This window comes from Lathamus discolor, chromosome 2 (assembly GCF_037157495.1).
Source record: "Lathamus discolor isolate bLatDis1 chromosome 2, bLatDis1.hap1, whole genome shotgun sequence".
Classification (NCBI taxonomy): domain Eukaryota; kingdom Metazoa; phylum Chordata; class Aves; order Psittaciformes; family Psittacidae; genus Lathamus; species Lathamus discolor.
This window is the reverse complement of record NC_088885.1, coordinates 72082683-72226861: the sequence shown is the minus strand read 5'-3', so window position 1 is coordinate 72226861 and position 144179 is coordinate 72082683. Positions and strand designations below refer to the sequence as shown.

General features: G+C 43.9%; 2 protein-coding genes across 3 annotated transcripts; both read right to left on the bottom strand.

Moving 5' to 3' along the window:
- Positions 1-26347: 26347 nt before the first annotated feature.
- Positions 26348-35001, bottom strand: NRN1 (neuritin 1). The gene is made up of 3 exons (XM_065669292.1): positions 34826-35001; positions 30714-30858; positions 26348-27676 (listed from the first exon to the last, which is right to left on the bottom strand). The coding sequence occupies exons 1-3, from the start codon at positions 34878-34880 to the stop codon at positions 27445-27447; spliced, it is 432 nt and encodes a 143-aa protein (XP_065525364.1). The 5' UTR covers positions 34881-35001; the 3' UTR covers positions 26348-27444.
- Positions 35002-75251: 40250 nt separating this feature from the next.
- On the bottom strand, positions 75252-134845 carry F13A1 (coagulation factor XIII A chain). 2 transcript variants are annotated; one of them, XM_065667405.1, is made up of 15 exons: positions 134721-134845; positions 133619-133770; positions 127945-128133; positions 115657-115908; positions 109357-109475; positions 103781-103888; positions 100972-101146; positions 96242-96380; positions 89821-89924; positions 88943-89031; positions 87833-87986; positions 86973-87257; positions 82735-82895; positions 79567-79703; positions 75252-75631 (listed from the first exon to the last, which is right to left on the bottom strand). In XM_065667405.1, exons 2-15 carry the CDS (start codon positions 133767-133769, stop codon positions 75487-75489), a joined length of 2208 nt encoding a protein of 735 aa, XP_065523477.1. In that variant the 5' UTR covers position 133770; positions 134721-134845; the 3' UTR covers positions 75252-75486. The 2 variants fall into 2 exon arrangements, with proteins under 2 accessions (XP_065523477.1, XP_065523478.1); XM_065667406.1 differs by lacking the exon at positions 134721-134845 and adding an exon at positions 134481-134624.
- Between the last annotated feature and the right edge of the window lie 9334 nt (positions 134846-144179).

Here is a 144179-nt window from a genome sequence, read left to right as displayed (position 1 = left end):
CAGGATCTCTGGTCTTGGGCCAGGTTTGCTAAAGGCCATGGTGGCAGTCCCTCCTTCACAGAACAGGAACAGTTTTATTCCTGATGAATAGGTGGATCTGGCTGAACACTTGCATGTAAACCATGTTTAGTTGGGTTATTTTGTCCCTATTCTGGCCAATAGGTTTGTGGAAGCCTCACCTCCCTTTCCTGCTGTATAAAATCAGGTAGGGAGATATTCCACCATTCTTGTTCAACTCAGTCCCTCTTAGGTTACCATAAAAATAGCCATGTTGATTGCTCCCATGATCCTGCTATGACCAAGAGCAGTTGTCTCATGTAGTAAAAAATAAATACATAAATGGCTAAAAGCAGCTCCTCCTAGTGAGGTTCGGGGTTTTTTTTTACAGGATGATGCTGAATTCAGAGTGGTTTGAGGACTGGTGTGACCTCAGCAAGGTTACTTGAATAGACATTCTGCTGGAGGACAGTGCAGGAGGATGTACCAAAGTGTCACATTCTGTATCCCTTCCTGTTACCTGGCCCATGCCACTCTCAGACAGTGCCTAGGAATTGCTTCATTAAATGCTACCTGGCACAAACCAAGACGATGGATGTAATTCAACAGTAGAGGCAAATGTGCTCTGGAGCCTAGGCATATGCCCTCATCTCATTGAGGTTTCTAGGGGAAAGGGGTATACCTAGGGAAGCTATTTTTCATTTCCCTACAGATATTTTTGTCCCTTCCACTGATCTCAGATTTGTTCAGACACTCTAGGTAAGCACACATATATTTTTGTAGACCTTGCCCAAATCATGTCTCCTACCATCATTTGGGAAGTCTATGACAGAGAAACTAAGCATCAGTCTGGCTGCTGTAGTCGAGCTGTTCATGTGGGTAAAGCAAGGTATCAGAAACAGTCAGGGTGGGACCTGGGCTCATCTTGCAGGCTCCTCAGGGCAGGGGTCTTTGTTTTCTTCATTTGTCTCCAAAGCACATAGCTGTGGCCTTGTGTAAATAATGCATAACATGCACAGCAGTATTTTCTACACATCCCTGCCTGCACAGATGGCTTCAATGGGAAATGTCATTGCTGATTATTAAAAGACAACAAACTCTTCAATTACCAAAATAAATAAGTGGTATATTGTTGGCTCTTACAGTGAGTACGGTCCTACATGGGGGTTTTTCTTCACCATGTATGTACCTACAGCAAATTGATTTGATAAAACCCAGTTCCAGACATCACCTTATTTCAAGTTCAGTTACCTAGGAAACTGCAGTGTACTGCTGGGACAAGCTGCCCGCTCCTGATCGTGCTGGAGCTATTACACACATCAGCTCTTCCTTCAGGAAGAGCAGAATGCTGCTGGTGCGGACTTCTAGGCTTTTCATGCGGATACACGCTGTGCATGCGTGCAAAGAGAGGCACACAGTTACAAATGCCCATGGGAGGGAGACACGCATACTACCCACACTTACATCTGTGTACTAAAAATTGCTCATTTGAGACTACATGTAGATGTTGCAGCTAGCTATAGCATATGAGTGTATAGATGTATGCACTAGCTGTGTCTACAAATGCATGTGTACAAGGAGTGGCTGGTGTGTATGTGTGTTCTTCTACATGTAGGTGCTGCTTCTCATTAAATGACCCAAGTTACCAAGGATTCCACAAAACAGGATTTCTTTTTTTTTTTTTTGAGGGTCTGAGTCAACCTGGTCTGGTTTTCTTCAGAGAAATTTTACCAGATTACCTTAATGTGTCCACCACAACCGCATGTCTCTCAGGTGTGAGATACTTGGTTGCACAGTGGCCTTGGGACAGGGGAGGCTCAGGCACCGGGCTGAAGGTGGAAGGATATTGTTGAACAGCTGGATATGAGAATCCCATTTCCTTCCTTGCACCACGGCCTGGGAGCTACACCTCACCACGGGAATGCAAACACATACGTAATTAACTCTTCTACTCTTACTTAGCACGGGTAACACTGGCTGAGGCTAATTCTTATTTAGTAGACAGCCCCGTCAACAGGAAACACCTTTTTTCCCATGTTGTCATTCAGCAGTTTTCCGGAGATAATGGATGGTTTTAATGTTTTCTTTTACAAGGATGTGAAGCCCAATATGCATCTCACAGATGGGAAAATAAAATCTGCTGTGAATATATCTCTGGTTAGTTTCTCTGTGCCATAACTTATGTAGCCATCTGCAGGTATCAGTAGCCCCTTACACAGGCTTTCACTGACTACAGATATTGTGGCTGGTCTGGTAGAGAGGAAGGATATCTTGAGGAAGTGAAAATGTTTGGAGAGGCTGTCCTGAGTCGTCATGGTAGGAGACCTGTTGTCTGAGGCACACAGTCTATTCTGATGGATTTTGAGACCCAATATACATCTTGCATTACCTGCAGAAGATAATGATTACCTGTTCCTTTTGCTATCCTGTATGGAAACTCAGTGAGTAACAGAGATAATAAACTCACAAGAAGAACAGGAGGTGAAATCCTTCTGCCCCTCTCCCCCATTTCCGTAACCTGCATCTCTGGGGCAAAGATCAGCAGAACAACCCCAGTTTCTGGGCTAAAGCAGTAGCCTGCAAACACCCACCTGCAAGAAACAGAGCTGTGTCCGGCTTTTCCTCCAAGATCTACTTCTCCTTCTGACCTATTGGCTAGAAACTCAGCTCCCCATCAGAGACTTTAGTGTAGCAAGCATCAAAACTGTTCAACTGTGCTATATTGCTAGTCAAAAAATTACCAGTGAGGTCTAACTGTGACGCAGGAAGAACCCAAACACTTTGAGTCACACCTTGTTGAATACTTACATTTGATACATATATACAGAATGCAGGTAGCACGCTTTCTAATCCATTCCATTGTGTTCTCAGTAATTGACTACAAAACATGAGTTTCATCAGCAAGTATCCTGATCAGGCATTTGTCAGGTGCATGCTTTCCATGTTGAAGCTGTTAGGGTTGTTGACCTATTTAATTTGTGCATTTCTGGATAGATAGCTAGAAAGATAGGTAGATACCTGAAAATCCAGTTGAGTGACTGCGAAACCTTTATTTTCATCAACCTGTCATCCCTGGCATGACTGACACACATGCATATGAAGACCTGTATGTGCATATTTACACCCATACATGTACACTCAGAGGAGCCTCTATATGTGTTTCAAACTCATAAACAGCTAATGTGGGAATTATAGACATATAATTTTTCTTTCATCTGCTACCTCCACAATGAAGTAGGGCATTTTTAACAGCACTGAATGATGCTGGGGAGTGAGCAACAGCCTATCCAGATCAAAATCTCCGCAATACATCTTTCACTTCCTGGGGCAACAATTCATGCAGCTTGGGACCTACTTTTATGAATAGATGTTCAGAGAAGGGATTTGGCTGTAGCAATTCTATCAGTGCCTGGGACTCTTTCCTAGAAATTTTTATATGTGTCAGACATTTCAACTGAGATTATGTGTTGCTCTGCATAGCAGCATCTCCAGAAAGGTATCCTTTCCTGGCTTATCTGGCTAGTCACTTATCTTTGATAGTCGTACACCTATATCCTGGAGGACATTATATTTGCTTGGATGCATTTCTCATTTGAAACACTGAAAATGATGAATAGAGGCTTTGGCAACAGCCAAACTTGTGGTAATTGTCTGAGCTGTAAAAGCTGCTGGGGCCTCACAGAGATAGTGGCAGCAGATGCATCTGTGCCTGTGTTACCCTGCTTTCCCAACATCCCCAAAGCTTCTCTGCTTTTTTGACAAGATTATAAAAGCAGTGTAGAAAGGGAGAGAAACACAGAGAGAGTAAAGCCTTTACTTGCAGAACTGACTCAATGCATGGATGATGGTAAAAAGACAGAGGACTGGCCAAAGAGCTGAAACATAGGAGTGCTTTTTGCTCTCCAGCTGATATTTTTCATGTCCTGTACCATACAATGTGTCATCCTGCACATCTTCTGTCAGGAAACCTATTCAGGCAATAGAAAAGGCCCCAGAGTGCAGCAGCTCCCACACCCACAGACCCATTGACTTTATCAAGATCATAAAGAGAAAGCGGAGAATTCACCCCTTCCCCTCAGCTGGGGTCAGAATTGGCTCCTTGAGCTACTGGTTGTCTCAGTAAATCTCTGGTCAGTGACCCAGCCTCACCATAAGCAGAGACTTGGGCTGCATCCTTGGTCTAGAACTGCTGTTGCTACCTGTGAAATTGTTCCTGACACCTTGAGGCTGCCTGACCCTTTCCACTCTAAACTCGTGTTTTTCACTTCTTTACAACCTAGCCTGAGCACAGCATGGTTTTTTGGAAGATGACCACATGATGGGCTCACAGGTCCAGACCTGTTTTCCCCATTTTAGGAGCAATGCATTTCAGCTGGAAAAGGAGCCAGGCAGGGACACCAGTGGAAACAGAGTGAGTTGACTGGCTGTCTTCTGGGAGAAGTCTGAATCTGTCTTGTTTAGCCTAGCAACGAAAAAGCTGACAAAAGCTAGAATTTCTATCTGCAAATACTTCAGAGAGAGAAAAGAACTTCTTAAGAAAGTCAGTTTAGCATGACAGCAAATGGTTTTAAAATGTCTGGGAGTCAGTCTAGACTGGAAATGAGGAGGTCTTTCTACTATCAAAGGGATGAGGTCCTCACACAGGCTTCCATGGATGCTGTGAAGCCAAGATACTCCAATTAGCCTTAAGGTGAAACTTGAGCAATTGATGAATGATCTAGGACGTCCTTTCCAGGGCTGCATTTCTAGGATGGGAACTATAATTTGAACACAATATCTGAATACTAAATAAAGTTGTAGATATCTTGTCTTGGCTGTTCCAAATCAATTAATTCACAAGCAAGGCTTTACTGCCTCTACTACTTTTGCTTAGAAGTGCTTTGGAAATAAATGTATCTTTACTTTAGCTCTGCTCAAGTGTTATGGTAAGAGTGTGATAGAAAAATCTAGGAGAAAATTAAATGCTCTTCTGTTTGGTGTTTTGTCATATGCTGCATATTTTGTTTTCATTAAAGAAATATTGAATAATGGTGTCTTTGGAAAACACTTTCTTGAAAATAGAGTGTCACGATGTAATTGAAGCCTGTATTTTAACTCGAAGATACAGTTTCTAACTTTTCTTTAACTTTTCTAACTTTTGACTGCTTGAGTTTTCAGTCTTATGGTTCTTCCACCTTAGAGAGGTATTTCACTGTAGCAATACTGAGGTGGCTGCAAGCATGGTCAGTCAGATTTTCATCAGTGGTGCTGTGCCACTAAGATAGCAGAAAGTTTGTATAATGGTAGGTAATAAAAGCAAACAATAATAATAATAAAAAGGTTGTTTTACTAGTCAAATTACAACTGGACTGTTTTGTGCTGTGTTTTACTAAATCCTTTTGCAGGAGTTGGATAACACTGAAAGAAGACAGGGAATTTCAGCACTGATAACATTCTTATTCCTAAACCCAATTATTTTTAAACATGTCATCTACACTAGCTCTCAGTAAGGATTAACTACATGACAGGCTTGAACTTTTAAAAGCAAGTGAGTTTTAAATTATGAAAGAGCAGGGGAAAAGGTGAGACTAATTTTTATCATACAGAAACATGTGAAGTTTTTCAGCTCATCGTCATTCAAAGTCTTCTTGCCAGAATTGGGAAAAGAATTATTCCACTTCTTTTCTTGATTTCCTAGAAGGAAACACTTTGTGATTGCGTGGTGTAGACTAATTTTTAATGAAACGTTTATTGTACAAATAGTTAATTGAAAATTAATCTCCTCCACCTAGCCCAGGAATATTTTTCTCTTAATTGCTTTGCAGGCATTTAGGTATATTTGTACTTCACACTGCATGGACCAACATTAGTTGAGTGCTACACTTGTGTTGTCTGACTGGATGGGGATCAGCTAGGTGTCTTGTTGGTTCTTTGTGATAGTCAATTCAATATCCAATTTCAGCAAATATTCATGGAAAATATGTAAAAATATGTTTCACTGTACTCTCTGATATATATACTTCTGGTATATTTCTGAATACTTTCAGAGAATGAATCTCATCCTTCTCACAGTCCCTGAATCCTCCTAGGTCAAGAGGCATGCTGCTGTTGTACTACTCCTCTGCAGAAGAGAGGCTTTCATCCTCAGAGTTGGCAGAAAACGAACACTACCATTGGATATTTCTGGGAATGCTGCCTATACTTTCCTAACTGCATGTGGATTAGCACCAAGTGTGAAATATTTTAGCGCCAGAGCAAATACTTACAGATGGGGGGAGCTGGTTATTAATCAGAATTTGATTTTCTATAGGGAGTGCAACCCCAGCGAAATTTCACTGACGGCATCTGTTATCAGGACATCAATTTTCCACACAGGCCACCAAAATAATAGGCCTCCAAAGTCAGGAGGATCAAAGGGGTCAGTAAATGTCCTCACCCAAGATAGGCAGGAGAGCACTGGGGTTTCAGCGTGACCTACGTTGGCAGAATTTCCATTCATACTTCCTCATGTTCACCGTTTTAAAATTTTGGGCTAAGCTTTAAAGAGGCTCCAGTAAACCCCTAAAAAGCCTGTGGAAAACCAACAGTGCCCAAACAGTGGTTTAGCTGGTGGCCAGGGACAGACAGCTTGCATTTATCAGGGGTGTCACATAAGTATTCTCCTTTGGTTGGAGATATTGATGAGGAAGATAGTTCCAGGATGGAAAAGGATATCTGGACTGAGAAAATTTAATCCTGAAAATAGAAGAAGAAAACTGAAAAAAAAAAAAAAGCATATATATATATATATATATATATATAAATTTCAAGATATAAATGTCAGTAGAATAAGATGAGACCAGTAGAAGAGGCAGACTGTGTTGTACCTGAGGGTCCTGGGCAGGTTCTTTTTCCACAGAGGTGTTCAACCTGGCCACTCTGGACAAGGTGGTATTGGACAAGATGGGAGACACACTTGCTTTAGCACAGCAGCTGGGGCTCCTTTCCCAGGGCTTGAGGGCTGTTGGGGTTTAATCCCAGTCAGCAGCTAAGTATCATGCGGTTGCTTGCTCACCCCTACCCAAACCTCTACTCCCAGTGAGACGGGGAGGAGAATCAGAAAAAGCTAAACCCCGTGGGTTGAGATAAAAACAGTTTGACAATTGAAATGAAGTGAAATATAACACTAAGTATAATAACAATAAAAAACACAAGTGATGCACAATACAAATGCTTACCACCTGTTGACAGATGCCCATCCCCGAGCAGTGGCTCCCAGCCAACTTCCCCCAGTTTAGATACTGAGCAGGATACTCTGTGGTATGGAATATCCCTTTGGCTTGTTCAGGTCAGCTGTCCTGGGTATGCTCCCTCCAAGCTTCTTGTGTCCCTCCTCACTGGCAGAGCATGGGTGACTGAAAAGTCCTTGCTTTAGGTTAAGCACTACTTAGCAACAACTAAAACCATGTGTTATCAGCATTATTCTCAGACTAAAACCAGAACACAGCACTGCACCACCTACCAGGAAGAAAATTAACTATTCCAGCCAAAACCAGGGCAAAGGCTCAGCCACAACATGCGATGGCAGCAACTTAATGCCTATGACCAGGCATAAGGCAAACAATGGGAGTTGCTCCTATTCATTAGTCCACAGCAACTCTGAAATAAATCACATTAGTTTAAATATCACTGAAGGAAGTTTGGCTGATGTGTGCAAAGTCATCAAGCTACTTTAATTCAGCAGGCTAAAATAGGGTGGCGAATCCTCACTGCATTGCACAAAAGAGAGAGCACCATGCACAACTCCTCAAACCAAGGAAAGTCCTGTCTTTCAGGTGGAAAAATTAACCATGCACTCTTCCCTTTCTGTAGCACCTCTGCTTAACCAAAGCAATAAACAACCGCATAAAGCTTGAGAGACTAAGTGACACAGGGCACAGGGATTAGGCTAGTGCACCTCACCCTCCAGTTTCATTCCTCACAGAAAAAGGCATTTTCAGGTAGACATAGATGAAATAATTTCAGTCAAAGAAGGAGCAGTTAAGAGATATTTTTCTCCATTAAGAAAATAATAAATCTATGTCTTCTCTTTTCATCAAAGAAATTTAGAAACCTTCCCCAAACAATTTTTTTATATTTCCTAAAATAATCATGAGCTTTTTTTTTTTTTTTTTTAAATGGGTGGGATACTTTGCATTGGTACTCTATTTTTCATGAGAAAATATAGAACAAAAAATTTCTCTTCCTTGCAAATCTGATTTTTAACTAGGTTCATCCATAGACATGAATCAGATATTAAAAATAGGGAGATTTTGATCCTGTCAACTCTCAAGCATACTGCCAACAAAGGCATTTTAGATTTATTCTGAATTTTTAGCACAGTAATAGCTTTTCTAACCTTGTAGATATGGCCTGAGTGCTGCAAGCTAAGTGTGTGCTCGTCGTCTATTTGGTGGTGAGCACAGGTTTTCAGGGTTGTAGAACTGAACTGACAGGTCAGCAAATAAAGTCTTTCTTCCTTGATTTTTTTATTTTTAGTAGACAAGTGTACTGATGGCCAGTTTCATCTGATTTGACACAGATGGTCATTTCAGCTGGCAATCATCCACCAAAATACATGTCACCCCTGGCTAATGACCTAGCCTCATCGATAATCTTGTGACATCTTTTCCACATTGTATATGACATGTGCCTGTGAACTTGCTGCAATAACCCCTTCATGTTTTTAAATCCTAGCCTGCCAAATGCCTGGCTCTAAAATGTCATTTTTTCCTCCCGTGTATGCACCAGCTGCTGAGAGAGCTTTCTCTGATGCTCCCTCTATCTCTTAGCCCTAGCGGCTGGTGAAAAGGGACAATTAAAATGCCATGGGAGCAGACATCTGCCCTCTGTTTCCATCTATCACACCATGCCAGGCCACAGCCCAAAGGGGCTGGAGCCAGTGCCCTGGCCTTCCCTTAACCTTCCTCTGGACCTGAGACAGATGGATGCTGCATTGCAGCAATGTAGATTGGGGAAGGAGGTTTCTTTGCATCTATATTTTTGAAGGGATCTTGATAATCATAGAATCATAATTGGTCCCTAATAATGTTAGATCCTTCTTTTCTCTACATCTGTAATGATTGGGGCTCTATAGTTTTGCCGTCTGAGCTGCCTGATGACTTCTGAGGGGGAAGTTTAGCCTTTCTTAAGCACTAAAGCCTTAAAACCCTATCTACAGACTCCTGGAATCCATGGTTGCCTGATCGGACTCAGGTTTGTACAACATACAAGATGCCATCAGCTACTACAGGAGTAAGTGGTGAACAAGATGTTTGCAAGATAAAGCGTTGCATCTCCATGCAATACTTTCCAGTCACTATTTGAAAGACATTTTCCAGCCTGACCTGTCTCTGGAATCCTTCTACCCATTTTACATTTGTTTCCATCACAGGGCTATTTGCCAGATAAGTTTATCAGTCAATAAATGCAATGGCCATAAATCTTCTCCATCACTAGTTACCTAAAAAATGAGGAGACTGCTATTCTGCCTCCTTTCTTCCATCATCAGACAGTTGTAGCAGCAGTAACTGATCTGGCTAATAGTCCCCGTAGTCTGTCTTCAAGTATAGCCCATTACAGTGTCATGGGGAGAGAGAATATGAAAATCAGGCATATGTAGAGTAGTTTCTCTCATGAAAGAATACCTTAATATCAAACAGTGAGAAGCTGTAGGACTTCCTAACCTGGATGTTGCATACCTTTCAGTTGGCTGAGTCTGTTCTGCCATTGTGGAGAAATGCCCTCTGGGAGCTGCAGCTCTGTGACTGCTAACACTTGGCAGTAATTCCTCTATGTGAGCTGTGGGGAATCTCCATCACTGTGCAGCCATCTGAACCTCATTTCTGTGAGATCCCAAAGGCCTTTGCAAGGTTTGTTTATTATTAGCCTCATTTATCTCTCTCATGACTGATTTTGAATATAAGGAAAGTGGAGCCTATTAAAAAATGCATGCATTACTATCTAGGACACAGAGTCAAGTGTGGAGTAACCCATATTTCATCATCATACTATTAAATAACAAGAATTAATTTACCTTAAGCCAAATAGCTAAGCACAGCCAAACTAAATTTTAACATGTGGCAGAAAGCTGACATCTGCTAGATTAAAGCTGTCATATGTGGATCCAGGATATTTTATGGAAAAGATTAGTGAGCTGTTTCTGACATCACAAATTACCTTGTTGTTCTATTAGGGAATATTTCCAGTTTGCAGTGCCCTCTCTGAACTGTTGATCCCAACTGTGCAGCCAGAAGCAGGTGGTCATAGATGACCCAGAAGTCCTGCCTACACTTCTATGTTGTGTATGCCTGTGTGGGAGGGAGTAGTGATCGGGAAAGGAATAAGATTGCACATCCTATCACGGAGTATCTAGTGAACGGAGATGTGGCCTCATCTGTGGGCAAAATCCCTGTGGTTAAAGCTGTGCTTGGTGAGATGTTGTCCCAGGTGACAGTACCAAACCTATTTCCACCCTTTGCTATGCATATCCACCTCCTCGTTTGCGCTGAAAAGCTGTTAGTGCTGCAATGTAAATTGAGTGACATTGCACCTGCGAAGTTGGATGTCATCAGCCCAAAGTTCTTGTGCACTCACCTCAGTACAGATGAGGGAGTGGGAATGGACAGCAGGACCTGGTAATGCGTGGTGCTAGGCTTCTCACCTCTGCCTGCCCCATCAGCCCACATCCCACCACCCACCACACCCTGTTTTGCAGTGGCCATTTCCATTGGCTTTCTGGCATACAAGAGTGAACAGTGACAGACCCTGCTGTGCACTCAGGTTTTTTCTAAGAGGGTTCATTGCAAGAACAAAGGTCATTTAAAAACACACAAAAAAAAATCTATTTTAGAGTAAAAAAGCACGGGGGAGTTTGACCTTATCTGTGCCTTTTGCTGTGATTTCTCACTAGAGCTTTTTATGCTCTTTGTGGTTATACTGCCTTATTATTCCCACTGTCCTGTTTCTTCTTCCTAAGCATTAAAAACAGCAGAGCTATGAAGCACAGATTTTACTTATAACAGGTTGACCTACCCTTTGCAAACAGCAAATGCATTCTTGGGTAATTCACAAACAAGAAAATGAGACAAGGTCAGTGATCAACTTATTTGTTGTGACCTGACCCATCTAACTGAGCCTACAGTTTGCTCCCAAGCCCTTGGGACCAGACTCCTTTCACATACCAGTGTTCGGGATTTGCACATTGAGCACAAATCAAGGGCCTTTCCATCATAGGGCTTTCCAGACTTACTCTGCTGGCCGCTGGCTGATTTTTAGTGGATTGATAAATGAGTTAGGGCACTGAGTCTCAATCTGAGCAAAAGGACTAGAACCCTTCAGTCAAGTTTTCAGGCTACGTCAGCAGTACAGAGATATTAAAAGGAGAAATCTGCTGCAGGACAAGGTCTCTTTGGGCCAGTGGGGAGAAGTCCCCTGCCACAATAGCAGAAGGAAATAAGGACATTAGCTGTGTAGGAGAATGGAGTTTGCCATGGGAAGTCCCCACATGGATCAGAAGATAGTCCAGAGGTAAGTCAGCTCTCAGAAACCAGTCCAGCCGCAAAAAATGGACACTCACACGGCTCAAAAAAGCAAGACTGGCAAACAATTCATCTCAGCTGCCATGAGGTGCCTCGTTCCTTTTGTGAAGGAGCACAGAAGGAATAACCCCTGCAAAATGCCAGTGATCTTGTACTCTTCACCCTGCTCTGGTGCATGAAGAGCAGCAGACTTTCCCCAGCCCATGGCTTTTGTCTGTCTGCACAAAGCATCTGTCTTCTGCAACACTCTGCAGCTCTCACCGGAGTAGCACTTGCTTCTCTGTCCTATCACTGTGGAGAAGAAAAGGAGAGACAAGCGCCAGATGATACCATGCTATGGCTATAATGATAATAGCAATGTGGCTTATGTAGAGTGGAAAGGGCAGGAAAGCCTGACACGTCAGCCTCCTCAGGGAGCCAAGTCACACGCATCCTTGGTAAGGAACATTATTGCATTAGGCTATTTTTCTCTTCCCAGGAGTGCCACTTTCCTCTGGGTGCTTGTCCCTCACTGGAGATACAATTAAGTCCAGAGCAATTTATTTCTCATGCATGAATATCTAACTGCCCGCCTTCAGTCTGACCAATAAGAGCCTGTGTAACTTGGCTATCTCCCTCCTTCTTTTCTGAATCTAATGGATGCCTTCCATGAGTACCGCTGCCATAGATATGGATGCTACCAAAACAGGCAGCACTCTGCAGTGAGCAACTTCTGTAGGAGGCAGTGTATTTGAGAGTGAAAATGTATTTTCCCCAACTTGTTCTATAAGAACAATGCAAATAGTAAATCACATCAAAATGACGGTTTGGTTCCCATTGGGTTTTCTTCCTTTGTTTTTACTAATCAAGCAAAAAAAAAAAAAAAAAAAAAACCAAAAAACCCAAAACAAACAACCCCATTTCTTTTTTCCAAAACCTCCAAGGTAAAATTAATTTCAGACCCCCTCCATGAGGTGGCTGGCTAGAAGATCCTTCCTTAGGATCCTCAGCATATTCATTACATTGCTCTCACTCCTTCAAGATAATGAATCATGTATCCCAGGACTTGCCTGCTCTTGCAAGTTATCACTGATTAAGGTAAGGCGCAAATATAGAGTGACATTGCTGTTTCTTAAGAACAACTCAAGGGTTGAGTTAAGCAGGAGCAATGCACTCCTCTGATTTCACAATAACAGCATCCACACAGGGTGTTAATCAAGAATAGATAATTGGAAACAGCTCCACACAGAGGCATGACGTAAATGAATCAGCTGCACTAGTGCAAACCTCTCCCAGACATCTCCAAGCTGCCCTTGCCATCAGTAGGAGTTTCAGGCAAGCATTGCTGAAGCTCCTGTAGATGATTTCAATTAATGCTGCACATGTTGAAGTCTGTACCATGGTTTGCAATAGGTAAGCAGCAGTTACCTTAAGCCATTAATATTAGTTGAGCTATCTGCTCTGGTAAAATATGGCTAAGAATAATAGCTGGTGTGTTTGCCTGTTGAGCAGTCAAGCAGATTAAAAAGCATTTGACAAAATGTTCCAGCTGCAAATGAAAGCCCAGAGCTAGGTAAGATTTGCCCACAAGAGCCTGTGACTAGCAACAGTATTGCTGCTTGACCAAGTTGTTGTCAGGCAACAAAGCTATGAAGGAGCATTTAGCAGGTTGCAAATGCTCTCCTCTTGTCTTTCACTTTTGCGAATTTTACTGGGTGATGCTGCCTTATTCTGTAGTAGTCCCCGATCAGTAGAAGTACCGGACAAGCCATCTGGGAGGATCTGTCGTTGCATAACCTCATACTCGACTGGCAAAGCAGTTCACCTCTTTTGACTTGTGCCTGCCCCCTTCATGTAGCCGAGGACATCAGGCATTCCTCAGGGGTCCTTTAGTAGGATACCCCTGGAATAAAAACAAACCAACCAACCAAACAAGAAAAAGCTCAAAATTTGGCTTTCCTCTATGTTTTTCATGCTCTTAGCCTAACCCAAAATGTTTGGAAAAAAAAATAACTACCAGCCTAGTAAAGAAAGGTGTGAAAGGAATTAAGTCCCTGGTCTCTAATTATTCATACTTTCAGGCCACCTCTGAGCACTTTGCTCTTTTTAGGCTATAGAAGAGAAGGCACACAAGTGGGGCTTCAGAGGCAGAATGGTGGAACAGGTTTGGGGTGTAGCGTGACAAGTGCAGGGAGAACAGGAAGATAAACCTCTTGAGGAATAATTTGCAGCCCTGCATCTGAAACTTGCTTGCATTTCCTAGCATTGCTCCATCAGTTGATTTCAGGGGAGATTCAGAACAAGCCCCTTTGTCTGCTGAAGAGCTGTGTCAGAATTCGCCTGGTGATACAAGTGAAAAAACATTACCTAAGGGAGTCCAGCCAAGCCTGTCAGTTAAAACTAGCTTCCTAGAAACACAAGTGAATACAACCAAGCCTGCATTTCAGGAAGGATACATGGAAGTGGTGGGATCTGCCCAAAATACACACAAAATACCCTAAGACTCTTTCACAGTTTTCCACATGAGCATTAATACTTTCTTCTTCCAAAAGTAGCATCCCATCAATCCAACCCCGAGGCAGTCAAGACATGGGACTAAAAGCCACAGCTGGCCCATGTCTGCACAGCAGGCTATGAACAAAATATTTCATTAGTGTCTCAAAGTCTCTAACTCAGGTTTTGCACCAACATTTGCAACCACAGGTCCAGCTGATAACACTGGAAACAGAGAGGATCTGGTACTTTAGAAAATCAAGCCCAGAGCGACTCAGAATTTCCATTACTGCCACAAACCCAAGGAAACTTCCTGATGGTTGCATTATGTATTTGGAGTTTCATTGACCTGGAAAAGAATACATGGAATACACATTCTATGTATTCCTCAGACAGTTTCCACATGGTCTTCTCAATTACTAAATGCAATACCCCCAGCTGCAGTCACTGTATTCTTTTGCTCTAAATTTGTCTTCCAGAGCTGTATTTCTCCAAAGATATAATGTGACTTAGAACTCTAATGATCACAGAAGATTTTGTTCACACTACTTTTTAACAGGTGCATTCAGAGACTAAACCCACTTTACGAACGTGTCAGAGGAAAAGAACAAAAATGAGTTGGGAATACTGCTGTCTGACCATCAAAAACATACTTAAAGCTCCATCTAAGGACTCCACAGCCCCAAGAACTTTATTGTCTCAGTGCTAAATGAAGGGTGTATGCAGGTCAATTTTGACTGCAGCTCCTCCAAGCAAAGTGTTGAGTTCACATGCTAAAGCCAAGTGCTGTTTGCACAGAAAATTATGTCAAATTTCTGCATGTCACTAAGCAACTTTCCTGTATGCTGAATGGAAATATTCACGGTAAGCCTTTTCCTCTTGGCTATGTTTCCTCCTACACCTTTATCTTCTGGAGCAGCTTCTGTAAGTAACCCAAGATACAAAAGTTTGCCTGTCACAGTGTAAATATACTAAAGCTCCGATGCCTTATAACCTGCTCCCTTTTCTGGAAGTCCATCAACTGTCCAGGACGTGCTACCAGGAGACACTATCACTAGTATAGGGTTTGACATTTAGAGGTCTCAGTCAACCACAGTTATGGTTGGTGAGGGGAATACAGTTTATAAAGCTGCTGGGGAAAGGTGTGCTGCAAAAAAAGCCATGGGGAGAAGGGGGGCCTGTTGAGGACACAGTGGGTCTGACTGAGAGGACTATCCTTCTGCACGAGCCAGGAGCTGAGAGAGCCGGCCACCAGGTCTTTCTCTGACCTTGTAGAGAATGGATGCCACCAGGCAAGAAGGAAGCCAGTGCCTGAGGGAGGTTGTGCTTACTGATACCTGAAGCGATACCATAGCAGCTTTTTTCAAGAGCCCCCCCTGACACACGAGAGTTAGCAGTATTTGCTAACATTGCATAAACACAGGGAAGCTCTCAACACTTATCAGCAGAGAAATGTTTCACAGTTGATCCTGGCACAGGTCGGACTGCCCAGCAGGATGGATATCTCTGCTACTCTATCATCTTCTGCCATAAGCCAGCAGCAGCCAGCAGCTGGCATGTCTCTGGAGGAGGCACCAACATTGCAAATCTCTGAGCATGCCAGCTCCCTGCTTCTCCTGCCTGGACATCAGCCTAGGTATGCTAGCCCAAAGTGTGAAAAATGGTTTTCACTTGTTGTCCCCAACTAGCATAAGGTACCTCAAGGAAAAACAAGTTTAGACAGACGTTAGTCCAAATGTCAGAAAGATCAGTCACTGTCTTCCTTGTAACCCAACCCCCTGCATACCTGTATCTAAGGCTGGGTTAACTCTGAAACAGAATGATGACAATTTTAAATGACAGTACTGTTAACGCTTTCAGTGCTGATTGATTTACATACTTAGCAGGCTGTGTGCAGATGTCCAGAACAGCTTCATGTCTTGGTACTTCTTCCACCTTTGTGATCCCCAAATAACATATGCTGACTTTCAAGCGAAGGAGCAGCCCCATGTATTTGTTTAAAAGTCTTTGTCTCAGTAAGATTTCAGAAAAGCTGACCCCTCCTGGTTTCATATGAGTCATCAAACATTTTCATAAATTCAGTGGTGGTAATGATTGATGACCAAATAATACTACTTATTCAAAAGAGCATGTTCTGCGAACACCTATTTCCTGTAGCTGTTCATTCATCATACTGGAATTCTAGAAAGCCACAAAAGAGGGTTGGAGAGGCCTACCAGAGGTCTTGATGTCTGTGTCTGGTCCATGAAACTCCTGATAGGTGTTCACCCAGCCTATTCATAGTCACCTCAAAAGCTGGAAAATTCAGGTTCGGTTTAGAAGAAAGATAACTTTGACAGTGAAGAAAATGCAGCACTGACAGAGGCTGCAGAGATACAGAATAACCTGCACTGGTGATATTTAAATCACTAGACACAAGCCATGTTTCTGATGGCTGACCGCATGCCTGTTGGGAAGATACTGCTTGGGACGTGCGGGCAGTGAGTGTCTTGATGTAAGGAGGTTACCTTTTGTTGTTGTTGTTTAGAGGTGTTTGTTCTAAGGTCTGTAGGTCCTCTTTTAGGCTACTCACCTTGTTGAGGTTAAGTTCTCCAGACAATTCAGTGAAAATTAGCTTTCCTTGTTTTCTCTTTTATTCCAAGTAGCATCTCTGCAGATCTCTTGGTCTTTGCTCCAAAGAATTTAGAATGTAAGGGTTTATGCAAAACTGCACAAACAGCAGTTTGCATATTTTTTGTTCACTATCATGGTACCTCATCACCCACCAGGCACCTAGCTCAAGCCTCACTGTTATGATCTGGTCTATAGAGTATGTACATGTGTATGAAGCGGTGAATTTGACCAAACAGCTTGTTTTTGCAGAAGAGCTAGACCAAGACCAAGAGTGAAGTCAGTGCTCACTGCCACATGGACACTCCAGCCAGGATGCAGCCATGGTTCTGTCACAGGATGTAAAACCTTGCTGTACCATGTACTGTTAGCAGCAGACAGAAGCACAGCAATTTTCTGGGAGGTCATCATTCCCTTCAGGTTAAATTAAACTTATGGTGGTTTAATTTAAGACAATTGGGAACAATTTTCAAGCTAAAATAATAAAAACCACTCCAAAAGTGAAATAATAGATGGCGATAATGTTGACATATGGCAATAATAATAAAGATGCACTGTCCACAAAAGGTTTTCTGTTACTGAAATTGAACCATAACAAGTTTCTGTGTGGACTATAACCCAGAGGCTAATGGGTCTTAGGTACCTTTAGTAAAAGGATACCTTAAACTCTGCTGGGATGGAACAGGAATTCCTTGGCCCAGGTGATTTTTCACTTTGTGCTTTAACACAGAGAAAATCGAGGCAGGTTGACAGGCACAAAGCACATGCTTTATTTACCGGTTTTGTAGCCGGTGGCACACATCAAGGTCAAGGTTAACAGAAAAGTTGTACCAAATGGCCAGTCAAGAAGAGATGCAGTAAGTCTTCAGGTGAACATCCTTTCCTGGGTGTCTGCTTCAGTGCAGGGGAGACTGCAGTCATGTCAACAACTATCCCCTATAATTTTTCCCTGGTAAAATGATACCCTTCATTAAAACCTGCTCAAGCTGCCTTTTAATGATCTTTGTTGACAACACTGGCACTGACCGGATTTTGCTTAACTAGGTACAAATGTTGCACGCTAATTGGCTGCTAAGATACATTTCTGTAATGATGTAATATTTATAATATGTTAAAATGACTATTATTTACTCATCTGTTGTATTTCTTCTAATATGGAACTGTCAGTCTAGAAGGCACCAAGTGGACAGGGTGTGGAAACCTCAGTGTAGACTGCAAATTATGACTCAACAGCAACGTGATGAGAAGGTAGAGGAGAAGACAGAAGGATGGCTGAGGCATAGGAAGCAAGCCTTTTCTCATGGAATACAACTTAACAAATGCACCAGTGCAAAGCTGCGAGAAGAGCATTGAGATATACCAGGCACAAGGTGCTGCCACATCAGCCCCAGGATATGTTAAGCCAAAGTCTACAAGGAAAAATGCCCTCTAAAAGTTGCGAACAGAAGGTCTTCAGCAACAAGCAAGTACAAGCAGTTAAGCACTGTGCATCATTTGGACAACATAACCCCCTCTAAGCCTCATAAAAATGACATTGTAATATGGAGTGGGGTTTTGAGCATATCCTGCACTCCGTGTACACCCAGAGCTACAAACTACCGTAAGCATTTGGACATGGCCATTGATGGGAAGGTCCGAGCTTTTATTTATGTGTTTTGTTGTGTGTACTGTAGGTGAAGAAGACTAAAAGTAACGAGTGCCTAAATCTAGAAAGAACAAAGCAGAGCTCAAGAGCTGAATGTCAGTAATTGCATCAGGTGCAAAAATACAATTAGTGACATTATAATTACTGAAATTAAATATCAATTTATACGACTAAGCACTATAATACTTCTGACAGCCTCAAACATTGTGTGATATCAAATAAAAGAAAGGATGACAGCTCCCTAATTTGTAAAGAAGCAGTGCAAGAATCGTTAAAACTCACTTAAAGGATTTTATTCCATAAGATACAAAGACAGAAAAGGTTTGAGTGCATAGAGGATGAGTGCTTGTCAATGCCCAGTAAAACCATGCATACCTCTGCAGCTGTTAAGACACACAACAGCTTTTCTAAAATACAAACGTGGCACATGGAGTGACAAACCCTGCAATAGCACCACAGAAAAGTTTGGTCTGAAGGAGAGAGTGGTGATAGGATCATTCCCTTTGGGACAGGACACACTTCAGATATTGCAGGTACAAGGGTTGCATGGTAGTTGTGTCTGTCTAGTAAACAGAAATGCGAACCACCGGAAACAGTCCTTACAACATAAATACCCATTTAGGATGCATGGCGGAGAGATGAATCCAGGTGATTTCTCTTCCCTACTAATTTTCACAAGAGACCTTGCCACATCCTGAGGACTGTTTTCTCCAGAGCATATCTCCATGGTTGGTCCTTTGAGTGGGAAAGCTCTGCAACCACAAGGCAGTGATATCCCCTCCTTCCCCCTTCAAAACAGCTTCACTTTCCTCTCCCACTTCCCTCTTTCTTCCCAGTGCTTAAGTCCTCTTTGCTAGCAGGATGGCATTTTTTTCCCTTGTTGCTAGTTTGGTAGCCTAGTTTTCAAAGGAAAGGAAGCTCATGAGATCACACTGTCTGTGCAAGTGCCAGTCAGTCCTTCTTCAATAATTTTTTGAGCCTGTGAGCTGAGTTTGATCAAACTTGACAGGGGATGGAAATCTCCAAGGTTTGAGCTGCCTACAGGAGCTGTGGAAGTAGGCAGGCAGAGGAGAAAAACCCCGGGAGTACATCCACTGCAGAAACACAACTGTATTACTAGACACCAGAGAGTCCACATAGGAGGCAGTCATTACTGCTGAACACCACAGGAGATACAATTTCACAGCTTCAGCAGCTTGCAAGAAGACTTGATTAACATGAACATGAGCAAAACCTTCTTCTCCCTTTCTTTTACTGCACAAGGCTTCCAGTTATGGAGCAGCAGGGGGAGAGCTCAGAAATGCAGGCTGGCAGAATGAATTTAGAGCTAAATGCTGCTCCTTCTCAAGCTGGTACTTATGAAGGACTCTGCTCAACTTCTCTCTAACTCCAGTACCCCCATTTACATGATCTAGTTCACAAAAAGGATGAAGAAGGAAACTTCAGACTGCGACCTAACACAAGATGAACAAGTCCAAAATTGCCATGAGGTGTCACAGATCTCCTGCAGTTGGTGAAGCCACCTTATAATGGGCCATCATTTCCAAGTGTAGCTCCATGACTAAGCATCCAGCTTGTTTTTCTTTGCATTTGCCTCTATTACAGTTACTAATGGCAGTGTGTTTAACATAAGCATGAGTCGGAACACAAGCTGAAGACCAGCAGAAGCTGTGCCTGGTGCATAGGCTGTCTCTTGCTTTCTTGCTGCGGCTTTTCCTAGAAGTCAGCCACCTCAGGACTGGCTTCCTAGTGAGCCTGAGCAAGCTCATCACAGTTCCTTGTTAATGCTAGTGATGGAGAAAACCAAGCTATTTGCACCAGTGGGATTCAAAGAGAAGGTGAAATCACCCAGCTTACAGAGAAAAAAACAAACTAACCACAACTGACATTAAAATGTAGACAGGGGAGCTGTGCAACTTTGTGTGTTCAGTGAAATATTGATGTTTTCTGCTTCTCCTAAGCCTTCTAAGTATTGATGTGCCAGATCTCCGATTTAGGTGTGGAGAGTGCACATCACTGACACCTAAAGAAAAGGGAGGGCATGGAATGAAATGAAACTTTGATGCACAGCAAGACAGGGAGCTTGCAGCAGTGAGTGCCATGGCTGAAGACAGACTGGGATCTCTGTAAAAAGGACGGGTACTGCAACTCGTCCTCAACTGCCTAGCCAAGGGCACAGGCTGAAATTCACAGCCTGAGATGCCTGCAGCACAGCATCTGCATTAGGTTGATACGCTACAACATTCTTTAAAACGAGGCTTCTTTGGAGGGAGGCATGAACCACAACTCTTGTGCGCCCAGGGCTGAATGTTTTCTGTTACGCAGCAGATCTATGAAGCCACGGGGAAGTGTCCTTTATCTGTTACTTGTTGTCATAATTTCAATCCAGATGTTTTTTCTTCTGATGAAAGCTAAAAGATAAAATAAGATCATTCTAATTAATAATGCCTGCCACCTCATGTAGCATTTTTCACCCACCAAAAATCTCAAAGTGCTACTCCCACTTAATAGACAGGAGAAGTAAGGGTGAGGGAGATCAAATGAAATGTCTTGGCAACAGAACAAAGCCAAGCCTTGCATCACAGGTCTAGTAAAAGGGACAAGGACGCCTATTAAGCCTCAATAAAAAGAAAAGCTTAGGACAATTTTCTCACATATTGGATCCTTAAATGAGGCGTTGCAAAACTAATGTGACCAATGCTCCATGCTAACAGAATATGTTCTAGATTTTTCATCTGACAACATAATTTAGAGTTTTCTTGGAATGTGGTAAATGAAATGGAGCGGTGGCTTTACAGGAATCATTCTTTCTAAAGGCAGCTTGTGCCAGAAGACTGGAAAATTGAAAGTGCCCCAAGGGAGCACAGGAACGGATAAGACCTCATTCACTACTCAGTCAAAATAAAATCATTAAAAGGAGCATAAATACCAAACTATCAATTCACTGCAAAACTTCTCGTACTTCTGATACTGCTATTAGAAGTTCTGACAGAGATATGCTATACTATAACTTGCTGATAGTGAGTGTCTGCAGCAAAACAGGAGGTTTAAGGAGGGATAAATCTGATGAAAACAATTCCTAACAATGTCAATGATGACTTTTTTTCCTTATCTTTTCTTCCTTTTTTCCTCTCCCCTTTTTTTTCCAATTTGGTTGGCTGGGGTTTGGTTTTTGGTTGCCTGCCTTAGGGAGCATCAGTTTGAATATCCAGTAGTTTCTAAAGTGTTATAAAAATTGGTGGCATTAAAAGCTGAATTGCCCATTTATTCTTGAGTCTGTTGCTTCACAGCAAAAAAAAAAAAAAAAAAACAAAAAAAAAAAACCAGAAGTGCCCTGCAGATTTGATCTTTGGTGCTTGAGAGATTTAGTAAGTTTTTCACAATCCTTAATAAGTTGATACCATAGGCAAGAAACATGGAGGCACAAAGTACGATGCACACACAAGCACTTCATATTTTGGTAGCATGAACCTGGAGTTCATGTTTGGATAGCATCCCTGTCAGAGTCAAAAGGGAGCATTAAATATCCTTTCCTAGGCAGAATGCATATTGACTTCAGGGGATACTTTTTCCCAGAGAAGAGTTGTGTAAAGAAGGTCAGGACTAGTTATTTGTCCCCTGCAGCAGTCCTGTTTCTCTTGCTGAGGAAATTTCCAGCACCTGTGGGCACTGACTTCCCCTAGAAAATTCCAGCATTCAGGTGAACTGGTGGTCAGTCTCACCCTGACCTTCAGCAGGCTGCTTCGATCTTTCCTTCGTATCAGCTTCAGAGATAAACAAACAAAATAAAACAAGCAGTAAAAGTTAAAAATCTGGGGCAGAGGCCACAGGCTGGGTTTCCAGTCATTGAAACCTATTTCTGCAGTATCTCCTGAAAGCTAAAGCTTATGCCAGCACAGCCTGCCTGTCCATTAACAAACCCTTAGCTCAGTAGTGTGGGGCTTTGAGTAAGGTCTTCTCACACAGACCCACCATGGGGATTTGAGGAGAAAGGAACAGCCAATAACTCACCCAATGTCAGTGCTGTGTCTCGCTTGCATCACCTCCAGCTTTTCTTCTCCCTGGTGGAACTAGGCAGCAGAAGATCCTTAGCCCAGAACAGATAAAAGCCCCTTGCTGGACCACCACTGCAATGGGCCTCGGGTTGAAAGCATCCCTCAGGACAGGGACAGCAGCCAGCTGGAAGAGTATTTGCCAACAGCACCATTGATCATCAGCTGCCTGTAGCCTAAAGCAACTTTTTCGGACAGCTAAAATTGCATCTGATTTCATAACAGACTCCTCTGCAGTCCTCATCACTTTGCCTGCTCTCCTCCCCCCGAAATAAAAAATAAATAAACCACGCACACCACAACCATCAAACCCACTCCTTTGCCCTGCGATGAAGAGTAAAGTGGCTCTGGAAAATAACCTGATTTGCCACCTCCTCCCACAAACCCTGCTAGCCACCTCCAGCACCGGCCTCGCTCTGCAGCAGCCCATAAGCAGGATCTGCAGCCAAGGAAAAGGAAAAGCTGGAGGAGGAGGGAGGGGGAAGGCAGAGAGGCTGCTGCATACCTAGAAAGCCAGGGCTACTCCTGCTGCCCACCCTGGAGGCACCACCTCTGCATCAAGCGGGAGTAAGGGAGAATCTGCCTCTCTGGATTTAACAAGTTCACTTTCCTTTAATTGGGGCCCTCAGGCACTGCTGTAGTGCACCTAATGGCACTAATCCTCAGTGAATCAGCCCTGGTGAATTGCAAAGGCTGAACTGGCCTCTGTCTGCTTGGGTTGTCAGCCCTTCACTGGATCTACTGGATTTCAATGGGCAGGAAAGAAACTGCACAGATTTAAACAGGCCTCTGGAAATGAAGAGGGCTGGGAGAGTCACTGATATGTTTGTTCCTAGACTGTGCAAAGCAGACATGGGCCAACAGCATCTCGCTGCTTCTTCTAAGATGTAGATACAGACCCGCAAAAGTCCTGTGGGGAATGGGTACCGCACTTTACTTTTACACCATCTCTCCCTGCTCCCTCACTAAGGGCTGCCCTCTCTACCATTCAGACAGCTTTTCTTCAGCTTTGTGTGCCCTGGCTGAAGCTTTTACTCCCAGCACAGGCCCGTTTCATCTTCCTGTTACAGCCTTTGAATGGGAGCAGATGGGAAAGGGACCTTTTTCCCCTTTAAGGCAAAAAAAGATCGACTGCCACCACCTCAGCCCAGTGCTGGCACATTCTCACTGTGTCCGAGGGCAGCCCTTGCGGGCTAAGCAGCCCAGGGCTGAGCCAGGCTGCTAAAAGGTGGCGGCTGGCGAAGAGCAGTCTCTTGCCAAAAGCGGGTTCGGCCGGCCCCGGGGAGGGAGAACGGAGCCGGCTCCCGCGGCCCCCCGGGACTGCGGATGCTCAGTCGGCGCTGGGGATTGGAATTAGGGCAGACAGAGCCGCAGTGGCTGCAAACGTCCCCGGTTATCCATACCCAGCCAGCTAGAAAAAGCACTGGTTTGGCTTTTGGTTTAGCTGCGGGGTCTTTTTTCCTGTTGATCTGCATTTAGTCTTTTTTCCTTTTTCTTTTTTTTTTTTTTCCTCCGTTTGTATGTATTTTATTGTTGTTTAATAAATTTTATTGTGGTTGCTGTCAACACTTAAATGCTTTTCTGTTGCATTTTTTTCCCTCCCCAGTTCACCAGCTCGTGTTTGCCCAGGAGTTAAGGGGTGTTCAGAGGCTTGAACCTCACCAGCTTTTGCCTGGGGCAACGGGACCAGATCAACAGGGGACACCAGGTCTCCCCCCTCCCCCCCCCCCGCAGCCCTCTCCCTCCAGCCCGTGCAAACCCTGCAGATGCGGGATCACAGGAGGCAAATTGGGTACAGCCTGACTCTTTCTGGGACTTGGGGGAGAACTCCTGTTTCATTGGCCACAAAACAAGGCAAGACCGAGCAATCATCCCTAGGTTAAGTATATATGTATGTAAATCGACCATTGCACTCAGGCTTCAGAAATAACCCCTGAAAGGGGCAGAAAGGGGAAGAACCAATGCCTTGCATATTGAGGGGCTCTTCTAAAATGAAGAGAGGGAAAAGGGGGGTGGAGGGTTTGTTAGTTGCTGGTGCTCCCCGAAAAAGATACCGAGGTGAGCCGGTGGGAGTGGGGTTTGCTGCCGTCCTTGCCGCCTGTGAGGGAAATCTCGGGGGTGCAATGCAGCGATTTAAGCAGCAAATACCTCCTTGCGCCCCGGCTCGCCAGGAATGCCTCGGGGGTGGGTGCCCGACAAGTGGGAGCCCGAAACAGGATGCTCCCAGGGAGATGCCCGGACTGGGGAGGGAAGGGGCCCGAGCCCGGCCATCAGACGCCTCTCGACCTGCTCCGCTGCTTTTCTCGCGTTTGCCACGGTTTTATTATTGGCCTCAGCGGAGGGCTAGCTGTGCGATGTGCTAATTACGGAGTAATAATTCGACCTCACGAGAAGACAACTCGAGTCCATCAACGACCTCGAAATCGCCCCCTTATCACGGAGGTTCAGCTTTTTCCTCAGCCTGACAGAAGCTGGGCGGCTCCCGTCCCACCGTCCTCCCACGGACGGGCACAGTCCAGCAGCAGGGAAGACGAGGCCCGCTGCCGGCGCCTAGCCGTGGGGTGACGGCAGCGGAGGGCCCGGCGCCCGGTCCTCCCGGGGCGATGCTGCTGCTGCCGTCGGGGAAAGGGGGAAAGGTCCCCGGGGCCCAGGCGGCAGAGCCCGCAGGCTGCGGAGCCCCTTGCACCTCAGCGAGGGCTCGGTCTCTCTCCGGCAGCTGGCATTTGGTGCTACAGGAAATAGGAACAGCCGCGCCTGACCTCATGAATACAGAGATGTGCACAGAAAAATCAATTTAGGTCTAGATCCTCTATGGGGAGGGAAAATAACCCAAACCGTTTAAACAAAGCTCTGCTCTCCGGGGTTTTCCTTTTCTTTGGTGGTGGTGGGGAGTGAGTCTAGAGGGAGGGCAAAGGAAAACGAAATGCAAGCAGACCTGTGCCTGCCGAAGAGAGGCTGAGCTCTGCAAAGACACCCCCTTCCCCCCCAACACAGGCATAATGTATTTTATCATTAAAAAATCAACATTGCTTCCAGTGGTAAAAGCGCCAGTCTCCAGTTCCTGAGCGCATTCGTTGCTGCGATTCAATCCGTTTGGGAAATGCAGATTGGCTTGCGACCCACTGTTTGATTTATGAACTGTTACATTTGCTATTGCTTACACATTACATTGCGGACCTTGGCAAAGGAGGGGAGCAGGGAGAGGGGGCAAAGGCGGGGGAGACCCTGCCACCCTACTACCCGTTGGCAAAAGAGAGCTACTGCACCGGCAACGGCTCCCCACCGGAATAAATCACCCCAAACCAATTCGTGGCCCCTACGTTCCCATCACCCACTCACTCACCCACCCGCCCCCTGTAGCCAGCTGGGCTCTTGGCTTATAAGTAAAAAAGGACGTGTTTACTCTTTGGTGTGTATTTCTCTATAAAGGCATCGGGCGCCTATAAATAGCCGAGGTTAGAGCAGCTTCTGCTGTGAAATCAATACACCGTCCCCCCTTCCCCTTGCTGCTTCTGCGGAGCTGCCTTATTAATTATGAAAGGGCTCCTCTGCGCCCCGGCTCCGCAGCCTCCTCCTTAATGGTGGTTGCTGCTCGCCCTTCCTCCCTCCGCCGGGGCTCTGCGCCCTTCCGCACAGCTCTGCACCAGCGGGCCCGCCCCGCCGCGACGCCGGGGTTCCCTTCGCCTGCTCCGGGCAACTGGGAACGGGGTTGGAGGGTGGGGGCTGCAGTTTGGGGCGTCAGGAGGAGGAGAAGGAGCAGGGTGGGAGGATTTATAGCGGGTTTCTACGAAAGAAATGAAAAGGGGAAAAAATGAATAAAAAAATAAAAAAAAGAAGGAAGGCTCCCACTAACCAATTGAGCTGCCCTGTCCTTGTGTGAACTGAAATTGCCGCGTTCATCAAGGGATCGGCTCGGGATTTAGCCCTCCTTGCCTTAAAAACCCTGTCCTTGTCAAGATACTCTAGTCATACAAAAAGGACGACACCCTCATTTCAAACAATAATTGTTTTATTTTATACTTCTGTCTATACTTTGTAGCAAATCTTTTTTTGTTATTTTTTGCTGAATTGACTTTATAATAAACTTTTGTTTAAATTACATTTTTCTTCTCTTTTAAAATCAAGGCTCTTTTTTTCAAAATCATTTTGCTGCTGTTTTTTTCTTTTTTTTTCTTTTTTCTTTATGTTTACATTTAAGCCCCCTTTTCGTGATCTCTACAGTTGGATATTCAGGTATTTTACTGATATGTGTAACACCTAAAACAAAGAGGAGGAAAAAATTAAAGGCAGTGAATTCGGAAAGATGCCTTCGAACAGCAAGTAAAGGTAAACTCTCAGAGATCTGTTAGCAGCATTCCTTCACTCCTCCGGGCATTTAGACACATCTCTTTCTGTCGCTTTTCTCTTCCTTACTTAACTGTTCTTTTCCTTCCCCCTCTCTCTCTCCCTCTCGCTCGCTCTTTTCTCCTTGAGGAAAAATGCTCTTTTTTATATCTTTTTTTTTTTTATCTTTTTTTTTTTTTCCAGTGGAATGACCAAGAAAACAAGCGACTGTGGAGGAAAGATGAGAGATTGTGAATTATTCACCATATGCTTCACACGTGGACATCTCCCTTGGACTCATCGCCAGTGCCATTTTTGTGTTTGGCTGCGGTTTTGCTCTCGCCCCGCACCCTGCCGCGCTTTCAGGGGGACCGTGGCTGGCCGGGAGGTAGCCCGGCCGATTTTACAGCCTTAGCGCCTTAGCGTTAGGTGGCCCAGAGCCGTTCCTGAGATTGCTTTTGCACAACGAGGGCTCGAGTTTGGTTGTTTATTATTATTATTGTTATTATTAGTAGTAGTATTATTATTTTCTATTTTTTGATTCGAAGCGATAGTAAAGCTGAGGTCCGATTCGGGCTGCGCGCCGCTGCCTGTTTGGTAACATTTGGCAAATAAAACACAAAAGGAAAAAAATAATAAAGGGAGAACGCTTCCACAGTCCTACACGGGTGTTTCACCACCATCAGCCACCACCACCACCATCACCAGCATCAACCACAGAAAAGCACAACGTCCCCAAAGCAAGGGATGGACACTTCCTCTATAGATCCAGCAAGGGGGGGTGTGGGTGTGAGTGTGCTCGCCCCCCTTAGAAAGGCAGCCAGGTCACTAGCGCGGCCCCCAGGGCCGCCAGGAGCAGGGGCAAGGGCGGCGGAAGCAGGGACCGGGCCGCGCCGCTGCCTCCTCCGCACAGTTCAAATAAGCTGCCTTGGAAATCGAGGTTTTTGGATTCCCGTCTCAATTTCTCCCAGAGGTCTGTCGCTCCTTCCTGGCAATCCGTGAGCGCTGTGAGGGTGCACGCGTGGAAATCATCCCAGTACCTGCAGTTGGGGAGAGCAGCCGGCATCAAAACAGGCACGCAACCACCTTCCCGCAACCACCTTCCCGCACCCCCTCGGGCCCGCCGTCCGTCCACATCCCTCTCCCCCCATGCGACAGCGGGGACATGCCTGAAAGGGGGGCTGGCGCCCGGGGGGGAGGAGCCGCCTCCTCCTCCGCCCTAAAACCCGGCCCCTGCTCCCCCTCTCCCCGCTGAGACACCGGTTTCTAAGAAGGAACCTCGGCCCCTCTTCCCCCTCCCCGGGGCTGCCCCACCGTCCTCCCCGAGCTCACGCTTTGCGCTGGGCACCGCCCCCCCCGCCGCTGGCTGCCGTTTCAGGGGTCCCCTCTCTCCAACCCCGACTTCGGCACCAGCCCGGGATGGGGGTGAGGGGGGGTGTGCAAGCGCTGCTTTGTTAGGTCTCTTCTGGAGGGGATCTTTGCCTGACTGGGGCGGGGAATGCACCCTCGGATGACAGAGGCCAGCCCAGGAGCCCACAGGCTCGTAACGAGGGTTTTTCGTCACCGGTGGGAGCGAGCAGATAAGGGTAGGAAAGGCATCGCTTTTCCCAGGCGGGAAGGGGTATCCTGGAGAGTCCCGGTGTGGCCTTAGAAGCCCTTGGGAGGGATGCCCAGGGACGGGAGGGGGCTCTGACTGAAGGGGTAGGAAGGAGGAGGAAGAGAAGAGGAAAAGGAAGAACAAGGAGCATCTTTCCCTTCTGGTCCAGAAGGTGCCCTCCTGGCCTTCCTGCACCTGCCCGCGGGAGGGACTCCTGATCCATGGCCAAGGGTCTAAAGGCAGTGAAGGGTTTCCCCTTCACCAGGATAATTTCCAGCTCTTCCCACAAGTATTTTATCTTTTTCTTTTAATTCCCATTTTCACGTGGACTGGACCGGCAGTTGCCGCAGGGGCAGGACCCGTCCCACTGCCCCACTTCTTGGGGGGGCGGGGGGGGGGGGGCAGGAGGACCTTTCCACTCCACGTCTGGGTTATCGAATCTACTCTCTGCCTCCTATTTTCCCCTTGCCTCAAGGCAGGCGCCTGCAAATTTAGATCTTGATTTTCTTTTTCTCTCTCCTCCTCTCTTTTTTTTTTCTGTAAGTAGTCCTACAGTCGCTAATTTATGAGCACTCTAAGCTGGTTGTAGACTCCCAATGTTTGCTACATTTGTAATAAATAATGAGATACTGAGAAGCCAGAGTCTGAGAGTGTGCCTCTCCTGCAGTATTTCTGCTGTAATTGCATCTCCCAAAGGAAAATTAAATCTTTCCCCATCTTCCTTCAATACATATCCCGGCACAGGGGGAAGGCAAGCGGGTGGTGGGAGGTGGTCGGGAAAAGGGGCTTGGTTTTTTACTGGTCAAGGCGACCTCTGGTCCGGCACTCCAGGGCTAAAGGACATCATATTAGGGCGCTACTGCCCCTGAGTATTTGCCTCTCATGCACAATAAAAGGTAAACCACAATCCAGCATTTACAGAGCGATGCCGGCCTTAGTAGGTGCCTGACTCAGAAATCTCTAGGTAGGAAGAGGATTGCAGAGCCTCTTCTACCTTTTTATTTCTCCTTTTCTTCTTTATTTCTTTTTCTTTTTTTTTTCACTTTTTTCTTTTATCTTTTCCCTTTTTCTTCCTTTTACTAATTTCATTCCTTTTCTATTATTATTTTTCTTCTTTTTCTATATTTTCTCCCTTCTTTTCCTCTCACCTTACTTTTCCGTTTTGTGTCTGCTTTTTGGGTTTTCGCGAAACAAAATCAGAAAAAAACCTATTCCAAGCATACTGATGTCCAACCACCATATCTCGTTCCTTATCTCGTTTCTAAATACGATTCTCTTTTTTTGTTTGGTTTTGTTTGTTTAGGGGTTTTGGTTGGTTTTTGTTCTGGGTTTTTTTGACATTTTTCATTTTTGCTTCTCGGTGAGGGAGTTTGTGCAGGAAAACAGCAGCGGCGAGACAGGAGAATAACCCTGTGCAGCCTTTTTGATTTTACTTTTCCCCCTGGACGTACGGAAAAGGCCCATTTTTGCCTCCCTGCCTGGGACGGTGGACCCTGCATCGAGCGGGAGAGGCCGGAGATGGGGGCCGCAGGCCCCTGGCAGCTTCCCCAGTTTTCCCCTTCCACGGTAAGATCTGCTACCCTGAGCTCTGGGGAAGAATATATCAAATTTAGGTCTCATCCAGCTGCCCCACTTTCTTCAGCTTTGAAGGGAAACTGGGAAGGAGAGGAGCAGGAGCCGATTTTGCAAGGCTAGCTCTTTTTCTTTCTTTTTTTTTTTTTTTGTTTTTTTCTTGTTGTTTTCCCTTTTATTAGTATTACTATCCCCTTTTATCGTTCCTTTTCCTTCTCCTCCCCTCTGTGACAGGAGCGGGACAGAACTGGGTTAGAATGGGCTTTCCCCGGAGGAGCAAAAGGGTTGAGGAGAGCTGCTGTTGGGACGGCAGCTCCTCTGCCACCGGGCGATTAATACGATTAATACTGTGGTTCGCCTCTTTTCGTTTTAATAACATGTCTTTTCGCGAGGAATGGCCTCCCCAGCAACAAAGAGTGCTGCCTTTCCCGGGCCTGCCTCTGTCCTGAGTGCCGGAGCATGCCAGTGAGCTTAGGGCCCAAGGCCAGCAAAAAGGGAAGGGACCGTAACCCCAGTGCAGTTAATGCCAGCAAGAGGAGGGGGAAAATACAAGCGGGGAACTAAGGGGGGGGGGGGGGGGAATAAAATAAAAATAAAGTAAAATAGTAAAGGAGGAGAAAACCCCAAACAACAAACCCAACACAGGCTCACAAAGGGAAAAACCCTAAAAAAGGCATTGTAAAAACTCCCTCCAAAGAGCACCGTTCCCCAAGCCCGGCCTGTCCCCATGGCAGTGCTCTTGGAGGGACCCCAGAGCAGAGAATCCAACCCCGAAAGCGCCAAACCCCGAGTTACTGCTGTGGCTTCCCTTCCCGCCGCCACCATCCAGCTTCTCCCCACATGCCAGCCCCAAGTGAACCCCCCGTCCCGTTCTGCCCCCGCGTCCCCGAAGGAGAGGAAAGACCTACGCGCAGATCGTTTGGAGATTTCTCTTGTCGTCCAGGTCCTGCGGGTAGTTGGCCATGTTATCGCCCAGCCGCAGCAAACAGTCCGAGAAGCCCCTAAAGACCGCATCGCACCGCCCCGCCGCTCTCACCGCCTGTACCAGGTACGCTGGGGGGGCAGGGGCACAGGTCAGCAACGACGTCGGCTCCCGCCCCCCCGGCCCCCACCCCACCGGCCGCCCTTCTCCCCCCAGCCCCTCATTGCTAAAGGACCAAGTCAGGGTGGCCATCGGGCGGGCATTCGAGGACTTGAGACAGGGGCTTTTAGCACCGGGGGGGAGGGGGGCGGGCAGTGCCAGAGAGGTTGAATTCAGTCTTTTTTTCTATTATTATTTCCTTTTTTCCTCCCCCCCCTCCCCCCTTTTATTTTTTCTTTTTAAATTTTGGTTTTCTTCCCCCCCCTCCGCCCATCCCCTCCCCGTTTTTGGGGCGAGGCAGAGGGGAGGATAGGGGAAGATGCTCTGCCTGCTTCTCCCCGGACTTGCTCCTTTGTTAGAAAATTGCGCCTCGAAGCAGCAGGCGTTTTTCTCCGCGCAAACGCCGACGCACGCACACGCACGCACACGGCTCGTTTTGGCCCAGGCCGCTTGGGAAATACCGCTCAAGACACAGCGGGAATAGAAAAATTTTAACAACAATAGTGGAAACGAATCACTAGAAAGAGCTGCCACAAAGACAGGAAAAGAAGCCACCCCAAAGATAGGCACAGAGCTGGGTGCCCCTCCCAGGGGCAGCGGGGAGTGAAGAGGCAGGGGTGACCCCCGCTCCTTCAAACCTGCTGCCTCGGGCATCCTTCGGGACCTCGCCAGGAAACGGCGCTCGGTTAAACCCAGTAGTAGCACCCCCAAGAACAACGAACAGCCTGCAAACGGGGCAGGAAAATGAATGACGGCGTGCGGGAGATGATGACTCCTCACGGGTGCTATCGGCTGCCGGGCCAGGCCCACGGGGGATGGGAAGGACGGGGCTTGGGGACTCCGTGGTGTCCCCAAAACCTGGGCTCCACCGCGGGCGGCGCAGCCGGGATGGCACTGCGGCCAGCAAAGGTAAAGGGGGATCCTCCCCATCCCTCCTCTCGGAGGAGTCCCCCGTTGTTGGGGTGGAGGTCCCCTCCCGGCTTGTGTCCCCAGGGCATGGCTGTGGCATGGTAGGAGTGTGTTTCCTGGCAGGGCACTGGTTACAAGCTAAATGGCTGACTCGAAAAGCGCCTCTTTCAACCCAGATCTCTCTCTTGCCGTTTGATTCATGGCTAACATGACTTGGTGGCCACTCCCCTCTACACACACACACTCCGGCACCAGCCGTCACATCAAATCCCCACAGGCTACAGACATTGGCTACTGGAGGAAAAAACAGCCGGGCAAACAAATAGAGAAGAACCGAGGACCATCCCGAGGGTAAAACCATGTCCTATAAAACCCGTGCCACCCGACGCCGGCAGCTGGAGCGGGAAAGGGGAGGGAAACTAGCCTCGGATTTCTCCCAAAACGTGACGGGCTGCGCTGGAAATACGGGGCCAAAGTGGAGCCCGGCCCCGGGTCGGACCCGGAACAGGGTAGGGGGTCGGGCTCGGGAGCAGCGGGGCTCCGAGCATCCCTCCCCTCGTGGCGGCCTGACCATGCGTGCCTGCGTCTCTCCCCCCGCACGGGGTACACCGGCCCAAAGCCGCCCCAAACAACACCAGTACCAAAAAACCCCATGAAACATGTAAAAACCAAATCAAGCACAGGCTGAGGCGGGCGTTCTGCGCTTGTTAAACGGCAGTGGGATCTCTCTCGAACTAGGTCGCTTGTGCTCTGCCGTGGCCCCCACTTTTCCCCGCCCCCCTCCTCCAAAGACAGGAGTGTGCAGCAATTTGCAATGCAGCAGGAGCGCGGGAGCCATCCGTAGGGGACCTTGCCTCATCCCGAAGCCCATTCCCGCCCCTCTCAGTCCGCCTGCCCTTTGGCTGCGCTTGGTCCATTACACCTGTCCCTGAGCTCCCGCCTCCGGGTCTCGGTCGTTGCTTCCCCCCATCACCTCCCAGCATGTCAGGGATTTCGGACAGCTCCAGGTCCCTCTGCCCAAATAAATACACAAGCACATAAATAAACAATATTTGCTTTGTAAGCCCAGATGCATAGACACGTTGGGAACGAGCAGAACGTCCATTTCAGCCGCTGCCGAGGACGGGGCAAAGGCAAGCTGCCCTTTGCAAACCCCACACTGACAACCACAAACTTGATTTCGGGGGCGGGGAAGGTTACCCGAAATACCGAAGGAGGAACAGAGAGGAAAGGAGCCCTCCACAAGCTTCAAAGCCATCCCCTCTCGGGGCACCGCAAAGCCCCCTCACAGCCACCATCTCCGCGGTGTGCAGCAATATTTGGGGGTAACTTTCCAAATGACTGCTCATGCTCCCGCCAGCCCGGGGACGGCGATTCCCAGACACTCTAGCTACCTTTTGAAATGCCACCATGAATAAAACCCTCCCTCGGTTGAACCAAATAAACGCAAATGAGAGAAAATCCTCCTCCTCCAAACGCACCAACAAACAAAAATAAATGCAAGGATTGAAATTAGGGATAACATCCAAATAATGCCTTCCCCATTCTTTCTCTGAGAGTATAGAAAATGGCCTTCTGAAGAGCTTAGCCTCATTTAAAATGGAATGGTAATACGAATGGAGGGGGTTGCATCGTATTTCCCACATTTTCCAGAGGTCAACATTTCATCTCATTCTTTCTTTCTTTCTTTCTTTTTTTTTTTTTTTTTTTCCTCGATGTTGAAATCTTGAAGGCATTTTTCCTCCTCCCTCCCTCCCTTCCTTATTCCCCCTACTTTTTTCCTTTTCTCTTTTTTGGTACCCACAGAATGCTGCAGAGACTGTCTGGAGAGGAGGGTGACCGAGCAGAAGGATCTCTAAATAGCAATGCCGAGCATTTATTTATTTTTTTAATTGGAGCAGGATTCCTTTGCAGGCAAATATTTGCAAAGGTCTCTTCACACTTGACAATCTGGATAATAAAAGACGCACTTTTGATCTCCCTTTGCTTGAAGCCCAGTTTTGGATCATGCTCGGGAATATCTATGCTTAATAAATAATACTTCACATTTGCCTGTACAGGACCAAAGTGCTCATTAACTTGGAGATTGTTCAATATTTGCAGCTAAAAAGAATAAATAAATTCAGGAAAAAAAAAAAAGTGGAATCAAATGAACCTGGGAGCAAACCAACAAAAACAACGAGCGAAACCGCCAAGATATTAAACAAAACCAGCAACGAGCACACAAAAACACACACCAGTGTGGAGGGAAACCTGTTCTATTTTAAGCAACTTCGCATATATAGGATTTTTTTTGACCCGCTCGTTTTTTGACAGCAGTTCTCCGACCACAAAATTAACGATCGGGCAGTGGGACTTGGAGATTTTGAAGTAATTTTTATTTGTTTAATCCCTCATTCGGGTAGATTTTTATTTCTTTAAGTTAGTGACGGGTTTTGTTTATTTTGAGGCTGCTCCGCAAATGGGAAAGCCTCCAAGTTCCCAAAGGGAGCTCTTCGCTTGTCCCCCTGATTTTCTGCAAAAAAACTTTCCAGGTAGATCTCTCGCAAGCCATTTTGTGCAGGTTCGTATTTCTCTGTCCCTCGGGGAGCGGGGAGGGGAGGGGGGTTTCTTAGCACTGGAGTCCCCAAATTGTCGGTGGAAAGGAATGCAGGGGATATCCGAAAAGCAGATACAAGTGCAATCGTTCGTGGGGACGCAGAGGAGGGGAAAAAAAGGGAAAGAATAAAAGGAGGGAAAAAAGCGAAGTATGAGTGAGCATGCACTGATTTAAGAAAACGAACGACAAAAGTGATTTAAAAGGAATAAAAAATCGGCTCCCTTTTTCCTGCCAACCCCCCTGCCTTGCCATCGTGAAGAACCGCGAAGCTGCCACTGGGAAGGAGGCAGAGGCAGCGGGAGAGAAGCGGGGGTCCCTCCGCCGCCCCGAAACGCGGCCGTCAGCGCAGGTTATTCCGACATTCCGCTTCTGCATGCATGAGCCGGGCTCCGGTGCACACAACTTGGTACCGAATCTGGCAGTCCACTTACCTATCTGCACAGCAAGGATCAGAGAAATATATCTGCCGTTCAACTTAAGTCCCATCCTACATTTAGTAAAACCATTTGCGGCTGCAGATCTTTAAATAGTTACTTTGGAGAACGTGGGGGAAAGCTGAAAAATAGGCATTGCCAACAAGTTCCGAGCAGCGGAGGACTTTGCAGACAAGAGGAGGGGGGTGGGGGGGGGGGGGGGGGGGAGACGAGAGGAGAAGGAGAGAAAGAGGGAGGCAGAGGGAGAGGGCGAGGAGGACTAGCTGGGAATGGTTCGCTCCATTAGGAGGGGGCGGAGGAAGTACAGCCTCACGCCCACCACCGGCCCTGACGTGGGGGGACGACACGGACCGGGGCTTTTTCCCCCTTTTCCTTTTTTTTTTATTATTTTATTATTATAAATTGTGCATCTTGGAAGAGAGACGCCATTTATAGGCATCGCGGGCTGGATTTATCCGCTCTCCCCATGTCCCCCCGCCCCACTAATCGCAGAGAAACTTCCCCCCTCCCCCCCCCCCCCCCCCCCAATCCCCGGGCTCCTCCTGCCCTGTGTGGCTGCAAGGGGGGGGGGGGGGGGGAGCCGGGACCGTCCCCTCGGGGCGGGAGAGATGCGGGAAGGGATGGGGACACACACGCACACAAACACACGCACACAGACACGCAGGCGGAGGAGCCGCCCCCCCGGAGGTGGGGATAGCACGGCAGAAACCCCCCTTCCATGCCCGCCGCCCCCGGGCCGCCCCGTCGGGGCTGGGGCCGGCCCGGCCCCCACGCTGCGGAGCGGGGAGGAGGGAAAGAGAGGTGCGGGGGTCCCCTCCCACTGCCCGCCCCTCCCCCACCATGACGTCATCCCCCAGGATGAGGTTGGGGGGAGCGGAGAAGGGGGGAGCGAGTCTCTCCCGGTCCTACAGCCTGTGCTCAATCCCGGTGACGGCAGCCTGGCTGCAGGACTGCAGATTGGCGTGGGGAAAGCGGTCGCGGGTAGGATAGCCCTGGGGGGGACAGACCCGGTGGGACCGCAGGATTCCTACGGCTGAGGGCCACCGCACCCCATCCTCTGGGAACTGGATACAGGGCTGCGTGGAGGGGATGGTGCCTGCCGCGGCTATGCGGAGCCCTGGCCTGGACCGGGCTCGGTCTGGGGTGTATCTGCAGCCTGACGTTCTCTCAGGACGCCCCCCCGCAGGGCCATTCCTTCCAGCATCGTGAGAGGAATCTATAGGTGCCTTCATGGGCTTCTCTCGGTGCAAAGCGACCAGACAAAACCCCATCCTGCAGCCTTCCCTCTGTGCTCTTCCACGGCAAAGTAATAGTCCCTCCAGCTCAGCCCTGACCTTCACCAGCCATCTGTAGCGCCTCCAGGATCCAAAGGGAGACTAGTTGTAGTGAGAACTACTGTTGACCTTCTCTTCTCCTGATCCCAGGTGACCCCCTCTGCAATCCTGCTGTGCTGGCAGTGCTGCCAAGCCCTGAGCCAGCTGGGCTATTGGTTGGTCCCTCTCTTTTACAAACCACCCATTACAATCCCTGGACCTCAGTGACAGAAAGACAGCAGCTGCCAGGCTGGGTCCCCATGATTCCCATGGGCAGCAAATGCCTGAAGTCCACCAGGGATGCAACTGCAAGTAAGGGAACCGGAAGCGAAGATGAAAAGCTTCCTTGCTGAGAGCTTCATTCACAAGATAGCGTCTCTTTAGGTCTACTTAATGTGAAGAGAGGCAGCCTGTATGCCCATCCTCTTAAAGCCATAATGAAACCTCAACCTCTGTTTCTTCAGCTGGAAAGCAGGTTTAATACTGGGTAACTGTGTTAGCAGTCAGCTGGGGCTTGCAGATTTAAAAAACTGGCCTGTCTCCTCTGCACCTTCCCACTATTCCTTTTTGCTCCACCTTTTCTCCCTATTTATAAATCTCCACTACGGATGGTGAGATGAATCAGAGGACAGAAAACTAACCTGAGGAATTAAAAAAAATGAAAGAGGTTCATTTTCAGCCAGCTGCCAGAGCCAGCTCAGCGTATGGACACATGGTAGTGAAGGCAGTTCAAAGCACAGTCAGTGGGTGCTGTGTCCCCTGGCAGATTGCCCTTCCATTCACTCAGCCATGAAGCTGCAGCCCAGAGTAAAGTTGTCTTTTACACACTCCTGAAGACATTGGTGGCAGCAAGGTGGCTAAGGCTAAGCTTCGGACTGTGCATCATAATCTTTCAAAGGCATGAAAGGTTTGGCTCCTCAGCTGGAGCTAAGGTAAAACAGTTTTACTCTCCTCTTTGCTGCTGTGGTAATGGGTGCTTTTGTAATGCAACAGAGAGACTGAAGTGGATATCAAAATGTGGAGCCCTGTCATTTTCCCCAGGAGGGTTAGATTAGATAGCCCAGAAGATCTTTTATATCTCACAGTCAGTGCATTATCAGCATAAAAAAGTAAGAGGATGAAAGGAGTGTAGGCTGAGGTAGTTGATAATAAACACTGAACCTACCAGCTCTTGGCAGCTCGGTCACTTGTGACTGCATTTGCTGTTAAGAAGGACAAGACACCCTCGCAGGTCCATCAGGTTGTGGGGGCTGCAGCAGGAGGAACTTCTTATTTCACTCCTCTGCCCTATTGATAACAGCACTGGTTTATTTATACATTCATATCCGCTATGTTTTTCTCTGCTCTTTTTTTTCTGAGGGCAGACAAGCTATAGCTGCAGGTTAAAGGTTGGGCTGGCTCCAGCAGGTTTGCATTGAACATGATTTTGACCTTACACTATGTAAATCTGCTTTGGAATGAACTTCAAGGCAGTTTCCAGTGCACAATCAGGAAGAGTTTAATATCTGGCTTTTGGTATATCCATCAGTGCTGAAACGGCTGGGGCCTCTGGCAAATCTGGATACAAATCTTAGAAGAACAGGCATTTCTGAGGGATTTCTGGCCAAACAACAACAACAGAAGATCTAACAGCTAGAGGCATCAATTACAGGGGCAAAAAGGTCTTGGCCAAATTCCTCTAAATGTTCTTGACTGCTGGGGCAGTCCAGCTCTGTCTGAAATTCAAGCCTGGCTCCTCCCTTCCCTGCCTCAGGAAGGGGCCCGTTGTGCTATAGATTCTGGATCAAAGCCAGCGATTTCAGCCCATCTCAAATAACAGCACTCTCAGCTCTGCTGGGAGCTGGGGAGCAGGATGGAGTGGGGGTAGTTGTTTATCAAACTATCCTTTTTTATCCCCTCCCCCCCCCCCAACATGTTATTAGAGGGTGCTTGAATATCAGCCTGTCTCTAAGAGACATCTGTGTGTGTCTTGCTCAGTCCCTGTTAGGACAACTAGCTCATCAGCACGATTTTGCCCCTATTTTTAAGAAATAGGGCTCTGTCCTGCCAGCAGCCTCATGCTGCGCTTGTTGGGGTTGGTTGGTGGCAGTGTCATCCCTTGTGATCGCTGCTGTGGCGGAGGCAGACGGGCAGAGCCCACGACGGCTGGCCAGATAAAGCTCTGCCAGAAAGAGCGGCGAGCGCAGCGTGGGCTGCGCCGTGAGCCGGAGCGCCTGGGGAAGTATTTGGGTGAGCAGCCCTGCGCTGTCACTGCCGTGCGGAGAGCAGCGTGCCGGGCAGCTGATTTCAAGCGAGCTCAGCTCCATCTAAATCATCTACCACAAGGGGACCCACCGCATTTAGTGGATGCGTTTCTCATTGAGCTTTCAGCTGACTGTCATGGCTGAACCTCAAAAGAAGCAGCTGGCTCAAGGCAGCAGAGGCAACTGCTTTCCCTGGCAAAGCTGGTTGCATCTCTGTGTTTCTGTTTCCTTTCATCCTCTTTCTTTTTTTTTTTTTTTTTTTTAATGCAAAATATCTCTTCAGGCAGTTCATAACGTGGCTCTCCTCAGTTCACATTTGTGGGCTAGTAATAGGGATAAAAAGTAAATCTTTGGTGATAACAGTCAGAGACTGAGGGTCCAGTGATCACAGCGGTATCTAAAAGTCCCTCCAACGGGTATGTGAGAGATGTATTTCCTCTTAGCTCATCCTGCAGTAACATTGCCTCTACCAGAAGGTGATGGTTTGCTTTTACTCTCCCTCACCATCAGCCTGAGATCTGGCCCTAGTGAAGCTGAGACAAAATAGGAGCCAGTGACTTGTGTCTCTGTATCCTCCCATCTCGCAGGTCCCTTGAGAAGCAGGGACAGACTGACAGCTTTCCTGTCATGCAGAGGTGGCTGTCCTTGCTTGTGCTGTGGCTCTCAGCCCTTTGCTGCTACTTTCCCTAGAGGAAGGTGTCCAGCCAGAAAAATACATGCAAATATCAAACCTAGCTGATAAATGAATAGCTGTTCACAGTGTGATCTTCCAAGATTTTATTTAAGCAAAAAAAAAAAAAAAAAAAAAAAAAAAAGATGGGAACACACTGAAAATGTGACAGGTAGGATTAAAGAAATGCCTTTTGATCATGGTCAGGTTTCTAAAGCTTTTTTGGGTGCCCTTGTTCATTAGACAGCTGGCTTCATTACTGGCTCGATGTGTCTGAATTTAGCTAAGCAGAAAAAAATTGAAGTTATGTACCCAAGACCAGAAGTTGTCCTGCATCTGCCTAAAAATTAGTACTAAAATAGTACTTGTGCACCATGAAAACCATTGACATTCAATGTCTGTGAAAATATATTTACAAAAATATAAACTGTTGCTGTGGTTCCAAAGATAAAACTGGGACAGAAAAAAAGTACATGACTCAGTGGATGTAAAGGGGATGTGACTGCTCAATACAGAAGCTTTAAAAAATGGAAAATACTGGATAAGGTATTTGTAACCTATTTGAAACAGAAAATGATGACCTGATATAAACTTCTAAAGTGATTAGAATAATGCAATCTTCAGTCTCAGCCTCAGGGGTTTTCAAAAGGGAAAACCAGAATGCCAGACTTCACTAGGTTCGTTTGAAAAGCTCAGCCTCTATGTTCATTCTTCAGTCATTTTCTCTTTTAAAAAGCAGTCTTAAAGAAACAAGATGTCACTTGACCATGATCGGCTTGTGCCAGCCAATCTGGTAAGGAAAGCAGTACTTATTACAGAAACATTAGTGCCTGCATTCCTCAGAGATATATTTTTAAGAAGGTGCCTATGTGTGCACTCAAAATGCTGCATCTTATTAGCATGACCCCTTTATATGGGATTGAGGCACTGGCATTGCGGCTGAGCCCTGGCAAACTGAGGGGAGGCATTCAAGCCTGCAGTGCTCTAGCCAGATGGAGTTCACACCCACTACAATTATGTTTGCAACACATGATTTGCTTAAGGTGCCTGTGGATGTTTCAAAGAGTAGGATGGTTTCAGTAAAGCATTCTCAGAAGAAAGCAGTATCAACCCTTAGCATCTTCACCACTGAAATTTTCCTTCAAGAAACACAAAACCAAAGCCAGTCTGTACACTTCTCATCATAGGCTAGAGGGTAGTATATACACCTGTGTAACTGCTCTGAAAATGCTGATCTCGGTGGATTTTCTGGCATGTAAGTTTATTATTGTCATAGAACACAGAACTATAGAACAGCCCAGGCTGGAAGGGACTTCCAGAGATCATCTGGTCCATCCATTCATGGAAAAGGGAGCCTAGATGAAATTATCTAGCACTCTGCGCAGCTGTATCTTGAAAACCTCCAGTGCTGAAGACTCCACCACATCCTGGGGAGGTTGTTCCAGTGATTACTTCATTATGGTGAAATCTACACCACATAAGGAATGAGAAGGTTTGTGGTGAACTTTGCATACCATGCCAGAGCTGTCACCCTTAATAGACACCTTGGTCCAGATACCAGTCATCCTGAGCACGTGAGAATAACCTTGAATTTGCTCCCATATTATTATGACAATTTTACTTTCTCTGGTTGCAATTGCCAGTAACTAAGTTCTGGATCTTGGTTCAGAACCAAGCTCTGAGTCTGGAGTAAACACACCATTGCTGAAACACAAACTGGCTGCACAAAACCTCTACCCTCTGTATGTATCAATAAATACTCCTTAAAGTTGCTGGCACGTGTATGTTTCTTGCTTCCATGGATCTCACACCTCAACTTCTATAGACAACAGTGAGATGGGACATTCCTCAGTGGGGTGATATTCCAATTCACGTCTTTCTTCCATTGATTTATAGAGTATCTACCACCACAGCAGCTATTAACCTTCAGTTACAGTAGGACTTCAATAACTGTAATACCACTCTGAGTTTTCTTTATAGCAGTCAAATGATTTGTTACAGAAAAAAACTTGAATACATATTTAAAGAACCAGCGACATCAAATTTCCAGCTATCTTCATGAGTAGATAGTGCTCCTACATTTCAAATTTTTCTTCTTCAGTCCTTATGAAAATGAAAGTTTCAGGGAAACTTTGGGATTTAGGGAGCAGGAAAATGATGTGTTAATTAATTGTGAGCTGATGAGAGGACAGATGCTCTGCCAGTCACACATTCATTGCAAGACTTCAAGTGAGACCTCACTTTCCTAAGAAGGTTGAAATCTGGGAGGAATAGTGTATACAAAGGTGAAAAGGGCTCTGTGACAAGGAAAAGTAGGATGGATCTGTACATGCGTCTGCAATCAGCAGGGATGCTGAGGACATGAAACTTCTTCACGCCACTCCTTCTACACTATTAGCTTCAGGAACATATTTATGACAATGCAAACTGGGAAAGGTCAGAGATAAGTCCATGAATCAAGTAGAAAACTTCTTCTTGATGTGAACTGGGAACTGGTTTCACAAAGGCACAACTTGAGCAGAAGTATACGTTCATTAAACCTCATCTTTTTTCAGAACCCACATTTGGCCCATATTTGTGTGTGTCACAATTGGCATAATTAACTCAGATATCACTGTTGTGATTGTGATTGCAGGTGATTGTGGCTGGAGAAGTCAAGAGCAGTTCCATGGCACATTCATAGGTGCATGGAGCAACTAAACAGCAGTCAGCCTCCTTGAGGACTTGTCTTGTTCCTCAGCATGATCTAGCAGTGCAATACAGAAGCTGGAAAGTGATGTGGATAGCTGTGGACTAAGATGTTTCATGCATCACTTATCCACTATCATTAGCTAACACACATCTGGGATCTAAAACTACCTTTGTGGGCATTAAAGGCCTTTGCCTAGTAGCATTAAGGAGTTTGGAGTTACATCTTTTTCTCATGTTGTTCCTTGTGTGTGACACCCCTGATCACTCTTGCCTTTGGGTTTTGTAATGAACTATTTGCTCTGCTACTCCCTAGTAATTTGGGGCTGAACCTCAAGTGCCTTGGACAAGCACCCTCCACCGGAGGAGCAGGCAGCAGCCATTAAAGGCAGACTGGAAGTGGCAGGCTGCTGTAGTTTGTCTGTCCTGTCACTAGAGTGAGACATGGTCACAAGCATCCTGGGCTCATTTTGGGTGGTGATGAGCAGGCCTATGGGGTGCTGGTGCTGGCACTGAGGGGGCACCATACACCATGGTAGGCTTTGGCATCCTTAGCAGGCCGAGCCTCAGGGTCAGAAACTCTCCAGATTACCTTATTCTACTGATAACCACACATAAATTTATTTATGTATGTATGTATTTATTTATTTACTCTACAATTGCTAAAGAATAGTTAAAGTGGGCAAGGGAGTGGGAGGGACCCTAAAAACCCTGTCATGACCTCTTGATAGCTGTGACTACTAATCCCTGATTCCTGGGAATATGGGTGTCTGATCTGATCTGTAGTCCAGCAGAGTCTGCCAGCATCTTCCTATTGACTTCCAAAAGACTTTGAGTCAGACTGTGGCACTGCTTAGCCTCAGTGAGACCAAGCAGCAGGATATGTATTGCAGATATTTCTCGGTGAGGCAGCAAAGAGAGTGAACTTTTTACTGAAGGGCAAAAAGACAGCAGTAGTTCTGATATGTAAGTAAAATAACCCATTGAGAAAAATGTCCTGTCTTCCACTCCATGAGATGCCCACCTGAACTGGCATGATTTATGCCAATGTATTTCAGAGGGTCCCGTAAGCATGCTGGGTTTTTTTTCTCCTGCTCTTTCTTTTTCTCAAAGTGAAGTGTGATGCCCTGCCGGCGAGTGGCTTGTGCAGGTCCAGATGGAGAAAGCAAGCTGCTAAAAGGTAGTGATTGCAGCACTGATCTCTTGCAGGCTCTGCAGTGTGAGGAGGTGGTTCTGAATCACAATGAACTTAATTGAACAAGAAATGGCATTGATTTTTCCTTTTCAGCCCTCCCCATTGCTCACAGCAACAGTGCACTGAACCCTCTGCCATGCCAAGTAGCAGAATTGCCCAGCACAATAGAATGGAGATTTTTTATTTTTGTCCTATAATTAGCAATGTATTTATTTTTATATTGTGTAAAGAGCAAAGCTCTCTAGGCTTTGAACTGTCATTGGAGAAAAGCATTGTCTGTGCAGCATGAGTTTCAGGAGCACAGGGAAGCAGGCTGTGTGAGAAACTGTAGCTCACTTTATACTCCCCTGGCCAGAAAATAACATTGTCCTCAGGTTTATCTAATTGTTGAAAGAACTAGAATGGCACAATTGTCAAGCTTCTGAAGGGCTCCTAAAAGGTCAATTTACGTACGTACGTATGTATGTATTTATTTATTTATTTAAGCTTGGATAGATGTGCATAAACTCCAACCAATCTGCAGGGAAACAAGGAAGAAAAGCATTCCATACTCCAATTATTGAGGCACTGTTATTTTTTGGCTGGCACGTTAACACATAATTACATGTTTGAGCAGCTAGCAATTTCCCATATAACCTGTTAAGCAGTGAACATACCCGGGTTTACTTTTACTTAGAACTGTATAAGGAGTATGCATATTTTTCCAGTGTCTCTCCCCCTACTTCTCCCAAAATGTCAAAGAATAAATTACAAAGGTATCTGGGAAATTCTCTAGCAAATTCATGCTAGCAGTCTTAGGCAGTGCCCAGATCCCAGCGCCAGTATCATAATTGGGTTCCCTGCAATGCACAGCTTGTTTTGTTCTTGAGGGGGTTTCTTCATCTGCTGAGATTGCTTAGCTGAACAGGGGAGGGAAGGATGGCTAAGGGAAATTTAGGTGCATGGCACTAGGGAGAGCAGCGCATGTATCACAGTGAGATCAGCTTCTGCCCTTAACAAATATGTAACCCTGGTGACAGGTACTGGACACAAGATTAATTTGATTTTATGTTGGAAAGGAGAGGAGAGGATGAATGGAGTTGGCCCGTGTAGCTCAGCGGTGACTGGTGGTGACTTCTTACTACATGCTAAGCTGGCTGCTCTTGTGCTGTGAGCTGTGTCTGGGAGTGAGGGTACAGCAAAGCTGACCTCCTGGCTTCCTGAAATCCCTGGTGGTATGGGAAGAATGACCCCTCCCAGAGAGTTGCCAGGGGTCCCCAGGGCAGGGGAGCCACTGCATCCCCACCATGCTGTTGATCCTGGCTGCCAAAACAGCATTTTGGGGCTGTGATCAGCTTTAATGCTGGGGCTGCTGAGTCAGCGCAAAGCGCTTCTCTCTCCTGCCTCTTGCCACTTGATATTTTCATTGCTTTCTGAGGAGCGATTAAATGGATAGTGAGCATGTATCAGGTTTCATGGAAGTCCTGTCATTGCCTTCTGTAAGAGCAGGATTAGACTCTTCTAGAATCAATTCAATTCATGAAAGCGCTGAACGTTGTACAAGAATTAAAGCAGTGTGTTGTGTTGCAATATGATACATATAATCAGGTTACTGGTGTCCAAGCACTCTGTCTAATGGGGAAAAATGCATCCAAGAATTGCTGTTACCGAAAGCAGGGGCTGAGCTGGGTAGCCTAAGAAAAAAACCTCAAGGAAATGGCAGTATTTAGGGATAGCATGCCTGTGACCTGCTTGGGCAAAGCTTTGACACACCTCTCCTGGGAACTGTCCACACTTCACAAACTCATCTCTGTGCTCGGCAGGGAAGGCCACGGATCTGACCTTGGCCAAACCTGCACCAGAGTAACAAGAAGCTGCTTTGACATTGGAAGGAACAGGTGGTATTTCTGCACCTCTGATAAAGTGAAGCCTCTAATCAGCTCAGCAGGCTGAAGAAGCCAGCCAAGACCAGAAAGACCAGGGCAGTACTCACAAACTAGCAAGAATTGCGTGGGACTGGGATTCGTTCTGTGTAAACCAAAGCAGAACCATTTGCCACAGCCCATGGCAGCAGTTGTGGCTCGGTGTACCTTCTGCCAGCAAGACCTTCAGGCCCACAGCTGATGTCCCTCAGCAATGAAGCTGCTGAGAGGTTGGATGCAAACGCCTAGGGGAATGAATGCCTTGCATCAGTCAGCACTGAGCACATTAGAGGATAGAGCTGCACTGTGCATCTCAAAAACGAGACAGCTGTTCACCTACTGCACCTGTATTGGTTTGGGATTCTGCCATTCTTCACAAGAAGGTTTCGAAACAGAATAAAAGTGCCAGGAGAAACAATAAGAAGTCTGGCAGCCTGATAGTCTATAAATACAATGCAGTGAGACTATAAGGTATAGAGCTTAAAATCAAAAATATTTCATGTATTAAGAATCCTCCAGTGATTCCACCGTAAAGAATGCCTGGCTTTACATGCTAAGCCTCATTTTTATGGCTTTCTGTGGAAAGCTGCTTTCTTCTTGCAATTTTTCAATGATTTTTTCTAGCCTGAGGAGAACATTTTTGTATGTAAAGTCTGAGGTTAATCTGACAAGGCATTTTTGAGATATGAGCCTGAAAACTTTGACTAGGGTTTCATGTTAGTACAGGATTTTCAGGCTTAGGGTTCTTTTTATTATTATTTTAATTTTATTTTAAAGCATCCTATTTCAAAACTTAAGGTGTGGAAGCCTTTAATATGATTATTTAGCTTTCTTTCCTGAAAAAATGTTCACCTATAAATATTTTAACAATAGCAGAGTAATAGCTTTAACGCATTCTTCTGCTTTTAATCTGCTGCATGTCAGCAACAACGGATGCTCTTATTTAAACAAAAAGTCTACCTGCCTGCTAGATTGCTGTGCCTTTACAAGCAAAACAGGGTGGGAAAGCCTCTTCTGTCTATGCTAGAATTTTATGAATGAAAAGAAAACCTCAGGCAAATTCGGGAAAGATGGGCAAGCAGTTTAAAACCACCTTGAAGATCCATATTTGTTTCTTTCTCTTACTGCTTTCTGTAGTTTACTGGTAGTTTAAACAAGTTGCCAGATGTGTTTGTATGGCTGCTGTTGCTAGATGTGGTGGTACAGACAGCCGCTGATGCCTAGGAGCCTTTGTGGTAAGTGCCCGGTTAGGGACTGTTAGCATCAGATTGTCCTGTGCCAGATGCAGCCAGGCCCCCCACCCATGAAGTGATCACAGAGGAAATGTCATTTTTTCCTCTCCGTGGATGACTAAGAAAATTCTCTGTCCCCTCAAACTTTTGAAGAACATAAGCTTTTTTTTTTGGTGCTTCTGGGACACGGCTGATAATGGGAGCTGCTTGCTCCTGCTTGTTAGACCATTGAATTAATGTGCATGCCTGAATTCCTAGTTCGCAAATAAGATTTAAGTATGCAATCTACATAATAAATAAAACACTTTATGTATTATTTATATTATCTAAACAATTTAGTTAGGAATTTTATTGATTGCTTTTGATGCAGGCATGGTCTGGAGATGGCTTGGCAATATTAGCACCAGCATCACCTTATGGCATGTTTCATCTCAGTGCCTGCCCAGGTTGCCACACTCCTAACAGCTCTGGTGTGACCCAGGTCTGGCATTGCAAGTATATTCGAGATCAAGAGCTATAAGTGGTAGGAGGTTTACAGATGTTATCCAAGCAGAAAAGTCCCAGATGAAATGGAAAACCAGCCGTCCTTTCCTTCTTGGTGTTCGGTTATTTTCTAACCAGCAGCCTTCAAAGGCTACCAAGGATTATTTCAGACTGTTTTCTGGGGTTGCATTTATTTATTTATTTATTTATTTTTGTTTCAAGATCTTGGAAAAAGAGAGTTTTTTTAGATTTGTCACTTGCATGATAACTCATCAGCAACTGATACACAGCAAACCACGCCACTATCACCAGAGTGCTAAATTATTTCTCACTGCTTACTGTGGTAGGTAGGGAAGAGCTGTATTTCACATCGGTGCGACTAAAACACAGCACAGTGAAGTGGAAGATAAATCTGACGTGCTATCAGATTTCTCAAACCCTAACCCATACTCTGCTCACTGGGGACTCCTCTGGCTCTGCAGCTGGCCTACATTTAACCTTGTATTTCTTGTCCTTGCTGCTTCTTGGCTTTAAAAACCAGATATTGCTGAATATCACCCCTGGTTCTTTCTGTTGCCTTTTTCACCCCAGATTTCAGCCTCTTGATGGAGCTGGCTGTTTATCTCATGTGATCCAGCAGATATCTACTTTGGGAATACACCTGGTTTTCCCTTGAACTGTAAGAATCCACCATCAGAAAATAATGTTTCTGTTTTTCTGCTCTATGTCATAATGTGTTGCCCTCCCCCGTATTTTTTTACTTTAGAGTATGTATTTTTCCTCTACTTTAATTTTTTTTTTTAATTTACCTTAGAATAATGTTTTTTTACTTACTTATGACCCTTTCTTTCCTGTCTTCTCTTCCAATACACGGTATTTTCTTCCTTTTGTCTTCCTGTTTTCTTACTGCTTCTGTTCAGACAGGCACTTAATCAAAATACTCTTTATAAAGCATTGACAGCCACACCATGTTGCTTTCCACAGGCCACAGTGCAGTCTGTGTTTTGGGTGATGTTCCTGGTTATTTAAGCCATCTGTCTCCAAGAATGAGCTTCAACTTTGCTCACAAACCCAGTGTGACTTTCAGGCCAAGAGATTCCAAACTCACATCAATCATACCAATATTTTTTATATTAGTAGGGTTGAAAATTGTGACTGTATTTATGAGTTATTGATTTTTTTAACATCTATAGGTTTTAAGGAACTGTCTTCAGCTTCACTCACTGTATTATGCTTCCTTATGGCAGCAGCTCCTATCTATCAGAGGTCACTCATGTCCTTTCACATGTGGACCAGGACAAGACATCTGCTACCATCACATGGATCCATGCAGGATCTCTCTCAATCCTGAGCTCCATTTGATTAAAAGCTCCCCTGATAGCTTTTCCAACAGGATCTGTTTTCCTGCCATAGATCTGTAAGTGACACACAGAAAGGACAGCAGTGAAAGCTGCAAAACATTCCCTTCATTACAGGAAAGGTCAAACAATTAATGTAATGAATTCGATGGAGTGTATAAGGCTGGAGACTCTGTAGATGCACAGATTTGTAAGACAGCAGTGTAACAGCCCCCAGAAACAGTTCCACCAATTTAGGAAATTTCTGATGACACTTCCCACAAGAGGCAAAAAAAACCACCCTCCAACAAACCTAAACCAAACATCTCTCCTGTGTATTCTGTTCCAGGTCCTTGACTGTAGAGGACTGCTGGGCACTATTAGTCTTATTAGCTTAAAATTGCATCCTGAGAAAGTGACTGAACTTGGAAAGCTGGAGAGAAGAATTCCACTGAGGAGTCACAGAGCTGGTGGGGGATATAAAACTGTTCATTATTCTTCAGGTCTGGGGAAAATTAGGCAGAAGTAGAGAATTTATCTTGAAATGCATTCTGTATATTTCAGATGCTAAGGGAAATCTGCACCAGCTGAATTGTTAACCTACTGTTTTTTCTTAAAGGGAAGAAAATTGTGTAAAGTCATGGCACACAGGGGGTGTATTCTTTTTTAAAGTGAGATCTAAACTACCACAATCTAAATTAGTCTGATAAACTTAGGAGAAAACTAGTCTGGACTTTTGTAACTGGGAGCTATACCATTGTACAATTCAGCAGACAACACATACGCCACCTCTCGGGAATTGTGATTAAGGACTTGGGTAGTAGCTCATTCCGGCCCCAGAGCTGAGCCCACCAGGAGCTCAGAGAGTTAGGAAGGAAACGCTCTCCCTTGATCCTAGGTTTCCAACAAGCTGTTTTAATCCCTTGAGTTGAGAACTGCTCTTTGTCTCTAATTTATTCATGATATCTCAATGGCCTTGTGGGATAGAAAAGTAATATTTGCAGGGAAGATGATAAAAGAAGAGCTACTCCAGGCTAAAATTTGCCTTTTAATGCACTTTTGTATTGACAATAAAGGAGTGTCCTAGGCTAAAGAAGGAATCAGGTTTACATCTTATGTAAAAGCTCAGGTTTACTGCTACAAGATTAAACAATCAACTTTGATTCTAGATTTTATAGCATTATAAACCATTATAAACCTTTTCAGCTTCTTACTGAAGACACAAAAAGGGAGGGGCAAGTGGTTAAAGCACTTGAAATATAAGGCAGTAATTTTTATCATATCAACACATTTTTTCCTGCTCCCTTACCAATTAGAAGGAAAACTTTAATTTTTTTTTTATACTGCTGATGATTTTGGGGGTGGTTTTGCACTGTCCTGCTTTGAAGGAGAGGGAAGAGTTGGAAATCCTTCCTGACCTATGGAAGTGTTTCATCATTCTGACTGCTCTTTTAAAGAGACATCATGCAAACCACATACAAAGTGAGATAAACAGAGTAAGTCCTAACATGAAGGATACTGTCTCCAGCACTGTTGTTTTTTTTTTCCTAACAACTTGTCTGGAGAAACACAGATTCATCACTGCTGCTCCGGAATCTGACAAGCTACTAACTATGTTTCACTGCTTCGGGTATTACTTTTAGGATGTTTTTTAGATCACACATGATAAAAGATGACTTTGTCTTAGCTGGTTATTAGCTAACGAGCACAAAAAGAGATCTATAAAAGAAGAGAAATAAGGCAGTGACTGAAAATGACATAGGAGGGAGACAGACAGTGGCTGCAGGAATCATTGCGCCATATTCTAGCTGCTGCTGCAGGTGGTGCTACCAACCTGATGTAGCCATGTCTTGATGCCTGCTGGAAGATGCAGCTAGGGTGATGAGTTTGTTTCTTGGAGAAGGCCAAACTGTACCTTCCAGTGACCTTGAAACGAGCAATGCTCCTCCAGAAGTGGTGCAGTTTCATCCCATCAGTGTAATCAATCCATACATTCAGAGTTTCTGACTCGTGTCAAGCCCTGACATTGGCAAGCCCAGGCAGGTATTGTCTGGTCTGTGTGGTGTCTTTAAACAATTCACTTTACATGGATGCATTTTGACTCCACTGATTTTTATTTTTTTTAAGTGTCTTGTGTCAGACTGAAATTAACTTTCATCACTTTGAACTGGCTTCTTCATAAGCATGTACCCACACACAGAGAGCTCCACTGAGGCATGTTAGACAGGGGCATACACTAAGGCCCACATTAAAAACAAAGACGGAGCATTACAAGATGAGCAATTCCTCTGCAGCATCCCCTATTCAATGATAAAGCTGTTCTTTTCTGCAGATAACCTTGATGCCTGCAGGTAATATCAGTCTTCCATGACCTGAGGATTTGTGTCCAACAAGTTAGTTTTGCCCTTTCTCAAAGCTGAGGTTTCAGCTGCCCCCCATTGTAGTTTGTGGTAATAGGGAGATTAGTGAGCTTTCTCTTGAACACAGCAATCTCACGAGCAACCCAGAAGGGGCACATAGACAGCACTATGGCAAGATTTCCAATATAAGCTTTGCCACAAAAATCTTTGGACAACCTTCATTCAAAAGTAATTGCTACCTCTGTAAGTGCCACTGCCTTGAGTCTGTGTGGAAGCTCTTCCAGCTGGACCAACACAACAACATCAGAGTCTTTATTTGCAGGCACAAGTTAGCTGCTTCACCTCTCATCGACGAGACCAATTGGTGGCTATTCCAGCCATGGGTCCAGTAGGTGTCATGGTGGTGCTTTGCAACTGCAGCTTGGTTAATACCCAATTGTCTGTTTCCTCAGGGGCTACAAACCAAACTTTCATCATAACATCCGTCAATCGCTGCTTTATTAGGTGTGAACATGTAGCAGGAAGACCTAGGGGAGCTGCAAGTTCCCTCACACAGCTCAGGGCATTTCTGAAGGAACAACAAAACTTAAAATTCCTTCATATAGCCTTCCAATAAATTAAAGTTTTGAAGGAAACATTCTCTTAAGCAGCTGTCTAAAGTCTGTTTCCATGAAGATTCCTATTTGGGAACTAGCTTTCTTGTTAATCTTACAGAAAATAATTTTCCTACCTTCCAAAATTTCAAGGGGTCTTGTGAAAGAGAGGAGTAATTTTGCTTGTACATAAGCTGTGGGAGAGCATTTGGCATTTCTTTTCACACCAGTGTTTCTATTTTCAGTTGGGACCTATCAGAGTTCCTCCACTTGGCTGCTGCCCTGCTGTCCTCCACGCACAAGCAGCAAGATGTCCATTTTTACTCTTTTCTCCAGTTCAGATGATCTTGTAATCTAATAAAAAAGGCCATTACAGGGACTGAAAAACCACAAAAAGTGGCAAGTCTTGTCCCCTCATGACTTTCCTAATGTTACTTTTCACTCAAGCTGCCAAAAACCTAGCATCTTCTTCCCTCATTGCCCTGGCACTTGTTTTGCAGGAGAAAGGACAATCCTCTTCCTCATTATCATTCCTGCTTTGCCTCCTGCTTTGCAACTGCACCTTGTTTTCCCCAATGATTTTCTTCACTTTAGTTTGCAAGTCTTAATTTAGAGCAAATGTAATTCTTCCCAGACACAGTTATTCTCCTCCTCACCCATCCACTGAAATGCTGTAATAACTGGTTCATGTCCTTTCTTACCCCTTCCTTTCTTTTTTCTTTCTCTTTCCACAGATTAACTCCTTTTCCCAGACTGTTTCACCTCTCCTCCCTCCTCTCCTTGACTCTTGTTGTATGTGCTTTGCGGTCAGTGATGGGATGAGCAGGCCTTTTATGTGGTACAAGCAGGTTTGAAACAGTGGCTCTGCTCTGCATGGGGAGCTTGGGGTGCTTCAGGTGGCAGCTAGGGGTGCCAGACATTCCTAGGCAATGCAGGCCTAGGCATTGCCAGTGTCTCCTTTGGGGTCAGCTTCTCTGTATCTCAGAAGAAGAAGCCAAGAGGCAGCAACCCCAGGTTTGGTGGTGGTGGGCCAGAGCCCAGTGCAGACGCCCTGCTCTATTTTTAATTGCTAAGAGCTGGAGGAAAGGAGCATCACAAGTATTGCCTTTGGATCACCTGGAGAATGCTGCAAATTCTGGGTGAACCACATGCAATCTCAGATGTGCCCCTGTGACACACAGCTGTTCTGTGTCAGTGGTCCATTCACTGTGACACCTTGCCCAGGTCATAGTAACTGAGCTCAAACTGGCTTGGAGCATAAGGCAAATGTTCCCTTCAATTCACACCAGTGTAACTTAATAGAGATAAGCTGCCTGTCAAGCACATATCCTTGAAGGAGTTGACTATTTCTAACCCAAAATTTCCCTTCAGCTGACAAGAATAGCTAGTGTCAAGTAGGGATTGCTGCAACTAATGGTGGTGGTGGAGGAACAGGCACTAGGGTTCAACACAAGTGGAGGTGGTGGGGTTTGGCTTGTGGCTTCTAACAGGCACACAGATTCACCTCCACAGTCTTTGGCCTCTAAGTAGACAACACTGTGATGCGGTTGTAATTTCACCCTGGTGAATAGTGAATGCAAATGTGTTTTCCTATCAATTAAGCAGGAAGAAATATTCATCTGGCTGCAAATATCCTGGCTGTTAAAAAAAGCACTTTAATTACTGAATCTTGGTGAAATTCAGCCTCATAGAGAAATGAAGTCTAGTTTTCCTCCCATGGGCTTGACTGCACTTTTGTTCCCTCAAGGAGTGTGGTGATTTCTTTCTGTGGTCCTCATGGTTGGTTAAAGATCAATTTTATTTAAGTGAGTTCTGTCTACATAAAATCCTGTGTGTGCTAACTGCAGCCACCCCTTTGAGCCCAAATGGCTACCTGTGTTGATACTTCTTAGGTGAACTTTACCTCATAAGCATTGTTGTCATCGTTTAATGTGATCAAAAGCTATTATAACGGGTCTGTATAATTAAAATAACTAATTTAACTGATTACTTCTTTTTTTTCTGATAAGGAAAGCAGTTATATGTAATAGTGTTCTTGTCTCAGTCTTCCAGGTTGTTTCTATACAATTTCAGCCTCCCACATAGAATCAGGGAACAGTTAGGTTTGGAAAGGACTTTAAGATCATCAAATTCCAACCCCCCTGCCATGGGCAGGGACACCTCCCACTAGACCATGTTGCCCAAGGCTTTGTCCAACCTGTCCTTGAACACTGCCAGGGCTGGAGCATTTACCACTTTTTTTGGCAACTGGTGGACATTTTTCTCATTTAGTGAAAAACAGAATAGAACCTGCCTGGAGAAGAGAAGGCTGCGTGGAGACCTCATAGCAGCCTTCCAGTATCTGAAGGGGGCCTACAAGGAGGATGGGGAGGGATTCTTCACTAGGGACTGTAGTGATGGGACAAGGGGTGACGGGTTCAAACTTAAACAGGGGAAGTTTAGATTGGACGTAAGGAGGAAATTCTTTCCTGTGAGGGTGGTGAGGCACTGGAATGGGTTGCCCAAGGAAGCTGTGAATGCTCCATCCCTGGCAGTTTTCAAGGCCAGATTAGACAAAGCCTTGGGTGGGATGGTTTAGTGTGAGGTGTCCCTGCCCATGGCAGAGGGGTTGGAACTTGATGATCTTAAGATCCTTTCCAACCCTAACTATTCTATGATTCTATGAAAACAACCTAACAGGATCTAGACGTTCTCTAGGGCAGGTAACTAAGGGCTTGGTCTATTTGTCTGCCTAGGTTTTATAATCCATCAAATACACTTTACAACTGTTTCAGGTCTAAGGTCTTGGGAATATGCTCTACTAAAAGGTCTGTGATAGATTATGCTCCCTCCAGGTTAGTATACACAAAAATGTCTCACATGCAAACGTTTGGGATTTTAACACTCAACATGAGTGGAGCTACTTATTAAGAATAAATATTCACTTGGTTTTCATTATGCACTACACCTGTTGCCACATATGGCTCAAACCCAAATGTTCTGATACCAACATCCTGACATCAACCTGTGATTGTAAAGTCAGTGTACTTTTTAGTTGTTAAAGAACAGTATGTTGCCAGTTCCTCACATGCTGCAAACTGGCCCATCTTTATTGAAGCCAGCTGTGCTCTGTTGACTTCCTGCTAAATGAATAGCTGGTTCATGGTATTCTGAGTTTCTATCTAATTCTCATTAAAATCAAAGAATATGCTTACCAGCTTCCTAAAAAGTTAGATCAGACTCTGGGGAACAATGGACAAAACTGTAATTTGTGTGATTTTTTTAATCTCATCACCAAGGAAGATATGTATACGAATGTCCTTGGCTAAAATCCAACAAACAGAGCTGGTGACTTCAGACAACCTTAATTCCCCCACACTGAGGGTCCCAATACCAATGCAAAGAACTCTGTATAAATACTTACATTTCAGGTCTTCAGCCACTAATACTAAATAGCACTCCTCAGCTCTAAATGCCAACTAGCTGACCAGAGAGGAAAACTTAATGTTTCTGATTTCTGATAAGAAAAAGCTTAAAGTTTAGAATTTGTCCTTTCATCTTATCAACAAGGCACAATGGATGAAAGTAATGTGCTACACGATTCTAGTTCAGCGAGAAGAGGGAAAAGAAGTGTGACAATGAGTCATCTGGTACAAAGCATCAGAATTCAATAAATAAAGCAATCTTTCTTTTTTCTTTTTTCTTTTTGTGAGCTTTTTTGTTTGTTTCTCATTTGTTTGTTTTGTTGATGTTGTTTTTTTGAGGCAAACTGCCTTTTATCTGATGAGGTCTGCGTGACAGCTGTATATTTCTAAAAGTGCCACTTTCTAGAGGCAAGAGAGCATAAGAATTCCTGTAACTCATGGGCAACCTACTTCTCTTGTGTATTAGGTTGCATGCTCTTTTTATCAGAGGCTCTATCTCAGTAAACCAAGGGAATTACAGGCAGCGCACATACTTATAAAGCTGTTTTCCTCTGAGACTGACCCCCAGACTCTAACTCAAGTCCTTGGACTGCTCACTTACAGATTTACAGTGCCCTCAATCAGTCCTACAAATAAAAACAAGGAGCAGGGACTGCTGTTAATAAGAGACTCTGAATTAGGAACCTTGTGATTTGCTGCTGGCACAGACAGACCGGCACAACCTTGTCAGTCCTGTTAATAAACTTCAGGCTCAGTGCTGATCTGTTGAAAGGTTCCACAAGCTGATGCTGTCTTGCAGCTTTTAAGCAAAGATGGTTTCTCATGTCATTGTGGAAGGTTTCTTTACCATATTATTTTTGGATTAATGTTTTTATTAGGGAGCTAGGGTGAAAACAGAACCTGAGGAAGAAGGGATGACTGGGACATTGGTATTTTCAAATACTTCCCCCCTGCTACTGCCCCTAAATCTGTGCTGAGTTACTGTTCAGTGATGAAGCCTTGCAACTCCGTTGGTCTCCCAGCAAGATGTTAAGGACCACAACCAGGCAGTGCTGGTTATTGAACAAAACACAGCTCATGAAGGTGGTTCCAACCCCAGGAACCTGCTGTCTCAATAGAGAATGACAGTTAATGCATGGTTGTTAGCAGGCAGAGAACAGTGAAGTAAGTGACTACAGGGGTCAACATAACCATCTAAGCACTACTCTACACCAGGCTGCCTACTGACACTGCTTTGCATGTAGTGCCCCATGTGAATCCACTCTGCACATCACAGGATGCACCTGCTGAGGAGGACCTATGGTATATCTCAGTGCTGCCTACCTTGATGGTGGGCTTGTCTCTAGCTTGGAGGAGACAAGTAGTACTCCTGTTGCCATGCAGGTCCTTCACCCAACCTGTGCCAAGGTAGTAGGGAGCCTGACAACCCAAGCAGCAGGAAACCAGAAGCCCCTTGCTCTTGGTGAATATGATTCCCACAAAGGACAAGAAGCACATGCTGCTATCTGTGCATGCACTATCAGGGTCCTCTGTCTCCATAACCTTCTATATCACTCTACACCATGACTAGAAACAGCTATGCCTATCCCTGAGATGCCTTTCTTTCTTTCTTTACATCACTTCCAACTCCATTCCTTCTAATAGTCTTCCTTCTCTCTTTTTACATGGCAGACTCTCCTGTCCCTGCCCCACCAATGTGGCTTCATTCACCAGCTTCCCCCAGTGAAATCTTCTCTCTATGATAAAAAACAAAAATTAATTCTCTTCCAGACTCTTCATCATCTGAAGCAAGAGAAGTAGCTACCACCTACCCTCCCATCCCTCACATTCCTTCAGAAAAGAATCCATGGTACACATCCTGGAGAACGCACATGACAGTATGGCATGATCTGGATGTGTTTCCCTGTCACATATAGGTGTGCATCAAGAGGGACAGAACCTGTTTGAATTATCCAAATGTAATCAAATATGATCTGACCTTCTACCTCGAGCTAGTAAAAACAGGTCACAACTGAGCTTTGGTCTTGGTTAAAGCTGAGTGTGGTGAGGGATTAGTCTAACACCATTATAACAGAACATAAATTCTTGCCTCATGTGCCTCCCAGATTGGCTCAGCAGCCCTTGTTAATGTGCTTTTCTACTTTCTACAATCTTTCGTACATTATCTGGAGACAGGTGCTAATTGTAGCAGTCTTCACAGCCTAACTCAAATAACATCATCTCCTCTTGTCAGCCACAGCCTGACAGCTGTATAGTGCCTCAGGTTTCCTTGATCATGCCAGGGTCCAATGACATCTAGAGAACAGGCCTTTATGCTACACACAGATGATGATGGTCAATGGATGGTTTGATGAACTGGACATTCACAAAGTTATGCACAATGTTTTGTGCATAAATACAGTGAATATAGTGTTCTGGGACTCGTGCAAAGGACATGACAAAATCTTTCCCTTGAATTATCACAGAACTCCAAAATAATTAAATTTGTTTGTTACGAAGGCCTGCATGGATACCACGATGAGGGAAGGGATGAGAGATTTCTCTGCACTTCTTTTGTGTAGGATGCCCCTTGGGCAGTTGCAGGTCACAAAGGAAATGTTATCTGCAGCTTTCTTGTTGGCATGCTCATTGCTCCAAGGTCACACATCATCTCACCTTTGGAAAAGTTCTTACTGTTGACTGACTGGGACATCCATCTTTCTCCCCAGCAATACTTCCAAATGTAAGATTGGTCCCTTTTCTCATAGATACTCTAGCATAATGATGAGTGGGAAACTGTACAATTTGTCTCCTTCCTATAGGCTCCATCAGTGGTGGGTAGCTGATTAGACGATTGCATGAATTTCTGTATAGGTCTTAATACAGATATCCTGGGAATCTAGGCAGCTTTACCTGTAATTTGCTCTCTTGGAACTTTGTTGAGGCATTCCTTGCTTTGCTACAAGTTTGTGCCGTGAGAGGATTGTTGCAAGACTACCCCACGCTTTGGTGTAGAAGTCCCTTCTTAAAATGGACCCCTCATGGGCCATGATGTCTACATGCTCTGCAGTATTTCAGTAGCTGGTTAATGGGTGCCCTTCAGCCACCACTTGGATAGGGTGTATGGCATGCCCAGCCAGAAGAGTTGAACATCACTCGACCAGTGGTGAAGTATTCTTTTCATTAAAGGCAATCCTGTGGTCTCAATGCTGGTGTGATCATTTAAGCTTTGTGCCAGTGAATGCCTCACCTCCCTTGCTCCCCCATAGCTTGAAGACTGTCTTGTGCAGGTGACCAGTGACCTGCTATGGCTGACCATCATGGCTGGACCAGAGCCTGACCGAGAGCAACAGGGAAGGTCTCCTGTCTGTTTAAAACAGTGAAACACGGTGTGATGGCTTGGGGCACTCAGCTGGCATTTGCCAGGCAAGGATCAAGCCCTGCAGATTTTCACAGATGTAGCAAGACAAACTGTTGTGGTGGTAATAGAATTAGAAAGGCTGAAAAGAAGTTCTTACCTGACACCCTTTAAAACTATGACTCATCATAACAAGTTCATTTCTGGTTCTCTTTCCATTCATGTCTCAAGGATGAATATCTCAGTTCATGAAAATTTTAGGCATTTGCTTTTCTGCCTGGTGTTACAAACTCTATTTAATGGATGTGGGTTGTACAGACGACTTTGTTACGAATAAACAGTGCTCTGTTGAGTTAGTCCATTCACTGTCTGTAGTTCCTCACCAGAACAAGTGAGGCTGCATATGGGGCAGAAGTCTGACAGGGATCCAAACTTCAACATCTGAAATGGAGCAGTGATGTAGGAACTGCTGTTACACATGATTCTCAGCTGTAGCTTCAGAAAGCAAAACAACCTGGATTTTAGGGCTCGGCTTTAGAGAGACAATATTTTTAACCAAGATTCAGGTCTGGTTATAATACAAGGTCCCGTCTCACGTTATTGCATTGATTATTGTAATTATGCCCTTTCAGGACTTTTTCAAGCTACACTATACCCAATTATAGCTGTTTTAAATACCGTTGTACTGTGGTGGTGGAGAAAGGAGTTAGTAGACACATTTTATTTAGCTTCCTGTTCTTACAGTAATGCTCTTTATGGGTAAGAGAGTTGGCATTATTAATACTCTTTCTTTCATTGATGGATATAGCTGAAGCTATCTTTTGAGGACCATGCCAAAAATGTACTTATCTGTGTTGCTGTAGTGCAGTGTTCAGTTTTAAAAAGGGATGAAGAATAGGCCCTTTATACTTTTGGTCCATTCTTTTGTGGTAGGCTTTATACACTGAATTTTCATGCACTTCATTTGCAACAGAACACATGAAATTGTGGCATCACTGAAGTCCAAAGCAGCAGTGAGGTTGATTTCATCAGGAACAGGATTCCTTCTTGAGTATCTCCTTATGTTGATCAGTACAGTTTCAAGAAGCTCTCTATGCAGTTTTCCTAGGACAATGACTCTAGATTTCTCTCCTCCTTCCTTCTTTTCCTTCTCCTCAATTTTATGATTTGTTTGAGTTTTTTGTTTAACTGTTTTGGGTTTTCTGCTTGCCTAAACTTGAAAAGAAACTGCATCTAGGCTTCAATTTGCCTGGTTATGCATCCCTCTTTCGCCTGTGCAGAGGGTAAGTACAATATTAATGTGTGCCTTACTTCCACCACCTTTAATGGATTTAAACAATGTGTTGGCCTTATTTTCATTCTTTCATGGGGAATGATCTCAGACTGGGAGAACCTCCACAAAAGCCTTTCTCAGATGACAGTCACATTGTTTCCAGGTATTGAAATTGCTTTTCAACCCCAAAAGATGCCTTGTCGTTCCATTCCCTTCCCTTCCCAGCAGGCAAATAGCAGAGTCATTGCTGGAGATCTCAAGTTTTCCGTATATACCTGCCATGATGAATATGTTGTCACCCTGTTGACATGCATGTGATTACTTCATATGTAGACATCATCAAGTGCTCTCATGCTTTGCTTTGTATCAGAACCAGATGTAGTTTCACACCTGAAGCGTGAAGTGTCCCTATGAGATGTAGTTTTCCCTCTGCTAGAGTGTCAGCAAGCTGATTCTGGGTGCTGCAAATTACTCTCCCTTCCTTTGATGTGTTATCCTTCCTTCAAAGACTGAAACCCTCTGCCCCTTCTGCCCTGATCCTGCCAGTTTCCACCAGCTCTTCCAGCCCCTCTGAATGGGGCCCATTAGTAGTGAATGCCTGCAACTTCCCAGATGCTGAGCAGCTGTCTTGCCAGACAGGGCTCCCAGCACAGCAGTTTGAGGTATTGATGGTTCATGCTGGGGCAGAGAGAGGAGAGGAAAAGCAGGCCTGTACTGTTCAGCAGCCTGCTGGGTCAAGCCTGTTGGCTTAAAAAGGAAAATAAAGGGGAAGAGATCATTATCCTTCCCCCTGTCCCTCCCTGTTTCCCCCTCTGTGCTTTCAAATAGTAAAGGTCAAAACTGAATGCTGGTGTTTCCTGTGCATGTTATCAAGTGTCACCAGTGGAAGGAAATCCAGGTGAGGGTCTGTGGATATCCCATGCACCCTGACAGTCCTACTGTTGAACTCTCAGTGGTGCTGGCCCACTGTGGCTAGTTTATGTAACTAATTCCCTCAGCCACCCCAGGTTTTAAATCGCATTTGGGAGCATCAGCCTCACGGTTTGTGCTGCTATGAGTTAATGTCTTCTAGTCTCTGAGTCACTGCTGATGAGTATTTGGATGTTTGGAGCCTCATCCACTTGCATACATGAACATTTTCCAGCAACGTTAATGAGCTTCACAGGCAGTCATTGTCGACTAGAGCACATCCAGAGCCAAGCAGAGCAAGCCAAGTGGGAGCAAAGTAGCACTCTGCCATAATCCAAACACCCTGATAGCCTAATTCTGATCTGCTGATCATAACAATTGTAGTCAAATAATGCAAAACTACCTGTGCTTTTGCTTTGTCCTGTGTCCAAATACCCATTTCTAGTCAAGAACAGGAAACCAAAAAGCCTACAAAGTCTAAAAACTATTTCTGCAATATGATTGAAAAATACTGACTTGAGTTAGGACTTCCTACATAGCATGACTATAGTGTCTCAGTAATTCAGGAAGGGATACATAATGCTAAAATGTTCTAACTCCCCTGAATATGTGGGATTTTTTTTTTTCAAGTGACCATAATTGTGATCGATTTTTGTATCTATGCTCATGCAGACCTAGTAGTCTTTATAGTTGCTTTCCTTATAGTAGCAAGCACTGAGATCCTGTATGTAAATCATGTTGCAGACTCATTAGTGTTACTGCTGCTCGGTTGCTAGCTGAGACACCAGTTCTGATTTAGGGTATTTTGACACTTAGCAACAAACTAAGCTTTGTGAGCAGGTGGCTGAGCCAAAATAGTAGCAGAGTTCGCAGTTAGCTGAAATAATAACAAGGAATTGCTGGTCAGAATATGCTTTCTTTCTTGATTTATTAAAACAGCCTAGGAAAAACTTGTTTGTGAAGGATACACTCCCACAAGCCACCTGCTTCAAAACCACTGTGATATAGGTGTGCTGCTTGGCACACATGGGAGAGTTCCCATGCTTAGGTTATCAAACCAGGAGACCCATTCACCTGTGGTGGCCAAAGTAATCAACAGTGTGTGTTTTGCCTACCCAGGCGATCTTTAACTGCTCAGTTCTCGGCTTTCCCAGCAGCTTCTTGAGCTTGCAACTCTAAATCCACCCTCCTTTTCAGATCTGTACTGCTGTGTTCTCTACCTGAACAGTGGAAGATGTCCCAGTTGGTCTGTAGGACAGTGTCTCCCAGGTGGCATTTCCCTTTCTCTCACCTCACTCATGCTATACAGAGAGGCTAAGGACATCCATCTTTCTTTTGAGAGTCTCAGTGATACCTTCGACCAAGGACTTTCTCTAACTGCTTTCCAGCCTGGCTGTCAAAGTTGACCATTACCTGTTCAGCTCCACACACAAAATGACTTTGCAGTCAATGGAGACAGCATGAAGCAGTTCCTGTGCTGTACAGTGTCCACACCATTTCCAAGAGGGAAGGACTCCTCTGCTCCTGACAGCAAGACCTTCTAAGTGTGTCAGAGAGCCAAAGTAAAATGAAAATCCTGAAAATCTGAGCACTTCAGACAGCGCATACTCAGTTGTACTTCCTGGTCACTCTTCATTCCTTTTGCTGTATGTTTGTAGTCTAATGCAGGGGTGAGAAACCCAGGGCTGAAGGTCAGACGCAGCCTGAAAAGACATCTCTCATGCTGCAGCCACTCAATTTTTTAAGACATGACCGCTGGCTTGCCCAAAGCCCTGTGCTCATGAGGTGGCCAGCTAACAGTAGCTGAAAGAACAGCAGAGCTCTTGGCAAGAATGCAGATCTCATCCTGGCCTCGAAGCAAAAGGAAGGTGCTTGGGAGGTCTGAGCGCCGGGCTGCTCAAAGCAATTCTGTGATTTCATTGCAAGGCCACGAGCAGCTCTTACAGAGCTCTTGTGTTCTGCAAAATGGGGCTAGAAATAGAAATTCTTTTTATGTGAGAGACTTGCCATCTGCTTGAGAACCTTGCTAGCAGGTTCCCCAACTGAAAGTTAAGTGTTAAAGGCTTTATATGGGAGGATGAGAAGGTGTGTCTGTGTGTGTGGTGGCCTGACAAAGACTCATGCAGCAACTGTACCAGCAGTGGAGGGAGCACAGCCTCGGTAGAGATTGCTGTGGGTATTTCCAGTGTACTGAGTTGGACACAAGACTCCACACTCAGGACCGTAGGCCAGTAAATGGTAGTTACCTGGTCACTTCATCACGGGTGTCCAACCTGAACCACTTCAGAGGAGCAAAACTTCTTTACAGAGGCAGAGGAACATTCTCTGAAAAAACAACCTTTCTTGCAGCATCTCAGTTTGAACTTGCAAAAACCTCTAGAAACTTTCAAAAACTCTGACATCTTACAATTACAGATCACTATGGAGAAAAAACTAAGTTTTATTAACATTTCCAGAAGAAATCAATGATGATATTGAAGAGAATTATGATCCCAATGAGGAAATAAGCTGCAGGAGAAGAGGAATGGTTAATAAGCAAGGAGCTTTTCCCAGAAAAATACCATTGACATTATTAGAAAAGCATGAAGAAAAAGATATATATAACTCAGGACATGAGTGAATTGTCTGGCTTAGGGGAGAAGCTAAAGGAGAATTGTTTTCTAAAAAAAGTTATTTTTCAATGTAAACAGGTCTTTAAAACACAGGCAAGCATTCTGCATACTCCATTCACCAGCACAGGGAATCCAGCAAATGAGCATCAAACCCAAAGGGCTCCATCCCAGATGATAATTCTCATGCAAGGGGTATTTAAACACACCCCTGGGGCTGCATGGAGATATTGGACAGGGACCTCTGTGACAACTGCACTGCAGGGAGAGAGGAAGAATGATCAGCACAGACCATGGTATGAGCTGGAGTTAACAGAATAAATTTAACCCTGCAGTAACCAGTCAGGTCCCGGTATTGCTTCTACGAGCAGTTAGCCTGATTATTGCCATGTCTTAAATTAGATCAATTCTTAGCAGTAGCTCTTGAATATCCCTTTACCTGAAGAGACATAAAAAAATGTAAGTTGCTTTCTTACCAAATTGAGACATCCTAAAGGGCCAGGGATCAACATCGCTGGACATCTGAGTGCTTTGGAGGTTCCTGAAGAGGAACATGTAGGTGTGTGTGTGTAATGTGTGCTGTGTGGAGACCTTGAGGGCATTTTGGTAGATAATGTCCAAACATTTGATCAAGTGACTTGAAGGACTGCCTAAGATAAAATGAATGAAGGTAAACAGTTTTGGCAATGGAGATGGCAAGTGAGAAACACTGACCCTTGGGCTTCGGGTGCCCTTGCTCTCACTTCTCAGAGCCTGATTTGAGTTGCTGGGGAACTCAATAATGTTCTCAAGGCTACTGGTTCAAACAGAACCAAGCTTAGAGCTCAAAGGTGTTACAAATCTTCCTGTCAAAGCTCCAGGGGACCAGGCTAACATTCAAGCTACAGGATATATAATGTACTTTACAACGAAGTCGATTCATTTCCATGTCAACAGTCTGTATATGTGTTAATATTGCAAAAGTCAATGGGTCAAGGGAAAGTGAAAACAATTGGCAATGCTTTAGAATCAGTATCATCTGAAGTGACTGACCCAAAGGCAGTAGAAAACCATCACGGCTATAGCAGCAGAATTAAACTAATTTTTACAGAGATGCAGTTGTGGCTAATTTTGAATGAAAGGCATCAAAACATCACTGAATGTTCTACTAGGGTGCCAAAAAAATTGTATCACTGTGTTGCCCAATATCATTCTGAGCCACCCTGGACCAGCCTTCAGTGTAGTGAGACACTTAAGGTTACAAATGCATTGAGAGAGGAAACAGGTGAAAAGTGTTTCCAAGGCTGACACAGTAGTAAGAAGTTTGGTCCCTGATGAAAAAAGGAAACCTGGCTGGAGTGCGGAGATGTTGTTTCACTGTGCTTGTCACACAGCAGTGCTCAATTGATGTACTTCCTGAGAGAAATTTCTGAGTCAAAGATGACTCAGCAGTGTCAAATTCGGTGTTTGCACTAGTATCAAATTAAATTTATCAAAGACTCAAGATACAAGCATCAAACCTGGGCTAATTAAAAGTAGATCTCTCCATTTAAATCATATACTACCTCTTAGTCAATACAGAGCGCAAAGCCAAACCAAGAAATGATGTAAGCTAGTCCAACTCTGACACAACAGCTACATTTGGTATTACTTTTACCTGTCTTTGCAACATAAAACCCCATAATTAATATTGATTCTTTTAAAAGCTAGCAGAGATAGGGCCAGGTACTTCCATTGAAGTCAGTGGGAGCTAAGCACTTTTATTCAGTAGCTTTAAAAAACAGCTCTGTACTTTCTCTGCAAATCAACCCTTAGCAAAAGCAACCACCTGGGCCATTTGTTGCTGGAGATGTTATACACAGGATACTTTAACTCCTCTACCTACTTCTACCTTACACACAGGATGTATAATAATCTAGTGCTGTCATACTGTGTTTCTGAGACTTTGTAAAATCCACAGCCCATACAAAACTTTGGGAAAAAAAATCGACTTTCTGAGCATTGTACATTTTTCATTTGGAGAAAAGAACGAATTAGCCATGCTTTGAAAGTTTGTTTATTCTCATTGTTTCTCCCCATTTATTGTTTCCCTACAAGTGTGAAGTTGCTGTAAAAGCCAGCAGTGGTTGTTCTGGGGATCACTTTCTGGAGTCTGTGTCTCAGCACTGGTCCTTGATTTCAGGCAATGCTTGCAAGCAGTGTAATCCCTTCCTAGCTGTAAAACCAGGACATAAAACAGAGAATTGGCTTGCACAGGGATGTCCCAAAATTATCTGCAGAGCATCTGCAGGTGATTGTCTCATTGGCGAATGTTTCCCTCTTTCTCTGGCTTCAGCAGTGGGTTCAGTTGTTTCCGATTGTACGGAGCTATGGTTCCTGTGCAGGTTCTCTGATTTTATTCCCATTATTTCCTTTGATTTTCGTGTTTATTTGTTTTTTTTTTTTGTTTGGTTTTTTTTTTTTTTTGTAAATCCCCTAAAATATCTGACAACAAGAGAAGCAACACTCAGGCTTCTGAAGAAGAAGATTTACCAACTATTCTTTCTGTTGTTGTTCATCTTTTCTGGTGTGCACTAATGATGCTCCTGAAGCTGACTTCGTGACTTCGTTGTCTCCATGTCATTTATCAGTAGCCTGGATTCTCTTAGATGGAAGACATTGTGTTTGTAGTAAGCGTGGGTAAACCCCTTCTCAAATCTTTGTTTGCAAAGCCAAGCCATCAATCAATTAGGGTAGATTGCAGTAGTAAATGGATCTACTTCAACCCAGCCAGACAACAAAATGCCTCAAAATTCATGAAGCACAAGAAATAAAAAAGAAGAGGGAACCCACTGTTTTCTTTTAGTTATTTGGTGTTTTCACATGTTTCTCATTTAATTTTCAAGGGATAGAGACAGAAGCACAAAGTCAAATCTCTCTTTCCCCCCTCACTGATCACTGTGATGAGTCTTCATGGCCAAGAAAGGGGAAAGGATTTCTGATCTCTACTGCTGTAAGTGCTTGCCATACTAATCTCAGCCACCTCCCAGCCACGTCAACCTGTAAGTCCAGGCTTCAGCTCCACCACGCTGAGGTGGTAGGCTCAGGGACTGAAGGACTGACAGCCTCTGGACTGTGTTACGCATGCTCATCTAGACTGTGCAAGTCCAGCAGGCTTGTTGGTGACGACTTTCCCTAAGGAAGCATACCAGGCTGGGATTTGCCTGAAAGCTCCGATCCTCCTGGAAGATTAAAATGTTCAACTGTCCAGATACGTAACTTCGATTGCTATAATGAGTCATTAAAGTAAAAGATTATAAGAACTAGACAATGAAGTCCTTGTGAAGTTAGCTATTGCAGTCTCCGCCACTACTGTCCCACTGAAAGCAGCAGGAGGTATTCCCACTCTTCAACAGCTAGTACAGACAACCTGCTCCAAGCAGGGTTATTTTTTTCATGGGTTTTCTGTTGTACTCCATGACTACAGTTTCCCAATAAGCCCTGTAATGCACAGAGTAGTGAGAAGCCCAAATTTACCTCAAAAAGTTGAGAATGCTCAATTAACAGCTGATTTTTGAGAGGAGTTAGGCTTCCTGCTGCATGTTATGGATTCAGCGCGTGACCCTCATTAACTTCTCCCACAGCAATGAATACTCTACCTCTGCCTGCAGGAACCCTGTGCCTGTTATCCATCATCCAGAGCTGCAAACATCTAATTACTCATCCCAGATGGACCTACCAGCCCACTGCCAGAAGAGTGCAGTGCCAGTGAGGGCACTCACAGCTTAAACAGTCATGGCCCTCATCTTGTTCTTCTGCCAATCCTCTCCCTTATCCACTATGTTTTCCCCCACTTCTGCAGGAGATGAGACTGGGATACAGCAGATAGGTGGTTGCGCTTACTTCACAGGCCTCCTTCCTGCACCATCCATCCGCCAACTATTCCTGTGGAAAGAAGTGTGTAATTGGTTTATACAACAACGATCATTGCCCTGCAAGAGGGCTGACTTAGTATCCGTCATACATCCCTGTAGCTCATGACTTTGTGACCAGCTAACGTCTTCTACATAGATGCAGCAAGAGTAGGTTAAGGTGAGTACCTAGTACCCAGACTGTCTTTGCATACTTGGACCTGCCAGGTCAGAGCTGCCCACTGTGCACAAACCAGAGAGAATCAGGGGGAACACAGCTGCGGAAATCTTGGAAAACGTGCAGTTTTAGCCTGCAGCTGAATGGGCAGCATGTGGCCTGCCAGCAGTATTATTTTACTCCACGGTTTGTTTCTAAGTGCCTCTCTTCCAGGGACAAGTTTTATGCAAAAGAGACATACCGGCTGAATAAATTGTAGTGGCTGAAAGTCTCTTCAAGTATTACCCTTTTCAAGGCCTTTCAGTTCTGGCACTAAGCTCATGCGAAGTATCTCTGAGGCAGTGGAGAGGACAGAAGGCTTTTGAGACACCTTGTACTTAGCCCTCCTCTGGCACTGCAAGGATATGTGTCACCTTCTCATCTTGGCCACAACTGCTCTGGTTGCTAGGAGTATGCTCAGGGAGAACGCTGCTCCCAAGGCTTGCAGTCCAGCTTGGGAAAACACTGGTAACTGTGCTTCTGTTGGGTGTTCATAGCCTCAGGCCCTTTGGGATAGTAGGAGATGTACAGATGTGAGCAACATTGCAGAGAGCAGTTCCACCAAAGCAGGTAAGTGAAATTCAACACTTTCCCTCCCCCTACTCACTTCTTTCTATGAAGTCTTCATAATAATTGCATAATTGTTCAGGATCTGATCAAGCAGCAAATCAAGCCACTGAGTACATTGTGCAGTGGCATCCTGATGGGCAGGTACAAGCTGGGCTGCCATCAGTGCCAAAACCAGATCAGAAGCAGAAAATCCAGAAAACTAAACAGAAGCAGAAATTACACAATCTGTTACAGGAGTTCCCAAACACATGGTCTTTGAAGAATGAAAAGTAGCTAAAGAAGATCTATGTAAAAATATAGTTGTCAAGAAAAGACATTCCTGTAGACAAAAGAAGAAAAAATAAACCTCACTTGCTTTTCAATCCAGATTGGTCTACTGAGATGCTATACTGTAGGGACTGTTGTATGCTTCTGATTAATTGCATAGTGCTGCACTTGCTCTAAAACCCAGCGTGCCCTCTCTTGGCAGTTTTTGTTTAGAGGCCATGTAATACCCATTCTGTGTTCAATACAGAAGATGTGATAGAACAAATTCACACTGCTCTAACACACTGAAATACTCAAGCTATTGGTAATGGTATCTGGTGTAAGACCTTACAACTGGTCTTCTTGAAAGCATGCTGGTGTTACACAGCTTCACTAGAAAGATAGCAGTAAGACAAAGTTTATTTTGCTTTCTTATATCCCTGACCCCCACAGTCTGGTCTGTTTCCCTACCTCTCACTTCCCCTTCAAAATTATGGCTTTTCCCATTTACCTAACCTCACACCTTCAGTTGTAAACACAGTTGGATGTTAGCTAATTTGCAGTTCGATTATGACATCTCCCCAATGCCAAGTGCCTCTGAACACAAAGGCATTTTTCGCCTGGGCACCAGTAACACTGATAAGGCAAACAGAGCTTTTGGAATAGGCTTTACTAGTTATAAGCTTTTTCAGAGCTAGCTGATTAGAACACAAAGTATTGCTTTATAATGCAAACACTGTGGCTACTTTACTTAACCAGCTGAAAAGCAGAAAATAACTCACTGGCATGTTGCAGTGGGGTTTATAATGGCCCTGTGCAAAGCTTCATAGTGCAGGAAAATGCCTTCCAATGGACTAAACTGTTTAGGTAGCAGAGGCTTTGGAACACCATCTTTATAACAGTCCCTAAATTAGCTCAAGTTGTTTGCTTTGTAGAGGACAAAAAACCTAACAAACTTTAAAGCAAACAGCAGGGTAAACTTTTACAGCTGCAAACTGGATTTGGAGCCAGCATACATCACTAAGGATGGAATTGCATTTGGTTAAAAGGAGACGTGTCCATGGCCTTTTCAAAGGTAGTCACACTGGAGGTTGTGTGAGAGAGTGAGGATTTCAAGAAACAACATATGAACAGGAATAAAATATGTTCAACTTCAATTGTACAGAGCTTGTAACCAAGGCAGATTTTGGTTTCATTTGAGCCACAACGGTGTCCAGGTTTAACCTGAAGAATCTAGATCCCAAGAGACCCACGTTCTCCCTACTCAGGTAGGCCATTCTCTCGTTTGCAGTATCCTTTCAAAATACAGACGCTTAAAACAGCTCTATGGATTTAAATGGTACTTAAAGTGACATATACTAATGGGAGAAGTTCAGAGGAAAGAAATGAGACTGATGACAGCTGTGGGACAGTTTCTATGTACAAAGTGACTGAGGTAGGACTGTGTCCTGGGGTCAGCAGCAGCAGTCGTTTTTCTCCTTCTTGGTAGCTGGTGCAGTGCTGTGTTTTGACTTTTGGCCTGGGAACAGCACTGATAACACCGATGTTTTTAGTTACTGCTCAAATGTTTGGTCTGACCAAGGACTTTGTGAGCCTCATGCTCTGCCAGGGAGGAGGGGAAGCCGGGAGGAAGCAGAGACAGGACACCTGACCCAAACTGACCAAAGAGGTATTCCATACCACAGCACGTCATGCCCAGGATGTAATGGAGAGTGACCCGGAAGGGCTGGGACTGCAGGGTTAGATGAGGTATCGGTTGGTACTCTGTTGGGTGGGGTTGGGCGAGTTTTGGGTTTGCTGGTGCTGAGGTGTTGTATTCTCTTCCCTTGTTATTTCTGTTATCATTATTATCATTGGTGGTAGCAGCAGTGATTTGTGTTATACCTTAGTTACTAAACTGTTCTTATCTCAACCCATGGGAATTGCATTCTTTTCGATTCTCCTCTCCATCCCTCCAGGAGCAGGGGGAGGGCAAGAAGGGGGGGAGTGAGTGGACGGGCTGTGTGGTTGGGTTTAAACCATGACAGCCTGAAAAAGGTAAATGTGGTTTAGGGGAAATACAGTACAGAATATAAAATTATAGAGCACATGTTGGAGAGGAAAGTTTTCCCTGATTATTCTAGTACCTCAAAGGAGGCCAGTAGGAGAATGATGTCCAAATGTTTTTTCATATCTGTTAGTAGCACACCTGGGGAACTCCTTGCCCAAGTGTGTCGTAGATGCTAAAAGCTAATAAAGATGCAAAAGCTCACAAAAGAAAAAGCCACCAAAGCTACCAGAGAGACTGCATTGCAGTTGTGCCCAATAAGGAGACTCCTGTAGCATAAGCAAAATGCCTGCATCTGCAATGCCACTCATTGCTACTACAGTTTTTGCTAGCTGAGATGTTCCCTACTTCTTACAATCAATGGTGGCTTCATGCATTCGAGTCACTTGGATTTATAGGACAATGTACTCTGTTACTTTTATTTTATGAACTTTATTTTATGAACACACTACGAAAGAAAACAAACATATCAAACAAGGTCTAAATCCCCTTTGTACAGACTAGTTTTAACATGCAAATACACTGATTCATCACTTAATGTTTCTAACTCAAGTTCTCTAACGCATAACTCATGCAGCAGTGAGTAAAATAGTTACTTAAGCCACACTGAGTCCTCATTCTTCTTTCTCCATCACCTTATGGGTATCCCCTCTATCACACCTGGATGCACAAAAGCCTCAACAAAGGCTGCTGTTGGATTCACTTCAAAAGATTTTTGGGTAAGCTGGTATATTTATAACCTCCAGCTTGGACGTTTGATCAGCAACACTTCCAGAAGTAAGTGGATTCTGAAGAAACTGTCACACAATCAATACACAGGGATTATGGCTGCAGGAGACAGCAAGCTGCAGGTGATAACAACTTAAAATGACCTCTGCCCATTCCTGTCCATCACAACCTGCCTATAAGTTGCTCTGCCTTTGACCTAATGGTGCAGGTCCCAGCATACATCAGGTCCTAGCATGAGCACTGTGTTAGCCAAAACCTGAGCAGGAGTTGAGCAAGCAGTTATGAGGGAGCCCTTTTATTCAGAGGCAATACTCAGAGGCCAGATAAACACAACCATGTTTCAGCTGGGCTGCAGGTGACTTAAGGAAAATGCTGAGCCCAGCCTGAGTCTCCTTGTAGCGCACACTCAGCCATGCAGTTGATTTGCAACTGCTGACTGCCTCGCAGTGCCCAGGTTTCCATCACCCAACCCGCCTTCTGACTTTCCCCTCCCCATGATCTGCCAGTCTTGCAGACAAAGCTTGCTCCTGAGCCTTGCTGTGGTCCTCAGCACAGGCTTACTAACCTGCCTGTGAAGAAGGCCAGTCCCTGTGCTACCAGTCCACATCCAGCTCCAGTGATTGATAGCCACAAGGTCTGCTTTCTGCCACCACTAACAGTTTCTCCTGTTGATTCCCTGCATCAGGCAACATGGTCCTCTGGCCTTCCTCTCTTACAGCTTTCCTTCCCCTCACATCACTCCATTAGGAATCTTCTCTTTGCATCATTTTCCTCAATATTCAACTCAGCTTTTTAAACTGCGCCTTTAAGCTCTAAGAAAATCCCTCTCACCTGCACACCAAAACCTCTTGGCTTCTCTCAGGCACTGTCTTCCGTTACAGTTGCTGTTCCAGTGTACTTTAATGTATATATCACATTCCTACTCACTACCAGCTATCATGCAAGCACCAACATACACGACAATCCCTCTCCTTGCATCAGCACTCACAGTGTACTTCTGAATCTCCTCTGTCATAATGGGGTTATTAATTATAGTTTGAAGAAGCTCAGACATTCTTCCCACCCCCTTTGATCTGGATATCCTCCTCCCTTGCACTGTCACTCAGGTTCAGAAGCTAGCACCAGCAGCTTCTACCTCCTCCTCCTTAGAAAAGGACAAACATGGAAGCAATATGCTGTGGAAAGGGCAGTATATAAGTCCCCATCAGGAAAGAAAAGAGCTGGGGGGGCCAGGGGTGTCACCCATTTGTCAGAGCATTTATTGGTTAGTTTCAGTTTAAACCAATTATCACCGGTAGTACCAGTCACTAGAAAAGCCAATGCTCAGTCACATTATCTGATCTTTTTCCACAAATAAGATGCTGCTTGTGAAAGGTCACAGATTGGTGATAAGCTAGCAACAGAGGCCTCAGGACTTGTCATGATTTTACCCTGCTTTGTTTAGCTGCAAGAGCAATTATCTAATGACCTGATATCTCCTACTGACTTTTTTTTAACCTTTTCTTTGCTTTATTTAATTACACGATTAAGTGTTTGCTATTATATGTACTTTTTGTAACTAGTAGACAGTAATAGCAGGTAGTTATTCTGTGTAGAATGAACTTTTCATGACCCCAAAGTAAAATGCAATGTAAAGGTTTACTAGCATGGGATAACAGGGGACTCTGGCAGCACAGGTGTAGGATGATGTTGGAGGCCTCAAGCTACAAATAGCTCACCAGCAGTTAATTATTGGTCATCAGAGGGTACAACATTAGTAGTTGTAAGACAAATCTTAATGTAACAAAGAAGAACAAACATATGGGTATCCAACATACATAAAATGCATCACATTGCAAATTTGGAGCTATTGTGGAGTTATGAACCGACTGAGGAAGAGCAAGATGTGGAGTGTATTAGTATGGCTGTAAAAATGACCTCTGGTGGATCATAGGGTGAGAAGGGAGAACTCTCCCACTGTCACACTCTGCTTGGGGGAGGACCTGGGACACTGATGACTGATGCTGTCACACATGCCTCTGTCCCAGATTGAAGGTATCGGAGGTGCAGTGTAGCGTTGCATATAGAAGAAGAGAAAGGGGAGTATGCTAGAAAGTTTGTGTGTATCAACTTAGCCTGATACAATTTGGACTATAAGTGTTCGTGTCATTGTAATGAAAATACAAGAATATAATTCAATCCTAATTATCTCAGCTAATAGTAATTATTTGATTATTTTTAACAAGACTAGCAATATATTCTTTCTAGGTCTGCATGTAAAGTGTGTTTCCTTTTGATCATAACAAGATTTTGAAAGTGACAAATTGATGGGGATTGAAGCAACCTGCTCTGCAGCTTGTATGTAAGAAGCTGGTAACAACTGAGGTGTGCTTACAGGAGTGCACAGACTTTTGTTTGTACTTGGCTTCTCTGAGCTGCTGGAGAGTGGGATTTGTGGAGGCACAGGTTTGGTTTTGGACTTCTTCCTCCCCGGTCCATCTCTGAGATGTGATGATTGGGTTGAGAACACAAGTTCACACCACTCAAAAAAGACCTTCGGCTGAAGAGTTTGAACTCCAGTTATTTTCACGTTCAGAGGTCTTCTAGATCTGGGGTTGCCAATCTGACCTTATTATTGATTGATTATTTCCTATGTGTACCTATAGCGCTAAGACAGCCCTTACTGCTTCTTCAGCCAGGTGTTACCCATGATTAATGGGACAGCCCATGCACAGGGTGATGAGTGACTGAAACCCTAGAGGCCATCCTTGCTTTGTCTTTAGTTTTTTTTGTGAGCCACTCTGTACATAGCAAGCTGGCCATAGATGCCAAGGGCTGTTGTCATTCCTGGCCTCTACTCCCAGTCATCACTTCTCTTTGCTGCAATATACCCCTCTATAAACTATCAATAAAAGCACTTCCTGTCTCCTGGTGGACATTATGCAGCTTAACAACTGTTAGTAAAATGCCTTGAAATATTTGGCTGAGAGAAGCACACTTTAAAAGTGGGATGTAGTAGATAAGGTTTCATCAGGAGCACACTGGTCACTTAATGGGCTCTCACACGTTAAAGCAATTTCCAGGGGAATCTGGGGATTCTCTGTGCTGGCACTGTGATGTGCTCCTGGAAATTGTCACCTTCTCCAATGCATTAGTAAGTCAGTTGTTCAAACAGAAAGAAAACCAAAGGCAAATAGTTTAAGTGAGCCTGTAATTTTTTTAATGTTCATTCAAATAAAGGTAGAGTTTTCTCCTTAGAACCAAAAAAGAAAAAAAAAGGCACCTCCATTAGCATGGCTTAGAAGTGAAATTTTTTAACTTTCACAATTCAGACGCAGCAAGTGGTGTCTATAGTGCTACTACGTAGAAGAAGTGATCAAAATACAGAACATAACACACAAGTGCACACATGCTTTATTTTAAAATCTTATTACACTGTAGTTATAAAAAGTCTGGAATGGAAAGCAGGCTTATATGCAAGCGCAAAACAAGAAGATAATTTTATTAAGAAGATGTAGACTCTGGTAGGACTGCTTAATTACTTAACAGAGATTGTCACCTTGCATTTACAACACACTGTTCAGTCCCTTGAACCCCAGAGGACTTATATGGAGACTTTGACACTGCAGTTTCTAATGTAGTCACATAAGCTGTACAAATTGAGTGTGTGCAGATGCCTTAAGTGAAAGCTGCTAAAGGTCTGGTGTTCCTGGATCCATGGGTACTCATTGAGCATACCAGGTGGTATGAATCTTTGCTTTATTCCACATTCTTTGCTTTATTCCACATTATTCCTGCATTTCTACCCTCCTAGGACTTGCTTATTTTTAACAGCTGATCACAGGTTTTGTGCTAGGCCATGTGTGGCAAGAAGAGGAGCAGAAGGCAACTCATTTCCCTTGCTTTCTTACTAATGAGACCACAAAATGACACAGCCACCCACAGTACAATAAAGTCCCCCTGTTCAAAGAGCATGAGGCTCCTTTTAGCTGCTTTGGAAGCTCAGTTAGCTCACCTGTGCTGCTAGTACAGGACATACCCTTATACACTGTCTGGTGGAGAAGAGTTGCCACAGCTTGTAGCATGTTCATCTTTGCCTCATGGAAAGAGATCTCAAGGATTTCATGGGTGATGAGAAATAAACATACACACACACACACCTGCTGTCCTAGCACAAGGGGGTACATGTCTTAGGATGGAGTGGTGCCCTGCATGGAAGACTAATGGAAACCAGAAGGTCCTCAGTGGAGGAGCAATGCCTTGGGAGGCCCTACTGCACCTCACAGAGGAATATGCTGCAAGAAAGACATGGAGTAGATCCAGCTTGTGAAGTTTCTGACTCAGGATACATCTTTATTCCTTTTCCACCTGAGCTTCTGTCCCTGGATATTCCTGAGGTTGCTCATATAACAGCACTTCATTCTGCAGTAGCAGTGATTTCCGGAAACTTTCAGGCATGGTTTAATTTAAACTCATCCCCAAGTGTTTCACCTAAACTCACCCCCAGCTCCAGCGCAGGATATTTGCTAGTCTTGTGGGGCTGGCAGGAGAAGACCCTCAGGCTGTCCCCATCACTCCTCTCTCCTTCACCCCATTTAACAGCTGGCAGAGCCTGGACTGCTCTGGGCAGCACACACGTGGGAAATGGGACTGCAGGATTGGTTCAGGAGAGAAGAAAAGGCAGGAAAGCATGAAGAAATAATACATCATATACAAGAGACGTGACCAGGAAATGCAAGTTTGGTGTGAAGAACTCTGAGCAGGAGCATGAAAAACTCTAGAAGACAGGAACAGCATACCGACAGCACAGGGGGTAGGGTGAGGGCATGAAATACGTGAGTGAGTAGGTGTGGGTGTCTGCACACATGAAAGACTAGGAGAAAGGCAGAGGGAAGCAGCAAGAGGAAACAAGGAGCTGGGAATATTCTGGAGCTAACACATCCTGAGAGATGCTTCCAGCAAGTGAGCTCTCCATGAACTGGAAAATTATAACGTTGTAAGATAAAGCAGTCCCTTTAGCTAGAAATACCTGTTTTTATTGCAGCCTGAATGATCTACCATAGGGTTGTGTAATTCAATCTAAGAATTTATAACTCTGGGTTCTTTTTTCAGTGAAATATCAGGCCATAATTAAAACTAAAGTTCAGACTACTTTGGTGAATGGAGCTTTTCAGATTCCCTTGCAGTGCTAATGCAAAAGACCATAAATACAAGTGAACTATAGGAATAATATGGCCTAGAATTGCCTTTAATTACATGTATCTAATTTTACATCATTCAGGTGCTTTTTCGTGCTCTCCCCAGTCTTACCAAGTTAGGTTTCTTTATGAAATTTTTGTTCGGCACAAGGATGACCAAAATAACAACAAGCAAATTTCCACCTCTTCCCCTTTCCTCCCCCCACCATGATATTTTGAAATATAGCTAAATGAGAGATGAAGACAGCATCCTCATTCATGGTTTCTGAACCTGGATGTTCAGCTCACCATACACATGCCTCAAAGCATTAGAATCCAGGCTTGCAATCAGCTTTCGTAAACCTGGCTGTCTTGGGACGGTTTTTACTTCCCAGATCAAGGTAGAGTTTGCTGGGATTTGCCTGCAGGAGAAGAGGAAAGTAACAATATTGTGATCAGCCAGCCAGTGCTCTCAGCCTGACCCACTGGAGAAACTGAAGGTGGACAGTACAACATGTCTCAATTTCTTTATGTTTCATTCATTCTCACAAATGTCCTATAAATTATTCCCTCCATCCTCCGTTCCTCTCAGAACTGACTCTGTCAGAGCCTTTTCTAGCCTTTCCTCCAGGATAATTTTAAATTTCCAAAATGAATCCATTTTCTTCTGCCTCCTCTCACTTCCTCTCACAATCACTTTTAGAATAATCTTTATAGCTAACACATTTTTTTTTCCTACTTTTAGTTCCATTTTACGTGTTATAGCCTGTGAATGATTCTTTAAATGGTTAAACAAGTCCTTGTTATGAAGTGTCCACAGCATTCCTCTGCAAACTCAATGCGGCGCTGATGAGATGCTGAGCTCCTCTGCCAGCTCCTACCTTCAAACACCCTCCCATAGTTGTAACATCAGCAGATCTCACTGGCCACTTCAGATGACTTCATGTCCACACAAACAGGTCAAAGTGTTTGTGGGAGTCTTGCTGTTAGCAGTTACCCTTTTACATTATGTGTGACTCTTAATAACTCATACTATAAAGCAACTGCATTCTGCACTGCTCTTGATTTTCCATTTCTGCTACAACTAAGGTGTGCACAGAGAGCCTTAAGTATTGGGTTTCTGTATTTTCTCAGTGCTTTCATTATGTTCTGTGTGCAGATTTTGAAGGCTGATATTGATTGATTATGTCTGGGGGATGTCAGGATACCGCTGCTCCAGAGGAACCAACGGGGAAGGTAGCATAGTGGGCAGCTATTTATAAAAATAAATGTTGTTTTCTTCAGTGTTAAGAGGATTATGAATTTAGCCACCATTTTCATCTCACATAGCTATGGTATTCCACAAAGAACTGATTAAAGTCAGAATAAAGTAAGCCTAAACTTCAGCTGCACTTTCAAATTCTCATCTGGTAGGATTTGGCTCTCAGATTCCATGTCCTGTGACAGGGTCAGGACAGAAACGACAGCCCAGGCTTAGCACAGCTGCCACAAGACAATACGCCTTAATTAGCTCTAAATGAGCTACCTAACCTGAATATTTTTTTCAGTGTGTGTCTGAGCCTTCTAAAATGAAAGGTATTCTAGTTCCTTAGAGGTTAGTTAAAGTACCTCCACATGGCACTGCATTGCATTTTGCACATACAGTCATAGGTAGCCTGGGGCATGTACTCAGTTTTAGAAAACAAAAAGCAGAAGAAGATCATATTTTTTATGTGATTATGTGCAGACTGCTTCCAGCAAGTGTTTTCCCTCTTTTTGCCTTTGTTCTTAGTAAGAGATATTCTGTTTCCCTCAGCTGGCCTGCCTGCTCCACCAAATGCCCACTAAAATGGTAGCATGATAAAGCAATGACTTCAATTGCTGCACAAGGTTAAATAGCTTTTTAAAGTAAGAGTTTATGGGAATCATCTGCAAGGGACTGTCTGTATGGAAAGTGAAGAAGATATTATACAAGTCTACTGTGCAGCAAGTTTCACTCTACTTTCTTGAGCACTTGGGGTGCACTCTCTGGATGAACGCTTCCAGACCACATTTTCACAGTGCCCTAGTGTGACAGGGTAGCACTACCATCTCTGATTTTTAGTGCTATCGTCTCTGCATATATGTATATATTTATGTTTATATTTATATTTATATTTATATATTTATATAAAAGTGTGTGTGCAGGAAGACAACATCTCCCCTGGGAAACCAAACATACCTTTTCCTGTTTTTTACTGTACTACTTCTAAGCCAACCTGTTTTTCTCTACAAATGCTAAGACTAGCTGAGCTTTCACATGTAGAAACACGCAAAGTGATTTACCTGCTAGTGTGAAAGTGTGCTTGGCTAAAATCCATTTAAAACTATCCATCACTGCGTGGATAATTCTCATTTGTCATGCAAATACTATGACCCGTGTAGGAATTGCTGCTGCCAAAGACTTTTCCCTAAGTCATGCCCCTCAGCTGTCTGAGGCCAATAGCTACATACCATGTATTGTTTTTATGAATGGTCAAGACTGAAGCCCCAAGCTACTACATTTCCAGAATAATGTTGTATCAGCTGGATCCCACATACCTGTTTTGTGGAGCCACCCAAATTATACAGAAAAGCTAACTGAAAAATACAGAGAGGTCAAAAGTCTCATCCCCACAAAGAACTGCAGAAGCCACATCCCATATGTAACAGTTCCGGTCAGGGGACAGTGGATGGAGAAGCAGAGGAAGAGTGGGGAAAGACTAGACTAGGTTTAATTTTCTTTGCACATGGAGTAAGGTCACCCTAATATGATTTTCCTGGGAGAGGATTCAGTGATGAATTGTTCTGAGTAATATGCTGAGTCATCACCACACTGGAACCATTTATCACCCTGAATACATGGAGGCAAATTGTGATTATTATTTAAATAAACTACAACTGCCTTCTGCTCTGTCCTTTCTGCGTAAAACCTGCACCTTCATTCATCTCAGATAAGTTAAATCTTAAAATGACTAAGCCGATCCATTTCCATTTTAAGTGATGACAAGGGCACTACTGAAAAGGGGAAACATGTTGACTTGAAAGAAAATGACATCTTTCTGTCAGTCCTTTTTATGCCCTATCTCCTGATGCACCTTGCAACTTCTGCATCTTTCAAGGTGAGAGCAGCCCATGGCAGCTTTTGGTTTGAGAAGGATGCAGAACAACGGGGGAGGCAGCAACGAGGGCTACTGCTGCAACTTGTGTAACTCATGTGGACTGTGCTGAGTCATGTTCAGCAGCATCTATGACATGCCTTGTGCACAAAGCAAACACAGTATGATGCCCTTTCACAGTCATTTTTCTATTCAGCTCTACTCTGGAGACTGGTTTTGATCTTTTTTATCCCTGGCCCAGGTGCAATCAAACTCAGACCTCCCCTACTGGCTGCAGATAATGCTGACAAATTATGCAGCTGCTGAAGCACAGGCAATTTTTCAAACTCCTTTTGCACACACCCAGGGACCCTCAGCTCAGGTAATGATAGATGGTATTGCTTTGGCTGCCCAAGACTGAGCAATGGCTGCAAAATTTCCAGTTATCCTGGAACTGGCTAATGCTGAGCTTATAACACTGGGCTCGTAACACTGAACTCAAATAGGAGGAGGGTCTAGGAAAGAACTTGCTCAGAGTATGGGTACCACTGTGTCAGCATGAGGTGCAACTCAGCATAATGAAGGAGGCTTTCCTTTTCATCAGACCTGGGAGTACCCTGTGTTGAGAGCACACCTCTGTGCCAGGGCAGCCCTGTGCAGTGGTGCTATCGGGGGCAGGGGGTAGCTGTGTTATCACACACGCTGCAGCCATCCCTGAGGGCTCTGCTGCACCTGACACACGTCTCGTGTCTTGACATAAGCTTGTAAAGATCATCCGAGGTATCTGAACGTTTTGTATAATCATGATTAACATGAGTGGAGAAAAGCCCTTTTGAAAGACAGCACAAGACTTGATTTGCACATTCCGAGTGAGTGGCAGTAAACACTTCCTGTGCAGAATAAATCTGTCTTTCTTTCTGTGATAGAAGCTCATAGGTGCTATTGTCAAGTGCTAAAAATAACATTATACAGTGAAAAAGTAAACTCGGGCTGCATTAACAACTACCTACAACCACTACCCCTTCCTCCAATGCTGGTGCTGAACAGGTGAAATGCTCTCACAGTCTCTCTGCACGGTCTCTCTGGACAGCCTGACTTCTGACTATTGAGACCTACAGCTCCCTCGTGTATTGAATTTTGAAGTAAGGAGAGAGTGTCTGAATTGAATTACTCAGCGCAGCATTAGTTAAGTGCCACTTGTGAGCTTCCTCCTGTGAGCAAGTAGGAGATGAACTCCCAGCTAGTTGTGCTTTCTTCCCTACCTGAATTCCTTTTTCATCGTTCTCAGCACGCCAGGTCCCTCGAGGCGAAGAGTGACATTCTCCAGGGTTTGTTTCAGAGGATTGGTGAATTCCACAGTCACAGACATTACTTTACCAGCTACCAGCTCACCTTGGGTCTGCAAGACACAGAAAGGACAATGCTCCACAAGATAATAATAATTAAATGCCCCACGGTGAAATCTGTAGAGATAAATGCACAGTACTTGCAAGGAAGAGGAGGAAGGAGAATGGAGCACACAGCAAAACAGCATGAGGCAGAGAAAGCCTAGTAAGACGAATGGGCCCATAGGTACCACTGCAGATATTTCTGCATATTGCAATCTTCCCTCAAGACACACGGGTAGGTCAGGAGGCAAGCCCTCATTTCCACAGGAAGAAAGAGAAGTCTACGTGCACAGTCCTGGAGCTGAGTGTCCAACTGGGGGCATGTCCAGCTGAGGAGGCCTCTCCCACAGAGTCTGCTTCCCTCCCCAGGTTCCTCACCAGCACTGAAGTGGATGCTCTGCTCAGGACATGAGCTCCAGAAGAGAAGGGCAGGAATTATTACCCTAAATTAGAAACATGGGCTCACATTGCTTGCAGCTCCGAAAAGTGTCGTGCCCATCTTCCCCAACTGCCTCTTGTGCTCTCAAAGGCTTCTAACCCTGTTTGTGCACTCTACATAGACCTGAGAGCCAATTGTCCTCCAAACCCCTTACATAACAAAAAAAGCAGTACATTTTGCACTGTAAAATATTAAGCTGCAGGACTAATAAGCAATGATCACATTGACTTCCATATGTATATATGTGTACTGTGCACAGATGAAGGGATCTGTCTGTCCCTTCAGATCAGTGCAGGTAGTATAGTTGCCTGGAAAATACCTCCAAAAGAGCGCATTTTTAAACACAGACTACATGCATGGGAATTTTGTTTTGTTTGTTTTTTTCCCTAGAAACACAACATTTCTCACAGAATACAAAAGGCTCACGCAGGGGTTTTCAGCTTATGGCTGGCAGAACCCAGCTGGTCCATGAGCTACTTTAAAGGGCGTTGAGAAGTATCTTGTCAATAAATTTAAACTGCTCTGCTGGGGTCTGCAGCCCTACTGCAAATTTTTAAGGAGTACGACAGCTGCAAAAAAGCTGGAAAGACTCCGGTCTCAGGGATCACTCTGCACCGAATACCAATATATTGGCTGGAGCTAAGGGTGAGCTACTCCCAGCTGAGCTCTCAACATCATTTAGCCACCTGCATTTGCAAAAAGACATCAGTGGCATTTTCAGAAGTTCTAACTCAGTCAGAGGTCTTATGTCCTCATATTTCAATTGTCCAGTTAAGATCACAGTTAGATGTTCATCCTGAACATCCACAGATGCAACTGAGACCATGATATGTATTTGCTGAGCGTGTTTTTGTAACCTGGTCTCAAGCTAAACTAGAATATGGTGTACTTTCCTCAACTGTTAACTCTGACAATCATCTTCAACCAATAGAGAAAGATCTGAAGATGAGGAGAAGTAAGTTTTCATGCTACTTTTTTACTCTCACATTAAGAACTCCAGTCTGTCAGTCACATTCACTGAAGAAATCTGACAAGAAAACTAGGAGGATAAGCTTCCTCAGATTTCAACAACAATAAAGTGAAGCTTCCTATATAAATAGTAATATATAGGTATATACATATGTGTATGCACACATACTTGAAAGATCCAGCTATTAAAATTTCAGCATATTTTTGCACATCACAAAGAATTGAAGAAACAAACTCAGTTTTACTAGAAAACATGGTTATTGGACAACAATCTATCCTATATACTAAAGATCCTTTCTTTATAACAGCAGAGAGGATAAACAATTTTGAATCTGAAATTGGAGATGCTGTATGAGATGTTCTGTGTAAGTATTGAATTGGAAGAACTTTCTACTTTTAAAATGCTTTTACCAAAAACAGGTATTTGAAGTAGAGTTTATCTGTCTTGTTTACCTCCTCTCTAGAATGCTCAGAAAACCAAAAAACTTTTGTTTGCAAATACAAAGAAGTCTCATCAGAGCATTATGGCATTTCTGTAGACCATGAAATGGAGTGGGGTTTTTTTTTTGCAAACTTCACTTTAAGATCCCTTCTGACACAAACTGTTTTCTATGATTCTATGATTCACTGCAGTTTTGATCTACATTTAAAAAAAACCCCGACTTTTTCCGCAGCAGGCTGTGGTTACTACACAAATTACTATATGGAAACCTGAACATCGATTCAAATAATATATAGGAGAAAAAAATTCTATAAACAGATTTCTTTCAAGGTCCTGAATTTTAGGAAGCTGCATTCATGTTTATATAAAGCTTCCTGAACAAGTGTTCTGATTATTTTGTTTTTTGAGTATTAGGAAAAAAAGCAGATCCAAATAGAGTCATTCAGAACAGATGAAGGCTCAGTGCTTTTGAGAATGAGGCAATTTATTTGGATGCTCAGTTATGATTGAGAACTCTAAATCTTAGCCCTGCCTTTGTCATACAACATAGGGTCTTTTTCCTATCATAAGTATTACACTTCTACATTTTCATTGGCACCATGCCGCATGCAGAAATGCTTGAACTTTGAGGGAACTCCACTGGTAGTACATTCACAGCATGGTAGCAAAGCACTGAAATCCTGAAAGCTTTGTCTAGAATCAATATGCCTGTCCAAGTTTAGAGAAACTTTCCACAACACCTGCAGGAGCTTTCCAAGAAAATTCACCTCACTAGCTTCATTCTTCAGCAGGAGGCCTCTGTGATGTGCTGCTTTAAGTATAAGACTTCTGAAGTAGTTAAAGACTTGAGTGACTGGAGTGAGCAATCTCTCTTAGCCTTTGAGTTTCTCCAGGTTTTTCAGATCTTTTCCCCTCCTTCCTTCACTGAGATCACTTTAGCTGTCTACTACCAGTGATGCTGTCAGCCTCAGACTTCAATGTAGGGATAGTCAGTGCAATATATAACATACCTATACACCTTCATACACTCCAGCCAGCCACCGCTTTATAAGGTCCATGTTAAACTGAAGGTCTAACGCGCACATATGCACACACCCCTCCATCAGAGATACACAGTCAATGTGACAGCCTTGTACAGAACAGCCTGCATGCAGCATAGTGATCCACCCCCTTCACCACAGCCTTGAGCTACCTTGATCTGCAGGGCAGGAACTTCCAGGACTGTCGCCTTCTGCATGGCCAGAATCTTCCCTGTTTCGTTGATTTGTGCCGTCACAAAGAAATGAAAGGAGGCTTGGTCCAGCAGGTCACTCATGTACTCACTTGCTTTGATCACAACATCAAAAGCACTAGCTGAGGGGAGAAATAGGAAAGAAAAAAAGGTATCTGAAGCAATCTAATGGCTGATTGCTCCTCCCATCATTGCCAGTGCCAGTTACACAAGTGCCTTGGGAAAAAAGTAGCCTAAGCCCAAAGAATAGCTTCGATTTTTTTTCCCCAAACTGTCTCCACTTCTTCACCTTGCCATTCCCCCTCTTATCTTGCCCTCTTTCCATTTAGGCTGTGAGCTTCCTGGGTCAAAGCTGTGTTTGTGCACAGTCTCTGCCCAATGCTAGTCAACATGGGCCCAGGCCACAGCTGAAGGTTTCTAGGCACTCCCACAAAATAAGTGAGAAGCAAGACTAGCAGTAAGTAGCTACTGGGCATGAAGGTCAAAACTAGCTTTTGAGTGTCACACCTGCAAATATTTCCTCTTCCACTTTATTCCTATGCTTTCTCTGCCTTTCTTCCTGGCAGAGATGCCACCAGGGATGCCTCAAGAGCAGCCACTGGGGCTCACACTATGGGGTGTGAGCCCATGCAGGCTACTTGGGAGGCAACCTGCTCTGCAGGATATATCTGGATATCTGCCTTTGTCCTACACTGGACTTGCCTGCAAAAATTAGCAAGAAGGTCCTCCTGTCACCAGCATGCCCTCCAGAGAGCTTTCATGTGTTCCCTGACAATAATTACTGGAAGGAACACATCCCCCTAGGCTAAATGGTTGAAATGCAGGGAATCATTAATTTTAACCATATTGAACTGCAATTCCCAGGCCAACAATAGTGTGAGAATGTGACACAAGAGAAGCAGACCTGCTAACTAAGTAACCAGGCAGAATATATAGGTCTGGTCCTCTTACCTTTATAAACATTCATTATAACTCTAGTAAACATATCAAGATCACCCATCTGTTAACTATGATTATTACTGTTATCCATTATTTGTATTGTATTTGTGACATACACTGTACACACTGAGATAATTCAACTCAGTTGGGTAAATGACATTCACCCCTTTTCACTCGTTTGATCCACTCACATCAAAACTAGTTCCTTGATTTGGTTTCAAAGCTATTCCCTTGGTGATCCCCTGACCTGGATTTACCAGGCCAGCCTTAAATTTACTTGATGTGCTCACACTTCCTCCCTCTCTCCCTCCCTTTCACTCTGTGTCTCTTATAGAAGAGTTTCTCATAATGCTTTAACTGTAAATTATAAATTGGGCAAGGTATTTACCATTTGTGTAAAATAAGTAAATAAACAAATGATTTACAATTGGAGAGAAATTTACAGTGAAAAATGAACTTTGCTGTTTAATCACCAGAGTAAAAAAAAAAATAATGGACTTCTATTTCCTTAGCACTGTCTGTGCTAGTAAGATGCCACTATCATTCACTGCACCTGGGAAAGCCAAGGGAAACACAACACGGAGCTGCCTTACAGCCTTTACAAAAAGCAGAGAAAACTAAATATAACCAAGTAGATGTGAGAGCACCTTTGAAGACACTGGAAAGTTTAAGCTCTTCAAACCCTCAAAGATGTTTTCAACCCACACAATTCTTTTAATCATTATTCTGAAAATCATGCTTTTCCTTCCTGTTTGAAAACTTACGCTGCTTCATTCCCTCAGCAGCATGGGCTGGAAGAATGCCTCTGACACATCTTTACTGTATTGTAATTTTTTGTTACCTCCAGATATACATAATACACTATCTGCCACGAATGAAGCCTGCAAATTCTGCTTCAGTGCCCCAATAGGTATCCTTCCATCACACCTCTGAGTATACTCACACAGCTGCAAATGATCATGCTGCCTCCCTTCACACTGCCTGTCTGCTCAAACACTCTTTCTGGTAGCACTCCTTTCCAAAGCAAAGGTGATCAAGGTTTATATATCACCTTCAGAGATGGCGCAACTTGTGAGGGTTTTTTGTCCTGTTGCAGGACAAAATGCTCCACAAGTTGATAACTGTAGCTCAGATACAAGCTAATTTCCACCTTGAATGGTGGTAATTCCTTAAAACATTCCTCCTTGGCCCGAAGCAATGATGGGGACATACTTTTGATACACATGCAATAAAATCCATGTTGTATTCTCTCAGGTGCCTCCCTCTTAACCTGTATTCACTCACAATCAGAGTTTGCAGCATGGTTTCAATAAGCTTTTTACAAACCATTTACTTAACCTAGAAAAAGTAGATTATGAGGTTCAGTGATGCTTAAACATCTATTCATTTAATTTCTTGCATTGAGGAGCTAGCTGAGTTTCAAAGGCCTGCAGGAGCTGTGTTTTAGGTAATAATACCTTACACAGACCTTTGATGCAATAGCAGACATAAGTCTTGGAACCAAGTACAAATCACAGCCAAAAGTGTAACAGTTATTTGCACATTTCTTACAAGATGACTGAATTTTCCCCCGTCAAAGAAGAGGCACAGAATTTAGACTGGAGCATTTGAAACTGATTTTTTTTTTACTGTACCTAACCAAGTGTCCAAAAGTTTTGCAGTATTTCAGATCAAATACTTAGTAACTGATGCAAGACACTATAAAGCCCCACACTGTGTTTTGACTGCTAGGCTGTGCTGGCACAACCCAATGCCCATTTCCAGACCCCCTGCAAATGAGTCAGGGAGTTAGAAAGAACCATAAGGCAGTTGTAAGGGCTTTGTTATAGACCGGAGGTAGAATTTTTATTAACCTTCACCTATAGATCCCTCTAAGTGCAGTCCTACTTTATGGAGATTAATCAGCTCCAGATAAAGATGTGCAGTTTTAAATGATGTTCAAAGGGAGGAAGAAAGCAGAGGATTTTTTTATGGCATGGTGGGAACTGTGGCTCCATGGGGGCTTGTCACTGATATAAAATTTGTTCTCTTTGAGAAGAGAGGGCTCACAGTGTCACTTGAGCTGGGATGAGATAGACAAGACAGATGAGAAAGCTCAGAGTTGCTGTGATCCAGCACCAAGCCCAGATCAAGAAGCCCATCCTTTGGCCACCCAAAGTCCTGCCACTCCCACTGTGCTCACCAGAGATTACTTTTGACCAGTAGCAGCATCAGGAAGGCAAAATCATTGCTCCTGACTCTCTCAGTAGGGAACTCAAGTGGAGGACCCTCTGACTTAACATCCATAAGGGCACATTCTCATCACTTTTGCTGAGCTGGAGACACTGACCCAAGATCAAGAGGCCTGTCAGGAGAACAAGTGATTGGCAGTCACTTGTTGCTGGAGAAGCCAGGGATCTACAGCCAGTCTGCTCCATAGTGCTTTGGAGTGCAGCAGGTGCTCAACACTTGCTTACTGTTTTCTGAATGGGGCTGTCATGGCTGCCATGAAATAGCTCAGTTATGTCCAAAATAAAACAGGACAACACCCTTCTTCGTTACTTTGAGCAATGCAAAATCCTGCCCTCAGCAGTGTGAGTTAGGCTGCCAGGAACTGCTTTTCTCATGAGAAGAGGGAGGCAGGATCTTCTCGTCACAATCCAGAGGGCACTAGGAAAAGCAAATGCTATGTCTATAAAATAATAACTCACCTTTGGGGTGCCTGCCCACTGACAAATGCCCCTGCTCCATAGTGGCACATTCTAGTTACACAGAAACTTTTTAGCTCACTGTAAATACAAAATCCTGAACCACCCAGTCCTCCATAGTCCACTCTGAGCTTGTCAGTTTCTGCCCCGTAAGAAAAGGTATTCACTTTTTTGTCCCTGTAAATGACACCTTGAAAAAACAGAACTTTTCTTTCACTTGCTGTGATACTGCTAGAAGACTAAATGTATGAAAAACAATACCTTGAAACTTAATACCTGAACAACTTTGTTTTCTTTTGTACTAAACAAGAAAAATCAACAGTTCCCAAACATGCATCTTGGTGTAAAAGAGCATTATGCAGAGAGCAACAGCTTGAAGAAAACAGCCTCAGCTTTAAACGACACTTGTAGCAGGGCCAGAGCTGAGAGTGGAGCTTCCTGACACCCAGTAGAGTATCCTACCCCTAGCTACTAGAATTACCTATACCCATGGGTGACAGTTAATGACACAGAGAAACAAAGCTAGCAGTATCACAGAAAACAAAGGTTTGAAAACAACTATGCAAGCCTTACAGGAAGAGGGTTCCAGTTTTGCACTGAAAGAGTGTTTCTTGAATTCACTTTTTGCGACTCCTGTATAAAACACTATGTTGCCTGAAAGGTAGGCAGTAGCAGTGTAGTAGTTGCGACTTCTGTTCCTGAAAGTTATAGTGACTTTAAAGTCACTGCCAAGGACTGCCTTTTGCACTTGGAAGTCCATGTCAACATCTGTTTGTGGCTGATACACATCTTGAGTACTTTGCTTTTTAACGCCATACATCACAGCAGTCTCAAGAGCCAGTCTCTCCTCCTCTGAGCCTAGAAATGAATGAAAATCAAATTTAGAAAAGAAACAGGGGTACTGCATTAGCCCAATTACCTATCACATGGGTGCATCTTTCATAGTTTGTGGTAGCTGAAATGAATGGATGAGGACAGTGAACCTTCCTGTGGTAAAGTTAATAATAGGAGAACTTCACAGCTTCCAAGTGAGCTGTGTTAAAGATTCAAGCCATGTCAAATAAAGTGATGCAGCTTAACAGATATTAATGGGGCTACACTGATTTACTCTGTGTGGACATCTGGCCTGAGTAAGAAATGTCTAAACAGCTGTACAGAAGGCCTTGAACTATTTTGAATGCTTTGAGTTATTCCATGTCTACCCTTTGTTTTCACTACAGTTTACTCAGTCTAAAGCATTTCTGAGCAGCAAAGTTTGTGCTTTCTCAAGGCATCTGCAGTGTTTATGGGAGGAAGCTACAAATAAAGAGCTCCAAGGACACCTTGGCAGCTTTATATGAAGCTCCCTCAGTGCCAGAGGTTTGTAAATACACCATCCAGGACGTGATTGAGATAAATCTGCATTGGTATGGTCCCACACCATTTCGGGTTACCTTCTTGGAACTTGTACTCCTCGGTAATCTCCAACATTCCATCACCCCCAACTTCCTTGGTCACAATCAACTGCCCAACATGGGTTGTGTCAATTTTTTCTATCACTTGGATTCCGTTTTTCTGCCTTCTTGAGAAAACAATATCACTATTCACCTATAAAATTGAATAACAAAGGACTGAGATAAGTGGAAGTAGAGGAGGAAGGGAACCCAGCCTATATCCCTTCAAAATAACAACACATTGACTTAAGTCCCACTAATTACTTGCATTGAAGTCCCATGTTTAAAATTAGTCATACGCTATAATAATGACTAGATGCATTTTACTAGTCATAGCTCCAGAATAACTGACAGTATAAACTTGAGTAGGGTACAGAGATACCCTTTGGGCTTGCGGAGCATGATTACATGAGACCATAGATAGGGGCATGCTTCATAGATAAAATATCTTTATTCTTTTCTGTCCTAACCTATATACAATTCAATTAGAGAGAGACTTGCTCTACAGCTGCTGCAATTCGGAGAACACCAGCTCTGGTAGTGCAAGAGGTTAAAACTCCAGATCAGGCGGTCTTGCTCCTTATGGAGATATTTCTCTCTCAGATATGTCAGTCAAACCACCCATGTGAGCTCTCCTTAACCTATTGCAGCCAAAAGGAATGTTGTGAGCAGACTTCTTTAAAATCATTGCATCCATTTTGAATGCAAAAAGCAAGGAAGCTTTAACATAAGCAGCTTGGCTGGCAAGCCTGAGAAGGAGGTAATGGCTAACAAGGGATGAAGATGAGCAGCTAGAGCTAGTGAGTCATTTGCCAGCATAGCTGGAATCTGGAAAGGATAAATGACCACAGCCTGAAGTTTCTTTAGAGCCAGAGTAGCTTTTCCTGCTTATTACATTGGTGAGCAGAGATTAGAGAAATCTCTGTCATTCATTAGAGCTGTATCACACCTGCTGGCCTGCACATCAAAATATAATGATGAATTTTTTCTTTGACGTGGAGTATACATGAAGTAACTTCTCAAATATATATTGCAGTGGAGCCCTATCTGCTCTCTCACCTATGGTCCCACTAATATCTGTCAATGTAGTGAAAATTTTCAAACCTGTACCTCAGCATAGACAAAAGGAGCATCAAATTGGAAGCAAACGTGGCCATGTTTAATGGCTTGAACTGAGGCTGGGCCACACCTGTACATACCTACAGGGAGAAGAGAGAAAAAGTGAGGGATCAATTAAAAACATGTCAAAATGTTATATTTTCTCAAAGAAAAAGAATTCTTGGGGCTTGGAGAACTCTTTTACTAGTTTACAGGAACTGCTGACCAAGAAGTGAAAAGTTTTGTTTCTGTTACCAGTCCTCTAAACAACACAGACTCAAGTCTGAAACGACCCAATGGTTCCATACCTTAATGGCACTGTAAAGTTAACTGTAAGTCTCAAGTACTTGAAACGCAGATACAGCTGGTTTTGATGTAAGTAGATAATTTTGGGAGGGCTCAGTTATACCACAGAATGAGGAAGGCCTCAGTGCAATTTTGCTAAGAATGTCTTTAAAGAACTGGAAAATTAAGGACTAGGAAGAAATAACAGTGGCTTTTCACTTTTTCTCTCCTGCCTGCTCAGGAAGCTTAGTAAGGACTGCAGACATAAAATGAAGGAGAATTAATTTGATCCGTCTCTTGTATTGGTTCTCTAAAATTTTAGAAGGCATCTTTGGCAACAGAACTACATCTCTTCTATAGCAAGCAGGGCCTTTCTCATGAAGGATTTTGTGCATATGAATCATGAGCCATGTTATAATAAAAACAAATCTAATATTTTAGACCTCAGATAAGAAGGTCCTGAGTACAGGTGAATGTGGTTATCTGGTGCAAGAAGTTGTCATTGGCCATATGGTGCCACCGGTTCAGCTGTCATCAGCTCATTGTATGCCACAAATAACTCAAATGTTGGAAAGACAGCTAAAGAGGAATTCAAGCAGTATTACCATCACTGGTTTCCTGGGGTGTCCCATCAACAACCTGCCATCCTCCAAAACCAACAGGAAGATCAGGTCTGGTCATCCAAGCTTCATTCCAGCAATGATAGTTCCTTAGACAAGAGGTGAGACTGGAAGATTAAATTCTTGGGAAGAAGCATACAGACCAAACCAAAACTGTTCATTTATGTCCTGCCACTGCTTCAATAATGACCTTTGCTGATTAAGGGATAAAAAATCTGACTCTTTTTAGAGAACAGATTTTTAGGTTAAAGAGTTAGGTACTCGCCTGTTAAAACCTGAAGGCCATAATCTTTCATTGTAGTTTCTTGACTGCAAGTTGAAGAAGCCTTTTGATTCTTCTAATGTGTACTGAATGCTAATGTCTCAGAAAACTTGGCGGTGCTTGGAGATTGTTGGGATGTATGAAGATCTACACAAACTACAACCTTTCCAACCAGACGCTTCCACTTCAGTCTGCCTGCAAAAGCAAGCTTTGAATTTCCTCCTAGCCATTCTGAAGCTCTGGTGCCTCTTCTGAAGAGATTTCAGGATCAAATCCATAATGTACAGTGTATAGATTTTTTTTTTATGGCTCAAGGCAAACATGCTTAACTGGTTTCCATCTTGGTTGAGAAAAAAGATCTTATAAAGCTTTACAAGACTATCCTCATTGTGGATTCCTTATAAGGTTTTTCCAGCATGTCATGCCAATGAGGGAGGTCAGATCTCCTAGACCATACAGCTTTCCAAAAACACACTTACAATCACTGTGAGCCAAGTTTTGCCTTTAGGGCCCAGAACAGTATGCTGAAAGGTGAATTTCTGAGAGTCATTAATCTTGGCATTGATGGTTGAAATGCCCTCACTTGGCAACATGCTTAGGAAAAGAAAAGCTAAAGACCCCAAAAATCCACTACAGCACCATCTGTCTGCCCAGAATGTTTCAAAGATGAGTAGAAAAGAAAGATCTTGTAACTTCCTGCAGTGCTACTGGTGCTCAACTGAGATGCTCAACTGAGAGCACAAACAAGAAGTAAAACTAGGAAGAGGGTCTTGCAGTACAGACAAAACAGCGCTTGAACGCTATTACTGCAAAAAATGAAAAGGAGGGAGTAGAGAAAGGGGCAATTTTGCTTCAAATTATACATATCCTACAGCAGATATGAATAAAATTACATCTGTATAGCTCCTGATACAGCCCCTAAAACATGCAATGATATTAGCAACCAAAATGGGGATTGTTAAACTCCGATGATTTCATTAATAATAGGTAAAAACCAGCCATGGAGCGGAGTCGTAAGGATCTGAGGCTTGTCTAACAAGACATTTCAAAGTGGAAATGAAAGCTTGGATCAGGGTAAAACTTGTCATTTAGGAGAGTTAATGAAGCAGTACTACAGAAAAAGAAATTATTCAAGGAAAATGACGCACTCAGAGAATTTTTGATGCTGCTGAGAGCAGTCAATGCTGAATCATGCTCACAGAGCTTTGCTGAGGGCTACCAGAGAATGGGGACACACTTTGTGGTAGGTGGGGTTTTGAAAACTGTTATGCCAGCATGTGAGAGAGACAATCCCTGCCCTGAATCCTTCACTGGTTCACTTTGAATCGAAGTCAGATGTGTTACTGGCTTTGTGTTCTGTGAAAGAAGAACCTGAAGAGCAGGCAGGAGGGAAGGACAATAAAACCAAGGGGGGGATAACAGTGTGGAAAATGGCAGCTCTGCTTAAATACTGTAATTAGGTAATGCTTTTTTTTATATATATATTCATCCTAAGGGGCAGGACATTTCTTAATGGTTTCTATCGATGTAGTGCTGGGCGCAAGAGGACAGAAATTTCTTTAGGTCTGCTGCTATGCAAATAACAAATACATGTAAGGATATTGAATGCAGACAGAGAGATGTTGCTTCTAAACCACGTGAGTATTAAGGAAAGGAGGATGAAGGGAACATTTTCCTCTCCAGAATGTAGCAGAAACTTCTCTCTGGTATAAGTGAGCGCAGATGAGGAGCTGGCTCTGCAGCCATAATTTGTTAAACTGATTCTGTAGTTCTTGTATTCTACAGCGAGCCTGAGACATTAAAGAAAACAAGAATGGCTATACAGATCAATATGGTGACCATTAAATATTTACAGAGATAGTTACGAATAGACTAAACAAAGAGATGGGGAAATTAATAAAAGATGACCAGGTGGGTTTTATGCCTGGAAGACAATTTAAGAAGGGTACTTAGTATTGCTTATGAGACAAGCACATGCTGGAAACAGCTGCTGCCCTTTAATTAGCTAATAAACTCAAGCATTGGAGTTGAGAGAGGCACTGATAACATTATTGAGAAATCAGAGAAAAGTGAGCTGAAGGCGAATGGGAGAGCAGAGATCTCAGAACGGCTTTCTGCACAGGCCTGGACGTAGATGGACCACCATGGGGCTGGGTGACTTCGAGTACGTTTCTGCTGCGGTACTGATGTTGGTCTTCTTGGACCTCACAGTAGGAGTGAGTCTTGATTTCCATCCAAGAGAAATATTCTTTAAGTGTCTTTATATCATCATTAGGAAAGACAAGGAGAACAAAGTAAGAGGCAATACTGATGGGCTCAAATCCGGCCAGGTTTATAAAAATAACTCTTTGTTATAAAAATAACAAAGTCTGTGTAATTTTGTATATATGTTTTGTTGTCATTGTTTCCTATCCTGAGGGAAAAGATGATCTTTAATAAAAATTAATAAATGTCAGATAACATTCAGAGGGAGCCCCACATGCAGAGATTGATTGGACTAAAAATCCTGGCTCCAAGTATCCCTGAAGTCTGAGAGTATTTAAAACCTGAAGACAGATCAGCTCCAGCAATACAAAGCAATCAAAATGATATATAATAAAGAAAAAGAGCTCTGCTTCCAGTTTTCAGGAGATTATAAATAAAAGCAAGAAATACATTTAAAAAATCATTATAAACACCTTGAGCTTGTCCTCTTAAAAAAATAACAGAAAAGAAATAAAAGACACATTAAAAATAAAATCAAGGTTAAGACACAAGCCATTTAAAGCTGGCATATAGGCTATCATGGAGTGTTACAGAGTAATGAAGAGAAAGGACACAGAGGAGAAATGAAAAGAGGTATGTAATAAGTCATGCCCAAAGGGTTATGTGCACCATGTACTAATAAATGCACCAGAAGGATAAAAGGATGAACAAGGCAGTTCAAAAAGTAATCAAGCCAAGTAAAAGCAAATGCAGGATGGGAGATGAAATGCTAGAGTGAAGTTGCATATGGATTTCAGTAGAGCAAGGATGATTTTGGATGATCTTCCCCTGTCCCAAAAGAATGGAAAAAAACAGATTGAATTAAGAAGTCTTGGAAAACAGCTGGGAAGAGGTATGGAAGTAAAACGAAATGTCAAAAGTGGGTGAGAGATGTTTCATAGATCAAGTTAGAAGGAAAGAAGGGATGAGATAGATAGTGAAATGTCTGAAGCGTGGCAATAGTCCATTACGGAGTGTGTATGGGCTGAGCAGTGAGACTGCCAGTCACTGGGTTTTGTTTCACATCATTTATAGGCAGAGAGGTTTATGAAGAGTGACTGCTCCTTTACAGCTCTGTGATCCATAGAAGGACCAGCAAGCACCATGAGTGGTTCTGAGGTCCTGCTGTCACATAGACCAGATGCAGCTTAGCAAACTGGGAATCCCCAAGGACCCTAACAGAAGGGAACAAGGCAAATAGCAGGATTACAACCCTGGGCTTCAAGAGAGTAGGCTTTGACCTGTTTAAGGTCCTGCTTGGAAGAATCCCATGGGAGGCACTTCTGGATAGAAGATGGGTCCAGGACAGCTAGTTATTTTTCCAGGGTCACCTCCTCCAAGCTTAAGAATGGTCCATTCTTATGTGCATTAAATCAAACAAAAGTGGCACTAAGCCTGCATGGTGAACAAGGTGGTCTTAATTAAACTCAAACATTAAAAAAGAGTGCACGAGAGGTGAAGCTAGGGACAGGTGACCAGCAGGAATATAGACACTGTCTGAGCATGGAGGGACAGGTTTAGGAAAGCCAAACCCCAAATCAAATGAAGTACATCAAAGGATGTGGAAAGCAGTAAGAAAGGCAAGCACATCAGTATCAAAAGGAAGACTATGGAAAATGTGGATCTACTGCTGAATGAGGCAGGGGACCTGGTGATGAGAGACTAAGAAAAGGCCAAAGTATTCAATGTCTTCTTTGCCTTGGTTTTTGCTGCTAGGATTTGCCCTCAGGAACAGCCCCTGAGACCAGCGTGGAAGTTTGGAGTAATGAAAAATTAACACCTGTAGCAGAGGAACAAGACTATTTAAGTAAACTGGACACACAGAAGTCCAATGAGATGGTCCCAAAAGTGCTGAGGGAGCTGGTCAATGCCACTGTAAGACTGCTCATATCTATCTATCTATGAAAGGTCATGGTGACTGGGGGAGTTTCCTGGAGACTGGAAGAAAGCAAATACCCTGCCTTTCTTCAAGAAAGAGAAGAAGGAGTGTCCAGGAAAATACAGACTCAGTAGCCTCACCTTGATCCCTGGGAAGGTTATAGAGCAATTTCCTCCGTGAAACATTTCCAAACATATTAAGGGCAAGGTGATTGGCAGTAGTCAGCATGAATTTACAAGGGACCAGCTGTGCCTGACCAGCCTGATAGCCTTTCTTGATGAAATGAATTACTGAGAGGACAGGGGGAGACAAGGCATGGGGATTGGTTTCTCTTTTGACTTCAGCACCATCTCCCACAATGTCCTCATAGACAAATCACTGAATTATAGACTAGCTAAGTGGACAGCATGGCATATTGAAAACTGGCTGAACTGCTGGGATCAGAGGGTTGTGATCAGTGGTGTTAACTTTAGCTGGAACCTAGTCACTAGTTGTGTATCTCAGGAGTCAATACTGAGTCTAATGCTGTTTAACGTCTCTATTAATGACCTGGATGTGAGACTTACTACACTCTTAACAAGTTTGCTACATAGAAAACTGGAAGGAGTAGATGAGACACCAGAGACTGTACACAAGGAGAGGCTAAGAAAGCTGGGACTGTTCAGCCTGCAAATGGGAAGGCTGATCAGGATTTTATCCATGTGCTTAAATGCTTGGTTAGGGAGTTGGGGAGGGGAGAAGTCAGAGCCAGGCTCTTCTCAGTGGCACCCAGTGACAGGACAATAAGCAAAGGGCACAAACTGAAACACAGAAAATCCTGTCTGAACATCGGGAAACACTTTTTTACTGTGAGAATGGTTGAGCACCTGCACAAGTTTCCCAGAAAGGAGCACTCACAACCTCCCTGGGCAACCCATTCCAGTGCCTCACCACCCTAACTGGAAAGAATTTCCTCCTTCTATCCAATCTAAACTTCCCCTGTTTAAGTTTTAACCCGTTACCCCTTGTCCTGTCACTACAGTCCCTGACGAACAGTCCTGAACCTAACTGTTTTCCTTAGAGGTAATGGATTATGGAAATCACATAAAAGAGGTTACAGCATCAGGTTCAGTCATTTTCACCACCACAGAGTGGGTTACAATTTTAATATAAAGACTTCCAGATATTAAGTTATTAATGAAACATGCTGATGAGTAGCTATGCTGATAAGTTGAAATCATTGACACAAATCAGGTATATGAACACTGAATACAACAAATATCTCCTGAACATAGCAATATAGAGGTCACATTCACTGCTGCACTCTGAGGAGGAGAGGCTTGAGGCCCAATAGCCCACACATAATTTCTACGGAACAGAGCATATAATCAATATATGCTACACTTCTACCGTCAGACAGGAGACAGTAAGAATTTGAGGAGCAAGTTAGAGAACTGTCTTCTCCAAAAAAATACGCAGACTCCATTTATTGTCCCTAGAGATTTTCCTTTTTATAAATCTGGCAGTAGCATTTCAATAACTTGTATGATACCTTGGCTTGTTTCTTTTTCAGCTGAACTGTATTTATTTTGGGAAGTACCTATTTGCGGGAGTGACTGCATGTACACTGTGTAAAACTAGTCTACAAATACAGGAGCTGGGCAGAAGCAGAACTAGAAGGGCATTTTTCCATAGATACTGTGGTATTACCACAAGCCTGGCTCCAGACCCATGGAAGCGCGCATCCTACTCCTTTCAATTTTTAGAAGTGGCCTGGCCCTAAGGAGCACAAACCCATTCCAGCTCTTCTGTGTGCTTAAAAGTGCACTGTATGGTAACATTAGTAGTGGGATCCCCTAGGGTTCGTCTCTTTACATGACAAGCACTTCATATTAGTCTACTCACAATCCCTTCGTTCTGTTTTACAGAAGCTAGCTATGTTATTTAATGCACAGAGAAATAAACCAACCACAGGCATAGTTGTCATGATTTTTACAGCTTATACAGTTGACACATTGAAGGCATTTGTCAGGGGAACTCACCAGACAGAGTCTTTTGTCAGTTTGGTGTCCAGTTTCCCTTCATCATCCAGAAAGAAGTCCAACTGTAAATTGGCATTGTTATCATGGGCAGAACTATAGTTGGTAATGAGTCTTGCAGGTATCCCCAGGCACCTCAGAACTGTGGCAAAGAGAGAAGTGTGATGAGAAGGACGATATGAAGATTGTGCTTACGGCTGAGAGGATGAGAGGAGAGAAACTATTAATAACAAGAATAAAATGGGAAAACTTTATCAAATCAACCCAAATATTTCTTGCTATCTGTCTTCATATAGAATATGTTAAATATTTATTTGGTCCCAAAATTATGAACATTCAAGATACGTAATGGTGCAATGATTATAACCTAAGCAGCTGATTATCACTAGTTTTAGAACAGCCTTGTACAGTGACTACACTGTAGCTTTCCAGGGCAAATCTGGGTGCAATGGGTCAACTGCATGACCAAATGTGATACAAAGAAAAATAATTTTGTGTTTTTAAGAAATGGAAAATGTATTATGTCTCCTAGTAACAGTAACCCAGAAGAATCATGAAACTGCACTAAAGAGAAAACTAATAGAAAGCATAAAATTTTGGTTAATTTAGAGTTTTCCTGTTTCACATCTGCTGTCAGAAGGGGTCTGGAGAACACAAAGAATAAAGCATAAAATTATTTCTAATAAGGTACAAAGATGCAATATTTGCAAGTGAAATGTCAGAGTTAGTTTGAACAAAACAGATTCTATTGCTTGCTAAGTAACAGTATTTTGGAGTCAATAGTCCCTTCTCATAAAGGATCTTAAAAGGAGGATTAAAAAAGAACCCCCCTCCTAAACCTCAGAGCATCACAATGCAGCACTGGTGACACTTCCACCCATTTGACAAGTGGTAAATTTGGGAAACATGGAAATGCTACAGCTATGTCTGAAGTGCAGTACTGCATCATTAGGCATCTGTGTTTGTGGTGCACCCTGGCTGATAAACAGGCATGGAGCATGGCCCCAGGGGGGACTGGGGCTGCAGAATGACACAACAGCTCAGCTTCTCCAGATGAAATGTTTTGTTTCTCTGCCAAAAAAAAGTTCTTGTTTTCCAATTTAGGAGCCAACATGGTTCTGCAGAAAACAGAGAGGAGGTGGGTTGTTTTTTTTTTGAACAGGAGAATATTTTTACTGAAAATCCTATTTAAAAATAGTTCTGATACTGCAATGTTGAACAGCCCTTGCTCCTGCTGCTGGATTTTGTATATTCATTAGTGTCACTACTGTGACTCCCAATAAAGTGTAACGCTACCCATTCATTTCAAGTTCCTGGATGACAAATTACCTGGGTGCATCCAATACCATATGTACCTATTGATTAAACTTAATTCAAGTGCCCTCCCAGGCTTGCAGCACACAAGCCATCAGGGCTCATTGAAAATAATTTGTCTGACAATTTCAAGATTAATGACCATTTTTCAGAATGTTTTAGCATTTTTAATAGATGACTATCCAGAGTGTACAATATTGTAACCTTGGAAAGCTGGACTGGTCACAATGATAAAACATTGGCAGCTAAGGAAGACTCACAATCAGCTCAAATTAACTCTGTGAGTTGCACATGGCTTTTTGGACATTTACTGTCCTCTCTATGCAGCGGTCAGCAGCTGGACATGTCGATGGCTACCTATCAGATCAACCACTGGACAACATTTTCATTTTATAATGCTCAACAGACTTTATATTTCAGCAATCTCTGCAGCAGTCCAAAGTGCCATGTCTCTGACTTGACCAACTTAGACAGCAAACTGAATCTAGTTTTTCCCTGAATAAATATGTCCCTCCATTTAATACAGTAGGCTCCAGGTTTCTGCTGCATTGCTCCAGTTTCACAGTGGCCTGCAGGCAAAATACTTTGTAGTGATGATTCAGGACCAGTGCAGAAGGAAGGAGAGAGAACTGGTATATGTGTCTGTCTGTGATCTAGAAAAATCCTGACGAGGCAATGGGCAGAGAACAAAAGAGGACTGTGAAAGCCACTGCAAGGAACTGCATCCATAGGAAATGTTTGCAAGAGCCTTTTCGAACCCATTGCATTGTGCAGAGGCTCAGAAGCGTCATGTACAGACTGTGCAACCTCAGGTAGTAAAGGAAATAGACAACTCTCAGATTCTTTGGATGATGATTGCTTGTTATCCCATTGCATCTGGAATAAAATGAACCATTTCATGTGTCAAAGTATGGAGCACCTGCCAGCACCTCTCCAAACAAAAACAGGAGCCTCTCCAGATATATGAAAGAGAACCTGGACATATGCAAAGCATTTGACACTGTCCCACATGACATCCTTGTCTCTAAACTGAAGAGACATGGATTGACAGATGGGTCACCTGGAGAAATTGGCTGGATGGTTGCAATGAGTTGCAGCCAACAGCTTGGTGTCCAAGTGGAGACCGGTGAAAAATGGAGTTCCTCAGGAGTCAGTACTGGAACTGGCACTGTTTAACACCTTTGTCAGTGGCATGGGCAGTGGGATTGAGTGTGCCCTCAGCAAGTTTGCCAATGACACAAAGCTTTGTGGGCAGGTCAACTCACTGTGGGGAAGGGATGCTAGCCAGAGGGACCTTGGCAGGCTGGAGAGGTGGGACAATGACAACTACATGAAGTTCAACAAGGCCAATTGCAAGTTCCTGCACGTGGGTTGGGACAATCCCAAGCACAAACACAGGATGGATGGAGAATGGATTGAGAGCAACCCTGAGGAGAAAGGCCTGGGGGTACTGGTTAATGAGAAACTCAGCCTTTCCTATGAAGACAGGCAGAGAGAGTTGGGGTTGTTCAGCCTGGAGAAAAGAAGGCTCTGCAGAGACCTTAAAGCAGACTTCCAGTACCTAAAGGGGGCCTATAAGAAAGCTGGAGAGGGACTTTTTGCAAGGGCATGTAGGGATAGGACAACGGAAAATGGCTTTAAACTGAAAGAGGGGAGATTTAGATTATACATAAGGAAGAAGTTCTTCACTATGAGGGTGGTGAGGCACAGCCAGTGCCACAGGTTGCCCAGAGAAGATGCGATTGCCCCATCCCCTGGCAGTGCTCAAGGTCAGTTGGATGGGGTTTTGAGCAACCTGGTTTAGTGGGAGATGTCCCTGCCCATGGCAGGGGGGTTGGAACTAGATGATATTTAAAGTGCCTTCCAACCCAAACCACTCTATGACTCTCTGAGAAGCACAAAAACCTGAAACTACATCCCCTACAGCATCTATGAGAAGCATGTGCTAGCAGAAGGCTAGATGGACAGAAGGCAGCTTTATTTCTGAGGTCCTTGCTGTTTTGAATAGCTCTTGCACTACCTCAGGTAACCAAAATGAGCTATGAAATTCAATTATCCATACTGTAGGAAAATTATATACAAAATGAAACATACATGTACAGAACAAGCAAAAATCAAGTGAAAATCCAGAGATGTCCAGGGTTGCCTAAGGGTGAAGAACTAGTCTTGTAACTTGTCCTTAATTATTCCATTTCCATGTTTGCTGCAGAAGGTGAGTGACTAATATTCTTCACTTTTGATGGAAGTATAATATAAAGAGAAGTATAATGCCATTCCTTGAGACAGCAGTATGTGACAGTATTGAGGCATATGAAAAGGGGAAAAGGTTCACAGAGAGTTTTTCTGTAATTCTCTTTTCAGAGCTTAAATAGAAGGACCAAATCTTAGACCTTCAGCTGTGTCTGAAAAGTGCTTGATGTAAAGTAGGCTCCAAGCGTGCAGAAACACACATTGTATTCCCTTGGTCCTAAGCTGATCTGGTCCCTCCCAGGTTGATACTTAAATGCATATGTTGATGGTGCTTATAAGGAAGATCAGCTGGGCTTAAGAAAGACACTTTAAATATCTGTTCAGCTTCTTCCGTGGGCCAGCACTGTAAGCATAGGAGCTGCTTGATTGGATCTACACTGGCACTTGACATAAGCACTGCTTTCAAAGTCTGGTTCCTATTATCTGTATAACACACACATTTTACACTCTCAGAGTTTTCCTTGACTACTAATATGCTTGCAGTATGTTCAAGTGTATTAGTAAATGATGCTGTTAGAAAGTGCTAGACAGTAAAAAATGGGACTAATCCAACACTGCTTTTCCTACTGGGTATTACAACCTGCAACACCCCATCTGCTGCAACGTTGGAACTCTAGTTTGAGCAAGTGTGGTTCGACTTGATCTTGTAGTGCTAGACAATTCATAAACCAGGCCATCATTTTCCATATTGTTCTGGCTCACAAACTCCATAGAAAAAGTTAACAGTGGCCAGTAGAGAGGTGCTGCTAGAGCACATGTCAGTTTTGCTGGGAACAACCATCAGTAGGTGATGTTTGGCCTTTTTGAAGCAGAAACACTATATCCCTTATTGGGTAATATTTTAATGTTGCAGATCTAGATAAATAGCCCCCTGTTCACCTCAGATTTCCTAACTAACTTTCTCTCTCCCAAACTTACCCTTGTGAGTCACTGAACACATTTTACAGAACCAATAGTTAACAGATTTGTGTGGAAGAGCAGCCAAACTGAAGGAGATGCCAAAGGTTTATTTAAAACCATCTATTTTAGCCATATATTTTTTAAGTATTTCTGCTATTGACTCCTGAACATCACAGAGCCAGGAAGTATTTTAGTTAGTTTAACCAAAAAGCTCTCTCTGTTATGCAAGAATCACATAACAGTGTGGAGTTTTTCTCACTGATACCTACATGTGTTGAAGACACCAGCAAAGACCCAGCACTGGCCGTACCGCACAGGTTGCTTAGAACTGTAGTACTCCAAGAGAATATCCACACTTCCTGTCCAGGCTGAAGGTGCGACACCATAAGTGTATGCATTGTCCCAGGATCCAGCAATCACACCATTATCATCCCTGGAGTTGATCTAAGGACAAAGGAAACAACCATTAGGGATGTCAGAGACTGAATATAAAAGAGCTCTTTAACTCAGCAGACAAAGATAGAATGGGAGAGACTGAATATAGACAATTTTAGGCTAAAAGTAAGGTAGAAATGTTTAATTATGAAGGTATGAGATGAAGAAAGCAATCTTGCTAAGGGCCATGGATTCTCCATCACTGAACAATTTTGAAAGAAGGTCAGACACTTAAAAAAATGGTGAAATTAAACAACCACACTGAGTATTCGTGTTGCCAGTTTAGTAAGTTTGATTAACATTAAACATGCTTACGGCCATGCATTTTTAATAAACATGATCGGTTATACATGGATAAGCAAGCCTCAGAAATATTAAGCTGGAAGCTTTCCTAACATTGTCTGTTTTTCTGTCCACATAAGCCCAGAGATTTTAATAAAATCATTCCTGATTTACAGCAGATCAAGAGGAGAATCAGTCCACTGTTATTTTTAGAGCAGAAACTAATTTCTTTGGTCCAGCACATATGAAAACAAGAAGGAATTTGCTGTGTAAGTTTCCCCCTGGTAAGATTATACAGAGCAAAGAGTTTTGCTGACTAATGGCTATACTGATAGGCATTAACGAGCAATATATCTCCTAGCTGCAATTTGAACTAAACCAGTTGAGGCTGTGCAAAAATCTCATTCGCTCTGTACCTTTTAATTATGCTAATGTGGAACAGCTACACACCAGCCAAATAAATCACAATTCTCATTTAAAAGCTTTTGGCTGGATTAACTACTGTTTTATAATTAGAAAATCGACTTCCTGTGAACCCTAGGACTGAATAAAGATAAGTATTCAGAGTCATAACCCAAGGGTTAAGGGGATGTGCCCATCTCACTGTTGCGGGAAACATGCCAAGAAAAGAGACACTTCAAGGGCAGGGCAGCATACTGATCTTCAGGCTCTCCTCTGGCTGTAAAGAGAGGAAGAAGGGGGTGACTCTACCCACTCTGTAATGTCAGAATGCCTCAGGAGGATTCCAGTGTGGGGGCACCTCCTCAGATGAGCTCGGCGCCAGCACATTTCAACTTGAGGAAGAGTGAGGGCAAGGACAACAGCTGGGACTCCAACACCTCTTGGCCACTTCCTACTGAGGTCCAGATTTCAGGTGGCCAAAACTCCCACTCAGCTATGGCCTAATCCTGCAGATTAGACCTGCAGTCCATTGAATCCTGAATTTCCAATGGTGAACACTCCACCTCCTTAAAATATTTGAGTGGCTTAATACCTAAGTAATATTCAAGCCTTCTTTGGCTTCATAAATTCTGCGCTATTCTGCCCTTAGGGATTCCATGCTCCCTGTACGAGCGACTCCTTACATCTACTAGCCCAGGAATGAGGGAACCACATTAAATTCTTACTTCTATCTGAAGGTCTGAAGCCGTATTTCTAATGTCTGAGGTGAAAAAGCTAACCAAAAGGCTAAAAGAGAAGTGGGGGTGTTTACAATACTTCTTGCTGAAGCTATTCTTTTTCACATGTTGCTATGCAAGATTCAGCATGTGGCATTGAGAGGCTGGAGATCCCATTTCAATGTCATCTAAGACAAAGAGCTCATTCTCTTAAAGCCTGGGCAAATGCTGTAACAAGTGGGTTAAAGCATTATCTCAGCCAGGATGATAGTCAGCTCCTGCAGCCATGTTTTGCGGACACACATACAGCTGTGGGTGTTTAGTGGCTGCTTTGGGAGAACACCTAATGACACTAGCTTGATGATTAGAGTATTATTCCGGGCAGAGGAAGTCCTCAGTTTAGACCTCTAGAAGGCAGAGTCAAGGACTCAGCCTCTTCCTTCCACATGCTGGATGAGTCTTCCACCTTGAACATAAGGGATGGGGCTGCTCTTGCACCCACATGACTCCTGGTGCCTAGTAGCTGGGAAAAGTGGAGATATGGAAAGTCTTCTCCTTACTCTTTGCTTCTGGTTATTTCAGGAACTTCCATTTGAAGTGTTGTAAGTTTTGTGTACCCCATGTTTAAGAGGACAACTCTCACAGTGTTTTCATCTGGGGTCAAGGTAGCACACTTAAAAGTTCTCAGCTTAACTAGGCCACTTGGGGCTCAAAAGTCAGACACGGTAATGGTTGCAGTGTCTTAAGACCACATGGAAGTTAGTGATAGAGTCCACTTAAAGTACCTCAGCTCCCCATCCCAAATTCCACCCATGCCTCCTTGCTGTCCATGGCAGAGTTTTCTCAGTTATCTCAGGTAATTGAAAATGAGCACAGTGTCAGAAGAAATGCTATCATGCCTGAAGTGCAATGCCTAGAAGTAGCTTTCCTGCCAATGAGGTACAATTATTAGGAAAAATGACATGAACCAACATAAGAATTTCACCTTTAGTAGAGTAAAATAACAAGCCAGGCCCTAGAGGTCAGAATAGACAATTGATCTGGCACCTGTTGGAGTAAGCACATCAGGGCATGAGGGCCAGACAGTTCAATCAGCCTGGCTTTGATTTCTAGTATGAGGCATCCCTGCCTGTGGCAAGGGGGTTGGAACTAAATGATCTTAAGGTCCTTTCCAACCCTAACTATTCTATGATTCTATGATTTACAAGTAATTTCTGACACGTATTAGGCATCCATTACATACCACTGCTGAAGCAACACGGCAGATTTTGATTGGGTTTCCGCGCCCAGAGAGCTCCAGTTCTGCCTTGTCCATCAGGAACAGGCAAGCATCCAGAATGTTTTCTTCAAACTAGATAAAAGAAAATAAAAAGGGAAACAGCAGGGAAAATTGAATCACTTTTTGTTCTGGAAAGCAAAGACAAAGTTATATTTTACTGTTGTCATACTAGCTCATCAGCTTAGTCAAGTCAAAGTTCTGTGGTTAAAAATACAAGCTTTCTTCTAGAATAATCACCCATGTACGGCAGAAAAAAAGGTGAGAGGCTGTGAGGGAAAAGAGACTGTAATTTTCAATTCAATCTGAGTCCGGTTTCCAGAAGGTTGAAATGACAACACAGCCTTTCTGACAGAACATAAAATTTTAAGTGCTAACAAGTATATAATAGGAAGATATTATAATAATAACTACAAGAAGCTGGTCTGCTCTTGAAGGACTTCATGTCCTTCACAGATTCTAGACCTGTTAATTTCAGGACTTCTCAGACACAGACAGTGCAAAGCTGGGAAGCTGAACAATAAGTAGCTTGCCAAAGATAATTCGAAGACACATTTTTAAATTAATTTTTAAATCTCTTTAAAACTAACAACCAAACACTGATTATATAGATTAATCCTGGACTACGAAACGTAGACATGAAAAAACCCAAGTAACCTAAAGTAGTCTTCTTCAAAAATAGAATGAAAAGGTACATTTTCTTCGATCCAGCATGAACAAGCACAAGAATGAATTGAGGGCAGAGGTGCCTAAATAGACCAGAAACCATTTGTCACAGAACTTGCCCTGCAGTGTATTTCATTTTCCTGAGGAGAAACTGCATAGCAAAGGAAAATACCTCTCCCCTAGAAAATGGTAGGACACAGGGAAATGCACATTAACGAAACAAATATCTTCTAGATACACAACCTCATATTAGCATTCAAGACAGTGACAGAAACTTCAGAGTTCATCCCCTTGCCGTGTTAGGTTTTACGTTCTGTGGTTGCATCCTTAAAGATATGATTCCCTCTAACAGGATTTTTGCTCTCATGTTGCTACTAGAACTGCATTGATTTCGCAGCTGTCTCCAGATGGGCTTAGGGCTCCTTGGCAGATGAGGGAGATCTTAAGGTTTGCCTCCTGAAGAAAGTGAGCAAAAACATAGACCAAGCTGCTGCTTTAGCTGCCTTGAGAAAGGCAAATGAGAAGATATCTGAGGTGCTGGAAAAGAAGCCCAAAAGAGTCGAGACTGATGCTGATGCTGCGTGGAAGATGGGTGGGATGGGGTTGACATCGCAGGCAGCAGCAGAGCTCTGGCATAAATCAAGAAAACAGAGGCACCACAATGTTTTACCACTCTCAGATATTTCCTGGCCAAGGAAAGTCCCTTTTTATGCCTCTGTCTCAAGCTTGCCTGGCTTTCATTGCTCAGGTTAACACCTCCATATGGATCCTTCTCAGCAAACAAAGCAACACACCCCTCTTATCATCACCCGCACATGCACTGAATTACTTTCTCTGGAGTGGATGTTCACTAGTGAGTAACACCTTATAGTCTGAGCAAAACTGTATTAATGGTGTCTGGGCAAATAGGGAAAGAGAGATCAGTGTTTCCCACGGACCTACTCCTAATATTGTATCATCCCTGAGAAGCTGTATAATTGCACAGTAGACTCTCCAGTCTTCTCCAGTGGTATGTGATGTAAATAATCTTGGGCGGACAGATGCTGTGGAGACGCTCTTTGCCATTATCCTCATAGCAGATAATGTAAACTCTGAACCCTCAGAGCAATCCTTCTTGCTTCAAGTTCACTTCTCTTCTGGTCTGGCCCAATGATTTATCACTTTCATTAGGATCAAAATCTGCTTTCTGCACTTCAAGTCATCAGCAGTGCCTAAGACCTCAGTTAAATTAATAAGAAGTTTACCCTGCAAATTAAATCTTTCTCATCTACAGTTTATGAGACACTGTCAATCTTGCCAGCATTTACAGAAAGAATAAAAGAGAAAAGAAATTGCTATCAGGGTTGTTGCCTTCCACCTTAGCATTTACAAAATGACATGAATGCTTGTGAAATAACTGGATTAACAGCAGAAGAGATAGGAAAAGCTGTAAAGTCTAGCTGCCTTACACTGTTGCAGTAGGATGCAGAGTAGCCTTAACTCTAAATCCAGTTTTGCTCTTCTTCACTATCCAGGGATTTGAAAATATTAAATCAAACTAAATCAGTTTCCTGCTTTCATTCTTGGCTTGAAAATGCTGTCTAGAGAGAAGTGGAATGGGAACACAGCACTTGTGAGGCTGAACACTTCTGAAATGTCAGAGGAACTAGAGCAGCAGTAGGTAGCCAGGACAAGTGAGTGAACTTGGGCCAGGTGCAGGCACTGTCTGCTCAACACAAGTTGAAATAGAAATAAACCAAATCCGGGACCAAGGAACTTTGTCAAAGCCACCTGGGAAAGACTGCAGATGAAAAACAAGGCATGAGAAAGCACATAGGCAAAGGGGTTCTGTTTGCACACGGACATGCATTGTATCACAGAGCAATGTGTTTAGTTGGGCTGGCCTTCAGTGGGCATCCTCTTTCAGGCTCAACTGTTTCTAATAGATGACATTCCATTGAAATCAAAGTAAAAAGGGCTGTTTGCACTGGTTGAGTTGGGGCTGTATTTCTCACAGTCAGTTGCAGGCATATGTGATCTCCTACTGATTATGGTCTGATCTGACCAAATGCACATGTCATGGAATTACGTTCGCGCAGTGGGCTGCAAAGCTAATGCAGCTGAACATGTGGACATGAGACGACTCATGATGGCAACAAGAATTCTGTGACCACCTGCCTAATTTTATTTTTCTCACCAAAAACCCCAGTATTAAATGAACAATATAGCACCCAGCTTCTGACATTTCACAGCTAGAGAATTTCTATGTGCCTAGATTTCTTCCAAAGCAAAGTTTCCCCTGAATTCCCTGTGGGCTTTTCTGAGTGACTGACTACACTTTCTTAGAAGAAAAGAATCACAGTCATGTTACAAGGAACACCTCCATCCTCATTCATTAGAGCCGTGTTTCAATTGCTCTGTTGTTTTTATTCCTTGGTCTGTATTTCTTGCCTTTCCTCCTCTCATGTTGATGCTGCTCATTAAATACAGCAGCTGTGAGAATAATCTCCCACTAGTAACCCAGTTTTGAACTGTATGTTCTTTTTTAATTTACAACCTGACTTAAAGCTTCCAGCTGTCACTGGTCAAAGCAATTTTTTAGCCTGAGAATATTACCATGGCCAAGTCTATCTGTAGTTTGTATATGACCCAATACCTTTCCTCTCTATGACTGTATGTGGCCTTATGCTTTTACCTACACTGTCATAAAGGGTTATATATCATAAATATGAAGTGCATACTTGTGTGCTATATCCATAATATAGGCCATGCTGCCAGTATTTTTACTTGCTCACAGTAATGCTCCAATTCTTAACATTCAGGATTGCTGAAAATGAGGGAGATGCCTGGTTTTAATGCTTCAAAGTTTTCAGGGTAGGCTCAGGAATATCACATCATGCGTCTCACTAAGAGTGACGAAACAGTACTTCTGCATTGCTTTGCAGTTTGAGATGTCTGTTACACCCATACAAAATGACTGATTCCATTAAAGCTCTTTGCTTGGCCCCCTTAGATGCATCTGCTACAGTTTTCACATCGGCAAGTGACAGCTAAGAGTGCACTACGGCACAGTGTGGAAGTCAGGTCCCCCAACTTCAGATAACATAGGAATGAAAGTACATGACAGAGGGCTATGGAACAGCCCTAACCTCACAGACAGAGCTACCTCCTAGCAAAACCAAATAAATAATGCAGTTTCTCAGCGGAGGTTGGTGTTTGTGTCAGGAAGGTGCCAGATTTTCAGAATATAAGCACTTCAGGCCAAGCCAGTATAGGCCGTAAATTTAGCATCTCAGGACATAAATCCAGCAGTTGGTTTAAGCTGCACTTTCCACCTCCAGACACTCATTCCCCTCCTTTCCCCTTACATCTGTCACAGAGTGAATCCCAAATCCAGGAACAGAGCAAGCCCGAAAAATAACCCAAGGAAAAGAGAGAAAAAACAAACAACACAACAACAAAAACCCCAAACCAAACCAAAACCCCAAAACCAGAAATCAAGAAGATGCTTATTCAGCTAGATCAGATCTCCAGTCCGATTCACCCCGCGGCTGCGCAAGCACTTGCAGGGGGAAGGAAGGGCCAGGAGGGGGCATTTTTGGTCAACTTAAATGCACACCAGCTTTGGCCTCAGGATCTGGCTTCCCATCTCCTATATCAGAGGCACCAGCAGCTTATGGAATTCCTCTCCATCGACACCTAATTTAAGGGTTATTTTTATCTCAGTCCGGATAACAGTCAGACCCCACAAACAACGGCACTGACACAACCAAAGGAATGGTGCAAAGGCAGGAACTCCCTAAGGCAGTGCTGCTGCAGGAAAAAAAGATGAAATTGTACCCTTAAATAAGGAAACAAGAGAGATGTGAGTTCAAAGAGCTCTCCAGGGCAAGCACACTGGCAATCCATTTAGTTCGAGCTCTGAGATTGTCGAAGGACCCTTCTGCAAGGCTGTGCCAGGGAGGTGCCATGAAAACTGAATGGATCTGTCACTAAAGCATTAAGGAAATACTTCAATACTTTCTTCATTGTGCTGTTGTGAAAATCCAGGAGGTGAAGATGAGCAGAGTTTACCATATACAAGTGACAGCTAGAGTGAGTTTTGCTTGTTTTGATTCTGCACATTAATGCCTTTTGCCATTCTCACACAACAACTTAACTCTTTCATCCCATAGGGATTTTCAGGCTGGTTAGTGCTTTCAAACAGATTGAGGTAAAACAGTGAAGGAGTAAGTCTGATGTTATTGAAGGCACACCAATACTGCACAGCAGCCTGATAAGGAGTGTTTCCCTAGGCTGTAAGAGGTCACTGGAGACTGATGTTGTCAAGTCCAGGCAGCAAAGGAAGAGGTTTTCCTGCTTGGTTATTGTAGTGAGGAAATTTAAAACTCTGGGATTAAATCACAGTTTGTCATATGAACAAGCTGATCCCCAAGGAGACCAGAATTATTTCTGCCAAACTGCTAACGAGAGTCAAAAAGCAGTACAACTTATTGCTAAAAATCAATCAATCAATAATCAATCAATCAATCAGTCAATCTATCAATCTTTCTGCTCTTTTGCCAAATCATTTTGATCCTGAAGCAGGAACAACTTAGCAGCAGAAATATTACTGCATTGTGGAAATCTCAGCTAATGATTATAACTTTGAACAGGCACTCTCTTAGTATCTGAAATATGCTCCTAAACCAAGATCTTTAAATATTAGCTCTTACAACACTGCTTTTCTGGATTAGGCATATACCCACTTCATACAGTTTTAAAATTATGCCCCTTGCTTTTCTGAAGCAGTGACCAATAATGCACTCTGGAGCCCACAGTCGCGACCACAGTCTGGAGACAATTAAACTCACTTGCTGTCCTACTGGGAGCAGCCAGGGAAGGTCTAAATAGCTCACCTGACCGTAACTCCAGCTTCTTAATTTTATGTCGTTGATGTTTCCATGGAAAACAATACCAACATCATTCAGGACATATTCTTCCCTTTCCTTCTCATCATCCAGGTACACGGCATCCTCTGCATCAGTTCACCAAAAAGAAATATTAACACAGTTGCTTAGTTTTCATATAGGACAAATAAAACAGGATACAATACAGTCAGCTTTGATAAAAAGCACCCCTCTTGCATCAAACAAAGCGTTACTTGCTTCAACAGAGTACAAGAATAAGGAGGTAGTGACCCAGTCAGGAATATGATACGCAACTTAAAAGCATGTAAAATGCAAAAATGCTGACAACTGCCTGCCTGCTTTCTCAGGGTCTGTAAAGTAAAATTAAAATGTCACATCTTATCAGGAATTTTATGATTACTGTGTACCACTAATTTAAAAGTTGGAGCACCATGACGCAATTCTGCATCCACACAAACAGATCAAAGAACAATTTCAAACCTATTAATGTTAATGGAAAACAGCTCAAGTCAAGAGATCTAAAGAAAAATCTGTAGTGCGTTAAAAAAAAAATGGAATACAGTTTATATAATGTATTAGCAGAAGGGCTTGATTACTTTTTCTGTACATAAGTTATTGACTGGAGTATCCCTCCCCCATGTAGCTCAACTGACCAGCTAATATGGGGAGAAATTCAAGTGTCTACATGAAAACTGCAAGAACTTAGAAGAGATCTTTATCAAAACATATACAAAGGGTATATCCTAGATTGGTCTAGAACGTATGCATGGGCCCTCACCCTGCAAGCATGATTTGCAGAAGTAAATAACCCGCTATTAGCATTCATAAATAACCCCGAAGGACATGAAACATTCAGACATTCACAGGTATGAAGCAGGTTGTGATTCTGTGATGCTAGAATAGTTGAGGATTTTGTTACTGTACCAATCATTGTATTTTGAGACTAAGAGATACAGCTTAACAATTAATATTATGGGAATTAATTAATTTGAGGAAATCAGTAATGTGGTACCAGGTAGGAAATTACAGGGAAGTAATAACCTCTGGTAGTTTAATACAGGCAAACTACCACTCACTACTGTAGATTTCTTCAGCATCCCACTACAAATTACTAGAGGATCATTTAACTTTCAAAAGCCTATTGATTTGTTGTATTTTGTTGAAATGTGAATCAGATTTGTACTTCCTCTTGAATCTCATCCTCACAAGCTTTTTCATTTGCCCATAAAACTGCAATTTGGCTGAAAAAAAAGCTAAAATCTGAGCCCTCTGAAAAAATCAATGGCAGAACTTACACTGGCTTCAGCTATATGAAGGGTTTTGCCAGTCTACACACCTGATCCTGCTGGGAGTTCTGTTTTCTCTGAAGATATATATACAGGAGGGATTATGAAGAGATACGTAACATAATGACTTCCACATTAATCTGCAACGAATGATACAGAAGCAGATGCTAGATACAAGACACCTTCATTGCATTTGAGGAGATCAGTGCTTCCTATTATGCTTTTGACAGGGCTGTTGTACAGCCTCTGCCAATCCCTTCCAAATCCAAGCAAACAGAGAAGCAGCAGGTTTTGTTGGGTTTTCCCTAAGGCGGGAATGTCTGAGACCCCCTTTTGCATTTGGTGGAGTGTTAGCATTTTAACAGGCCTCTAAGGGCTGGGGCATCAAGAAGTTTCCATATAGGCTTGTCATTACCCCTGACCTAGTGAACCTTTACCCAAGGACAAAGTGGAAGGTCATGGGTTTATTATATTTAAAGGGTATTAGGTGAAAGAAAGCATTAGAACTTGACAGTGAATCAAAAAGCTGCAGTCATTTATGCCAGCAATGACTTTAATACTTACGCAACTGTATTATTTTTTTAAGGGCCAGCTCCCAGCTCTGAACAAGTTGTGCATAACATCCCACTAAAAACATTGCAGATGTTACAGATCATCTAGGCTCCATTTCATCAGGCTGAGTCTGCTGATTTGCTGACTGAACAATTATGTGCATTCTCTCAGTGAGCTTTGAATTTTCTTAAGGCACATCCACACAAATGGTGCAGAGAATCCATTTAAAGAAAGAGAACTCACACCTTCCTCTGTACAGTTCTGCATTCAGTGGAGTGTGTGCATATGCCTTCTTGACAGCTGTTGTTTTCTTTCAGGGATTAAAAATATCAATATTGATCTGGTTGGTATCAACTGAGATGCTTATGTTATTTTGAGACTGCCTGATCTTTGCTAAATCAGATGAAAATTGATTAACTTCTCTGTCAATTATTTTAAAATATTTGTGTTTTTTGATAAAGTAAAAAGTGCTTGTGTGTTTCCCAGAGAAGCCAGCTGCTTTGATTTTTGACAGCTTTCACTACCCTTGAGACTGTTTAGAAGAAAATACGAGGCATCTGTGACTACTTTGATGCTAAGCGTGCTCTACATAGTACAGCTCCTAATTATTTTGTGCAAGTGGAGGCTCACATCTGACAAACGGAAGAATTCCATGGAAATGTGCTGGGTTTGTTTGTTCTTCTTCTCTAGCAGTTTAAGGGTTTTTTTTACTCACTTCTTTCATCCTTGGAAATTACTAAGACGCTAGCAATGCTACAAAGAAGCAAATTAGCCTCTGTGCTTCTCTGAAGATGGATAAGGTGAAAATACACTTCACGCGAAGACAGTACTGCAGGCGAGGAATCCCACTGAACACAGGCTCAAGGCTGAGGAATGCAGAAGAGCCCTTTCCATTTGGGAAAGTGAATAAGCATGAGAGGACTCTGGCCACTATGGGGGGACCCCATTCCCACTACAGCAACTGCCTGGAGCTGGGAATTCTATCTTGTAGTGCAGACAGTGACTGCTGGGCACAGCAGCACCACAGATGGGTGGAGGTGGCAGTCTTGCCCTGAGTACCCAGCCTCTGTTCAACACACTCCCATGGGAATCCAGGCATGCAAGAGTGGGCCTCAGTGGAAGAGGACAGCACCGTGGCGAGCACAAAGCTTCAAGAGCTAAATATGATTATCTACAAAACCTACTCCACCCCCAGGCCCAAGATCAGTATGCTGCCTTGCAGCTGCTAGTGCTTGCCTGTATTAATATAGCATCAGGATGAAGCTCTGTGCGCATTTTGCCCACCTGGAATCTATGATGCAAGAGATCAAATTTAGGATTTAGCTATAAGTGCAAGAAAATGCTTTTGGGCCAAATTTGGATGACTGGTAGCACTTAAGAGGAGTCCAAGGTTAACCACATGTTACTAATTCTCAAACTCTATTAGAACATTTAAGCAGAAGAAACGTGTAACTGACTCAATCAAGTTGCAATATACTCAATTGCTTAAATATAATACACTTTGCAGGAAGCTTGGGTGAATGAAATGCACACCTCAGCCCTGAGAGTCTGCAGCTTGCTCAGATGCACTATGAATCTTCACCTGTGGGAGGGTGAGAGCCACACAAGTCAATGCAAGGTCTTGTCCTGATAAGCATTATGCTCCCCAGCAGAAAGTTGCTGGGAGTTAGCACCTCCTTGAAAAGAGCTTACAAGTATCCAGATCAAAGGAGCCCTTCTCTGCTTTCATGCAGTCCGATACTGCTAAGAATTAAGCTAAACTCCTGGAAGTTATCCTTAACTACTTTCCATTTGTATCGTGTTTCCGAACTGAAGAGGGCTCTGCATGCCCAAAAGCAAACCTGATTTTCCCAAATATGTCAGCTGGCTGAAGAAAGAATGCTGCCTCTCCTCACAGGCTTTACTTTGCTCACTAAGCAATGCATATTCCACCTGAGTATGTGAAATCTCAATCCATTAGCTTGCTGAATTCCCACATGTTTGGGCTGGTGCATGTCATTTGGCAGAATCAAGCCCTGCATCTGCATCTTTAAACTATTCTTGGGGGTCACCCTTAAATGTAGCTAAGGGGATTAAAACATAAGAAAGCATCTGATGATTTTGGAAGCGAAGTACTCTGTAGCTTGACTGGTATTCAAACTTGTTCTGAAACCGCAGGAAAAACCCCACATCCCTGGCTGGGAAGATGTGTCAACACTGAACTACAGTGAGAAAAGGAGCAACAAGAAAGGGCACAAATGCCTCTGTCTTAAAGAAAAGCTCATACTGACACATTGATGTTTCTCCAAAATGATGAGTCGGAAAGCTGAGCTAGACACTGACAGAGCCTGTACTCTGTTGCTTGCTGTAACAATCCCCAATCCCCATTCATTCCTGGCATCAGCCTTCTCTCTTTTTAATGGGGCTTTTCACTCAGACTTTTCTGCTTAGCTATTAACCCAGCAAACAAGTCATGAGATTTTCAAACTATTGTTTTCTCTGCACTTTAACTGCCTGAGTTGTTATACCCTTTTGTCATTACACTGAACAATCTTTTCCAGCCAGGGGATAAAGCAAGGAAAGGCAGTCACTGGTTTTCTAACACAAGGGGAAAAGGCAGATACAGGTGTCAATTAGCTCAAACTACCTAGGAGACAAAGTAGGGGCAAGAAATGAGAATAAATCCAAATAAAACATGCAGAAAATGAAATCTGTAATAGTCAACAAGGGACAGGACCTGGAACCATCGAAGTACCTGAATATGTAAGCAAGTGATGAAAATGTGGTCCCCCAGGGGTGACGCCGAGTTGCCTCTCCTGGGTCTGGGGGCAATGAATGGCTGCTGCTGGTGGAGGAAACTGCTGCATGTCTTGCTCCCTATAGGTTGCTCATGCCATGGTTTTAATCTTGTTCACTTTCAGCCCCATTCAGCTCTGGTGTGAGGAGGGAGGGCGGGCATAGGAGAGCATAGTGTCCAGCCACGAACTGAAGTGGATCAGTCAGCACACAGGGCTGATGGTAAAAGGGGTGTGTAGAAGGGATTGATTTTTCCCTTCCCATCCCCTGACTAGCACCTCTGATCAGCTTGTGTGGTCCCGGTCATACCACGTGGGGTAGCCAAGCCCCCCATATCACATTTTTAATCCACATTAAGGCTGCATGCCACCCTAGCTTATTGCATGCTAGTAATGAGGCAATTTAAGAAGCTTTTTTCTTTGGAGTTTATCCCTTTACAAGTAGACGCTGTGCCACTGCAGAGTCACCATGCTGGCTAACAAACTGGCTGTTAGGACACCCAGAACTAACACCAAGGGATGCTCTACCCTGGGGTGAAGAATTACACCTCCCTAGCTGGAGCTGAGAGGCTGGCAATGCCTTCAAAAATCTTCAGTTTTGTCTGCTCACAGTAGGTCATAACTTCGGCAATGCTTCCTCTCTTTTTGTTACACACTCTCCCACCTCTTCCAGGACAAACTCTTAGTATGCTGCTGTAAGGTACATACCTCTGCACTTTCAGAAGTATTTCATGGTGTCATGGGCCTTGGGCCCTGCCCTTCCCTCCTGTTCCCACTTAACTAACTCCGCTTTATGCAGCATTAACATATATGTTCTTAAATAATGCATAAGCTAATCATTGCTTATATTCCCTTGGACCAAGGGCAAGTAATGAATTCAGCACAAATCATGCAATGTACTGACAGTGGTGCAGCTGAATAATGGGCTCTATTAATAACACTAAACTTACTTGTCACTAGGTAGGATGGCCCTTGTTTGGTACAGGATTATTTGATGTAAATACTCTGGTAAAAGATTTAAAGATGAAGGGAGGAGGGCAGGAAAATAATTATTAAAGTTAGCTGCTGACCTCAATATACAGTAATATGTATGACGTGGAGCCTTACAGGCGTCAGAAGCTGAGACACAGTGCTACAACCTGTCAGAAGGCTGAGCTGAGCATCTCTGGCCCTCCATGCCCTCTCCTCAAAGCCACATGGAGTTCATTGGGTAAAATACAGTTCTGTCAGTCCAAGGCCTGGTCTGCAGAGATTTAAAAATACAAATTCTTCTTCAACCCACTGGGTAATAAAGAAAGGACTAATTTGCCAAATATTTTGCTCTTCACAGAGGGCATGGTTGCTGCTAATTAGTCACCAGTAAAGGGTATGTTAAAAGGGCAAATGTCATGTAGTGGCAGGAAGGCACTACCACCAGTGATGCTACAGCAGGTTGAATTCATGCAGGCTTTTGGGTGCAGATGTTCAGTCCTAAATGTGGTGGTCAGTGATGTAACTTGACAGATCCTGTCCCACACCAAATCCTCTTGGCAGAGTTACTATGTAGTTTCCAGACCCAAACTGGCATTTCTCCAATCTCCTTGGTACTAAACTCTCCTTAGTGGACCACACTCTCCCAAAGCTCAATGAGGCTGGCAGCAGAAAGAGTGAACCTTTGACTTTGATAAGGTACTTACGCTGGCACCAGGGATTGAACAGGATGTAAGTGTCGGTTGCTGAGTTTCTTTGTGTCCGGATGATGCCGAAGGGAGTCCAGACAGCAACATACAAGCGAAACTTCCCAACAATGCAGGTGGCAGAGGACATGACAGACAGGCGAATGGAGTTGTTCTCTCTGTGGGTAATTTTGGCTCCCCACTCACCAGGCTTCAGCACATTACCTACTAGGATAGGGATGTAGGTGCCTTTGTTTTGCTGGGGGTAACGACCTGGAGAGAAAGGTGAAGAGGTTCTTAATTTCCTGGCAGTTCTCTGTCCCTCTGCCTTATTTTCAGCAGATGTGGCAAATTTTAGTGGGTGGAAACCACCCACCTCCCTCATTACTTTGCACAGTGCTTGGTCACTTCGCTGTACAGCTGCACAAATACATGCAACACCTCCCAGCAGGCAGCTCATGCAGCCACCCCCACCCATCTTGCTCCAGCAAGCTTCAGTCTCACTGGCTCGGGCACTGTAGTGTAGTCCTGGCAGCATGAGTAGGGGCTGTCCCAGGCTTTCCTTACCACTGTTTATCCTATTGCAGCAAGTTGCACTCCAGCTTGCTCCTTGCCTTGGTGTCAGCTACACTGCTGGTAAGCTTAGGTAAGAACCCCGTCCTCAGTTTAGATGCACCCACCACCCTCTTCACTAGCATGCAAGTGCCCACTGGGGCACAGACATCAACCCTGGGGCTCTTACGCAGTCGAACCTTGTTCTCACTGCATTACTGTGATAAGAAGCAGAGACCAAGTGCTCTTTCACGCAAGTTCACACAGACAGATAGAGGAAAGCCAAGTCAGTCCACCAAGAGATACCCAATGCCAGTTCCTCCCAAGTGTCCATTTCTCATGTACATACAGGGAACCAACTCTGGCCACCAGTGGTACAGATGAAGACATCTGGCCTGGGTAGTCAAACTTTGTCTGCAAGCAATGTGTCCCAAAATATGACATACCCCCAAAGTACTTCACGTGATAGTCTACCTCATAGTAAGACAAGTCACACCACAGAGAAACCTATTTTACTCTGCCAACTATAAAAAACATCTAGACAGACAGGCTACATGTGAACACGTACGCTGCCAGGATTCAAAGTTGTGTGAGGTTCCACCGTTTGAGCGTGAGGTAGAGCCAAACTGTATCTGGAAGCCAACCAGCAGTGTAGACAGAAAAGACACTTGTGAGAAGGCTGAGTTCCTTATCTCATTCTCAAATCTATTCTTCATTTCATATTTTAGGCTGAAAATCAGACTCTCATTCAAAAATAGGGTAATGAAACACAACGATGGCAGAGAGACAGGCTTCTATATTTTTCATTCCTACTATTTAAGAACTTCAAAATTAAACTCACAAAGGCGTTGATATTCCTGCTTGCTTATTTTTATACAACTGATTTAAAGATAATCCCGAATCTGAACACTGGTACATTCTGGGAAAGGACAACTCCAGCTTTGAATCTGAAGCTTATGAGCTGCCACAATATCTGTGAAATCTGGGGCTACTGTGCTTCATCTGAGAGATTATTCAGTGCATGTGAATTTCCCTTTTACAGATGTTCAGTTCACATAAATAGCTTGCTTTGCTCTGCTGGCCAGGGATGCTGTAACCCATGAAACTCATTCAGATCAGCAAGGGATACAACAGAAGGCAAAGAACTGCAGAAAAAAAAGGAGCAGAATAAGAGCCAAATCAATAGAAAACACTAGAAGATAAAGCACTGGATGCTTCAAATATAAGCCATCAAAGAAAATCCAGCCTAGAGAGCAGAGCCTATAGAGGTAGCGGAGATGAGAGTCTCACGCTTGCTAACAATTGCGATCTAAGAGCTGAACATGTTCTTTGTAGTGCAACTGGGTATGACCCAGCTTGCCTCTACGGTTGATATTTTGCTTCTAGTTTTGACACAATTGTTTTTTTAAAAAAGCAGTCCACTCAAACAAAGCAGCAGAGCAAACCAAGTAATTGAACCAACATGCTTCAAAACCATTAACAAGTGCTACTTTTAAGAATACCTCCCTTATCTCCTTCAGAATGCTGGTAAGGGGCAGAGATTTCTATTTTAACATGGTTAGGAACAGGCAGTGGTATTTTCACTGGAAGCTGCATGTCTGTGTAGGAGACTACAGGGGCAGAAGGAGCTGTGCTGTGGTGGGGGCTTTGCACCGCTATGTCATGTACATCACATGTACTCGTGGGGAGGCTGCAGAATCACTCCCCAGTAAAACTGTCTGTAGGAACAAGATAGGATCTGAAAGGGCAATGAAGTCTTTGCAAAACATTCTTATGGAAACCCTGTCACTGACACCACATAGCAGGTTTGGCAAAGTACCAAGCCTCACTCTTCTGAAACCTCAACATGCAGAACTCCATTTGCTCTTCTAAACAAAGGTCCCTGTAGCATGCAAAGGCACAAGACACCCTAATATACCTGTTTCTTGACAAGAAAGCACAGGTAGCTGCTGCTGAGGAGCATGCAAGGTCCTTTCAGCCCAGAGCTTGTGCATGCCCCACACAGCTGCTCCCACGTAGTAAGAGAGAGGCCACTGCACAGTCTTGCTCACTCATGAGAAGGAGGTGCTCTGGGGTATTACCTGCATCCCTGCAGACATAGCAGGGATGCCAGAGAAAGGATATCCTAGAAGTCAGAATAATTTGCAGATGTTATAAACAGTAAATACAAGAGAACACTGCTCGCTTCTGACAGATGAGCAGGGTTTGGTGCTCCCTAATGTTCTCATAAATCCTGAACCCATAAGGAAGTCTGAGAAGACGGGCAGAGCCCTCAAGAGCACAGTCAGCAATTTCTAATGTTTGCATTGAAAAGAGGACAGGTTCCCTAATTTTCTGAAACAAAAACTGAATGGCAAATGGAAGAGCAAGGGAATTGTTACTTCTGACAGGAGCTTGTGGAGCTGAATCGTAATCACGCATCTAGACACCTGACAGCATCAGCCACACTTGTATCATATACATACATCTGTTGTCTTGATACTAAAGTGCTATAAAGCTGAGTGACTTTGGCATTACATGCTAAGACTGCTGGCAAAAGAATCCTTACGTAGGTTCAGTACTATGTTTATCAACATCATAAGGAAGTCCTCTTAGGACTCCATTGGCTTTTATCTACATCTTAAGCACACATTTCTGGCTGCAGTGGAGAAGTAGGGCCAGCTTTGGCTCATAGCTGGGATATCTGTAATGTCAGCTGCTCCTCAGAATGGATAGCATGCAGTGGTAATTTCATTCTCTGGGTTCGTTTTTAAGAAAGAATATTCAATTTTATCCAAAGACTTATTACTAAGAGCTCGGGAATGTCTGGCAGAGCACTCTCTACAGGGTCTCTGGTGCTAACCCAACCTATAGAGAGGCAGGAGGAATGTTTGGGTGCACGTCAGGACCAGGAGCCATGTAGACAAGATAAACCCTTTTTATGCTGATGGGAGGGCGCTTCTGCCAGCAGCATCAGTTGGCTCAGGATCTCTCTTGCTCTGATTTGCTCCAGGAGTTGGCAGCCTGAAACACTCCACAGGCAGTTCTTTGTGGTTGCTTTACTGCCTGATGTTCACGTGTGCTTTGGGTGTAGGAGGCCCTGGCCCTCAGATGAGGACATTTCACAGCCAATTGCTCTGTGAAAGAGAATTGCTGTGTGACATCACGCTGTTGGGAAGTTCCTGTCTGCTCTAACAGCACATGGAAATGGGAAAATCCAGCCTGAGAACACAGAAAGCCTGGAGACTGCTGCACTGTTACCACCAGACAGAGAGTGAATTTTTTTTATAGGCTCCCTTTGGAGATTAGAAGATATCAGGCACTGAATGGGGCTGTTGACTGCCCTGCCTTCAAGGCAGGAGAGTACAGGAGAAAATTCAGTGACACTCTTTCTTTATGGGCCTCCCACTCTGCTTTTCAATGCTGGATACCGAGCTGTGACAGAAGACACTGTATTTACAGAAACCTCCCTTGTACAGGAGGTTTAATGACACAAACATATCTATTTCCACTGCTGCACAGTGCACAGACCTGTTAACTTTTGATGCTTCTTTCTTATCCTTTTTTATCCCACCTTGGTTTCTGTAGCTATCCAAGCTGGGCTCCTAAAGCTCCTGCTCAGTTCAGTTGCAGCTCAGCTCAGCAACTCCTGGGGTTTCCAGGCACCCAGGAAAAGAGGAGCTGTCTTTTAATATAGCTGCTGTCATTATTAAAGGGGCTAAGGTCTCCCTCAGTGTTGCATCACAAGGCCTTGAAAGCAAACAAATGAGAGTGAAGTTCTACGTGGCAAAATGCACCATGAATTAGGCATGTGTGGGTGTGGGCATGTATGGGATGCTGCCACACACACACACTTTACAGGGGCAAAAAGCAGAGTGCAGTGTTTGTCAGAGCTTGCCGAAGCCCATTTATGCAGCAGCAAAAGAATGAGCCATCTGAAACACAGAACTGTGGCCACACACACATGCAAAGTGAGTTATTTTTAACATATGCCTTAGCTTCTTATCATGTCAGCTCTGGGCCTGTCAGGCATGGAGGCAAGCTGTGTTTAATTCTGGGTTAAATTGCCACACCACAGAGATTTACAGCAACAGAGGGAGAGGGACAGATAAGTGCAGCAAGTTCTGCAAGAAAAACACAAGCGTTCCTCCTCTGGTTATCCAATTCTGCTGCTGTTCCTTACAAGTGAGTAACAGGGACCAGGGCTTGCTCAGATGATACTAGTCATCCTCCTTCCCTGCCCAGTACCTGAAAGCCCCTATCTCCACCTAGTTTAGTTTTTTCCTTGATCCCCAGTGAGCACATACAATGCCCTCTGTGTGTGTGTGAGTTAGGGCTGTGCTAACAGCACAGCCCATGTAAGCACCGGCAGGTGCTCTTGTATAGGTCCATTTATTCATAAGTGTGTAGATGTTTTACTTTCAACAGGAAGAAGGGAAAATCTGGTAGGACCGAGATTAGAGATACAGTGAGGTTTAGAGACATTTCCCCCCTAGGATACTGCAGAAGACAGGAAGGTGAACAAAGCTATTTCTCAATAGTCTTTTTAGGAACCCTCCTTAGAAAACTGTTTTTTAAAGGAGCTGAGGAATCTATCTCCCTTTGGGACATACGTTATACACAGTAAGATTAACAATTTTCCTCATAGGTTCATTTGGTTTACCTACATACACTCTTTCATACAAAGGGTAAAGAATCTATTTCAATGCCAACCCTGGAAGTATAACAATTGTGAAGATTAATAAATAAATTTGAGCTGGAAGCCACAAGTACAGTAGCTGTGTAACAGAGCCTTACTCATAGCAAGCAACCTGAGAATGGGTGCTAGCATACTGGGACCATGCCTTATTAATCACTATAAATAACAACAAATGTCAAAATGGGAAAAAGGAGTAAGGAAAAAGGAGGAGAAGAGAAGGAAGAAAGAGAGAAGAGAAAAAACGTGGAAACGTAAAACAAAGACAAAACAAGGAAGAAGGAGAGACAAATTTTTGTAAAAGGCCCCAATAGTGTCTTCAAGCCATTGCTGTAATATCGCACCTGCATATCTCCCACCCTCAAATTCCATTGCCTTCAGAAGTGCTACATACAAACTTGGAAATGTAGGAAACCCAAATGTCTTGAAATATTTTTTGCTTATGACTCCAGTTAGGAATCCTTAACATTTCACCACTCAGTTCCAGGAGTGAATGTTTATAGGATTTTACAGTTGTAGAACACACATTGGAGTCATGCACCTTACCTATTAAAATCATTAAATCATAAAAAACAGAGCTGGATTTTATGTGCCACTTGCTGCTGCTGCAGCAATACAAGAAGAGGATATAATAAAGATACAGATTTCTTTTCATGAAATACTGCATTCATGGAATATTTTGAGGGAAACCATCCTCTCTGCTCCTCTGGGGCACGGCTGGGAATTCCAGAGGGAAGGAAAAAATACCCCAATGAATTTGCTCAGCAAGTGGAAAGGTTTGTTGTATTCTAAGAGCTGTCAAACAGGTCTCTTCTCTGTCTGCAGGCAAGCTGTAAGAAATGTGTTCCACTGCTAACAATTACTCTTTCTCCTCCCAAATGGGACACCCTATTCAGATTATCAGGTGTTTCTGTATCTTTTTTCAAATTTTATAGTTCTTTGTTAAACAGAGCCTCAAATTGTGCCAAGCCTAAATTATAAATAGTTTAGCAGGGATAAATAATCAGTTTAGAGGGTGATTTAATAAACTCTCACTGTTGTGTTATGTACCACAGAGTTTGACCTTAGCACCAGAGTCAGTTGATCTTGTATAATGCCAAGAAGGCTCCTAACAAAATATCAAGATCCAGAATTTTCCAATGAGCAACTTTGTCCCAGAGGCAGAACTCAGCTTGACATTCCATCCGAGGTGCTGGGGGATGCCTCATGGCTCAGCCACTCCATTAGCTACCAGCTGCCCAGCTCCAGAGCTGCTGAAGTGGACAAGTGACAGCAGGGGCAGCAATACTTCCCACTAAGACAGATTTACTGCCTGACAAAAGGAACAAAACCTCAACCCTCCTGGAATAACCGATGTCCCAGCACTGCTGTGAAATTAGGGAAAGGCTGTAGACACTGTAGGACAGTATGAGGAGCTCCATCAATTCTGGCAGGGGTGTCTTGAATAGGACACCTTGTTATTTTGTTGTACTTGGATGCCCATCTGACTATAAGTGTGAATTTGGTGTCACCTAAATAAGCCATATGGGACCAGCTCTAGCATCTTTGTGTTCTTAGCAGCTTTCATGTGTTTATAACTATTCCTGTGGAGCAGGAGGCCTGGGAACACTAGAAAAAGGAACAGTAAGTCTCTGCTCTCATCTCAGGCCAAAAACTAATGATTTATAGAAGTCTGAAAAGTGCATATTAGTGGGTGCATGAGTGTCCAAGCATGCACATGTGTGGAAAGGTGATAGTAACCTGGAGGACTGGGACTTATGACAGTTCCAGAAGTGTGCCAATGGATAAAACATTCATAATGATATTTAGGACTAGACCAATATATATGGATTCATGAAGCCATTTAAGGAAAATACAAATAGACAACAATTTATGAGGACATGGGGAAATATATCATTAGAGTAAGGATGCACCATATAAACTCATCAGCCACTCCAAGATTTACAACCATGTACAGGAAACTACTACTAAAAGCAAGATTGAAGGCCATATAAGCCCATCGAATCATATATCTGCTTTTCAGAGAAATCACTGCCAGTGCAGCAGTGACTGTGGAAACTTTGCAGCACTCCTACCAAACTGACTGCCCCAGGTGTGGGAGCCATGCCTAGTCAGGCTGATCCTCAATCCCCACACAAGAGAAAGCTAAGAGCAGTACAAAGTATACCCATGACCACAAAGGCAGTAGTCAGGAGAGATCAAGATGGGTGAAGGGGTCATTGGCTCCTCTGGGCCCCTGGGACTCCAAGCAAGATGAAATTGTTCCCGGTGTGGGGAATTGGACGCAAGCAAAGCATTTACACTTCTTTTTTTGGCTCTTTCATCTCAACCCCAGGCCAATAAAATAAGTATTTCCCAAGGGGTGATGCTCACCTTTCCTCTCATTAAAGCCAGGAAGTGGGCTGTGAGAAAGGAAGTATGTGGTGATGGTACAGCTCCCAAACCACAGGTACTGATGCACGGCTGCAGTCCAGCACAAGAACTGGAGTAACATAGCATTACTCTTTATAAATAGATATTTTTCGATGTGGATTTTTTTTGGCACATTTATTGTTCTCCATACTTTAAAAGACAAATATGGTCCTAATTTAATGAGGCATTATGTGCAAAACTGAATTAAAATAATTCATGTTAGCGCTTCAGCCAGTTTCACCAATAATGACTCTATGGAAAACAGTCTGTTAAAGCAAAACCTGCTTTAGGCATAAGGAACCATCGCAGAAGAATATCAATAAAAGTGGCTTTCAAGAGATAAAGGTGACATATTTACATATTTACACACACGTATATATATGTGCTTATACAATTTAGCCTGTGAATTCTAGACTCTGTGTAAATGGTCTTTAAATGGACTGTGGATTAAAAAAGATTGTTACTGAAGATTGTTCTGTGAGTGTCTTAAACCTAGTTCCACATGATGCAAGAAGCATTTGTACCAGGTACCCTTGATTCATTATCAATTAGAAGGATTAAGCAGCCTCTACTTGCTTTACTTGCTTCATTAATCATCTTTTTAATGATGCAAAAGAAGCAAAAATAGGAGCAAAGAGAGAGAAGTAAAACTATATTTTAGGGCATAAAGGAAATAGACTAGTTCTGCACAAAGACAGGATCAAGTCATTACCATTGTCACATTTTTCAGGAGCAAAATTAGTCTTTAATGGATAAAAATTCTGTGATGGATTAACATCAGTGCTGGTAAATTTCCAGTGATGGGAACTAATAATTTCTGAATAGCGTTTTGTGGTGCCGTTGTATAAACAGACCTCACCATAGGAACTGCCCTGCAAAAAGAGACGTTGAGATTTCCCAGTTCTAACTGAATTCCCAGGAGCTAAGGCCATCCATCCGCACCAAAAGTATCTTTGTACCTTACGAGAATAGCACCTTGAAACACCCAAAATATTCTATAGCTCTGGACACACTGTTTGGGGTAACATCTCCACCCTTGGAGATACTCAAAACCTCTCCCTAGGGCAAGGCCCTGAGCAGGTGCAGCAACCTGGACCTGCTTTGAGCAAGGACTTGGATATGAGTCCCCTGAAGGTCCCTCCAAACTAGGTTATTCTGCAGTTCTGCTACACTGTTTGAAATCCACTGCTCAGGCACACAGAGGGATCCTTGGAAAGGTCATTTCAGGACAACCTGCCAGTATTTCTGTGTGTATTCCATCACGTTAACCTCTCAAACTCAGCACTTTTCTGGGAGGTATACCCCTTATGTCACTGCGAAAAGCTTCTCTGATCTCAAGCTGCCTCTGCTGTACGGCTGTTGTCTGAGTCAGCCCCAAAGTGTCTTTGTTCAGTTGACAAGCTGGAGGGAAGGGATGCCATCCAGAGGGACCCTGACACGCTTGTGAGGTGGGCTGATGCCAACCTTATGAAGTTCAACCATGCCAAGTGCAAGGTCCTACACCTGGGTCGGAGCAATCCCAGGCACAGCTACAGGTTGGGCAGAGAAGAGATTCAGAGCAGCCCTGTGGAGAAGGACTTGGGGGTGCTGGTTGATGAGAAAACGAACATGAGATGGCTGCAGTGTGTGCTCGCAGCTCAAAAAGCCAACCGTATCCTGGGCTGCATCAAAAGGAACGTGACCAGCAGGTCGAAAGAGGTGATCCTGCCCCTCTACTCTGCTCTTGTGAGACCTCACCTGGAGTATTGTGAGCAGTTCTGGTGTCCTCAACATAAAAAGGACATGGAACTGTTGGAACAAGTCCAGAGGAGGGCCACAAAGATGATCAGGGGACTGAAGCACCTCCCGTATGAAGATAGGCTGAGGAAGTTGGGGCTGTTCAGCCTGGAGAAGAGAAGGCTGCGTGGAGACCTCATAGCAGCCTTCCAGTATCTGAAGGGGGGCTATAGGGATGCTGGAGAGGGACCCTTCATTAGGGACTGTAATGACAGGACAAGGAGTAATGGGTTAAAACTTAAACGGGAAGTTTAGATTGGATATAAGGAGGAAGTTCTTTACTGTTAGGGTGGTGAGGCACTGGAATGGGTTGCCCAGGGAAGTTGTGAATGCTCCATCCCTGGTGGTGTTCAAGGCCAGGCTGGACAGAGCCTTGGGTGACACGGTTTAGAGTGAGGTGTCCCTGTCCATGGCAGGGAGGTTGGAACTAGATGATCTTAAGGTCCTTTCCAACCCTAGCTATTCTGTGATTGTATGATTCTATGATGCTTCTACCTGACAGCACCAAAGGGCAGGATTCACCTCCTCTGTCTCGGTGATCTTAAAATTCAGAGGCTGGTCTATGGGGGAGAGTCAACAGGGGAACTAAAAAAATATCCAGAAGACAGTTCATCCATCCGATGCTAACACAGCAAGGCTAAACTGCCACCTGGAGGTACCTGCCTCCCTCCTCTGCTTACAGAGGCAGCCTAAGGCAACAGCTTTTGGACTGGGCTCTGACTTTCAGGCAGCTAGCATCATGAGAGGTGCATACCAGCTCTTCAGGCAGACGAACAGAAAAAACCTAGATGAAAATGGCCACATCTCCCCATGATAAATGGCTTGAGAGCACAACAATGAAACCTTGAGCGCTCAGTGCCCTTTCCTAAGTATAAGAAGTCCCCTCTCTCTCCTCTTCAGGGCGTTAAATATTGGACTTGCCACTAGAAGGAGACATAGCAAGAGTCAAGCAGATCACCTCCAAATAATTTCGTTCTCCTTTGTGGACTGTTTTTGTTTTGCTTTCTGTTGTTAGTCTCTGAGAACAAATGTACATTGTTTTCACCACATGTGCATGAAGAGAAAACATTTGTGGAGCACTGAGAATTAACCAGTTCCTAGAAAAGGAGCTTGAACATCTCCCAGTTTAATCTCTGTGAGCTAAATTCCTTGTAGCAAGAGGGCAGTGGTGCTCACAGAAGCAGACGCTTGAAAAGCAGGGGGGAGCAATAGTATTGTATACTGTCCTGTGCATGCAGCACTTCCATTCAGCTGATTGCCAGCCACCACACATGGGACACCAGCATTACCATTCCCATTTCACAGGAAGGACAGTAACACTGAGGAATGGTAAGGGGAAATCAGCCACAGGCTCAAAGCTGCCTCCAGAGTAATCATTCAGACATGAGTTTGTTGCAAAGTCTCCCCTGGCTTGGGTTATGTTTTACCCCATTCCTACTGTGGCTGAGGATGAGGAGATTTTTATCCATGTTTGGAGATTCAAGGTACAAACTACATACAGATGTGTTAGGAAAGAGCAACAGGAAAATAAGTTAATATGTTCTTTAAAGTGGACTGTGCAATGTTAAAACAAGTGTTAAATTTCTTCTTCCAATATAGAATAACTGAGTAAACCAAATGCAAACTGCACACAATGCAATGAAAAACAAATGTTCCATCTTCCACTTCTTCTTGATACAGCTGTTTGTTTTAAACATATAAAGATTAAGGGAAGAGTCTTGAATTTAATTAAATCCCAAAAGAGCTAATGATATTTATGCATATTAAATTTTTAAAGGCACTTGTGGCTGTTCAGCCAATCATTCACTGGACTGTCATAACATGCCTCCCAACCCTAATTTAAATTCTAAAGAAGAGATCCATGCAAGAAAAGAGTGCAGACAGTAACCTTTTCACTGCACATATGTTTAAGAGATAAACGCCCATCTAGCTTTAAAAGGCAACAAATCTAATAAATAGCCACATCATCATAATTCAGCAGTGGAAAAAAAAATCAATGTTACAAATTTCGGAACTGCATCTCTCAGGAAAGTAAATTAAAACATCAATTCAAACCTACTTTAAAGACTTTATAAGGAGAACATTGATGTCTTAACACAGAAACTCCCAGATAACTCTAGATGAAGCTGGGGTTTTCCCAGAGCTGTCATGTAAGGAGTGGCGTTCGGTGCGGCCATCTTTGGAGCACAGCAGGAAGCTCCACTCCATCACTTGTTTTTCCTCCTTCTCTAGTCCTGTACCTTCATAAGCCAACAGGTGCATTAGGTCCTGTCAAAAATGTCTCTGTGAGAGGAGAAACGCTTTCTTGCCCTTTTTGCAGTAAATCAAGGAAGCCTCTGATGTGGCCCTGAGTAAGTCTCTGGCCCAAAGCTACAATCTCTGAACCTTCTCCTTTGTCACCAACTTGGCTGCAAATGCAGGCTGCAAAGTCACAGGGCTTCCTATTCTTCCACTCTGTGTAATTAATTTCCCTGCCTTGTGTACTCAACATTTTGTTATCCCAACTCTTACACAGTCATCTCTCCCACCTCAAAGAACAGACTCCTCCTCTGTACATCTCCTAAACACTAATAAAAGATGCTTTCTGTTTCACCTACCTTTCAGCATTGACATACAGCATTAACCAGGGGTAAGTCTGAAAGCTCAATGAAGTACAGTTTCTTGCTAAACAGAAGGCTGCAAATACTGCTCCTGCTTCCCTCACAAGCATTTCTGCTGATTTTCTTGAGTAAGGATTCAGACCCTATCTAGAAAAGCAGTTCCTTGCCTATAGTTAAGCCTGTTTTTTTTGATTTATTAATTGTGACAGCCATTAGCTACTGCTGTGCTCCTGTTTATGAGAGACTCTTCAACCCTACTTTGCTGATATGACACAGCCTTTGCCAGGCACTTACCTATCAAGTACTCCAGCCAGAACTGGTCTGTCTCTGGCTTGTAGGGTCGGTTGAAGTCAATCTGGATTTGGAAAACCTGTCCCCGACGCACTATCAGCTTGGGGCTGTAGTACTTGTCAGTGTGGTGCTGCTGCTTGTTGATCTCGTGGGGCTCCTTGAACATATGAATGTCCACAACACGCAGGTAATCTGCAGAGACACATAAATGAACAGAGATGGAAGGAGTCAGTATGTTGGAATGTCAATACTGGTATCAGCTTTGTTAGAGGCCCTGTCCTCTGCGTCCTAAGCATTGCCTCATGAAGGAACACTGTGCGACAGAGCACACTGGATCTGTCTGGGGCTTAGATCTTCCTGGGTGAGCAAGAGACCTATGGACTGAACTTATCTGCCCACCTGCCATTTTCACAGAGGTTGCAAGGCTTCTAGGGAATGACTAAAGCAATTGAAGAATGAACAGGTTCCTGTGGGTGGAAACCTGAATGTCCTCAAGATGGGCATTCCTTTGGCATCAGCTTTCTGCAAGCCTGGGCCTCCTTTTCACAGGTTTACCAGAGCAATCTGTGGGCCTTGACAGTTGTGCCTTCATGTCTCACTTCTTGTGGCCCTCCGTTTGCAAAATGCAAATTCATAGGGGTTTTGTGACACTTAATTACATTAACGGTCGCAAAGCACTACCACTATCGAGTGCTGAAGAGCCTCAGGGGCAGTTAATGATCTTTCAGCTGAGAGCTTGGATTGTCTGTATTAAATAAGGTTTTGGTGTACTGTATGAGTCTAGACTCAGCTTCTTAGTACACCTCCACTGCTATTAGTGTCTTCTTATGAAAACTAAATATAACATTACAGTATATAATTACAGCATAGAGTTATAGGCAAACAGCAGTAGGTATCTGTAACATGCATGAGCAAATCTTCGCTCTGTTCAAATTAGGGCTGTCCAAAAGCCTACCACTGCTAGAAGATAGTCTGCTCAGCCAATGTCCAGTGGTGGCATTGGGATAGCCAAAGGCACTTGCAGTCACCATGAGCTACATGACTGTTCCATACCAGGAATCTTCACAATGGGAGTCTTCACACACAACAAGCAACCACATGAAAATGTACATAATTCTTTTGCCTACATGCTTGGGCAGATAGTCACAAAACCTCTGCCAGGATGACCATTACTGCTCACCACCATGAGAGGACAGAAGAGTAAAGCTTGATTTGCAGCTCTCAGCTTGCCTTCCCAGGTGCTGACAGTTAGAAACTGGGTAATTTTTGCATTTTAGACTGATGGCAATAAGCCAAACTCATGCCTGGCAAAAAGAGGTGCACATTTACAGCAGCTGGTGGAGCTGTGTGTACCCATGATGGTGGTTAATTTTGCCTGTTACTGAGTACACTGTGAGCAGAAATGATGTGTTCAGCGAATGAATTGGATATTGAAGTCACTGAAGGCTGAACACAACCCATTTCACAGAAGCTCAGAAAACAGCTCTGCACCCTGTTTTTCCTTGAGGGCAGGGGAAGATTGCATAGTTGCCAGCTCTGGACAAGCAGCAAAGCAACTCTTTCTGGGGAGCAGGCATTCTGCAGGGATGCATTCAAGACATCAGCAGAGTCCTGCAGGCAGCAGCTCCCCTGGACACCAACATGATCTTTCTCATGCTCCAACCAAACCACCCAGCCTGGGCTCTGGGCTACAGATAACAGGAGAGGGGAAAATAAGGGCAGCAGGAGCAGGTCCTACTTGTGCACTGTCACCATCAGCTGCCTCTCCCTGCCCTTTGGGAAACAGAAGGAAAGGAAAATGCCCAAGGACACAGCAAGATAAAGATCCTTTCATGGAAAAGTCCTGGAAAACTGGACCCCAAATCATCCTGCTAACCTTAACCTGAGGAAAGGCTGGAATACCTCTTCAGTCCTGAGCCAGGGCTAAAAGTCCCATGGTAATTGTTATTCTCTGCTCAATTCACCAGGCTTCTGGAGTAACACTTGTAGATCCTCACTGGCTTTAGCACTGGCTGAAGTTACACAGATGGCTTTTGTGTGAAACGTTAAATACATTTTGCTCAGAAATCGTTCTCATTGCCCCTCTGTGAAGTGGGGCATGCTTTGCCTCTCTCCCTGCAAAAAATCGATGATCGCTCACTATAATGCTGACAAAGCCCACAATCAAGTTACATGGAGGTGAGTAAAATGGGGGCAAGGAAGAGGCTCTCCCCTCATCTGCCCCAACCCCTCCCAGGCTGAAAGCACTCCATGAAAAGGCTGCATGTCTTGGGGCTCTGTGAGGGGTGAAGCTATCAGTAAGTTTTGCTCAGCCTCTCCCTCCTTCTGAGGAAGCATGCAAATGAATTTGAGGGCTTGTTATATTTTCATCTCATGTTCTGAAATAAAAGGCAATAGTGACCTAGCCGTTCCTTCACATTAATCCTTCAAGGAACTGCAAAGCTGAGCCACCCTGGGCCTTCAGTTCACCATTTGCTGCATTTCATCTCAGGACTTACATGGCTTCTGTTAAAACACAACCACACACATCTGCGGACAGCATATTCCACTTGCTCTCAGTGTTAGAATGTATATTGATCTTGCCAGGTGAAGATAACCTGTGACCAAGCCTGTGTTACTTTAATGGTAATTACAGAGGACAAAACCTAACAGGGTAGTTCGATGTGCTAACACCATCACTAGGGTGCAATCGAAATGAAGGCTCCAGTCTACGCTTATCTGTTTGAGAGGGACAGATGTGGCATCTGTCCCTCACAAAGGGTCATCATCAAGACCCCCTTTGTAGACAGGTCCATATGATGATTTACCTTAGCCTGGTCTGCTGTTTAGTGCAAGCAGGTTTGCTGCACAGGAGGCAGCAGTCTGATGCTTTCTTAAAGCTTTGCAATGTTAAGCTTGCATGAAAATAAATGACCACAAGTTTGAGTCATTTGTTTGAATAACAAGAATAGCTTTCAAACATCAGGTTTTCTTGGAGGTCCAGAGAGAAAGGGCTCTGGATTACAAACCCAATAGCGTGAGTTTCCAAAGGAGGTGCCCATCACTCTGCTAACAGGGGAAGCACGATTCTTTGGTGAGTTGCCAAACTTTGCAAAGGAAGGTGAGTGGGGAGCTTGCAGACTGCGGGGCCGCAGGGCTGTGTCCTCCCACCAAGCGGCTGTAAGCACCAGGCCCACTCGTAACACATTGCAGTGAGATGAGCTGGCGAGGAAGAGCCAGGGGGAGGACACAGCACAGGCGTGCTCATGGAGATACAGGCTTCTTGATGAAGAAGTACTCGGGGGCTGCACATCCTCCTCACTGAGCATCTCCTCCGGCAAGCAAGTCAGGCTCCAGCAGCAGGCAGCCCACTGACCGGGCTGGGGAGGCAGTGGTCCCTGGCAGCATCCACTGCTTGCTCCGGCTGTGATTCAGCTGAGTAGAAGTGGGTGTCAGCAGAGAGCTAGTCAAGCACAAGGTTTTACCTCATCCTGGAGCAGTAGCTAAAATAGGTCAAATGAATCACACCCTAAAAATGCCTGTTTCTCTCTGTTGGCTGTCAAGGGTGACTAGCTCAGCTGTAGACACCTACACTGCGCAGATCAAGGGAAGGATTCAGTTAAGTTTAGGCATCTAAATGAAGTGAGCTTGGTATGTAACCTGTTATGGTCAGTTGGTGGCTGGTTGTTGCAGCCAGCAAAGCTGAGAGAAGGCTACAGATCACCCTGGAAGTGACACCCACTGCCTCTCCAGACAGCCTGTGCCTTCACCTCCACTCACTGAATAGCTCTGTGTTGACTACAATCTGGCACATGTGAAAACAGTGATGTTTGGATGTTTACTGCAGGTGTCCTGTCCTACCCCAAAGGCTAGGAAACTCCTTAATTGCAGCAGCAGGGATAAAAGCATTTGCATGCTTTGCTCAGTGTGTAATGGCAATGACATATGGGAACCACTACAAAAAATTTGGACAATGCAGAAATGTAGAGATGTGCAGAAGGCGAAGGAGGTGGCACAAGCAGTTCTCTGCAAGGATGTGCTTGCGGCACTAGAGCCCCTTCATACTCTGTTGCTCCTGCTCTGCCTGCACTCACTTTATCCCCCAAGCATAACCCTGCAAGTGCTCTGGGGAGGCTCAGCTCCGGGATGTAAGTCCCAGTCTGAGCTTCATTAGGCTATAAACCTTTAATAGGGTCTGACAGGTGACTTAAGCATCCGGTCCAAAAGAGTGTGTCCAGGGACCACACTTACATCAGCTGGTATCTTAGATCACTGCTGATGTGCACTGAAACAGCAACACTGCTGCTGTCCCTCGCCTTCAGGTCACCCATTTCATGTTGTTGCTGCAAGCATTACAGAGCTGAGCTGCACAGCAGAGCTGATCTAGCTCTACAAAAACAGCTTTGCTGTCATACACAAATTTATTTTTCAGTCACACCAGTCCCATAGCCGAGGTTACCCTATGGCCACACAAACCTTGTTTTTGGACAAGGGCTGTTTGTCTCACCAGCAGCATCACCTTAAGCACGTGTTAGGCTCCTGCCTCAACTCACTTGACCTGACATTCCTAAGTTTCCATGGCATTTCTGAAAAGCAAGAGGCTCCCACCCACCAGCACTGCACTTCATTCAAAGCATCATGTGAAGCACATCAAAAAGCAATAGGAATCTTCTGGTACTGGTGGGCTTTAGCTACAGGCTGCATTCCTTCTAAGGTATCCCACACTTACACATCCCCAGCTTCTGGGAACATACTGGGTTTGAAATGATGTCTAGTCAGGACCTGTACTGCATTATATTTGACAATTTAAACACACATACTTGCCCCAGAGCTACAGGGTTGTTTGAAAAGGTTCAAGTGAAATTTCTACAGTTTTAACATGCCAGTCAGTTTGCTCAGGCATTTTTAAAAAGAAATGCTTTTAAAAGAAAGCAGTGTGTATTAAAATGGGGGGATGTGTGGTTAAGGCACATGATTCGGATTACAGAAATAATGCTTTGCAACAGAAATTTGAACTTGTCACTTAAAAGTGCCTGTTTCCCAGTGAGTAAAATGCAGTAATTAATGCTTGTCTACATTTATTAAGCACTCTTTCAACCCTGTATGAAAAGTCCCGTAAGAGTATTAAGTATTATTACATCTGGCTAACCTGAGTTGCCATGTTCATCAAGTTCTGCTGTTCATTTCAAATAGGCCAAAAAATTAACGTCGTTTGGTTGGTGACTCCCTCAGGAGGCTACCCTGATTTCTTTTAAACCACATCTTCCCTACTTTTATTCAGCTTCACTACAAAGAATCAGCACTGAGAATGTGGTTTGATTTACCCATCCCCTACAATGATATTGTTTTGTCTCCCCAGCCAAATGGTTGAAACAGTTTTCACAGGAGAAAAATTAAAAATATGGAGATTCCTTTCAGTTTCACATTCATTTTGGGGAGTGAGCTGAACATCTAGCACAAGTTTTCCCTGCCAGCCAGCATTTTGCAGTAGTTTCACAGTCAGTTTAAGGTCACACAAACCAGAGGGGCCATTAAGAGGGGAGGGTGTTTTTAGCTAGTTTTCTCACGAGAAGCAATAAAAGCTATCTGAGATCAAGACATGTAAGGAAAAAAGTGGTTTGGTTTTAATTCACAGAGCTGGGCAGAGGTGAGTTTGGAAGATATAAAAATAGACTCGTGGGTTAATTGTACACCATACCTTTTGGATTAAATCCTCTAGGTATCAATCCAAAAGCCTCTATCTCAGGAACCTCATTTTCTTCCTCATTGGAGTTGTTTGATGGGATGGCTCGTCTCCCATTCAGGGGAGGTTTCTTCTTTTCCTCGTTGGTGCTCGTTGTTTCGGACATCCTGTATTAAAAATGTTGTAACACCATGAAAGAAAAAAAGAGTGCAAGGAAAAAGCAAACATGAGCCAGCATGGCACATGTAAGATGGAGAAACCAGAAACAGTGTGGGGTATCAGTGAGCCACACATGTTTAAACTCACGTAAACAAAAACTGAGAGGCAGAAAACATCAGTGTAATGTGTAATCCTCTCTAAGGATTGGAAGGCATTTTGTGTTTGTCATAATACATGAATTAGAAAAGAAGAGGGGCACAAGAAGGAGAGGGAAGCCTAACAGAAGCATTTGCCAAGAAGAAGCAAGGCATTAAAAACACCAGGGAGTTTTAGGAGACAGAACTAGAAAATCATTCACTTTCCCACCCTCCAAAACAGCATTATTGAATCCAAAATAGCAAATTATATTTCCAGAAAGTGCATCACATACTATCTCCCCTAATAAAAATGACATGCATAGTTATACTGCAATCATCCCAAATACTACAGCCTACAACAGTCTGTGGATGATTACTGGAGAACTGTATTTTTGTCCCTATGCACACAAACACCCAATATCTAAAGGGCTAACTCCTGCATGTAGAGAATCTACTTTTGAGAGAGAGAGGGAGAAAATGGGAAAGTGGGAAAGAAAAAAAGAGAGAGAGGGGAGAAAGGGGGTGGGGGGGGAGGCAGGAAGAAAAAGCACTTATCCACTTATTTCTCTCCCACTAGCGACCTTAAGGGAATTCTCAGATGTAGGCTGATCAGAGACTTCTCTTTGAGCTAGTCAAAACTGCTTTCACATCTATTTCAGTGTAAGCATGTAGCAATGAAAAAGCCATGCCATCCTTCTAAGAAAATATTCATGGATGAGAACTCAACTTCTTCCCAAAGCTCCTGAAAACACAATTCAAAACGTGGCAATTATTTAACAGCAGTAAGCTCCTAAAGGCAGGTTTTTAGTTAGCAGGGGTACCTTCTTTTCAGATAGTCTTTTTTTTTCCCCCTTCTCCCTTGCAGAATTTCTGAAGTGCAATAGAAGCCTGAAAAAGCTGGGGGCTTTTAAGTAGCCTCTGTATATCCTCCTCCCTCCTGTTGCAATAGGACAGTGCCGAAAGGGCTGCCAAGCCCTTCCCTTCGTACCACCTCTGAGGATCTGCCACCGCTGCTGGCACGTCTTTGCTTACTCCCTCCCTCTCCCTGCCTGTCATACCCCAGCCCTGTTCACCAGGAGCATTTCAGAGTGCTTGGGCTAAGGAAACATCTTGAGCTAAGGAAACAGCTTGGGCACCGAGGTTTCAGCTGCTAGTGAGATAGAGTAGAACTGCTCATGGCACAAGGGCTTAGGAACTGGAAGTCTGGAGGGGGTTTTCTGAGGGACATAGCCCAGGGAGCCATGCTCACCATATTACTGGTTTTTAACGGTGTCCCTACCTCAGGCTGCCTGCAGTGCAACTTCAAGTGCCGGTTTTTATTGCACTCCCAGGCAGATGACAGTGATGGTTCCCTTGCCTGGGCCCCTTGGCAGTCCTTTCAGAGGACTGTGGGGCATATGGACATGAAGCGCTTGCTGGTGGCCCAGCAATGAGGGCCTTTTCCTTGAGACCCTGTGTAGTTCAGGAAGGTGAAGGTATTTTGCACTAAACAGCTATGTTTAAGGCAAATGACCTTCAGCTCTTGCCCACGATAAAATGTGCATCACATAATAACTGGAGTCTGGAGCAGTCTGGTGGAAACATTTTAGTTCCATGTCAACTTTGTTCAGTTCCACTAAGCTCTATGATAACTGGGGACTGTGTGATACCTTCTCTGTCAGACATAATTCCACAGACCAATGGAATGGCACAGAGAACAAGCAGTGTACAGGGAAGAATTCAGGACCACTCTCCTGCCAGCCACTGTTGTTTGGCAGCAGAGGTACAAGGCACCTACTAAGAGCATGCATGGGTAGCAGAGAGCTCCTCCTACACACATGGGACCTGCCATGGGCACTTACTTGCTTCAGCTGCAGGGTAGACGAAGAAGTGGAGACACAGTGAAGAGGTTTCCACTCTCTTTCAGCCAGCTATGACTTCCAGGCCCATAGCAATAGTGAAGCCTCAAACGTCTGCTGGCTTAACACCATTGAAATCAAGCCAGGAGGCAGAAGTGGAGAGAATCGTGTCACATTCCTGTAACGGGAAGCAACAAGTAAACCATTTGGAACACAGGGCCATCGTCCTAGCTCCCTGGGGATTGCCCAGCCACAGTGAGGTAGCTCACATAAGCTGGGACACCTGCATAGCATGGGGCAAAGATGCCAGCTGGGAAACTGAAAGCAGCATGGATGCACCAGCATGGCGTTGCAGCCAGGCTAATGAGCCTGGTAAGGCTGATTGCCAAGGCACGGCACTGGGCTGCCCTGCTTTTGGAGGCAGCCTTGCTGTCTGCACAGGAGGGTTACACTATGCTGTCTCATAGCCAAAGGGCTGGAGCTCTCCCCCACCACCCCAGTGAGCTGTTAGGCATGCAGCACAGAAAATCACCCAGCCAGGGGACTCCCCTTCCCCTGCCCTGTGCCCCCAGGAACACAAGCACCCTGCAGGGAAAGATCTGGTCCCGTCGCTGTCATCCTGAGCTGCGATTTCTATTGACTCAGTCTTACACAGATGGGCCCTGTGGCAACCATCTGGAGGGCAAGTGGCACACCTGGCACATGGGAACACAACGAGCTTTCTAGGGGAGGAGGCTGACTGATGGTTTTCTCCCTTTCCTTCTTTTTTTTCCCCCTTCCACCCTGATTCCTATGTGGCGTGGTGTGCTTTGTGCCATTCTCTCCACTTCCAGCCAGCACTTTAGTTCCCAAAACTGCAGCTGCTGCGACGATGTTACAAAAACTGATATAAATATTGCCTCGGTGCCATGCCTGCTGGAGGCCTGCAACACAAATAAGAAATGCCGGCTCCCGAGGAAGTCATGTGCTTCCCCAAGTGGCTGCGGTGCTGTCAGAGCTGGAAGGAAAACTTTCCATCAGAGCGAGGAAGGGAGCGAGCGGATGCAGCCAAACAGATCCCACTCCAGCCATTGCGCTTGAACAGCCAGCGGTTGCAGATGCCTCCCGTGCCTGTGCGCATCTCTCTGGGGCTAAGCCACCAATTACACAGAAGGCAGGGAGGCCAACATTTTGGGCAGTAGGAGGGCGCTGCATCCAAGGAAAGTAATGTTCCCCGTGCTGTAATTTATTTATTTTGAGGGAAGTGATGTAAATTCATGCTTATGACAGCTCCAGATGGCAGGTATTTTCTCATTACCTGGACTTCTTAGCATTTGCTCTCCTTGCCTATTAGGCTGCACTGGCCTTACTTTAACTTCCATGGTTTGAAACTACTGACGTCAGGGCTGATGCAGGAGGGGGCAGAGAGAACATGAAGCTCTGGTTTTCCTGTAGGGTGTTATATTTAATGAATGATGCACTGGGATGACCGGTGAAGGAGCACTCTTTCTTCTTCAAGCTGCTTCTGCACTGCACCCTGTGGGAAACCATAAGCCCATGCCCATTTCTCAGAGGTGGCCTTCAGATGCTTCTGGCCTTTGTCAAAGACCTTTGCAGTCATGGGCACACTTCCCTCTGCAGTGGACTTTGGATGATGGACAGCCCTTCCTCCCAGTCCCCACAGAAAACCCCTTAAATAGCCGCAAAGCTTGCACTGTAAAGGGTTATCCAAAATGCAGTTTCCTGTTGTTGCCAGCGCCAGTGTTGCTCTGTTCCAAGTTTTCCCATGGCAGACAAGAGCTTGTGGGGGAAAAGATAAAAAATCCCACAAAACACAAGAATCGGTAAAGCTGTACAGCCAGAGGAGAGGGCGTGCCAAGAACCATCACAAGCAAACTGATCCACCAGGTGCTCACATATATGAGTTGCTGTGCTGTGTGCCAATGGCTGGATGCGAGAGAGATTTTGCCTACCGCTATTGTAGCTACAAGCACTGCTCAGCACCAGCTGAGCATTGTAGAGCTCTGCCACAGGGTGGCTTCATTTTTTCCTTTTTTAAAATACTTAAATATTTTTTAAATACTACTTTTTTTGCCATCTGCACTGTCAATGGATATTCAGATGCACTGGGACATTATAGAGCAGCAAGTGTACTAGTGTTCCTGTGAGGACATCATCCGCAATCCACACGGACAAGATACTTTCAACTCTGATCTTCTATACATAATAACATAACATTACCTCTCTCTTGTCTTCTCAGAGCTTCACTCAGGAACTTGCAACCATTTTTCAGATGATCAAGTCTGTCTTCTCTCTTCATCTGCATCAGTGCTTGTCTCCCAGAAACTGATGTTTTTCTTCCTACGATGCCCTGCCTCACCAAGGCTGCACGCAGAGTAGAGCAAATTCTATCAGAAAACATGAACAAAAATTATTACTTTTAAACATAAGCAAATTTCAGGGATGTTCATTTGATGGTTTTGTTTGCATGCTTTGCTTTACTTGAAAAATACAAAACAACAAACCAAACACAACCCCAAACAAACAAACAACCCCCCCCCAGATAATATATCTATCTGCATGTAACAGCTCTGGCTACCACACACAGAGAAGTATATTTTGAGTTAATGCTGAAAATTCAGGAGGCCTAGCTCCGAAGCATGGCATGGGTATATGTCTGCATGTGTGAAAGAGGGGCAGAGGCAAAGAGAGATAAAATGGCAGCTCTTCAGATGATGGAACATTTGGAGAAGGGGATATAGGGCTAGTTTTCAAAATATATTGTTGCAAATGTTTCTGTTGCAGGAAGAAAAAAAACCCTATATATATATTCATACACACATTCTGCTAGGAAAATGTGGCTTAGGAAATTTAACTCTTCTCTGAAAAATTGTTGTTCCAAACTGCAAGCCTAAATTCAAACTGTAGCTCTGTATATGCATCTACATCTGAGCTAGCCATCTTAGGTTCCCTTTATCCTCCGCACAGATCTAGTCTAGGCAGTGATTCATCTCCTCCTACAGCAGACATGTAAATAGGTCAGATGAATCATGGCCTAAAAAGTGCCTGTTCCCTGTATTGACTGCAAAGAGAGCTTGGTGATGGGTCCTACCATATGTGTCTACGCTGCCAGTGTCTACAGTGAGGTGAGATGGATCCTAGCCTAGGCACAGAAAACGAAAAACATTTTATTTTTGTTTTGAGGCCTGGCTTCCAAGTGCTAAATTCTCCTTTACTTTTATGGAAGGTTCGGCTGCAAATCATTATCAGCAATACACAGCGTACACAGTTTTTCTCTCAGAATACGTGGCTGCCACTGCCAATTATGTAAAATATATTTCTTACAAGAAGAGTCAGGTTACAGTAAGGCACATACAAGCTCATGAGTTCAGGCTTTTTTTTTTTTTGTACTCTTCTGTGAAGGCTTTTTGCTTCCCCGGACAGAAATACAACTGTGTGTGTAGTAACTGCAGCAAAATAAGAAAGTAACTGTACTGCCTGTTATGAACATGCAATCCAGGTTCCCACTCCTATTCTTACTGACATCTGAATCCAAAGCATTCAGTTGGTTGTGTACAAAGGGCTGCCCTAGTTTCTTACAGGAAGAGCAAGAGAGAAACCGAGCTGGGATGTTTATGGCAGGACAGGCTTGGGAAACTCGGGGAAGGGAACCTTAAAGTCTCTGCAAAGACCTAGCTTGAGTTTAAGTAGCTGCAACCCAGTCCTGCACCAAGACTGGCTGCTGCAAAGTTTCATCCCACAGCTCCAGAGGGGCTCGCCTGTCGCACACAGCATCACATACAAACAAGGTAATCCATTTGTGCTGTGTCCAAATTACTGTGGCTCCTGGGCAGCAAGGAGTTGTCTTGGATACGTCAAGGACAGAATCGATAAGCCCAGAAGACCCAAACCACATACAAGCACAAGCGCAGAGTCTGTGCCCAGCATCCCTGAAGGACTCATGTCAAAAACCTAGTAAAATACACTTGAAACATCCCTATATAAAGCCATTTGGGCTGAGCAGGGTTTAGCAGGTCCAGCTCTACATCATACACAGATGAATATCCTTGTGTTAGTGGCAGGCTGAACAGCAGCGTTCATGGAGTGTTACACCTCAGCCAAGAAGCTAGATCAGACCAGAGCTCTTCCTGCAGCCGGGGTGTGGGTAATACACAACCCAGGCAATCCCAGCATGCTTAGTTCACAGTTGGTTCTAATTAATTTAGTAACATATGTGGACATGCAATGTTTCAATCTTAATACCACAAAGCGTTTCAACATTACTGACACACCATGTTTCAAGTACACTCAATTACAAGATTTCTGGAATTAAAGAGTTCCTAAATTTCATATCAGGGTAAAACTTCCTGTTCCAGTTCAGAACAAAAATACATCTTAAAACACTAGAATGTCTTGTAGAACAGATTTTCATCTTAATACAAACACAGATGTAGTGTGTAGGCCCATACACAACAAAACACTTCAGCACATCTTAACTTCAGTCCTGTAAGTAATTCCATCTTCAGGCATATGCCTGAATCCTGTAGCAGGCTTAGCTAAATCAAGTCAAGGCTGTACAATATCTATTTGTACAGAAACACTGAAGCTGCCTGTTGATGTTGCCCTTCTGCAACATGATGTTGCAGCTTAACAAGTCTAGTGCAACTGCTTCTTGACTTGTTTCAAGGATGGTTGCTAAACTGGATTGTTGATCCATGTTTAAGTCCCAAGACTGACCTTATCTTTGTGCATATGAGCTGAGTAATTGCTTATTTAAGGAAGTGTGCAATGTTTTGAGAAGTAGGTTCAAATATGGATTGTAAAACATCACAACTGGTTGGTTTGTTAATAGTGGATGTTCTGGAGGGAGAAAGGAAATTGAAAGGATGAATCATTATCCAGATGAAGTTCAAAAGCAATTTAAAAGTAATTTCATAATCACAGATGTGTGCCAAATATACCCGTCCAGCACAAGCTGTGTGCTTTGATTTTTGTGAAGTCTGCAAGTTCTTTCCTTTGCTATTTCCACTATAACCTTTTGCAGTGTGGTTTGAAAAAGAACGTAAGCCAAAATTAGTGCCTTCTAAATGCTCCATATACCTGTTTCTTTCTGTAGTGCTTTGCTGCATCCACAATGTTACTATCAATGTGCACAGTGGAATACAAATACTTTTCCCTTTGTGGTTGTGGTGAGCTCATGGTTGGAGTAAAGATAAGTCAGATCAGCTGAGATTGCACCAGGACAACTCCAGCACTCAGAGCAAGGTCCCTGGCTCCTCAGCTAATGTTAAACCCCTGTATTACAAAGAACAGCACTCAGCACTCAGCACTCAGACTCAGAGCAAGGTCCCTGGCTCCTCAGCTAATGTTAAACCCCTGTATTACAAAGAACAGGCATATGCAGTATTTGTCTCACATGTCCAGAGGCTGTGTACATTCTGTCAAAGCTATACAAAGTTCAAGGTAATAACCACAGACAACAGATGCCCTCTCCATTTGACGCTTATCCATCCTCTCCCACACTGGTTGTGTGCCTCTAAAAGGTCAACCACTATAAAGTCTTAGGCTGTGAGCCTGAAAGAAGGCATGCTAGGGCAAAGCTCTGCAGGCAGATACCTTGTCCTTGACTCCTTGGTCTCTGGACCATCACTCTCAGCTCTAATCTTCACAAGCTTTTGCAGCCTCTTAAGAATGGTATGATCTTTCACTCTTTTGCTTTCAAGCCTTTTTTTTCAACAACCTTGTACAGCTTTTGATTTTCTTTCAAAACATCAATGGTTTGTTGCTAGGGGAGCACTTACTACTTCACTAATAGATTGGAAACTCATCTGGAAAACAGCAGTGCAAAGAAAATGGGAATTGATCAATCTATCTCTTACATTAAATGATCATTTTCTCAGAAAGGTCCTTGGAATTTTTAAACTTCAGGCTTGTAAAAAATTACGGTTTGTTCAACTCATACAAAAAGAAGGGACTCACTGGCTGTGGCTCAGGTGTCTTGACCCAAGAGCCTTGTTTGTCTGGGATTCCTCCTGAAACTCTGCAGTCCCTGTAACTTGGATAATTCCCTGGAGATGTGCATGAAAATGGGGTGCAAGCAGCATGTTAGGAAATGATAAGGGGCAGTAACATTAGCTCGAAGGAGTAGCCAATGTATTTTCCAGTGAGAGCACAAACACGCATCAAAAGCATTCAATGGAATACATAGATAGAAATGGGTTCATCCCATTAAAAGTCCCTTTAAAAGTTCCATGTCACCATCTTGCAGTCTGCTTTCCCACCTCTTGCTTTCAAGTCAGACAGCTAATGAATGACCAGAAACAGTATCATAACACCATAAAAACCAGTTACTAGTTCAGAATAATGAGAAACAAGTAACCTTTTTTGAGCAACCAATTAGCTGAATTCTTTTGCATTATACTACAATAAATTCTAATCAAGAACATGCATTTATAAAAATCAAAGTTGATTTTCTGATATCTGAAATAAAAATTTGGGTGAAGTTGCAATGACCTATTTATTTAACTTTTCTCATAGGTAAGGCCATTGCCTACCTAATACTTCTGTTCCATACCTGCTGGCAATCATGTTCAAATGTTGAATCTATAGCTAACACCACTGTTGCCAACATTTTCTATTGCATTCAATGGTAAACATCATCTCTTGTGTCCATTATTTGAAATACCAATAGCAGCTCTTTAAGAACGTGACTCAAAGTAAAATAAGTGATTTCTGGAGATAAAAATCAGCAAACCCTTGGAATGCCTAGAAAGGCCGTTGTTGCACGTCTTATCTAATGAATGCTATTTTAAGGTTGTGTTTATTTTCAGCAAAACCACAACCTTCCATGAGATGACTGAAATATACATGAAGAGCTTCGGGAATAACGCAAATTATGATCTAAACTCACTGTAGTCATGATATTTTTTAGAATGAACTCCCATCAGAACTCTTCATCTTCTTCACAGCTCTGAAGGCTGAAAACATTACACCTTTTCAAGACTTTAACCATGCCAAAAAAAGAAGTGCTATCTCACTGTAATAATGTTGTCTTAATTATGTACAATACTTAGCACTAGTTTTACACTAGATGAGTCATAGTAGAAGCTTGTACTTTGCTGTTTGACTAAATCCCACAGCACTTAGAACTCCCTGCAGTGAATGCTTACCAGCTTGTGCTCAGCTCTTCTCTCAGACCACATCTGTTGGATCCTGCAGGGGATACTGGCTTGAAGGGTGCTGCAATAGGATGAGCAGACACCGTAGTTGGAAATTAGGGCTCAGAGTCATTAAGAATATGCCAGAGAAATGCCATGAAAGCTGCTCAGGTGTATGTGCTTCTCCAGTCACGTCCATTTTAATTAACTGGGATCCTACAAACCATAGAGCTGTGTTCCATTCCTTTTTTAAAAAAAGCATTTTATATTCTGGGTAGAAAGATAATTTTTTGCCATCTTGTACTGTGTGTTGAAGCAATTAAGACAATGCCAAACACTGGAAGAAGTTCTCTACTGCCAGGGTGGTGAGACATTGGAACAGGTTGCCCAGAGAATCTGTGGCTGTCCCATCTGTGGCAGTGCTCAAGGCCAGGTTGGATGGGGCTTTGAGCAACCTGGTCTAGTAGAAGGTGTCCCTGCCCATGGCAGGGGGCTTGGAACTGGATGACCTTTAAAGTCCCTTTCAACCCAAACCATTCTATGATCCTGTGATTTATGGAATCCCTGTTTACTTGCCTTACCTCATCTAATTCTTTACTTATAAACCCATAGAAGCAGGTACGTATCATTTTATGGAGAACTTTTACCACTGGGCTCTCCAGTGAGATAACACGGTCTGCTGGGCACCTCTTCATTTCTGCAGATTTCTTTTCCTTCCTATGCTTCAGGGCTTGTTGAGCTCAGTAAAATCCCTGGTAAGCACTGGATCTTCCCCTAGGTCCCTCCCTGTGCTCATCTCTCAGACAAAAGTGTCCATTCTCAAATCAGCTGTTACCCTGACAATTCAGCTCTCCATCTGAAATACGTGAATAATATCGTTTTCAAGCCTTCATAAATGGTGCTGGAAACTTCAAAGTAAAAACACTATGAGATAAATCTTTTTAAATGTATTTATAAAGTTCAAGAGCAGATGGACTTGCAGCAGAGTATACTGCAGCCTTCATTCACAGTCAGCAGGAGAGGTAGGCTCCAGCTTCAGGTTCTTTGAATCTTTGTCTGAAAGACCACATAGGAAACTTAGTTAGACATTCTGAAAACTTGTTCCCATCTGCCTCCTCGCCTTCACCCAACAGATATGCAGAGTGTCTATGTACCTGGCTATCACAGATGACTGGGAGGCAGTTGCTGAAGCCTCTTGTTTATGCAAATGACAAATATTCTATTCATTAAACATCCCCGTAATGAATGTCTTGCTACGGCACCTTCCAAGAGACTTTTGATTAATTAAAAGAAGTAAAATACTTTG

Excerpts from the sequence above, each read along its gene's own strand:
- NRN1 (XM_065669292.1), bottom strand. The coding sequence starts at position 34,880 with ATGGGACTTAAGTTGAACGGCAGATATATTTCTCTGATCCTTGCTGTG. Across the intron at positions 30,859-34,825 it reads GATCCTTGCTGTGCAGATAG|CGTACCTGGTACAGGCGGTG; the intron begins GTAAGTGGACTG and ends CTGCCCCCCCAG. Across the intron at positions 27,677-30,713 it reads AATCTCCAAACGATCTGCGC|GTACTGGGATGATTTCCACG; the intron begins GTAGGTCTTTCC and ends CCCCAACTGCAG.
- F13A1 (XM_065667405.1), bottom strand. The coding sequence starts at position 133,769 with ATGTCCGAAACAACGAGCACCAACGAGGAAAAGAAGAAACCTCCCCTG. Across the intron at positions 103,889-109,356 it reads GAAGCTGGAGTTACGGTCAG|TTTGAAGAAAACATTCTGGA; the intron begins GTGAGCTATTTA and ends TCTTTTATCTAG. Across the intron at positions 89,925-96,241 it reads CTGACAAAAGACTCTGTCTG|GAACTATCATTGCTGGAATG; the intron begins GTGAGTTCCCCT and ends CTCTTGTCTAAG.